The 121,948-nt window shown below is 35.9% G+C and overlaps 3 protein-coding genes and 3 pseudogenes across 5 annotated transcripts; 2 read left to right on the top strand and 4 right to left on the bottom strand.

Annotated features, from left to right (window-relative positions):
• The first annotated feature begins 43,578 nt into the window (after positions 1-43,578).
• LOC115955127 (FT-interacting protein 3-like) lies at positions 43,579-49,022 on the top strand. The gene is made up of 2 exons (XM_031073177.1): positions 43,579-43,892; positions 45,641-49,022. Exon 2 carries the CDS (start codon positions 45,714-45,716, stop codon positions 48,753-48,755), a length of 3,042 nt encoding a protein of 1,013 aa, XP_030929037.1. The 5' UTR covers positions 43,579-43,892; positions 45,641-45,713; the 3' UTR covers positions 48,756-49,022.
• Positions 49,023-50,167: 1,145 nt separating this feature from the next.
• Positions 50,168-50,706, bottom strand: LOC115955260 (annotated as a pseudogene).
• Positions 50,707-59,492: 8,786 nt separating this feature from the next.
• On the top strand, positions 59,493-61,283 carry LOC115957003. The gene has a single exon (XM_031075253.1). It carries the CDS (start codon positions 59,493-59,495, stop codon positions 61,281-61,283), a length of 1,791 nt encoding a protein of 596 aa, XP_030931113.1.
• Positions 61,284-80,626: 19,343 nt separating this feature from the next.
• Positions 80,627-81,461, bottom strand: LOC115955259 (annotated as a pseudogene).
• A 5,170-nt stretch (positions 81,462-86,631) lies between these two features.
• LOC115954974 lies at positions 86,632-96,362 on the bottom strand (annotated as a pseudogene).
• Positions 96,363-115,336: 18,974 nt separating this feature from the next.
• On the bottom strand, positions 115,337-121,458 carry LOC115955190 (AT-hook motif nuclear-localized protein 9). 3 transcript variants are annotated; one of them, XM_031073249.1, is made up of 6 exons: positions 120,583-121,458; positions 119,525-120,191; positions 117,991-118,058; positions 117,458-117,589; positions 116,641-116,802; positions 115,337-115,800 (listed from the first exon to the last, which is right to left on the bottom strand). In XM_031073249.1, exons 2-6 carry the CDS (start codon positions 119,955-119,957, stop codon positions 115,570-115,572), a joined length of 1,026 nt encoding a protein of 341 aa, XP_030929109.1. In that variant the 5' UTR covers positions 119,958-120,191; positions 120,583-121,458; the 3' UTR covers positions 115,337-115,569. The 3 variants fall into 3 exon arrangements, with proteins under 3 accessions (XP_030929109.1, XP_030929110.1, XP_030929111.1); XM_031073250.1 differs by having other exon boundaries at positions 121,217-121,458; XM_031073251.1 differs by having other exon boundaries at positions 121,221-121,458.
• Positions 121,459-121,948: the final 490 nt, after the last annotated feature.

The raw sequence follows: 121,948 nt of genomic DNA, 5'->3' as shown, positions 1-121,948 counted from the left end.
CCCATCAACTTCGCAATTTAGTTACACTGTTACAACTTGAGCAAGTTACTAGAACAAGTTTGGAATTTGGTCCATTTGGATAGGATCATTTGTATCTATTCATTTAGAAACCGAAATACACAAGAACCAGAATTTTGTTTTTATAGCCTTTGTTTTGATTTTGGGCCTCAAGCTCAAATAGTTACCAAAGGCCTATGAGTAGGATAATCATATATAAACCCCACTCTTATCTTATGCACTCCTTTTTTTTCATTTTTAGACATGACATAACCAGATCCAGCTATTCAAACCATTGCCATACACGTCTTAGAGATATAATCATGGGTTGTAAAGGAACTTTGGAGGTTATAAATTTGTGTTATCTGAGTCATAGCTTTCATCCTAATCTGCCATTCTGACTTATTTTAATAAGTTATTTAGGCATGGAAACTATGGGCCATACACGGAGATTTGATTGCATAATATAGAATTCAAATAAATGGGTAAAGATGATGCTTTTTTAATGCTTCTAAGAGGCAATTAAATTAATGTTTTTGAGACCCTCTAATCCTAACTTTATTGAGAAATAAAATAAATAAAGCCATAGCTCATGTTACACAAGCAGTACATAATTTATTTTTAAAAAAATCTGGTTTCTCTATCTGTTTAGCTGGGTGCGTGGAACAGTAAATATTGTTCTGCTCCACATGAATCAGCAAAATGGGCCCTGATGATGCCCTGTTTGTTTGGAGGCTATTGTAAAAGGCAAGTTGTTTTTGAGTTTCTGATTAATATCTTTACATCCAGCGAATAGAGAACAGTAGTTAATTTGTTTTTTAAAACTTATCAACAATTCATTCTCCCTCTCTCGTCTAGGGTAATAAATAAACTGAGCTGTATTCAACAACTTAGATTCGGCTCGTTAACAAATTTATTTATATTCGTTTATTTAGTAAATGAGTCAAGTTCAAAACCTAATATTAAACAAGAGAATTTTGAACATTATAATATTCTTTTTTTTCTTTTTTTTTTTTTGGTTAAAAGGAAGTTAACATTCAACTAAGCCAAAATGGCCAAACTGTTGGCAGTAAGCCTACAAATGTTTTCCCCCATGGCATCTGAATATACAAAATTAGCAACAACATCAGATGGGGAGCTATCCATTACAACAAAATATTCTTGCATACTACAACCTAACTTAGCCAGTGCGTCTGCAACTCTATTAGCTTCACGGAACACGTGCTGCACCTTGAAGTGTTGAAATCTGCCCAACAGGGACCTGCAATCAGCCAGCAAAGAGGAGTAGAAAGCATTAGATGTGGTATTGGTCTGAACTAACTCCACCACAACCTTAGCATCTAGTTCAATCACCAAGTTTTGCACTCCAATCTGATCTGCCAGCAACAACCCATCTCTTAGAGCCCAAAACTCAACAATAATGCTAGTAGTGAACCCAATAGCTCTAGCAAACCCTTTCACCCATCTCCCCTCACTATCTCTAATAATTCCTCCTCCTCCTGCCCTACCCGGATTACCAAGAGAGGCTCCATCAGTATTTAGTTTACACCAATCTAAAGGAGGTTTCTTCCAGCTAACAGTACACGCCACCTTGTTCCTATGACAGTTAAGCTTCCCCACACAGTAGTAAAACTCCAAAGCTTGGTTTATACTAGATCTGTGTAAGTTAGCATTGAGGGTAGTGTTATTGAAAACCATTCCATTCCTTTGTTTCCATAAATTCCAAATGGCAAAAGTAAAAATATGACTCCACGGCACCAAGGAGGAATGGGGCACTCTACTTTGACAATTATTTTCCAGCCAACAATTCAAATCTAAATCAAAAAAGGAGCTAACCATAGTTGGGGGAATCTTAAGATTAAACCAGAAATTTTTTGACACCACACAATCCCTTAACATATGGCTTAAGGTTTCAGGAAAATTGTTGCACAAAGGGCAGTAACTGTCAATAGTTATACCTCTCCTAGCTAATTCAGACCTCACAGGAACACTGTTATGCATACACAGCCAAAGAAAGCTGACTATTCTTGGCAAAGTGTCTAATTTCCAGACCCATTGACCTTGGAAAGGCACGGTAATTTGAGGAGCATCATTTAGCAAAGCATAGGCAGATTTAGTGGTGAACTCTCCATCCTTAGAATACTTCCACATAATGACATCTTCCCCACTGTCAACCAGCCGCCTTGGGATAGCCTTAATCCTATCCTTAATGCAAGGAGGTATTTCAAAAGACAAAACATCCCACTTCCACCCCTGCATATGATCAAGAAATAATTCAGACAACTTCATATCAACTTCCCTCTGAGTTAAAGGGCCTTCAATCAATTCTCTCAAAGAACACCCCCTTATCCAACTGTCAGTCCAGATATTTATTCTTTCACCATTCCCAATCCCCCAACAAATTCCATCCTTAAAAGTTTGGAAACCAGCCTTAATAGCTTTCCAATTTGGAGAGGCTGGCAGCTTATCCGGTTCTCTAGCTCTCCTCCTCTCAATCGAACAATACTTCCTTAAGATCACTTTGGCCCATAAACTCTCTTTTTCCTGATACATTCTCCAGTTCAGCTTAGCTAATAAAGCCAAATTCTTAGCTCTAGAAGATTGGATCCCAAGACCTCCCTCCTCCTTTGGCCTAATAATCTTGCTCCAACCCACCAAATGTAGCCTTCGCTTTTCACTGGTTGAACCCCATAGAAAATCACGATTAATTTTATCTAATTTTTCACAAAGATGCGAAGGGAGGGTGGCAGCCTGCATAACATAGTTAGGAATGGATGACATGACTGACTTCACCAAAACAGACCTTCCTGCAAAGGATAAGAACCTTGCCTTCCAACCAGCCAGCTTGTTCATTACCCTCTCAATTATAAAGTTAAGCCTATTCCTTGGAACCCCTTTATGCTTTATCGGAAACCCCAGGTAATTCCCAATATTGGTTGTAGCTTGTATTCTCAGTTTTGAGCAGACTTCACTTTTTGTTTCAGCTTGCACATTGGGGGAAAAGTAAATTCTAGACTTCTCTACACTAACTTTTTGACCCGACTCTCCACAGAACTCATCTAATACTTCCAAGATGGCTTCACATGCATCATCATCTACTTTGGCAAAGAGAATTAAGTCGTCCGCAAAAAAAAGATGAGAGATTCCTATATTATCTCTAGAAGCTTTTAAAGGTTTCCAATCTCCTTCCATACATTTCTTTTCAATTAAATGCCCTAAATATTCCATGCATAGAATAAAAAGGTACGGTGATAAAGGATCACCTTGCCTAATCCCTCTTGAAGGATTGAACGACTCCAAAGCCCCTCCATTAAACAAAATTGATATCTTAGTAGAAAAGACACAGCTCATTATCACCTTAACAATGTTTTGGGGAAAGTGATAGGCTAGAAGAACCTTATGAATAAAGCACCATTCCAACCTATCGTATGCCTTCTCCAAATCTATCTTAATAGCCATATACCCTTCTTTGCCTTTCTTCCCATCCAAAGCATAGAAGAGCTCTTGAGCAATTAAAATGTTATCTATCCCCTTCCTTCCGGGCACAAAGGCAGATTGGACAGGAGACACAAGCTTGTTTAGATGAGGTCTAATCCTTTCCACTAAAATCTTGGAAACAATTTTATAGACCGAATTGCACAAACTAATCGGCCTATAATTGTTTAGGGATTCAGGGTTTTTACTTTTCGGAATGAGAGTCACAAGAGTATCATTGAGATAATCTGGAACTACACCATCCGAGAAAATACTCTTCACCTCCTTGCAGATAGGATTCCTCACTTCATGCCAAAAATGCTGAAAAAATCCAGCATGGAGACCATCCGGGCCTGGGGCTTTAAACGATTTCAAAGCCCACAACCCATTCCTCACATCTTCCTCAGTAACTTCCCTCCCCATCAAATTTCTATCAACTTCTGTGAGAAAGCTACCAGAGAACTCAGCCACATGAGAGGACCTAAAGGACATCTCCAGATCCGTGGAATAGAGTCTCTTAAACCCATTCAAGATATGTTCCTTCACCGCTTCTTCCTCTACAATCCATTCCCCCATGTTATCCTTCAAACACCTAATCTTATTTCTTTGCCTTCGAACGACAGTATTTAAATGAAAGAAAGAAGTGTTTCTATCCCCAAAGGCAACCACATTAATCCTCGACTTAAGGGCCCAATACTCCTCTTCCTGGAGCAAAATAGAGGAATACTCCTCAATGAGCTGGCTTTCAAGTCTCATAAGAGACTCATTCGGGTTATCAGCCAAAGCTTTCTGAGTCCCCTGTAATCTGGCTAAAACCCTCTTTTTCTTCCTAAAAAGGTTCCCAAAAACCTCAAAATTCCACTTCCTAGCCTTTCTAGTAAATTCTGGGATATCTATTTGTAACTGAGCTTCATTGGGCCAAGCTTCCTTCACAATTCTGTAAAAATCCGAATGAAGAAGCCACATCGTTTGGAAACGAAAAGGCCTCACCAGTCTATTCACATTGGGCTTCCATAATTCAATCAAAACAGGATGGTGATCAGAAAAAGTCCTAGGGAGATGAGTAACAACAGCTTCCGGGTACAAAATTCTCCACCTAGGATTAGCAAAACACCTGTCTAAACGTTCCAAAATCAAATCCGAAAGCTGCCTTTTATTAGTCCAAGTATATTTTGGACCGGCAAAACCAAGGTCAACAAAATTGCAAGAGTCTAAACAAGATTTGAATTCCAGGGCTCTATTTAAATTAATATGGTTCCCCCCAAATTTATCCTCCCCACTAAGCACCTCATTAAAATCACCAACCATCAACCAAGGGAGATTATGTAACTGCCCTATCTCCTCTATGTTGGACCAAAGAATTCTTCGTTCAGCTAATCGAGGGCTAGCATAAATTGCAGAAATTAACCAAGAATAATTTGAAGCACATACCTTCACAGTAGCATGAACCTCCTGCTCCGTAGCTGCAAGAAGTTTGATCTCCACATCCTCTTTTTTCCACAGAATCCATAAGCCTCCAGCATACCCAATAGTCTCTGTTATAATAAAACCATCAAAGGAAAGACCTTCAATGATCCTTTCTGCTCTACTTCCACCCACCCTAGTCTCTGTGATAACCATTATCGATGGAAGATAATTCACAGCCATCTCAAACACCCTCCTCTTAAAATCCGGGTTTAGTGCACCCCTGCAATTCCACATAAGAACATTCATCTTCACACACTGATCCAGGGGAAATTCGGCTTGACTAGGATTTATTGTTGCTGCTTCGATCATACTCCATCCCAGCCTCCTTAACAACTCCGTCGAGTGAATCCACTCCAGTTTCCATATCATCATGTGCTTCAATATCCCCGCTATGTCTTCCCGGCAACATATCAACACATCGCTCTTCTCTATCGGAGCCAGAACTTGGATAAGCTTCAGCATCGGTTGGTTCCCCATCAGAGCTGTTGCCATACCCCTCTGGTCCACGAGTCTTCTTTCCTGAATCACCCACCCGAATTCGTCAAAGTGGGGCGCCACCAATGGCCTTCTCAGCTTGTTCAAAGTTTCGGCTTCTTCCCTTGAAATTAACGGAATGTCCGTTATGAACTGCCACCAAGGGTTGGGCGTCTGCCCCCAGGCCAGATGATCCGGAGGTAGAGTCCCCGAACTGCCGCTCCCCATGGTTAACGGAAAAATGCCCCGCCCTGCTTGACCCATCTCGGCCTTGCACCACTCCAGCTCCTGCGTCAGCAAGGACCTGATCTGGTGTATTATCGCCTTTGGTACCTCTATCAAGCTGTTTTGGTGCCAAATCGCCCAACCACTCCTGATTGAACTGCACCGATTCCTTTGGTTTTCCTCCATTCTCCCTTCTCTGCACACTCTTGGAAGAAGAAGCTCTCTGTGAAGAAGATGAAGAAGGGTGTTGTCTTTTCAGAGATTTTGCTCCTTTCCCTCCACTAGGTCTACTGCCTCCTGTAGCCGTGCCTGAAGAACCAAACTGAAATTTCCCATCAGTCCTCATCACGTCTTCTCCTTGTATCGGGCACATCACACTGGAGCCTCCAACAAGATCCCTCAAATCTTCCTTCTGTGGAGCTTCCTGACCAACAACGTTCCTCTCTTCACGTGATCGGTCAGAAGGATTAGACAATACCTTTTCTTTTATGGGTTTGACTGAAACACCCTCATCTGTTTCCTTTCCTTGGACAAAAGAGCCCTTTTGGTTGATTTCACCCTTAAGATCACTCCTCAAGGGAAATCTTGACCGTCCATTTCTAACTGGATTCTTTTTCCTTGTAACTAGCATCCACGGACCAAAATTTGGATCCAATTGTTTGTCTTCCTCACTGGCCTGGTTCGGACTCTTTTCTGTTTCACTGTCTTTCCTATCATTTTCCTTAATCTGGTAGAAGCAATTTTCTTGTCTGTGTCCAAGTCGCCCACAGCAAAAACAAAGCGACGAGATGCCTTCATACTTAACTTGTTGCACCAATGACCAATCTACCAATCCTGATAGATTTTATCAATGGCTTTACCAGATCAATTTGTATACAAAGCCTTGCGTAGCTTCCCCGTGAACCTGTGGCTGTATAGGAGTCAATACGAAGAACCGGCCCAATAACACTACCTATTTCTTTCAACACTTCCATATCATAAAACTCAATTGGCAGTTCGGGGAATCTCACCCAAACTGCAACTGAGGTTAGATTATCTCCTGAGGCTCTGAAGTATGGTTCCCAAGGCTTAATGGCCAAAAAATGCTCACCAATAAACCATGGGCCTCCACGTAGAACTTTATCATAGTCATTTGCACAATAGAACTTAATTAAGAAATAATCTTTCCCAAGGTTAACACAATCCATCCTAGTTGCAGGTTTCCACAAGGCATTGAGCTTGAAAGTGAGATAGCTGTAACCAACAGTTCTACCGAACACTTTCACTATCAAGGCCTTTGACCATGGGGCTCTGATACGATCCTTGGTTTCCTTAGACAGCTTCACTTCCGCCATTCCTTCAATGAGCAGTTCAACTTCTGTGTCTGATTCTTCACCATCATCCCAGACATTATCCAGTTTAAAGGCTTGTTCATAAGCTCCAGGAATGTCTCCTACAAGTCTATCTTTGTAGCTAACAAAGTCCTTTTGTGGTGTAGACTGATTAACTCCACTGCTCTCTTTAAACTTCTTCACACTACGACCTAGCTCATCTTCTTCCTCACTTGAACGTGGTGGGTCATTGCAATACTCAGCTTCCATACTCATCTTGACTAACTAAGCGAACATTATAATATTCGTGCATATGAGACTCGATTAAAGTATATAAAATATTTATATATTTATACATATGCATGAATAAAGATATGCTTATATAGACTTTAGATTAAATTATGTAAATATGTTTAAAATATATCAAATTATTATTTGTAATTTAGTGCTAATATAAATAGTCTATTTTATACTAAAAACTATATATAATTTTTAATAATACAAGTTTGGTGAATCTAATTTGTATAATTTTATTTGGAAAAAAAAAATCTTTCTCTAGTTAACTCAAATCATGTATAGTATACATTAGAAAATAATAAATCAATCAAATAATTCGTAAACAAACTTGAGTATGCCGACAAGAAAATTAACCATGTTTGTATATCTAATTTAGGTTGGTGATGAATCCAAGCTCATCTCATGTTCAAAACAAAATTAAAGAAACAATTATGAATATTTAATATTCTGACTTAATTAGCTTGTCCTACTTAAGTCTCTCAAGGACATATATATAAAATCCCTACTCTTATAGAGTTACCCTTGGTCCAACTGGTGTGAATTAGGGGCTTAGGGAGTTATGGCACAGTGGTACCTAATAAAAAATTTCTGGTCATAAAAACAGAAACACATGACCTAATACCTTCTCGTGGGCCAGAAGACTTAGAGAAGTTGCTGTTATGATAATTGATAAATGGTTAAAAGTTGGAAATTTGTAATGATGAAGCAAGGAAAGGATACAAAGTTCAAAATTTGGAACCTAAGGGACAGTGATGTTCCACCGAACATGACAAGGCATCTGCAACTAAAAATACATCTAAGGCAGGCTGTTGTCACCTCAAATTCTATATTATTAATAGGTGGAAATATTCTTTACCCAATATTTTAGAGAGTTCAGGTTGACCCTTTTAAATTTAGGAAACTTTTTAATTTAATATCTAAAATTTTAATTTTATCAATTTCATTTTTACCAACTTTGTAAAAGTTTACGATATGATGTTTTCATTCATATACGATGGAAAAAAAGTTCAACCTTTAAAAGAAAAAGAAAAAGAAAACATTAAGACTCATAATTTTTTTCCCCTTTCTTTCCTCACTTTTCTCCTCCAAGTGAAGTGACCCATCTTTCACTTATTTTTCCTATTTTTTGTTTTGTAAACCGAAAGCATTGCAAAAATGTTTCATCAACTATATGATTTTTTGAGGTCTAAGTAATAGTTTAATAGTAATGATATTCTCTCCAATTTTCATATTTGTGGTTCAAACCCCACCTCTCCCTCTCTCATTATCTACCTAAAATAAACATATTCAATTTCTTTATACTCACTATCCCCATTCTCCAATTTTTCAATATCTAATTTACAAATTTCCACCTCTTTCTTTCTTCATTGGAAAAGAATTTTGCAGTTGCTATCAATATTTTAAATATAAATATATATATATATATAAATAAATATATGTTTCTAATATTTCACACAAATCTCACTCGGTATTGCATCACACAAAATCTTTTTATAGGAATAATCTTTTTAAAATTTTACTGTTAAATTACACATTTTTTATATTCTTAAAATGCACGTCAAATTTCATTTTAATCAAATTTTATTTATAATTCAATTAAAAAAATCATGTTTTATGTATTGTTTTAAAAGTTCAAGAAACTTGGAAATTGAGATCAACATGACATTTTTCAGATGAAAAGATGATGAAATGGGCTAAAAGGGGAGATTTTTGAGAAACAATATTGTTTTAATAATTATTTGTTAAAAATACATTGTTTTGAACTAGCAAAAACCCCATCCACCGTGGATGGTTAGCTACGCTATCTTTGAATTGAAAATAAAATGTTAGTAAGTAATGTAAAGGTTACATAAGAAATAATTTTAATCCAACATATTTTTTTTGTCATTAATAATAAATAAATTGATAATAAAATTTTATTTCTATGAAAAATACTGAAAGGGAAAAAGGCATACTCTCCACGGGAGCCACTCACAATCACAAGTCACAATATGTGGTCGTGTGGGCCAAGATTCTATGAACATGATTAATGCCTCCAAGATTTGGAAACCGAAAAAGACCCCATAATATTAAGTAGGTCACGTTGTATAGTATAAACACACTTTATAAACATGCATTGGTCCATGTTTTAAAGTCTTCTCATTTGTTTGTCCCCCCCCCTAAAAAAACTGTACAATTAAAAATTAGGTTCATTAGATTAAACCATTCAATTAGCTTTTGTTGGGAAACACGTTTGTTAGTGAAAAGAATATCTCAGCTGTCGAGATTCTAATCGATTGAGGGCGTGACTATTTCTGGGCATAACTGTAGATTGTAGAAGCGTGTGAAACAGTGAAAGTCGGATCGAGAAAAAAAATAAAACGTCATTTGCACGTTAATTAAAATTGTGCTAGGGCTTAATTTATTTCTTTTGTCTTAAAGTTTGTATGTCAACTTTTTGGCCATTTCGTGCGCAATAATCCTTGGCTTTCATGTTATTCAAAGATGAGAAAATTGTTACACAACTTTTTATCATAAGGTTGTGGGAATAACTCATTTAATAATTGCACCATAATGCTTGGGACAAAATTTAGTTTCAAACCGGCTTAAAACTGTTTTATTTATCTTATTTTGTGACGATTTATAAAACTCATTAAAAAAGTCACTTGACTAAAATTATAAATTATATATATTATAATTTATAATATATATGAGTTGGATTCAAGTTACACTTTGTATAACTCTAAATAATATTACATCACTCAATATTTTTTAATTGGATTCGAATATTGACAAATCCACCGTTAGATTACATTATCTGTGTATATTCTTCATACTTGCAAAATTTCGAAGTGATCAAAGATTAATAATCATGTCATCAATCAATTGTTAAAATTCAAATTTTTGTAGTTTAAAATAATACATAAAATATGAGTTTATAAATCAAATAGTAAATAGCATCCGATTGATATGAAAGTTGGCATGCATGTTAAGAACATATAGAACATGTAATTCAACAGTTGAATTTTCAAAATATTAATTCAATAACAAGTTACTGAGTGGTGTAACATTATTTAAAGTTACAAAAAGTATAACTTAAACCCAACCCAATTTATATATATATTCCTAAAAATCTCTTATCAAACATGTCCTTAAAATTTAAATTACCTAACTCAATCTTGTAACTAAACTAACTATGGCATTATCAGAAAGAAAAAAAAAAAAAAAAGTGTGTGTGGTGGGAATATAGGAAAAGGTTGTCAAGATTGGTCCTGTGAAAATGTAGTGGAGAAAGGGACACGTATAAATTATAAGGGATTTATTAATGTATATCCTTAGGTTACATATTAGTAAACTATTTTAGAAAAATTTTTATAAAAAATGAAAAAATAATTAATTATTTTGATAATTTTTTCAATTTTCTATAAAAAAAATTTCAAAATAAATGGTTAAGGTGTACTATCCAAATGATAAAGCCCTCAAAACTTACGTTCTACGTGGCAAGGGACCCCACATATGGCAATATCCTTTTCTGGGCTCTCTTTCACGTTGATGGAGGCGTTGATGGATACTTAGGATAAAAATAATAACAATGACTAGTGAGAATGACTAATCTCAGTTTTCCTATCCTACGCTACCTTGTCAGTCAAGCCATATAGAGAGGGCATTGAAAAATCGCTTACTTTTCATTACACTCCGTATCCTTTTATCCTTATACTTATCCAAGTCCGGTTAATAACAAATAGACATAAATTGATATAAAAATGGGTTGAGAATATTACTGAAATGATAAGTAAAATTTTTATAAAAAATATATATATATATTGAGAGAATTTTAAAAATTAGTTTTATTGGTTCAACACTCTATAAACTTAGTCAAAAATATGATATAAAAAAAATCTAATATAAAATAATTTCTTAAAAGTTAACACTCCCCAAATTTTCATTAAGCTCATGTGATTGTCATATTATATATAATTATATATAAAATAACAATGAGCTTGCTAAAAATTTATTTAGCTTTATTAGTGGCCTCTCGCAAGACCCAACAAATATAAAATAACAGTGAGCTCGGATTTTTAAGAATTTAAAATATCTTTATTCTTTATTATTAATTATGGGTCATGTTAATAAGTGTTCTTAGAGCAATTATTAATAAAAAAAATTTAAGAAATTTGTGACACCATCTTTATAAAAAATATAAAAAGTTATAAAAATATTAAGGGAAAAAGTTAACGAATGCCCTAATGGCATTTGTTAATTAACTATTTTACGCAAGACCCAACAAATATAAAATAACAGTGAGCTCGGATTTTTAAGAATTTAAAATATCTTTATTCTTTATTATTAATTATGGGTCATGTTAATAAGTGTTCTTAGAGCAATTATTAATAAAAAAAATTTAAGAAATTTGTGACACCATCTTTATAAAAAATATAAAAAGTTATAAAAATATTAAGGGAAAAAGTTAACGAATGCCCTAATGGCATTTGTTAATTAACTATTTTAAAGTTTTTATGAGAAAAAACAATTAATATTTTGACAACTTTTTCTATTTCCCATAAATGTATTATTAAAAATTTATTAAAATTGTTTATTAATAATTGCCCTAAGGGCACCTATTAACATTACCCAAACATTAATTACTTATTTTATTTTCTCATAAAAACTTTCCTAAAATAGTTCATTAATAAATGTCCTTGAGGGCATCCATTAACATCCACTTTTAATTATATATCATATTTTTTATTTAATATTATAGTTTATATCTAACACGTTGTGTTTGTGAAGTAAGTGTTATACATCAATTGCATTTGGCATTGGATTAAAAAGTTTTTTTTTTTTTACTATTTAGCTTATTTTTTATACTATTCATAGGTCCTATTACAATTTTTAGTACTATTTATGGATCTCACTGTACTATTTCAACTACCTTTTAGTTTTATCTACAGTACCCTCAGCAAAATGTTTTTAGTTTCAACTAAATAAACTGTTTCCAAACAGACTCATCATGTAAGGTTTTATTATTAAATTGTCTAAAAATTGTAAAAAGGTTCAAAATTGGGGAGAAAAAAAAAAACAGTTTCAAATTTTATTTTATATATTAGTTTAGTATTTTAGAGTTACTGCCAAAAACATCACATTAGAGCCTAATGAAACTTGTTGTCGTCATGTTTGTTAATCCCTAAACTTCTTGGAATATTTGTTGAGGTGCAAAGAATTTGATTTTTGAAATACTAATGGTTCAGTAAAATCAATTGGTATCTTTATCTGATGATAAAGAACAAAATCATCAGAAGCGAATACCATAAATTGGAAATCCTATAAAAAAATGTTTCTTAATTATTGAGATATTGTATAGACTAGCATTTTACACATACCATGCACAGATTAATAAAAAATTAAAAATATAATTCAATAATATAAATTACTAGCACTATACTATTTCAACTACCTTTTAGCTTTATTTATAATACTTTTAATAAAAAAAATTTAATTTTAGCTAAATAAACTGTTTTCAAACAAACTCATCATGTAAGGTTTTATTATAAATTGTCTAAAAATTGTAAAAAGTTTCAAAATTGGAGGAAAAAAAAAACAGTTTCAAATTTTATTTTATATATTAGTTTAGTATTTTAGAGTTATTGCCAAAAACATCACATTAGAGCCTAATGAAACTTGTTGTCGTCATGTTTGTTAATCCTTGAACTTCTTGGAATATTTATTGAGGTGTGAAGAATTTGATTTTTGAAATACTAATGGTTCAATAAAATCAATTGGTATCTTTATTTGATGATAAAGAACAAAATCATCAGAAGCAGATACCATAAATTGAAATCCTATAAAAAAAAAAAATTCTTAATTATTGAGATATTGTTTAGACTAGCATTATACACATACCATGCACAGATTAATAAAAAATTAAAAATATAATTCAATAATATAAATGACTAGCACTATACTATTTCAGTTACCTTTTAACTTTATTTACAGTACTTTTAGTAAAAAAATTTTAATTTCAGCTAAATAAGTTGTTTTCAAACAGTCTCATCATGTAAGGTTTTATTATTAAATTGTCTAACAATTGTAAAAAGTTTCAAAATTGGAGGAAAAAAAAAACAGTTTCAAATTTTATTTTATATATTAGTTTAGTATTTTAGAGCTACTGCCAAAAACATCACATTAGAGTCTAATGAAACTTGTTGTCGTCATGTTTGTTAATCCCCGAACTTCTTGGAATATTTGTTGAAGTGCGAAGAATGGGATTTTCAAAATACTAATGGTTCAATAAAATCAATTAGTATCTTTATCTGACGATAAAAAATAAAATCATCAGAATTGGATACCATAAATTGAAATCCTATAAAAAAATAAAAAATAAAAAACGTTTCTTAATTATTGAGATATTGTATAGACTAGCATTATACACATACCATGCACAGACTAATAAAAAATTAAAAATATAATTCAATAATATAAATGAAATTAACAGTAAAAAATAATATAAAAAATTACTTTGTTTTTTGGTAAAAATTAAAAATTGCTTTAAATATATAGTAAAAACGCTTGGTGTAAAATTTATTTGTGTAAAGAGGTTTAATTAGTCTATAAAAATTACTACGTATATGTTTTCTCAATCAAAAAGATCAATGATAAATTTTGTAAAATACCCCAAATCATTTCATCAAGACTGGAAAATTGGGGTCAGCATCTCCAACCTGGCATGGGTGGGGCCATGTTGTTTGGCTATGCTTTCTTTTGGTTTTGATGGTTCTGTGAACTGTGCTGCTAGCCAGTAGGAAGTAGCCACATACCCAAAAAAAAAAAAAAAAAAACAGAGGACAGAGAGCTGATTTTGACTATCCAACGACTCAGAGACTCAGAAATATTGTGTTCTTTACCTAAAAAACAAAGTACTTTTTATGTTGGATTATGAACAGGTATTGGTATAGCACGCTAGTATGATAATTATACTTGCAGTGGTACGCGAATGTCCAACACTCGCTCACCGTTGGATTAGATTCATTTGTTTCCAATTCTTAGAATAAGAAGGAAAGGTCAAAAGTATGGATTACAAAATTTTGATCATTCAATAAAGAGAAAATACTCAATTTCAAAACAAAATTACTATTTGAAAAATAAAATTATTTATACTCTATTATGTATTAATGAAATATAAACAGATGTAAAGACACGATACTTTTTAATTGAATCTTTTAGATCTACCAAAATGAAACTTGATTTTTTTATGAATGAAACTTTAATTCCCAAAAATTATTTATAATTGATTCTGTATTAAATATATATAATTTTTTTTTCAATGTATAAAATTAAATAATTTGTTCAAAAAACATCTTTGATTTTGTCCCTCCCTCAATGCGATAGTCAAATTTTATAAACCAACTAGATAAATGTGAAGGGAAAAAACCTCAAAACCTTGACTGCAATAATTGATGAACACTACTAATTGGAAATGCTTATTTTAGTTGCATTAGAAGCTTGAAAAGTAACTACAAATACAAATCTATAAATAAGTTTGTAGACAATTGATTATGGTTTTTACTAGCCATTGGCTTAATTCACAAATACATCGATAATTTCTCAAACTTCACAGTCGTGGATGCCAGCCTACGTGTTGAGTTATTAGCGTGAACGTCCTCGGGGTGGTAACTAGCCTCTAGCCTAGAGACTTTATTTATTTTTTTATTTTTTTTTTAGAAATAATTACAACATGTTGTTAACCTTGCAACTCGAATTTTTTCCCTCCTAAACTCCCAAGCACTTTGTACATGGGAAGGTGTCAATTCAGTTACAAAGCTTTTGACTTTATTTATTTATATAGGAAGACTTCTTTTTGGGTGCTAATAAATAAGGAGTTTGTTTTTATTTTGTCAGTAAAAGGAAATTTTTGCTTTTTTTTTTTTTTTTTTTTTTTTTTTTGGGAGGGGGTAAGCTTCAAATATGAGACAAGTTATCGTTATAATTTTTGGGCTCTTTGGATCAGTTTCAGTTTTGAGGGGATCAAGTATAAATTTTTGGACCTAAACTTTCAAATCTTTTATATATAAATATATATATATATATATATATAATAAATTTAAAATTTCACAGCCATAGCCCCTCTTAGTCTTATATTAGTTCGTCTCTAGAAAAATGAAATTAAGACTATTATAAAATTTAATACATAAGCCTTTGAAAATTGATGGGTCAAATATTTTAAAAAATATATTTAAAAAATTATTTACATTATTTTGTTGACTATTAATCATATTTATTATTGTATTAATTTATAATTTTTTTATTAGAATTAACAATAAATTTAGCATTTTCCTTTGAAAAGAAAAGAGAAGAAATAAAAAATTAAGACAACTTTACTAAAGGTTTAGAGTTAGTTTAGTAAGAGATTTCTAGTAACATTGTTTTTATTTTTGGAAAATATATGTGGATGAAAAAATATGTAATATTATTTAAACACTAAAAATTATTATTTAAAGAACAGTAACAAACAACCCTAAGAATTTAAACTTCTTACTTTTGAGTTTTGGCCTATAAATCTAACTCAGTTTGCCTTGGCTTGTTGGCAACTGTAAGTACTATGTTCTCTAATAGCATGTTTGTACTTTTTAGTTATCCCAAACATACGATATTAAATAAATCAGGCCACAAAGAGGCGCTTAACATGTGTTTTTTAACAGCCATAGTGTAGAGTGACTGAGTGAGTAGCACCAATCCACTATTTTTTTAATAGATAAATGTAGGTTCATTTATTGCTTGTGTTTATAATTTGTATATATAAACTGAGTGAATAAGCAAAAATATAAATAATTTTTTTTTAAAGATTATATATATATATATATATATATATATATGGACTAAGGACGACCTTCATGCGCATTTATGCACGAGATCAATAATGATTATAGTAGGATGTTACAAATTTACATTCGTCAAAAAAAAAAAAAAAAAAATCATTAAAAAAAGGATGTTACAAATTTACAATAATATCAAGAGTCTTGTAATTCAACTCATACATTTTTTTCTAAAAAAGAAAAATGAAAGATACATCATAATATTTTCAATAGATTTGTTCTGGTTTTAAATCTGCCCTCATCATTATAAGCAACAATATAATGTATGAGACATTTTCTCTTTTATGGGGTTAAGTTTAACATTATTTACCAAGAATTTTATGGTTGTAACTCAATGACATTGTCTAGTACTTTTAATGGAATGAACTTGGGTTCAAAACTTCAAATTCCCTCCCCTCCATTTATTATGTAAACATTAAAAAAAAGAAAAAAGGTCTATCATTAGTTAGTTTCTTATGAAAATGATTTTCAATTTTTGTTGTCATTGTTTCATTTTTTTTTTTTTTAAATATTAAACCTAGTTTAAAACAGGGAGAAAAATAATACTAATATATTTTTTTTAAAATTCAATTTAGCCAATCGATCTCACATTCTTCGTCTTCTTCTTTGTCATTTTGGGTTTTTAATCTCTGATATTTTGTAGCTCCATTTGGTGTGAAACATTCTTATAATTGTAAAAATTACATATCACTTTTAATACTATGAGTTCGAGTCATAAGATAATCAATTTTTTTTTACTTGATATAGTACTCCACCTTTATATATATATATATATATATATAAGATAGAAATTCTACTCTATCCTAATCTAAGTATATATGTGTGTGAAACTCCCTCCTAAAGACTTTACTCCACCCCATGTTAATTGAGGTAAAGTAATTTTATCTTAGATAATAAACTATATAACTTAGATAAATATAATATTTCAAAACTAAGGAGATATTTTTGAATTTAATAAACATATGCAAAATTAAGACATTTTTCATTCTAACAATTATCGTCATTAAGAGCCTTGTAGTTCAATGGTATAGCTTGTTATTATTTATTATTAGGATCAAGGTTTAAATTCTTCCTACCTCATTATAGTATTGAATTATCAAAAAAAAGAAAAAAAGAAAAGAAGAAGAGGTTATTGCCGACCATTACCATTTAAAACATACAAATGACAATTGTAATTAAGTAGTAACAAGGAATTTGGCTAATTTTGTCAAATGTTAATAAAAATGATCACTTTAAGCTTTAGGAGCTAAAAATAACTTATGGCCTAAAGTTTACAAACCCAATAATGTAGTTTGTGCTTTCTTATATGTAATAATTTATATTCTGCCACATAATTTAAAATTTTAATTAAAATGACATATTTTCATATAAATTTTTAATATTTAATTCCAATTTTCCCCTATGAAATGCTTGTAGGTCAGGATATTAGTTTAGGGAGTAGCTCCATGAATTCACTCTCTCACGACATATGAGACCTCTACATATGAGTCCCACATACTTTAAAAAAAGATTATCTCATGGAGTTGCTCCATGAGATATCTTCTCCTTCTCTTATGTGGGCCTACAGCCTACGAACACACCAATTTCACAGCATGCTTGTCAACTTGTGATTAAATTTTAGTACTTATACATAGGACCACTATGGGTATTTGCTGAGAAAAAAAAAAGGTGCACAATCAAAATGTGACACTTAAGCATGTAGCGGACTTGGGTGTGCAGTTGGGTTTATTCCTAGTATTATTTGTGGGCGTAAGGTTGTTAAGAAGGTATAATAAGTGTAAATTCTATAGAAAATTTCACAACTCTATCTTTTCTTTCTATGTTGTAGTGGACCCAAATGATATAAGTAATTATTGAAAGAAGAAAAAGTCTAAAGGCACACATTACTACAATTTATACATGTGCCAAGTGGCTATTGAATTGCCTTGCACCAAGTATCAATAGCGGTCTCACGTATAAGTAATGTAATCAAGTCACAAGTAAAAGAGTAGTTGGAGTTTTATGAGAATTGTTAGGTGCCTCTAACTAAATGAAAAATAGTACAAGTGTTAATTTTTTTGGGGGATAACGTATTACACACTTTTAAGTTTTAAACACACTTTGACACAATTGAATTTAGACTGTGTAGTGAAAAACATAGTGAGTTTATGCGATCACCACAGACAACCAATTTCAATTTTTCACATAATACAGATGTGGCAGAATGTGGGAAAGTGCCATGATGTTATTGGTGAATGGTGCATCTAGCTAAACTGAACAAGTAATTATCTCTGACTTTTAGCCTTAGCAAGGAAGTTTATAATTTTACAATTTTATTGGTGTAGAGACTCACAAACACGTGTTTGACTAGTGCAGCGAGTCCGTGCACATCAGTACATTCACAATTACCTAGAAATACATCTCCATATATTTTGTGCTTTTAGAGCGTCTACAGCAGATGTACCAAATGTGTCAAATGCCAAATATTTGGCATATTTGGCACACCAAACATAAAAACAGAACTTTATCAGATGTGTTAAATGTGTCAAATTTTTGCAACATGCTACAGTACCGTTGCATTTTTTACACAGTACGGACTCAAATGGCATTTGTACTTTATTATTTTTTTTATTCATCTTTCTCTCTCATCCAACTCTGAGCCACTCCATCTTCACTTCTTCGGATCTTGCTCTCTCTCCTCCCTCTTTGTCTAATCGCCCTCTCTCTAGTGAAGGATGGGTTTTGATGTGGGTAAATTCTGGCATGGGCTCCAAAGTGGGTCAAGTGATGGTGTGGGTCGTGGGTATGGCGGCGTGGTGGATCGCGGCAAGTTGGGTCGTGGCGAGGTGGGTCACTGCAAGGTGGGTCACGGACTCATGGCAAAGGTGAGTGGGTTTTGATGGGTGGGTTCAAATGGGGTTTGGGGTGGTCTCTTTCACCAGTTTTTTTTCCCCTTTTGTTCGCTCTCTCCTCTCTGTTCGATCCCTTTGGTTGTGTTTGATGTGGGTTTTGCTTTTGGGTTTATTTGATTTGCCGTACCAATCTCTCTGGTTGGGTTTTTATTATTTTTTTTTTTTTAAGGTGGCGTTGGTGGATGTGAGTTTGTGCCAATGGTGGCTGGTCGGTGTTGTTGCGGCAGTTGTGGATGTGCCGTTGTTGTTGTTGATGGTGATGAGAGGGAGGAGATAATATATTATTTTAATGTATAGTAAATATTATTTTAATATATAGAATTGAATGATAGAACATCTGATAAATGAGATATTGTAAAATGATGTGGTAAAATAATAAAGTAGGCTTTTGATGTGTCAAAATGACATTTTTTTTGCAACATCTGCTATAGATGCTCTAGTTTGCCTAAAAAAAAATGACAATATCACACACACACACAATTCACAAAGTAGACCTTTATGTACTATAATCAATATTTTCTCTCTATCTCTTTCGTTTTGAACCATTTTACTTGTTTTCGACGACTCTCTCTCTCTCTCTCTCTCTCTTTTTGTTTTGAACCATCTCAGAAAAGTTCCTGGGCTCTCATTTCTATTTCTTTGTTACATATTAGGCTCTTTAAGTCTTTGATGCTCAGCTTAGCTTAACATCAACTTCTCTGAGCTTATCTCTTCATCTGCTGAGGGAAACTCTATAGCTCTAATTTAGGTTGGTGATGAATCCAAGCTCATCTCATGTTCAAAACAAAATTAAATAAACAATTATGAATATTTAATATTCTAACTTAGCTTGTCTTGCTTAAGTCTCTCAAGGACATATATATAAAATCCCTACTCTTATTGAGTTACCCTCGGTCCAACTGTTGTGGATTAGGGGCTTAGGGAGTTATGGCGCCTAATACTTTCTCATGAGCCTGAAGACTAAAAGAAGTTGCTGAAAAATGGTTAGAAGTTGGGAATTTGTAACGATGAAGCAAGGAAAGGATACAAAGTTCAAAATTTGGAACCTAAAAGACAGTGATGTTCCACTGATCATGACAAGGCATCTGCAACTAAAAATACATTTTAGGTTATAGTCCCTCCTAACCAGGTTGTTGTCACCTCAAATTCTATATTTGTAAATTGTACCCAATATTTGAGGAGAAAGTATAGCATGTTTCAGTATTACTAACTCAGGATTTCTTTTGGTGTTTCCTAACCAATAAATGATTCATATTTGAGAGAGTTCAGGTTGACCCTTTTAAATTTAGGAAACTTTTTAATTTAATATCTAAAATTTTAATTTTATCAATTTCATTTGCCAACTTTGTAAACGTTTTCGATATGATATTTTCCATTCACAATGGTAAAAAGAGAGCCTTATCAAACCCGCAGTGGAAACTTCTCTTCGAGGATGCTCATGTGCGTCATCTCCCTAGAACCTCCTCTAATCAGCACCCCATTCTCCTCCACACTTCCCCCTCCACCATGCACAACTTCAGTCCCAAGCCTTTTCGCCTCAAAACCATGTGGTTCAATGATCCTACTTTCCCCTCTATCATCCATCAATCTTGGTCAAACACCCCAGAAATATCGAGGCAACCATGGATGACTTCACTACTTATGTCAAATCCTGGAACTCAGATTCCTTTGGTAACATTTTTCATAGGAAAAAAAGAATTCTCGCTCGCCTCACAGGCATCCAAAAATTTCTTTACAACCATAACAGCCTTTTCCTCCAAAAACTTGAAACTGACTTGCAAATTGAATATAAACACACCCTTCTCCTTGAGGAAGAATTATGGGCCCTTAAATCTCGTGTTGAATGGACCTTGCTAGGGGATCGCAATACAAAATTTTTTCATCTCCAAACCCTTTGTCGCTGCAAACACAATAAGATATGGTGCCTCAAGAATGCTGGTGGAGACTGGACACATTCCTCCCATGATATTAAGGACATGATATCAAACCATTTTACTTCCCTTTACACTACTAAGATGACCTCCTCAGCGCTATCCTCTCAATACCCCACCCACCCTTGCTCATTATCTCAGGAAGTGCACAACACTCTTTGTAGTGACATAACTAAACAAGACATTAAAAATGCCATCTTCTCTTTCAAGCCCCACAAAACCCCAGGCCTCGATGGCTTTCGCCCAGTCTTCTTCCAAAGGTACTGGAATATGGTGGGTCCATCGGTCATTACCTACGTTAGAAATATCTTCTTAAGAAAAACCATCCCCATAAATTTAAACCCAACTCTTCTCTACCTCATTCCCAAATCAACCAGACCCGAAACAGTTCATCAATTTCGTCCCATTGGCTTATGCAACACCTTCTACAAAACTGTGACAAAACTTCTCGTCCAAAGATTGAAATCCTTCCTCCTCGACCTCATTCATCCTTTTCGATCTAGTTTTATTGTTGGAAGGAAAGTCAGTGACAATGTGATTCTAACTTAAGAAATTAGTCATTCCATAACCATCTCCAAGAGCAAGCAAGGCCTTATGGCCCTCAAAATTGATCTTGAAAAAGCTTTTGTCAGACTCGAGTGGAACTTCATTCACCATGTCCTCAAATGGTTTAACTTTCCAAATGATTGGATTGAACTTATCATGTCCTGCCTTACCACCTCTAACCTCTAGGTCATGATTAATGGTGAGAGACTTGATCCTTTCCTTCCCTCTCGCGGCATTTGCTAAGGCGGTCCTCTCTCCCTCTACATTTTTATCCTTTGCATGGAATATTTGGCGGAGCTCATCAATACTGAAATTTCTCTTGGCAACTGGTCAAGTATAAAGACTTCAAGAGACGGGCCATCCTTCTCTCATCTTTTTTTCGCCGACGACCTCATCCTTTTCACCAAAGTCACATAGAAAAATTGCCTTGCTATCAATAAGGTTTTAGAGACTTTCTACACCATCTTGAGTCAAAAAGTGAATTATGGCAAGTCAAAGCTTTTCTTCTCCACTCACACTAGTGAAGCTAATGCTACCATGGCAGAAAGGGAGCTTGGCATGGAGCATACCAAAAATTTTGGGAAATATCTTGGTGTCCCCATCATCTCCGATGGTCGAAATAAGAGAGCTTTCAGCCTTATTGTCGAAAAAATCCCAGCAAAACTCTTAGGTTGGAAATCCAGCTCCCTCTCTATGGCGGGCTAACTCGTGCTCATCAACTCCGTCACCTCGGCAATGCACATCCTCTTGATATAGTGCACACTCCTCCCCATAAAAATCTGCCATAAGCTTGACAAGATCAACCGAGATTTTCTCTGGGGTGATTCTTCATCCAGGAAAAAGATCCACGCTATCAACTGGACCACAGTCACCAAACTAAACACATCTCAGTGGATTGGGTATTATGCGCAACCTTAGTCACAATAGAGCTTTGCTTGCAAAAAGGGTTTGGGAGCGCTGCCTTGACTCGAATAGCATATGGGCCAAAACCTTTAGGAAAAAATATCCCCCTTCCTCGAATGCCACCAAAATAAAATCTTCCATTTGGGCCAGTCTTCAAAAAGCCCAAAATATTTGCGAGGAAGGCACCCGCTGGCTTATTCGCAATGGAGAAACTCTCAGGTTTTGGCTTGATAACTGGACGGGCCACGGTAAACTCTACAATCTTATTAAAGGGCCTCTCTATGAGAATGTCATGGTTCTTAAGGTGAAAGACTTTTGGGACAGCAACGGTAATTAGGGCTTCTCTGTTTCATCTTTCAACATTCCCCTACACATCTGTAACATCATTCGAGCCAACCCTCTCCCCATTCACTTCGTCTTCAACGACAGCCCCTCTTGGAATTACTCTCTCAACGGTCAATTTACTTCTCACTCAGCCTATTTTATATCTTCGAGCTTGCACCTTACCCATACCACACCTAGCTGGAACTGGCTCTAGAAATCTCACACTTTCCCTCGAGTCAAAATGTTTCTTTGGCTCGCATGCCATAATCGCCTTTCCACAAAGAACTAGCTCTTCAAGCGCCACATTCTATTTGAAGACTCTTGTCCTCTCTGCCTTTCATCTGCTAAAATCACCATCCACATCCTTTGAGATTGTCCATACACTTCAACCATTTGGCGAAATTCCTCAAACCCCACCATTCCTCACAACTTCTTCACCCTCAACCTTCCCAACTGGATTAAGCTCATCTCATCCCCCACACCTCAAACTTCAAACCACAATACCATACCTTGGCACATCATCTCCCCCCTAACTGCTTGGTGCATCTAGACAGCCCGCAACAAGTTTGTCATGGAGAACATCCCCTTCTCGGCCTAGGCTATCTCAATAAAAGCCAAATCCCTAGCCCAAGACGTATGGCATCTAATCCCTACAAAAAATGCTCCCATCAAGAACATCACTACCCACATCGGTTGGACCCCCCCTCCCGTTGGCTTCTTTAAACTCAACACCGATGGTTCAACCAAAGAAAACCCAAGCTTTGCAATGGCTAGTGGGCTTATAAGAGATCACAACAGATCTTGGATCACTAGCTTCACTAAATCCATTGGCTTCACTCACCTGATGGCAGCAAAGCTTTGGGGTCTTAGGGAAGGCCTTGTCTTAGCAAAAAACCTTAACATCAGGAATCTGCTGATAGAAATTGATGCCAAAGCTGTGACTAATATCATTAGCTCTCAGAATGATACCTCTTTTGTTACACGTCCTTATTCTAACCTCATTCTTGAATGCATATCCCTACTCCGGTGTTTTGAAGATGCTCAGATCGATCACACCCATCGTGAAGGAAACTATTGTTCTAATATTTTGGCTAAGGAGGGAATTTTTAGTTCTAGTTCTTTTGTTTATCACTCTTCTCCTCCCTATTGTATTATGTACCAACTTTTGGTTGATGCATGGGGTGTTTGCTACCCCAGACGTTGTATTTCCTAGCTTTCGATTAATTCAAGTTCCGGTTTACCAAAAAAAAAAACCTTTAAAAAAAAAAAAAACTTTAAGACAGCATAATTTTTTTCCCTTTCTTTCTTCACTTTTCTCCTCCAAGTGAAGTGGCCCATCTTTCACTTATTTTTCCTATTTTTTGTTTTGTAAACCGAAAGCATTATAAAAATGTTTCATTAACTATATGATTTTTTCAGATCCAGGTGATAGTCCAATAGTAAAGATATTCTCTCCAATTTTCATTCAGTTTTCATATTTGTGGTTCCAAACCCCACCTTTCTCTCTCTGGGAAACACTCATAACTGTAGATTGTCTCACACGTTAAAATAGGGCTTAATCGATTTCTTTTGTCATAAATTTGTATGTCAACTTTTTGGCCATTTCATTTAAAAAAAAAACCTGCCATTTAGAGGTTGTTTGGATACAGTTGTTTTGCTGATATATTTGTTTTATCATCATGTCCAAAATTCTAATATTTCATGGAAAACATTTTGGTGGACTCATCACTCATGTTTGGTGATCCTGTTTTGGTGATTCTATCACTAAAAAAAAATGAGTGATGAAGAGGGAAAGTGAAAACACATTTCACATGTTTTCATAACTCATTTTCCGTTACTCAGTGGCAAGTTTGTAATATTGCTGAGATTGTGGCCTCTTTGTGGGACCCGCGTCAGGGACATGTCTACATCAAGTCCTCAACACCAACGACTTTCTCTTTCTCTCTTTCCCCTTTCTCCTTCTCCCAGCAACAAACCAACATTTCTTCAAAAACCCAGCAACTATGAAGAATGAAACCCAGCAACCAAAGACTACCCTCCACCGGATTTGCAGAGTTCTCTGTATCTCCTTGGCAAGATCAAAATTTTTTGAAGGTGAAGAAGCTGAAGACAGCATAATTTTAAGACAGCATAATTTTTTTCCCTTTCTTTCTTCACTTTTCTCCTCCAAGTGAAGTGGCCCATCTTTCACTTATTTTTCCTATTTTTTGTTTTGTAAACCGAAAGCATTATAAAAATGTTTCATTAACTATATGATTTTTTCAGGTCCAGGTGATAGTCCAATAGTAATGATATTCTCTCCAATTTTCATTCAGTTTTCATATTTGTATAGTATAAACACACTTTATAAACATACATTGGTCCATGTTTTAAAGTCTTCTCTTTTGTTTGTCGCCCCCTAAAAAAACTGTACAATTAAAAATTAGGTTCATTAGATTAAACTATTCAATTAGCTTTTGTTGGGAAACACGTTTGTTAGTGAAAAGAATATTTCCGGGCATAACTGTAGATTGTAGAAGCGTGTGAAAGTTGGATTGAGGGAAAAAAAGAAGTCATTTGCACGTTAAAAACATTGTGCTACTAGGGCTTAATCGATTTCTTTTGTCATAAAGTTTGTATGTCAACTTTTTGGCCATTTCATTCAAAAAAAAAATTTGCCATTTAGAGGTTGTTTGGATACAGTGAGTTTTGAGTGATATGATCCTGTTTTCATCACTCATCATCCAAAATTGGTGGGGTCCATGGAAAACATTTTGTTTGGACTCATCACTCATGTTTGGTGATCCTGTTTTGGTGATTCTATCACTAAAAAAAAATGAGTGATGAAGAGGGAAAGTGAAAACACATTTCACATGTTTTCATAACTCATTTTCCGTTACTTAGTGGCAAGTTTGTAATATTGCTGAGATTGTGGCCTCTTTGTGGGACCCGCGTCAGGGACATGTCTACATCAAGTCCTCAACACCAACGACTTTCTCTTTCTCTCTTTTCCCTTTCTCCTTCTCCCAGCAACAAACCAACATTTCTTCAAAAACCCAGCAACTGTGAAGAATGAAACCCAGCAACCAAAGACTACCCTCCACCGGATTTGCAAAGTTCTCTGTATCTCCTTGGCAAGATCAAAATTTTTTGAAGGTGAAGAAGCCGCCGATGACTTCACCCACCACCAGTCCACCGCTCCCTAAATTTTATTTTACAAAACCTTAAAAAATAAAAACCAAACAAACCAACCCCACAATAGACCAAGAACCCAGATTCCAAAAACCCATATGCACACAACCTAAATTGGAAATCTTTCTAACCCACATGTACAAAATTATGAAAATTAAAACAGTAACTTACAGAGGTCAGTGGGTTCGGGAAAAAGAAAAAAATAAAATCCGAAGAATCCGAAATTAACAAAAATGAAGAAAGTACAGCGCCGACAAAAATTTACAAAGCCAACAAAAAAAAGGGAAAAGGAAAACGAAGCGTTCAGTTACCGAGTCAAAGAATCGAAGATCAGTGTGAATCTAGAACAGTGATCAAAGAGCTCCGAATCCAAAACTGAGGGAAGAAAATTAAGTAGCGGCTGCGGCAGATCGGCGGTAGAGCTTACTGAAGACGTGGAGCGCAGTGATGAAGCCGATGAAGCAGAGGCTCATGACGAGCATGACGGTCGGCGAGATCTTCAGGAAGGAGGATGAGCGGATTCTATGTTGGATTTTGGTGGTATCTCCAGAGGTTTTGGGTGGCGTCTCCGACGGCTGGGCTGAGTCCTAGCCGGTTTGGAGGTTTGGGTATTTGTGGGTTTTGAAATGAACATCTGTTGGTACTGAAGGGGAAGAAAATGAAATGAAGAGAGTGAGGGTGAGGCGGGTAGGCTAACCGAATTTATGACAGGTGCTCAGGCATGGGTCCCCAAAAAGTAAAAAAAAAATTGAATGAGGGGAAACTGAAAATATGTGCCAAACAGGTGGGTGTAAGAAATTGGGGTATTTTAAGTGATGAGTGATGGGTGATGAGTGATAAGTGATGAGTGATGAATGACCATTTTTTAAAACCAAACAAGCCCTTAGTGTGCAATAATCCTTGGCTTTCATGTTATTCTTTTTTTTTTTTTTTTTGAGAAAATTGTTACATAACTTTTTATAGCAAGGTCGTGGAAATAATTCATTTAAGAATTGTGCCACCATGCTCCGGACAAATTAAGTTTATTTTCAAACCAATTTAAAACTGTTTCATTTATCTTATTTTGTGACGATTTATAAAATTCACTAAAAAAGTTACGTGGCTAAAACTATAAATGAGTGGTCTCTTCAATCGCTAAGTGGTGAGTTAAAGGAAAATAGTTCCATTTGGATCTAAACTTATTTTTTAGCTAAGTAAACTGAGTCATGGTGGATTTATTGTTCCATAAAGTTAAATAATTTCATTTCAAAATTTAAGCCAACATAACCAAATAAGATAAGCTTTTTAATATCTGATCTCAGGTAACATGCACACAAGCTTCTTAGCACTTGAATTCCTAAAAATCTTGCGGGTGTTTAAGTTAGAAATGAATTGTAATCCTATATGGTTAGGGATTTCCAGCAAATATGATTTCTAATTTTCCAGACAATATTGGTTCTTTCAAACTTTAATTATTTGCTTCCTCCTCTGTCACACCAGGGTCGGTCTAATACTTGTGGCCAGAACGGACAAAAACATATAATAATCAAAACAATTGTTGTAGGTGGAGTGAAATTAAAAAACTTTTATAGTCTTTTTCCCATTCTTTATTATTATTATTATTAAGCCACTTATTATAAGGGTTGTTCATCATAATTCTTTTATATATATATATATATATATAAATATTCTAAATTACAAATTGTTACTCAATTAATACCTCTTAATATTTTTAATAAAGATAATTTAAAAAAAATTAAATTCTCTAACTTAATTTTTTTTTTTTTTTTTAAGAGTTTCAACTTATGATAGCTCTTCTGATGATAACTCTTTATCATTAAATCAATATACCAATCGGTTTTTGATGTAGACGGAAATTGAACCCTAAATCTCTTATTTAACTATAAGAAATTTTAATAGTTGAGCTAACTGAAACCCATTCCTAACTCAATCTTGTAACTAAACTAACAATGGCATTATCAAAAAGAAAAGGTTTGTGCGGTGGGGATATAGGAAAAGGTTGTCAAGATTGGTCCTATGAAAATGTAGTGGAGAAAGGGCCATATAAATTATACTAGTTAGGGCAGCACGTGCAAGGCACGTGCTTGCCGTGGAAAAAAAGTATTATAGTAATTAAGGTCAATTCTAGATTTATTTGTATTACAAAACAAAGATATGAATCATTTGATTTTTAAAGTATATAGAGATTTACATTAATCAAAAGAGACATTAATTTTAAGAATTTTGATAATTATGTCGTAAAAAGTTAATCTCATTCGTATAAGAATTTTGATCAACCACAAATTTAGGATAGCTATTTAACATATAAATATTTATTTAACTATAATAGTTTTTTAGTACCTACTTGCTAAAGACAATATATCTATTCTCTAAAAACTTCTAAGAATGATAACGAATATCATCATCTTCCAACAATAGACAATTGAGTTTTGCTAAGAAATTAAAAATAAAAAATAAAAAAAAGGGAAAGAAGAAGATAACAAAAGGCTTGTGTCATCGAATATTATCATTCTAACTTTCTAAGAATTTTTATCATTTAAAACTCTAAATACGTAAAGAAAATTTTTAGAATGTTAAAATTTAGCAGGATTAATTTAGACATTACACAATAAAATATTTTAAGAATCATAAACTTTCATTAGGGTTTAATTCAGAGAATAACAATATGACATATTTGGTTTTTTCCAAAATATTAAGAGAAAAATTGCTTGATTTTAAAGTTTAAGGAAGAATTGTAAACTACTCCAAACATAAATGATGAAAAATGTTTTTTTCCTAATTTTTTTGTTTTTGTTTTTGACTTTTTGTGTGCAAAATTATGTGTTTTTACTTAAAATAGTGTGTAAAGAAAAAAAATATACAAAAATTCAACCCAAGAAAATTGTATATGGAATAGTGAATTTTGACTCAACAAAATTAATTAAACCAACAAAAAAATTATAAAAACACAACGGAATGACGCAATATTTTCATAATACCTTTATAATTTTGTTATATTTTATTTTAACTTGTAAAGAATTGACAACTTAGTAGTTTTGAAAATATTGTGACAACATCAAGATGTTTTAACATTTTTCACACAAAAAAATGTTATGTCCATGACATTTTCACAACAAATTACAAGTAGTAGGTTACTATAAGTTGTTATTGGTGGGCAAAAAAGTAGTTTCATTGGTAAGTTTAAATTAGAACCAGTAACAATTTACCATATTTGATTTGTTATAAAAGTGTTGTGAAAATTATTGTGGACAAACCAAAAATAATATAGCAAATATACTACAACTTTATGCATTCACCAAAAAAACAAAAATAGTGAAAGTTAAACAAACCAAAACTATTGTAACGAAATTACTGTAACTTTTCTCATTCACTCTTTTTATATAATATATATATAGAAATATACATTGCACTTACAATGTAAATTTATATTGTAAACACATAAAAAGTGGTAAATGTTGTACACATTTGCAAAATTTGTACAATTGTTTTTTGCAAATGTATATAATATTTGCTACTTTTTGTGTGTATACAATGTAAGCTTACATTACAAGTAAAAAGTAAACATATAAAGATCCTTTAAAAGAAAAAAACAAGCTCAAACCAAGTTGGTGAACTTGAAGGAAAAAAAAGGAGGAAAAAGGCAAGCCACTAAACCAAAAATATTGTTCATAACACTATTCATGAGTCTATTCACTCTTTTTATATATAAAAAAAAAGAGCACAAATCGATAACTGAAAAAAAAAAATGCACTTTTAGTTCCCTCATTTTGACTTTTTTCCACTTTGGTCCCTACATTTTAATTTTATCACTTTTAGTCCCTAAACCAATTAATGCGTGTTATTTTCGTCCTTTCCATCAGTCAACTGACAGAAATAGCTGATGTGGCTGTCAGAGGAATTAAAATATTATAAAAATGCCACATCACCCATGACACATCAGCATATAAATTAAAAAAATTAATTTATTAATTTTAACAAAGTAATAAAAATAAAAATAGAATTAAAAACTAAAATTCACATGAATTAAGATTGTTCTTCATTTTACAACTTGTTCTTCCTATTCTTCCCAAATCAAACCGAGCAACCAAGAACACAAACCTAGCAACCCAAAAACTCAAACCCAGATCACTAGGACATAAATGAAAACAAGAAGAAAAAACCCAAATTCAATACCTCAGAGATCATCAAACCCAACACCATCAAATCTACCACAAATCAAGATCATCGAATTCTTCATGTTCTTTCCCAAATTCTAACACAATCAACACCGAATTCTCAGCAGATCAAACCCATAAACCCAGTTAACAAACCAACCTAGATTAAACCCAGATCAAGAAACAATCACAACAAACCCAGATCAACACAATCAAACCCAGATCCCACCACCAATGACCGACACAATCAAGCCACCACCACCCTGCCGATCAAAAATGTTTCTTCATAACATGAACTTCAACTCAAAAACCCACAAAAATTCCAGAACATGACCACCACTGCCACCGAAAAAGTCACCAAACCCACCGATCAGTCAACAAATCCACGCCAAGACGGTGGCTGAGATCGGTGAGCTCCATTGTGGCCGAGATGGAGGCTGAGACCGAGACGGAGGCCGAGATCGAGTTCCATTCTCTTTAAACCACCATTGGCCCCCTTTCTCTTGATCTGCTCCAAACTGCTGGCCTTATCTCATTCTCTCCCTCTCTCTCTCTAAACTCTTTTTTTTTTTTTGGTAAAGCTCTCTCTAAAATCAAATCATGGTTTAAAAAGGCCTGATAATAAAAAATAAATAAATAAATTCGTTTAATGCTTTTGACTAACTCACTTAAAGAAAAGTAAATACACTTAAAACTAAAATGATCTAATGATAAATCTTTGTTTGGGTTGGTTGAGATGAGAGAATAGTGTGCCGGGTTTGATGATCTCTGAGGTGTTGAATTTGGGTTTTTTCTTCTTGTTTTCATTTATATCCTAGTGATCTGGGTTTGAGTTCTTAGGTTGCTGGATTTGTGTTCTTGTGATGGGTTTGAGTTCTTGGTTGCTCAGTTTGATTTGGGAAGAATATGAAGAACAAGTTGTAAAATGAAGAACAATCTGAAGAACATGAAGAACAATCTTAATTCATGTGAATTTTAGTTTTTAATTATGTTTTTAATTTTATTATTTAGTTAAAATTAATAAATTAATTTTTTAAATTTATATGCTGATGTGTCATGGGTAATATGGCATTTTTATAATATTTTAATTCCTTCGGCAGCCACCTCAGTTATTTCCATCGGTTGACTGACGGAAAGGAAGAAAATAACACGCATTAATTGGTTTAGGGACTAAAAGTAGTAAAATTAAAATGTAGGGACCAAAATGGAAAAAAGTCAAAATATAGGAACTAAAAGTGCATTTACGCCAAAAAAAATATATATATATATTTATGAACAGTACATATTGAACAAACCAAAAGTACTATAGTTTTTACACATTCACCCAACAAGTGTTACAACATTTTCACAAAACATTTATTTTCAGTTGTAATTGGTCATAGTTTCATATTTTATTATTTTATTTTGACTTATAAAAAATTGATACCTCAATAATTGTGAAAACATTATAAAATTTATTGTGTCAGTATAACAATATATATATAAAAGGAAAAAAAAGTACAAACGGAAGACTTAAAAAAAGAAAAAAAAGAAAAGAAAGACAAAATGGCTCAATAAACCAAAATGGCAATGTAGAGGCATTGCCTCTTTTTAGTTAACTAGCATTGGTTGCACGTGCAAGGCACGTGTTGCCTCCAGTAGTGAGAAAATTAATATAAATTTTGTGTGAAATCGTGAATTTTGGCTCACCCAATTTGATTATATTAAAAAAAAAGTCTAAGAATACAACAAAATATCACAATATTTTCACAATATCTTTATTTTTAGGATCCAAATAGATTTTTTTTTATTTTTTATTTGAGAGAAATGCTACATTCATAACATTTTTAGAACAAATTGTAAATGACAAGTTATTATTGGTTTTAAACTGATAACATTGTTATTGTTATTCTCAAAACATTTATTTTCAGTTGTGGTTGGTCACAGTCTCATATTTTATTATTTTATTTCGACTTGTAAGAAATTGACACTTCAATATTTATAAAAATATTGTGAAATTTGTTGTGTCGGTATAACAATATATATGCTAGCTTACATAAATATTTAAAAGAAAAAAAAAAACACAAACCGATTACTGGGGAAAAAAAAAAAAAACTTTAGGCATGGTAGAAATTAATGTTAAAATGTTGTGGACTTCGCATTTTTTTTATTTGATCTATAAGAAACTGAGATTTCAACAATTGTGAAAATATTGTGATAATAATAAATGTTGTAACACTTTCTCAAAACATTTATTTTCAGTTGTGGTTAGTCACATTCTCATATTTTATTATTTTATTTCGACTAGTAAGAAATTGGCACGTCAATAATTGTAAAAATATTGTGAAATTTATTGTGTCAGTATAACAATATATATGCCAGCTTACATAAATATTTCAAAGAAAAAAAAAACACAAACCGATTACTGAAGAAAAAAAAAAAAAAAAAAAAAAAAAAAAAACAACTTTAGTGCTATCCATCAATAATAGCTTACCTATGATTTGTTGTGAAATTAATGTTAAAATGTTGTGGATTTAGCATTTTTTTTATTTGATATAAAGAAACTGAGATTTCAACAATTATGAAAATATTGTGACAACAATAAGTGTTGTAACATTTTTTTAAAACATTTATTTTCAGTTGTGGTTGGCTATAGTCTTATATTTTATTATTTTATTTCAACTTGTAAGAAATTGACACGTCAATAATTGTGAAAATATTGTGAAATTTGTTGTGTCAGTATAACAATATAAATGTCAGCTTATATCAATATTTAAAAGAAACAAAAAAAGGGGACTCACGAAACCAAAGCACTGTTGCAGCTACAGTGTTGCACAGTACCAACACTCTGGATGCACAGTACTGAAGCATTGTAGTGGCACAGTCGCTTTTATTATAAAACATTTATTTCCAGTTGTGGTTGGCTACAGACTCATATTTTATTATTTTATTTTGACTTGTAAGAAATTGACACGTCAATAATTGTGAAAATACTGTAAAATTTATTGTGTCAATATAACAATATAAATGTCAGCTTACGTCAATATTTAAAAGAAAAAAAAAACACAAACCAATTACTGAAGAAAAAATAATAATTTAGGCACTGTAACTACAGTGCTAGTTGAATAAAAAAAATGTTAAAAAAAAAAAAAAGATTCACGAATCCAAAGCACTATTGCAGCTACAGTGCAAAAACACTGGATGTACAGTGATATATATATAAAAGGGAAAAAAGTACCCAAAAAAAGTATTTACTGTAGCTACAGTGCCGCTTGGTACTGTAGCTACTGTTCAAAACTTATATAAAAAGAAAATAGTGGCTAACCAAAATGGAACCGTAGATGAACAGTAAAAAACGCTATATAAATAGTGAAAAAATACGATAGAAAAAAGAGCACAAATCGATGACTGGGAAAAAATAAAAAACGATGAACAGTACATATTGAACAAATCAAAAGTACTATAATTTTTACATATTCATCCAACAAGTGTCACAATATTTTCACAAAACATTTATTTTCAGTTGTAGTTAGTCACAGTTTCATATTTTATTATTTTATTTTGACTTATAAGAAATTAACACCTCAATAATTGTGAAAAGATTGTGAAATTTGTTGTGTCAGTATAACAATATATATACCAGTTTACATAAATACTTAAAAGAAAATAAAAGAAAAGGAGGAAAAAAAAAAAAAAAAAACGGATTACTCCGAAAAAAAAAGGCTTTAGGTACTGTAGCTACAGTACCGATTGGCACTGTAGCTACAGTACCGCATGGTGCTCACGAAACCAACAATTACTGTATCCGCTACAATGATTGCACAGTGCAAACACACTGAGTGTACAGTGTCAAAGCACTGTAGCGGGCATAGCGGCTTTTATATATAAGATAGAAATAGAAATAAAAATGGCTCAAAGCTTACGTTATACGTGGCAAGGGACTCCCCACAAATTTCTGGGTTCTCTTTCTCGTTGATGGAGGTATTGATGGATGCTCAAAAGGATAATGATATTAACAATGACTAGTCAGAATGACTAATCTCTGTCTTCCGATCCCACTCTACCTTGTCAGTCAAGCCATATGGATAATGGAGAGGGCATTGAAAAATCGCTTTCTTTTCATTACACTCCGTATCCTTTTATCCTTATAAATTGATAAAATTTTGGTTGAAAATATTACAGAAATGATAAGTAAAATTTTTAAAATGGGTTTTATTTATTCACCACTCTATAAAGTTGGTCAAAAATATAATTAAAAAAATCTAATATAAAATAATTTCTTAACCATTAACACTACCCAAATTTTTATTAAGCTCATGTCATTGTCATATTATATATAATTATTATATACTTAAAATAACAGTGACCTTGCTAAAAATTTCTTTAGCTTTTATTAGTGGCCTCTCGCAAGTCGCAAGACCCAACAAATATAAAATAACAGTGAGCTTGGGTTTTTAAGAATTTAAAATATTTTTATTATTTATTATTAATTATAGGTCATGTTAACGAGTGCTTTTAAAGCAATTATTAACAAACTATTTTAGGAAATTTTTGACACAATCTTTATAAGAAATAGAAAAAATTATCAAAATTTTAAGGGAAAAGTTAACGAATGCCCTAAGGGCATTTCTTAATTAACTATTTAAAAAAAAGTTTTTATAGGAAAAGGAAAAAAAAAAAACCAATTAATATTTTGACAACTTTTCCTATTTCTTATAAAAGTATTATTAGGGAAATTTACTTTTTACCACCTTAAGCTATATCTTATATTACACATTACACCATAAACTTTTCGAATACACGTTTTACACCGTAAACTATGACTCTTGTTACACTTTACACTTGACGATAAGTTTGCTGTTAACTTGGATGAAAATCTAAAATTTATGGTGAAAAGCGTAATCAAAAGTATAATTTATGATGGTAAAGTGTAGTTTCTTCTTTATTTTTAAAAGATTAAGAAGAGTGACAATTTAGTCTTTTCACATGATGTCATACTTTTCTATTCAAGTTAATGGTAAACTTAACTTTGAGATGCAAAGTGTAACAAGGGTTAAAGTTTAGGATACAAAATGTGCATTCGAAAAATTTATGGTGCAAAGTGTAGTCTATGAGCATAGTTTAATTAGGATGGTAAAATGTAATCCTCCCAAAGTATTATTAAAAATTGGGAAATGTTAACCAATGTTTTTAGGGCATTAGTTTATAAATTATTTTTTCAAAATTTTTATCAGGAGAATGATAAAATAATAAATGTTGTTGACAATTTTTTATATTTCTCATAAAAATAATTTCAAATTTTTTTTATTATGGTTAATTAACAATTACCCTAAAGGCATCTGTTAACATGACCTTTAAAATTTCTTAAAATAGTTTATAAACAATTGCCCTAAGGGTACCTATTAACGTGACCCAAACATTATTGCTTATTTTATTTTTTCATAAAAATTTTCCTAAAATAGTTATCTTGGAGACATTTATTAACATTCACCTTTAATTATTTATCATATTTTTTATTTAATATTATAGTTTATATCTAACACGTTGTGTTTGTGACGTAAGTGTTATACATCATGTAAGGTTTTATTATTAAATTAATTGTCTAAAAATTGTAAAAAGTTTCAAAATTGGAAGAAAAAAAAAAAACAGTTTCAAATAATTTTATTTTATATTTTGGTTTAGTATTTTATAGTTAGATACTTCCAAGAAGATCACATGGGAGCCTAATGAAACTTGTTGTCTGTCATGTTTGTTAATCCCTGAACTTCTTGAAATATTTGTTGAGGTGGCGAAGAGTGTGCTTCTTAAAATATTAATAGTTGAATAAGAGATCTGAGATTCAATCTTAGTTTACATAAAAAATCAATTAGTGTCTTGATCTGATGATAAAAAACAAAATCATCAGAAGCGAACGTTATAGATTAAAACTCTATAAAAAAAAAAATTCTTAATTATTGAGATATTGTATAGACTAGCATTATACACATACCATGCACAGATTAATAAAAAATTAAAAATATAATTCAATAATATAAATGAAATTAACAATAAAAAATTACTTTCTTTTTGGGTAAAAAAAAAAAATTACTTTAAATATATAGTAAAAACGCTTGGTGTAAGACTAAAATTTATATGTGTAAAGAGGTTTAATTAGTCTATAAAAATTATATGTTTTCTCGTTCAAAAATATCAATGATAAATTTTGTAAAATACCCGAAATCAATTCATCATGACTGGAAAATTAGGCTCAGCATCTCCATCCTGGCATGGGTGGGGCCATGTTGTTTGGCTTTGCTTTCTTTTGGTTTTGATGGTTCTGTGAACTGGGCTGCTAGCCAGTACGAAGTAGCCACATACCCCAAAAAAAAACAGTGGCAGAGAGTTGATTTTTGACTTTCCAACGACGACTCTCAGAGAGTCTGAAATACGTGTTCTTTACCTAATAAACAAAACTATTCTTCTCTGTTGGATTATGAACAGGTATTGGTATAGCACGCCAGTATTGATAATTATACTTGCAGTGGCACACTAATGTCCAACAGTCGCTCACCGTTGGATTACATTCATTTGTTTCCAATTCTTACTTCTTAGAATAAGAAGGAAAGGTCAAAAGTATGGATTACAAAATTTTGATCATTCAATAAAAAGAAAATACTAAATTTCAAAACAAAATTACTATTTGAAAAATAAAATTATTTATACTCTACTCTGTATTAATGAAATATAAACAAACGTAAAGACACGATACTTTTTAATTGAATCTTTTATGATCTACCAAAATGAAACTTTATTTTTTGATGAATGAAACTTTTCAGCCCCAAAAATCATCGAAAATCATTTATAAAATTTTTTTCAATGTACAAAATTAAATAATTTGTTTGATTTTTTTTTTTTTTTTGAATTTGTCCCTCCCTCAATGTGATAGTCAGATTTTATAAACCAATTAGATAAATGTGGAGGGAAAAAATCTCAAAACCCCGACCGCAATAATCAATGAACACTATTAATTGAAAATGCTTATTTTAATTGCATTAGAAGCTTGAAAGGTAACTACAAGTACAAACACTATATAAATAAGTTTGTAGACGATTGATTTTATGGTTTTTACTAGCCATTGGCGCTTAATTCACAAATACTTCGATAATTCCTTAAAGTTCATAGGTGATGCGGATGCCAAGGTGGTAACTAGCTTAGAGACATTTTATTATTATTATTATTATTTTTATATGTTGATAGGAAGATACTTTATTTTGTTTGGGGGGGCTAATAAATAAGGAGTTTGTTTTTACTTATCAATAAAATAAATATAAATAAAATAAAATTTTTGCTTTTTTATTTTGGGAGGGGGTAAGCTTCAAATATGAGACAAGTTATCATTATAATTTTTGGGTTCTTTGGATCAGTTTCAGTTTTGAGGGGATCAAGTATAAATTTTTGGACCTAAACTTTCAAATCTTATATATATATATATATATATATATAATAAATTTAAATTTTCACAGGAGGCCATAGCCCCTATTAGTCTTATATTACTTCGTCTCTAGAAAAATGAAATTAGAAATACCATAAAATTTAATACATAAGCCTTTGAAAATTGATGAATCAATTATTTTAAAAAATAAAAAATTTAAAAAATTATTTACATTATTTTGTTGACAATTAATTATATTTATTATTATGTTAATTTATAATTTTTTTATTAGAATTAACAATAAATTTAGCATTTTCCATTAAAAAGAAAAGAGAAGAAAAAAATTAAGACAACTTTACGAAAGGTTTAGAATTCAAGTTTACTTCTCACTTTTGAGTTTTGGCCTATAAATCTAACTCGGATTGCCTTGGCTTGTTGGCAACTGTAAGTACTACTAAGAGTGAGAATATTAAGATTGAATTTTTATTTGAAGAAGCATGAAATTATATACATAAAAAATGTATGTCATACAAATTTAATATTTATGTATAAGAATTTCGATATTTATTTGCTAAAGGTAATATCCACTCAACAAAATTTTTTAAGAATAATAACGAATATCATCATCTTCCAACAATAAGCAATTGAGACAAGTTATCATTATAATTTTTGGGTTCTTTGGATTAGTTTCAGTTTTGAGGGGATCAAGTATAAATTTTTGGACCTAAACTTTCAAATCTTATATATATATATATATATATATAATAAATTTAAAATTTCACAGGAGGCCATAGCCCCTATTAGTCTTATATTACTTCGTCTCTAGAAAAATGAAATTAGAAATACCATAAAGTTTAATACATAAGCCTTTGAAAATTGATGAATCAATTATTTTAAAACATAAAAAATTTAAAAAATTATTTACATTATTTTGTTTACAATTAATTATATTTATTATTATGTTAATTTATAATTTTTTTATTAGAATTAACAATAAACTTAGCATTTTCCATTAAAAAGAAAAGAGAAGAAAAAAATTAAGACAACTTTACGAAAGGTTTAGAATTTAAGTTTACTTCTCACTTTTGAGTTTTGGCCTATAAATCTAACTCGGATTGCCTTGGCTTGTTGGCAACTGTAAGAACTACTAAGAGTGAGAATATTAAGATTGAATTTTTATTTGAAGAAGCATGAAATTATATACATAAAAAATGTATGTCATACAAAGTTAATCTTTATGTATAAGAATTTCGATATTTATTTGCTAAAGGTAATATCCACTCAACAAAATTTTTTAAGAATAATAACAATATCATCATCTTCCAACAATAAGCAATTGAGTTTTGCTAAAATCTTGTTGCAATATTTAAATTTTTGCAATGTATGATGTCACATGCTACAATTAAAACTCTTCATCAAATACCTTCAACCATTCACAATCAAAATTTTGTCATTCATACTTTCTTCTTTATCATTCTACATGAGTCTAGGTGCAATCTTTAGTTTAATTAGTTTTTAATGAACACCCGTTTTAGGCAAGAAAAGAAGAAAAAAGAAAAAGAAAAAAGAAGAAGATAACAAAAGGCATGTGTCATCGAATTTTCCATTTGATAAATTATAAATTTGGAAGATTTAAATCTAGAAAATCAATGTTCTCTAAGTAATAAATAAAGCATCCTATATTACAATTCCAACTTTCTAAGCATTACTACTATCTAAAACTCAAAATTCGTGAAGAAAATTGTAGGGATGTTAAAATTAGACATTACACAATGAAATATTTTAAGAATCATAAGCTTTTATTAGGTTTTAATTGAGAGAATAACAATATGACATATTTGCTATTTTCCAAAATATTAAGGGGGAAATTGCTTGATTTTAAAGTTTAAGAAGGAATTGTGAACTACCCTAAACATAAAGGATGAAAAGTGTTTTAATCCTAAGCTTTTGTTTTTGTTTTTGTTTTTGTTTTTTGGTTTTTTTGTGTGTGTGTATGTGTGTAAAATTATGTGTTTTTACTTAAAATGGTGCATAAAGAAAAAAAAAATATATATATATATATATATATATACAAAACAAAATACAAAAATTCAACTCAAGAATATTTTATGTTAAACAGTGAATTTTGGCTCAACAAAAATTGACTAATAAAAAAATTTCTAAAAAATAGAAAGAATGGCATAACATTTTCATATTATCTTTATAACTTTATTATATTTTAGTTTGAATTTTAAAAAATCGATACTCAGCAGTTATGAAAATATTGTGACAACAATAAGATGTTTTAATATTTTTACAAGAGAATGTTATGTCCACAATATTTTTATTACAAATCATAAGTAGTAAGATGTTACAGGTTATTATTGATGGATAAAAAAATAATTTCATTATTAAATTTAAATTAGAATAACAATTTACTAAGATTTGTTATGAAAAATAGTGTGGACGTAACACTTTTTTTTTTATAATACATTTACTTTTAGTTATTGTTAGTTCCAATATGATATATTATTATTTTATTTTGAAAGGAATTAACAATAATTGTGAAAATATGATGGCAATTTAATATATATATATATATATATATTAAAAACAAAAACAAAAACATGTAGATCCAACCAAGCTGGTGTACGAATTACTTCTCAAAACAAAAAAGCTGGTGTACTAATAAAAAAAAAAAAAAAATGTCAGCTTACCAAATTACAGTGGTGCGTTTTTCCGTTGAAATTTGACAAAACTAAAGCCTTCTTTGTAAAGTACAAAAATAGTGCGTTTTTAGTAGCTAGTGTCCAAAACTTGACTAAACCCTATCAAAAAAAAAAAAAAAAAAAAATGACTAAACCAAAACTTGACTCACTGTAGATAGAGCCATTGGCTCTTTTTATACGTAGATGTTCTCTAAAAGCATGTTTGTACTTTTTAGTTATCCCAAATAAACGATATTAAATAAATCAGGGCACAAAGAGGCGCTTAACACGTGTTTTTTAAACAGCCATAGTGTAGAGTGAGTAGCACCAATCCACTATTTTTTTAATAGATAAATGAAGGTTCATTTATTGCTTGTGTTTATAATTTGTATATAAACTGAGTGTATCAGCAAAAATAAATAAATAATTTTTTTAGAGATTATAAATATATATATATATATATATATATATGTATATATATATATGGACTGAGGACAACCTTTATGCGTTGTTATGATATCTCTTATTTATTTATGCACGAGATTGATAACGATTGTAGCAGGATGTTACAAATTTACAATAATATCAAGAGTTCTGTATTCCGTAATTCAACTTAAATATCTTATCTTTCAATAAAAAAAAGTAGAAGATGCATCCTAATTGTAGGGCCACGATTTGTAGCGACTCAAGAAAGATATCGGGTTCGTACATTTAAGGGCCCCAAACCATATCATTTGTAGAGTGTGGGCTTGAAAGGCTAGGCCCAGTTCACTTCTTCCGGTGGCGACAATGAATGGTTCCGGTTTTTAGACCTTGTCCGAGAAGCTTAATGTTATTATTCTCCTCTTCTAAGGCTTCCTGGCCCGAATCCCCTTCTCCCTTAATTCTCATTCCCTTTTATATTAGCATTTACCCCCCTTCTAGTGTCCACGTGTAAACTCCACTTTCTGGGGTTGAGACTTGTCCTATCAGCCCATACCTAGAGTGGTTGAGAGTGGTTGTAAAAATTGAATAGTATGGTGAAAGGCATGGTCCTGTCAGACGCAGAGTTATTTATTGCTGTATTGGCAGCTTTTTTCCTTGCCCTGCTCTTGTATTGAGTTCGTCTTTTCCTTTAGGGTATTACGGGATGCTGAGCGTGAGATCGTTCTCGGCCACATCCTTGAGCTTTTTTGGGGCTTTCATTATGGGTCCTCGGCAATAGGTCTCTTCGACTTGAGTCTTGGGCCCTAATGTAAAGTGGGCTGGGACCACAAATTCTCCGACCCCACACTAATATTTTCAATAAATTTGTTCAGGTTTTAAATCTCTCTTCACCATTGTAACTATTGAATTACTAAAAAATAAAGCAACATAATAACGTGTACCTCTCTTAACCTTTTGGCAAAGATCAAGCAACAATATAACGTATGAGACATTTTTCTCTTTTATGGGGTTAAGTTTAACATTATTTACCAAGAATTTTGTGGTTGTAACTCAATGACATTGTCCAATACTTTTAATGAAATGAACTTGGGTTCAAAACTTCAAATTCCCTCACCTCCACCTATTATGTAAACATTAAAAAAAGAAAAAGGTCAAACATTAATTAGTTTCTTACCAAAATGATTTTCGATTTTTGTTGTCCATGTTGAATTTTTTTTTTCATATTAAACCTAGTTTAACACGGGGAGAAAAATAATAGAAATATTATTATTTTTTAAATCAATTAAGACAATTGATCTCACATTCTTTGTCTTCTTCTTCTTCATTTTGGGTTTTTAATCTTTGATATTTTGTAGCTCCATTTAGTGTGAAACATTCTTATAATTGTGAAAATTACGTATCACGTGTAATACTTTGAGTTCGAGTCATAACATTATCATTTTTTTTTTACTTGGTACCGTACTCCACCCCATGTTAATTGAGGTAAAGTAATTTTATCTTAGATAATGAATTATATAACTTAGATAAATATAATATTTCAGAACTAAGGAGATATTTTTGGATTTAATAAACATATGCAAAACTAAGACATTTTTCATTCTAAGGATTATTGTCATTAAGAGCCTTGTAGTTCAATAGTATAGCTTGTTATTATTTATTATGAGGATCAAGGTTCAAATTCTTCCTACCTCATTATAGTATTGAATTATTAAAAAAGAAAAGAAAAAAGAAGAGGTTATTGTTGACCCTTACTACTTAAAACATGCAAATGACAATTGTAATTAAGTAGTAACAAGGAACTTGGCTAATCTTGTCAAATGTTACTGAAAATGATCACTTTAAGCTTTAGGGGGATAAAAATAACTTATGGCCTATAGTTTATGAACCCAATTAAATAGTTTGTGCTTTCTTATATGTAACAATTTATATTGTGCCACATAATTTAAAATTTTAAATAAAATGACATATTTTCATATAAATTTTTAATATTTAATTCTAATTTTCCCCTATGAAATGCTTGTAGGTCAGGATATTAGTTTAGGGGATAACTCCATGAAGTTACTCTCTTACAACATATGAGAACTCTACATATGAGTCCCACCTACTATAAAAAAATATATTATCTCATGGAGTTGCTCCACGAGATATCTTCTCCTTCTTTTATATGGGTCTACAGCCTATGGACACACCAATTTCACAGCATGCTTGTCAACTTGTGAGTAAATTTTAGTACTTACACACTAGACTACTATGGGTATTCGTTGGGAAAAAATAGGTGCACTAATCAAAATGTGACACTTAAGCATATAGCAGACTTGGGTGTGTACGTAGTTGGGTCTATTCCTAACATTATTTGTGGGCCTAAGGTTGTTAAGTCTATTTTCTATAGAAAATTTCACAACACTATCTTTTCTTATTGTGCTGTGGTGGACCCAAATTATGTAAGTGATTATTAGAGGAGGAAAAAGTCTAGAGGTACAAATTACCACAGTTTATACATGTGCCAACTGGCTATTGAATTGCCTTGCGTCAAGTATCAATAGTGGTCTCATATATAAGTAACCTAATCAAGTCACAAGTTAAGTAAAAGAGTATGTGAAATTTTATGAGAATTGTTAGGTGTCTCTCACTAAATGAAAAACAGTACAAGTGTTTTTTTTTTTTTTTTCTTTTTCGGATAATGTATTACATACTTTTAAACACACCTTAACACAACTGTCTTTTTAGACTGTGACTGGTAACAAAAATAGTGAGTTTATGTGATTACAACAGACAACAAACTTTAATTTGTCGCATGATGCAGATGTGGCAAAAATTGCGAAAGTGCCATGATATATTATTGGCGAATGGTGCATCCAGCAAAACTGAAGAAGGTATTAACTCCGAATTTAAGCCTTAGCAAGGAAGTTAAAATCTTACAATCTTATTGGTGGAGAGAATCTCAAACACGTGTTTGACCAGTGCAGCGAGTCCATGCACAGCAGTACATTCACGATTACCTAGAAATACGTCTCCATATGTTTTTTGCATTTAGTCTGCCTTAAAAACAAAAGTACAAATGAACAAAGACAAAATGACAAATATCGCTTACACACACACCATTCACAAAGTAGACCAAGACCTTTCTGTTCATATAATCAATATTCTCTCTCTATCTCTCTCGTCTTGAACCATTTTACTCGTTTTCGACGACTCTCTCTCTCTCTCTCTTTTCGTTTTGAACCATCTCGGAAAAGTTCCTGAGCTCTCATTTCTGCTTCTTTTCTTTGTTACATATTAGGCTCTTTTGAGTCTTTGATGCTCAGCTTAGCTTAACGTCAACTTCTCTGAGCTTATCTCTTCATCTCCTGAGTGAAACTCTGTAGCTCTAATTAAGGTGCGTTTGCCTTTTCTTCTTTCTGGGTATGATCGTTAACTTTGTTTTACACATGGGGTTTGAATTTAATCAGCTGTAAATGACTTTGTATGCATGTATGTGTGCTTGTTGTTTTTGTTTTATGGTATATGTAATATGCTGTGTTTGGACTTTTGAGCTAAATGGTTTCTTTGACCCATTTGTGAAAAGTTAAAAAATTTTGTTTTTGGGTATAAAGTTTTCTTTAAAAGGTAGCTTTTGGCTTCTGGGTTTTTAGTATTCCCTGGAATTTTTGAATAACGGGATGGATTAGATTAGTTGTCTGTTCATCTGTTTGTTTCAGCAAAAAGTTTTTCCCGGAAAATTGATTTTAGGTTCTCTGCTTCTGCGTATTCACTAATTTCTTAAATTTTTTTTGGAGGATCGGATTCACGATAGAGAATCGGAAAAAATCTTTTCCGTTCTGTTCCGATGAAAAATGAGATCTTTTTTGAAGACTCTGTATATCCTGTCTTCCTTTTTTATTGTAGTTGGAATCTAAAAATAATTAAAGGAAAAGTTAAGGGCTTTTTGATGCTTATTCCTTTTTATGTTCATTTTAAAAAATTTGTTCTATTGTAATCCGTGGGTTCCATTAGAAAGCTAGAGAATATTGAAGCTTTTTGTGGACTTTGTTGAAGTGAAAGATGCATAATTTTTTTGCTCTCTTTATGTTTTTAAAGGAACCTATGGATTTATTATTATTATCTTTTAAATCACCCTTTTTTTACCAGTTTTTGTTTTGTTCTTATGTTTCTTAGGAGTTTCATGGTAATATATGATACTTTTGGTTACTGAAAAGTATGAGGGAAATCAAAAGAAACTATTGTAAGAGAAAACATTCTATGTTGGAACCCCATATTCTGCTACATAATTTTTAAATTTACAATAATTGTGTGTGGAAGTTAATGCCTTTGTTAAGTAGTCTTAAAATGTTTTTTTGCTCCAAAAAAAAGGGGTCAAGGTAGTCTCGAATCTTGTTAACTTCGCTAAGGAGTCATGAAATTTTTTGCCTTTACTTTATGCCTGATGCACTGTCTCCTGGTCAGATAATTGGGGAATCAGGAAAAGACACTGTATGGATACAAGGGGTTAGATTATTGGATGATTAAATTTATTGCTTCCCACCAGCCTAGTAATTTGTGAAAAATGTAATTTATCATGGCATCGTCACTCTATAACCTCCTATTCAAAGTTAAAAAGTTCCAGGTGTTAGCCCTACTCATTGAGGTTGAGTATGGGCTCACACTGTGAGCAGGAGCTTTAGATTTGATTAAATAATTAAGTTCATGCTTCCCATCAGCTTAGGGGTAATAAATGACGAGCTTGAGACAGTATTAGAAGACCTATGGGTTCTGGATTAACAGAAAATGTGCACCCTCGTTGATCAAAATGGCAAACAGGATTAATGTATCGACTCTAGATAGTTGGAAATGTACTACATTAAGTTGAGTTGCATTTAGATTCCATGGTTTTCATGGTTAACTTAAATATCTTCAACCTGTACCCTTTACTTTTCTTTTCAAAGATATTGAATTGGATCACTGTCATCTTGAATATTGATTTATGGTAGGTATACTAGGTAAAACAAATTTCTCTTTTGTTAGTGTGGTTGATATTTAAATTTTAACATGTTCTACTGTTTAGTATTCAAATCCATTTGTGCGAATTGTGACTGTTTATGTCAGTTATTTTGACCAATATTGAACTGTTTGCTCCTTCCTTTTCAGGTTCTCCGTCTCCCCTGCCAAGTTCTGCTATATTTTTTTTATCAGTCTCTTGTCAATTCTAATTGAAAAACCCATGAGTAATCTCAAACTAGGGATTGAGGTTGTGAGTGCCCATGACCTTATAGCCAAAGATGGGCAAGGCTTATCTGATACTTATGTGGAGCTCCACTTTGATGGACAAAAATTTCGTACCACTACTAAAGAAAAAGACCTGAATCCTGTTTGGAATGAAAGCTTTTACTTCAATGTCTCTGATCCAAATAACCTCTCTAACCTCACCCTTGATGCTTATGTTTATAGCTATAATAAGGCCAACAACAGCAGATCTTTCCTCGGAAGGGTTCGTCTTACAGGGACATCATTTGTGCCATATTCTGATGCTGTTGTTTTGCACTACCCTCTGGAAAAAAAAAGCTTTTTGTCGCGTGTAAAAGGAGAGCTTGGTCTGAAAGTCTTTGTAACTGATGACCCTTCTATACGATCTTCAAATCCACTTCCTGCAATGGAAGCCTCTCTGAATTCAGGATCACGTCCAATCCAAGGTCAAGGCCCTAACGAACAAGTTCCTAGTTTTGTTCCAAAACCATCCTCCAATGAAAAAGGCGAGTCAAGACGCACATTCCATCACCTTCCTAATCCAAATCCTGCACGGCCACAGCAGCTTAACATTCCCCCCATGTCAACCCAGCCAAGTTTCGACTATGGGGTGCAAGCCATGAAATCTGAACCGCAGGTTTCAAAAGTTGTTCACATGTACTCGGGTCCATCATCACAATCTGACGATTATTCACTTAAAGAGACAAGTCCTCACCTTGGAGGGGGTCGGGTTGTTGGGGGGCGAGTAATACGATCAAATAGGCCATCCAGCACATATGATCTTGTTGAACCAATACGTTACCTTTTTGTACGTGTTGTGAAAGCTCGTGATCTTCCTTCTAAGGATGTGACAGGAAGCCTCGACCCTTTTGTTGAAGTAAAACTTGGGAACTTCAAAGGAATTACAAAGCACTTTGAGAAAAAACAAAATCCTGAGTGGAATGAGGTGTTTGCCTTTGCTAAGGACAACATACAGTGGTCTAGCCTGGATGTTGTAGTGAAGGACAAGGATATGCTAAAAGATGATTTTGTTGGGCGTTTGAAGTTTGATCTCAATGAAGTTCCTACACGGGTTCCACCTGATAGTCCTTTGGCTCCAGAGTGGTATAGACTTGAAGACAAGAGTGGGGAGAAGAAGAAAGCGGGGGAGCTGATGCTTGCTGTCTGGTATGGCACACAAGCTGATGAGGCTTTTCCTGATGCTTGGCACTCAGATACATTTACTTCCTCTGATGGCTCTTCAGCCTTCTCCTCACATCTCCGCTCTAAAGTTTACCATTCACCAAGATTGTGGTATGTTCGTGTCAATGTAATTGAGGCACAAGACTTGGTTGTATCTGAAAAGTCTCGTTTTCCGGATGCATATGTTAGGGTACAAATTGGTGGTCAGTCATTGAAGACAAAAGTGGTTCAAGCTAGGGGTTCGAATGCAATCTGGAATGAGGAATTCATGCTTGTTGCTGCTGAACCATTTGAAGATCATCTGATTCTTTCAATTGAAGATCGTGTAGGTTCCAACAAAGATGAGACCATTGGGAGGGTTGTTATACCTTTGAACAGAGTCGAGAGGCGTGCTGATAACCGAATGATCAGAAGCCAATGGGTCAACATTGAGAAGTCCATGTCAGCCGCAATGGATGGAGATCATGGAAAGAAAGAGAAAGACAAGTTCTTTAGTAGACTCCATGTCAGTATCTGTCTTGATGGAGGGTATCATGTGCTGGATGAGCCGACTCACTACAGCAGTGACCTCCGACCTTCAGCAAAGCCCCTTTGGAAGCAATCAATAGGTGTTTTGGAACTTGGCATTCTGAATGCTGGTGGGCTCCATCCTATGAAAACAAGGGATGGTAAGGGCACATCAGACACTTATTGTGTAGCAAAGTATGGGAACAAGTGGGTCAGGACTCGAACGATAGTCAACAGCTTGAGCCCAAAGTACAATGAGCAGTACACTTGGGAAGTCCATGATCCGGCCACGGTTCTCAGTGTGGGAGTTTTTGATAACAGCCTGATTGGTGGTTCAAATGGTAACAAAGATATGAAAATTGGCAAAGTTCGAATTCGAATTTCTACTCTTGAGACTGGCCGAGTCTACACTCACTCGTATCCATTGCTAGTCCTTCACCCCTCTGGTGTCAAAAAAATGGGTGAAATACATCTAGCAATACGGTTCTCATGCACATCACTGATGAACATGATGTTTATATACACTCGACCTGTTCTCCCAAAGATGCATTACGTAAGGCCATTGAGTGTGATGCAGCAGGAATGGCTGCGTCACCAGGCTGTAAACATAGTGGCAGCTAGGCTTGGTCGAGCAGAACCCCCTGTTAGGAAGGAGATAGTTGAGTACATGTCTGATGCAAACTCTCATCTTTGGAGCATGAGGCGTAGTAAGGCGAACTTTTTTCGGTTGATGACAGTTTTCTCAGGATTATTATCAGTTGGAAGGTGGTTTGGTGATGTTTGCATGTGGAAGAACCCTATCACGACGGTGTTAGTACATGTTCTCTTTGTGATGCTGGTGTGTTTCCCAGAGCTGATTCTGCCAACTGTTTTTCTATACATGTTCGTGATAGGAGCTTGGAATTTCCGGTACCGCCCAAGATACCCTCCTCACATGGACACAAGAATCTCTTATGCAGATGCAGTGCACCCTGATGAGCTTGATGAAGAATTTGATGCATTTCCAACCAGTCGGGGTACTGACATTGTTCGGGCAAGGTATGATCGGCTAAGGATAGTGGCCGGGAAAATTCAGACTGTTGTGGGTGATGTGGCTTCCCAACTGGAGCGTGTCCAGGCCCTCCTAAGCTGGCGAGATCCTCGTGCCACATTTATATATATGATCTTCTGTTTTGCAGCTGCCATTGTGTTGTATGTAACACCTTTCCAGGTGCTGACTCTTCTGTCGGGGTTTTACTTCATGAGGCACCCCAAGTTTCGTCATAAGATGCCATCATTACCCATTAATTTCTTCCGTCGGCTGCCGGCTAGGACTGATAGCATGTTGTAGACAGGTTGTTGGGATTTTCTGTAAAAAGTTTCTACTGCCAGTGTGTTTTGGGTCTCGGATTTATTTGAAGTAATTGGCAGTAATTGTAAATGTTCTATCTCCTGTTTTTGTCTGGTTGTGGAAGTTGATACAGATGTGTGTATGCAAGCTTTGTACTCAATGGTAGTTATTTATTTATAGATGTCATGTTTAGCATCCAATGTTTACAAAATTCTTATGTTGGTGCTTGATATATCATATTATGGGATGGTTTATTCAAGGTGGAAACCACATGTTTATGTTCCTGGTTGAAAGTGGATTACTTCCCAAGTAGCAGCTGTAGTATTAATGGCTTCTGGAATATTAATTGGTCATGGTTTTTAGCTACTTTAACCTGAACTTCGAAAACTCAGCCATCTGAGAATAGCTTAAAGGCTTCTCCAGTATAAAATAGCTAATTTACCATTCTGATGTGATTTGCGCTAAACGGTGAAAGCTTCTGATCCTCAAAGGTAAGAAATGTATTTCAACCAAATCGATTCCAATTTTGGGCTAGGGTATGGGCTAAGGGAAAATTGGGCCTTTGATTAGGCTTAAATATGCCAACCAGTTTTACAGCAATCTATGTAATGATTCTTCAAGGTTTACCCTATCAAAGCTACTTTTTTGTTCGATGGTAGGAATATGATCACTCTATTTCACTTGAAATGGACAAGTCCATTACACGATTAAGAATTATTTCCTTGATTTAATATCATATCATTTAAAAGTTTAAATGATGTGGCACTAGCTATTCCTCTATATTTGCAATATTTAATTTGAATTATGAAATAGATCCATTTCAAATGGAGAGAAATTGGAACCAACATCATAAATAAATAAATAAATAAAGATAGTGATATTTGCAGATTGCAAAGTTAACCATAAATTATATACATCATACTACTATATATCAGAAAGTCACACAACAAATTGGTTGGAAAGTCATACAACAAATTGGTTGAATATGGTGATGAATTCCTGACGACTATCTAAGGCAGAAATCTTGTTGTAGGTTTTGTATAAGTCCAAAGTTTCTTTTCCATGAATTTGGTGAGATCATAGGTACATTTACAGAATTTTTCATACATATTCACTTTATGAACTTGCAATAAGAGGGCAAATAGATGCTGTATAAGGTATATTGAAGATATAATTACAGGATATAGTGCACCAAATACTTTAGAATAACCAAGAAATATAAAAAGACAAAGAAACAACAAAAATAAACATCACTGTATTCTTACTTCAGTGCTTCATAGTACTATTATACACAAACATAACAATCTTTTTCTTTTTGAACAGGCAATAGCCGCAATGTACACAAACATAACAATCACAACAAATTAAGCTTCACTCTCGCATAGTATATTTAAAATACGTTGGAATTTAATTTAAGCATCGGACCAGGATATGTCCAAGTCTCCCCGATCACTTTCTGGTACTCCCAAGGCCTTCCACACAGCTTTTGAGGCATCAACAATATTGTTAGGACATGGAGGCTGGTAATCAAGGTCAGCATCATACCCCATAGTGAAGCCACACTCATCAACCACCTTGGCTTGAACACTCCTTCCATTGCCATAGATGGTAATATAGCCACCCTGTTGACAGTGCCACCACAGGTGTGTCATCCGAGTGGTACTGATTGTCACATTCAGATGGTCCACCACCATCCCCACCTTTCTCAAAGCTGTTGATGGTTAGCTTCGCCTTTGTATGGCCAGACACTTGCGGTGAACACTTGTAAATCGTGTAAAGCTTGCCTTGCACGCAACAGTCAGTCATTCTCTTTGTTACATTGTCCTGGCGGAGCCTTTCTCCCCCTTATCTTGCCGCTAGGCTGGCAAGTCTGAGCTTCAACGCTTGACTATTTTGTAACAAGAAGCAGAAAGAAGAGAACAAAGACACCGGTACAAATTTGATTCTTCATCTTCTATGTTTTTTTCCCCTCCTCTTACTTTTGGTGATGTTTTAGTGTGAAGATGTTCAACTTACGGTAGGCTATATATAGGGATGAACTTCCTAAAATAGCTTTCTTTAATTCAAGTTATGACATTTTGGTAGTCTTCTATTACCAGGAAGTATAACTCTTCTTTGAAATCTCATTTGGTGCTAAGTGTATCATAGAATGGTACAAACCAAGACAAGTTGGATCGCAAAAATCATGTAAAATGGCGCGTCAATTACGCCACCATATCCACATAACATGCCTTAATTTTGTATGTTCTGATGAGTGTCCTTTGTGCATTTACATTAATGAATGACATTACTTTATTCAACCAAAGGAAACTTATCTGTCCTTGAGAATCTTGTGGTGGCCAATGGGCTTTGCGATGCAAATTTGCTTAATTCAAGACAAATAACAACATAGATTGGGCCTAAATAGAGTTCAATGTGGAATGCGCATCCTGTCCCAAAGTTCAATTATTTATGCATCATCTTAAACTTGAGAACAGGGCGTTAGTGCCATTTAAAGGCTTTTTTTTGCCAGACATAGCTCGCGCGAGCATTTAGGTCCTAGCTTGCACAAAACTATGATATAGTGAGCCAATAGAAAATAGATGCAGCATTAAAAAAAAGAAAAAAAGAAAAAAGATGATGGATATATTATTGACATGAAAAAAGCACCATGTGCCTTGGAGGAATTATAGTTTTATGATAAATTTGGGACTAGCTAGAAGGATTGTAAGCCTGTCAATGAACCCAGTTTTTCTTCTTGGCACAACCCCCCTAATAGTGTGTATTGTGCGAATGTGATGGTGTGTGAGATACAGACTACAGTACATCAGAAATGTAGTCATCAAAAATCGAATAGATTTGAAGGTGTGGTTGATTGCCTATAACAAATTATTTTAACTTAAGGTGTGGGTTCCAAGGGTCTTTTTTGACAATTGGATTTTCAGTGGCAGGGTTCGTCTTTCAACCACCTACTTGCCATTGTGACACTGTAGGAATTCACGAGTGAGGAAATCATGAATGACATTTTGAGATCCTTTAATATATTCAATATTAAAAAAAAAAAAAAATACTTAAAATAGCTAGCCATCTCGCAAAAATATGTTTGGAAGCTTATGTTAAGACCCATAATTTTCTACAAGAATTTTCTTTAGAGAATTCCTTCGGGAGAGTTCCTTTAGGCATATTCCTCTTCTTTAGGATTTTCCTCTAGGATTTCCTCTACTACTTTCCTACAAATCTTGTAACTAAAACTAGTTTCAAGCCTTGTACCTGTTGAAATCCTGTAACTACTACTGCTGTAAGTACTGTTGTCTATTTTCAATAATAACTACTTTCAGCTTTTAGTTTAATATACTTGCTGCTACTGCCTTTTTGGTTGGTTCTATTTTAATTAATTTATTTTCAAATTGTTGCTATCGCCTTCTTGGTTGGTTTTACTTTGATTACAAAATAATTTCAAAATAATATTTTTGTGCTTCTTGTGTTCTTGTGCTTCCTATTGATAGAGCCATCTAATTTGCTGATAAATTTCCTGATGTTATCATTGATAAAACCCAGCTTCAAAGGTTTCTTGGATCCCTGAATCATGTTGCTGATTTTTACAAGGATATGAGGAAACAATGTAAACCCCTTTTTGATAGGTTACAAAGTAATCCTCCACCGTGGTCTGATGTCCATACCTCCCTTATTAAACAAATCAAATCTTATGTCAAGACACTACCTTGTCTTGGTATTCCTACTGTTAATGCTTTTAAAATTGTTGAAACTGATGCCTCTGACATTGGTTATAGTGGTATTCTGAAACAAAGAGTCTCCCCTAGGGATGGCAATTTTTGCTCGACCTGCAGGTACCCGGCTCGGCCTGACCCTAATGGGCCGGGTTTTACTCAGTCTGATTAGGAATAGGGATGAGTCTGGGTTTTATAAAAAAAAATCCAAAATCCGAAACCTGGCCTGGATATAACCCGGTTACCCTGAAATTACCAAAAAACCCTATATATATAGCTATAACTAACCCTAAAGTCCCTCATTTCTTCAGCAGCAACTCATGCCTCCCTCAATCCCTCCTCACCCTCACTCCCCCATTTCAGCTCACTCACTCTCAGTCACTGCCTCACGCACACGACCTCACTCACTCTCAGTCACTTCCTCACACACACAACCTCACCCACGCAGTCACGCCTCGCCTCCTCACCCTCACGGCCTCACAAAAGCGCATAGCCATTTGCTGCAGCCTCAAATCATTATTCACCAAAGGTCATAATAAACAGTTTCTGGGCTCGTGTACATGCTCTGTTATGTAGTATAAATAGCATAGGAGTTTTGTATTTTATTTTTGTGCTCTCCATTTCTTTTCTTTGATAATAAGAATCTTATTAAGAGAGAGTTTCTTTCTTAGTTTCATTCAGAAAGTTTATTTCTTTTCAACCCTATCAGTGACCAAAATGGGCAAGACTCACCGAAACCACCATCACCCCCACAACCACACCGAATGCTGAATAAAATGGGGTGTATTGTTGGATTTTGGACTGATTTGGCATTTGGGCTTCAAAACTTTCTTCTTTTTTTTTTTGGTTGGGCCACGATTTGGGCCGCGGATTGGGCCTAAATCTAGTACAGGTTCTGGCGGGGGTGGATCTAGGCCCCGAGAAAAAAAATCCGTTTAGTAAATAGGCCGGGTCCCACGGGTTGGGTTTGGGTATGGAAAAACCCGGCCCGAACCCGACCTGTTGCCACTCCTAGTCTCCCCAGATTCATCTGAACAAATTTATCGCTTCTATTTTGGAATTTGGAATACTACACAACTAAATTATAGTACTATTAAAAAAGAAATTTTATGTATAGTACCATGTATTTCAAAGTTTCAAAGTCATTTATTGAACCAAAAGTTTTTGTTACGAATTGATTGCAAAAGTGCTAAATAAGTTATTGAAAAAGATGGCATGATGGAATTACTATTGATCCTTTTGGATAGAAAGTAAAATTCAAATTTGCTTCAAAGTTTGAAATTGATACTGATGACACTTTAAATCTGATTCATGCTAAAACCAAACATCTTAATTTCCTTAAACAAGAAGTTCGATACAAAAGAATTGCTGAACAACTTTCTGATAAATTGCTACAATCAAAAATTGATAATTTTCAAAAGATTTTGATTGATGATGTTTGCTCGGATGTTCCTAATGCTTTTTGGCATAGAAAAAAACATATTGTCAAACTGCCTTGTGTTAAAGATTTTGATGAAAAGAAAATTCCCACTAAAGCTTGCCCTATTTAGATGAATGCTGAGACTGTTGAATTTTGTAAAAAAGAAATCCATGATTTGCTTAAGAAAAAACTCATTAGGAATAGCAAGTCCCCCTGGTCTTGTGTTGCTTTCTATGTTCAAAAAATGCTGAGATTGAGAGAGGAACCCCTCACCTAGGGGGAGAAAGAGAGAAAGAGTTTTGTGTTATATTAACTATGTTTTTGCTTTGCTCATAGTTCATGTTTATGCTTAACTATTTAAAATATTTATTTGTACCCATGCTTTGTAGCTTAGTACTTGTTGTTAATATTATGCATTTCTTTAAGTACATCACCCTTGTGCCTTTTGTTGGATTTTTTTATCCTTGATGCAATTACCTAGTGTTGTTGTATCAGTTGAGTGTTGGACATGCAAATGATACTTTGCATTGAGCTTATTAGCTTGCATGTCCGGATGTTCATTTCTTTTATGAATGATCATTGTGGTCACTATTTTATAGTGATTATTCGTTTTTGGTCAAGCCATGCTTTATTGCTTTAAACTCTTTTGCTTGATCGCATTGTACTTGCTCCATATGCATTTCAAGTTTTCTACTTATAATGATCGAATTGTGTTGTTGTTTTTAGGAATTACTTGTTTGTATGGTTCAAGAGTTTCATAGATTCTAGAGTTAGGTGTGAGTGAGTTTTGTTCAACTGTTCCCAACTCACATATTAAGTCTAGAATTTATTTTAGGGTTTTGTTACGGAATAGCCAAAGGGGGAGATTGTAAGGTTGAATTTATTAAATCATTTTGTTAGCTTTATTCCATGCCAAATTTGCTTGTAATTTAGCATTTAGAAACCCTGTATTTAGGTGGGAATCATGTAAGGGTAGTGTGTGAAAGTGTGTGAAGAAAAGCTTAAGAGTGTGCAATCAAGAAGAACCTCGCGACTAGCAAGTCGCCAGAAATGGCACACGTGTGAAGTATGTAGGGGAGCTGAAGGGTCACGCCAGCTATTGCACTATAGGACAAAACCTCCAGTCTAGCAAGGCAGTTAGCGCGCGACTCTTTCCAATCGCGTGCTCAAGTCGCCAGAACACCCTGTTTGGTTGTAACTGACTCTTCGCATTCCATACACACCCTACTATAAATACCCTTATACCCACGAAATGTTAAGAACTTCCAAAGAGAATTCTGAAAGAGAAACCCTAGAGAAAAATAAGATTGACTCATCTACAATCTTCATCGTTTGATTCTCCAAATTTCTCTACTATCACTCTCTCCATTGATACATCCTTGAGAGGTACATTTAGCCAAATCCTTATCTCACCATACCCATATCTGTGAGAAAGTATTTTGGTGCTTGGAAAGCAGTTTAGAAGGGACCAATTTCTTTTGGTTGATGCAATGAGCTATTGCGGGATTCGGTAAGTTAGAGAAGACAATGTTCGGTGTAATCTTGTTGGAGCAAGAAGCTTGGAGGGCTTAGGTGCACTGGGTAGATTAGACTTGGAGGGTCTTCTGCTATTCATGTATCCAAACTTTATTCTCTAGTGGATTATTGACCACTTGGAGGGCGGCAAAGAAGTTTTTTACCGAGGACTTCGATTTCCTCTTCGATAACATATCGTTGTGTTGTCTTTGTGTTTGCATCTCTCTTCCTTTAATCTTTACCTTTTAATTACTGTTGTGGTTGTGATTAATTTCGGTTTAGATTGTGTTACCAATTCTGTTTTAGCTTATATTGATCTTTTCGCACATATATTGTTTGTGTATAAGCTTGTGTTGGTATTTTTGTATTAGGGGGTCTAAACGGTCATAGGTATTTTACACACTATTTGAACATTCATTAACTGGCGGTGGGCTATATATAAGAGATTAACTACTCAGAATAAAATTCTTTAATTTTAGTTGTGTTAGGACATATGTGATTCACTTATTAGGAACATATGTCACTATTTTATATAATTAGCTAATCCTTTGACAAAATGCATTTTACTTGTATTTGGGTAGATCTAGGTTGTGTTTAATACTTCAAGAAACTGTGTTTCAAGAACAAGTGTTAAAGCCATGCAAGTCTGTCCAAGATTCAAGTTTAAAAGTGCAAGTTCATTAAAGCTCAACAACTAGTATCTATCAAGCTTGAAGATCTGTTCCAGCCCCGTGGCTCGACAGCTGCTTAATAGCAACTTGACAAATATGCATTTGTCGAGGTTTATGAAAAACAAATTTTCAGTTCTGTTTTGACTCTAATCTGTGATTATGTGTTTGGATTTTCTTTTCTCACAACCCTAGACATATAAAATAATTATTTTAAGCGCCGTCAAAGGTGACACAAGTTGCACAAGTGTTGAGTAAAGTTTGTTCAAGCAAATTGTGATTGGAGATAGAATTTGCCCAAATTCATCGTTCTTGTGTAAAAGTTGCTGTATTTGTGCACTGTAGGATTTTGTGACCAAGCATCTTCTGAATCTTCATCATGGATGAACTGAAGAACTTTACAACTAACAACCTTCTCTAGTTGGTGATTGAAGTCGCGTACTGGGATCCGCGTAATTGGTTAGTCACGTATTGAGAGCCGTGCATCAAAAGGAGAGATTGTCACTACAGGACAAGTCCAATTGGGTATTGGGGTAAAGGTTCAACTGTAGGTTGGTATAAGATACTGGGATTCCTTTACTTGTAACCGCTTGTTTTGATAATAGTGGATTCTCGGGAGTGGTGACCTTAAATTCACCTGGTGGGATTTTGTCTCGGTGGTTTTTCCCATTCGTAAACAAATCACCCATGTTAAATTTAATTTTTGCTGCATTTAGTTATTTGGTGATTTGTTTGTGCTACCACGCGTATTGCATGTAATTGAATCTAATTAATTAACTTAGCTAATTAATTAGTTAATTTATCACATGGGGTTAATTCGTTTTTGGCCAATCAAGTTGCGACAATTTTGTAGTCTTCTATTTTCAGGAAGTATACCATTTCTTTGAAGAATAATTTGGTACTAAATGCATCATGGAATGGAACAACTTAAGACAACTTGGTTCTCAGAATCAAATAAAAGGGTGTGTAAATAACGCCACCATAGACATAACATGCCTTAGATTTGTATGTTCTGAAGAGTGTCTTTGTCAATGACATTTGTTTATTTAGCAAGAGGAAACTGAATCATTAAAAAAAAGAAAAAAAAGAAAGAAAAGGAAACTGTATTTGTCCTTCAGAATCTTATGGCGGCCAATGTGCTTTCAGATGCAAAAGAGATTAATTCAAGCAAAATAATAACATTGATTGGGCCTAACTTGAGTTCACTATAATGCAAAGAAAGAAAAAAAAAAGAATTGGAAGTTCAATTATTTTAAGCATCATCTTAAATTCGTGACAGAGCATTTGTGCCATTTTTCTTGCTACACATAACTTGCACGAGCTGCATATAGGTCAGGGATGGAGCTATTCCTCTTGAAATTTTTCTTAGTAGTATACATGGTAGGGATTGATCTTCTCATACAGTAATGCTTCTCAATGACAAATAAATGAAATAAACATTTGACTGAATTTTAGCAGGGATATGTTCCATAATACTGTGCATGCATCAAGAATGATGTATGTGAAATGGTATTGGTGTTTGGTGATGTTTGGTTTGATTAATCAATGGGGCTCAGGGCATGGAACTTAAACTCGGACCAGACCGTACGGTTGGACCGTAAAACCCTCGAACCATTCACATCTACGGTCCATTTAAGGTGAAGAACCGTTCCATGCGAAAAAAGCATGGAACCGTCTGGACCGCGGTCCGACCGTCCGGTTCTGTGAACCGTGACCGGTTCGGACGGTTCAAATGGGCTGCCTTGTTTTGTCTCAAAACGGCGCCGTTTCGTCCCTTTTTTTTTTCCCTAATACGGCGTCGTTTGGGCTTTCTGAATCCTTATTGAATAACCCTCAATCCCTTTACCCTTAAACGAAACCCTCTCATTCGTTTTTGCCTCTTCCTCACTCTCTCAATCACTCTTTCGTCTCTGCCTCCCTCTGTTGTCGACGTCGCCATCGCAGCTCAGCGCAGCCCACTCTCAATCACTCTCTCGTCTTTGCCTCTCTCTGTCGTCGACGTCGCCGTCGCAGCTCAGCTCAGCCCACTTTCTCAATCACTCTCTCGTCTCTGCCTCTCTCTGTCGTCGACGTCGCCGTCACAGCTCAGCTCAGCCCACTCTCTCAATCACTCTCTCGTCTCTGCCTCTCTTTGTTGTCAACGTCGCAGCTCAGCCTAGATCGCAGCTCAGCCAAGATCGCACGGTCATCGCAGCTCATCGCAGCCCAGCCATCGCTCATTGTAGCTCAGCCGTCGCAGCTCACTCTCTGCCTCTCTCTCACACTCATCGCAGCTCAGCCGTTGCTCATCGTAGCTCAGCCGTTGCTCATCGCAGCCTCTCTCTCACGCTCATCGTAGCTCACTCTCTGCCTCTCTTCGAGAAAAGGCCGTTGAAGAGGTCATTTCCATTTTCTTCTTCTTTAATTCCATTACTACATTTTATTTTTCATTCATAAAATTGGATAATTCTTTGATTAATGAGAAATGAGAAATTCTGGGATTTTTTGTTTTTGAAAGTGGGGGTTTATGTTACTGTGGGGTTTGAAAGCCGAATCTGGGTGAGTTTGTGATCACAGTTTTACTAATGAGAAATGTTTCTGTTCAAATTTGTGTTCGTGTTGTCTGAAACTGTATTCTTAGTAATGCAGAAATTGCAGAAATTATAATCTGATTAAGGTTTATTCTTCCATTGTATAATCTTAGCGGTATGAGTTGCTTCCTAACTATTAATGCAGTATCGTCACAAGATTAGGATGTCTTTGTAGTTCTGGCATTCTTGCTTTGATGTCTTTAGCATTTAAAAACATTGTTGAAAAAGGGAATTTGTTAATTTTAGAGGAATCCATAATTACATCTAAAAGTTCATAGTTTTTCGGCAGAGTTCTTGCATTGTTGCTTCGTTGCCTATAACATTTAACTCTTTGTTGAAAATGGGAATTTATTAATTTTAGAGCAATCAATAATTACAATAAAATTTTCTTTTCTGTCATGTATCCTACTATGAGTTGTTTTCAGTTTGGGAGTCGTAGCTTTGTTGTCTATGTAACATACCACTAATTTATTTTATTTAAGCTTACTGAGATTTATCTGTGGAAACTTTGACAGCATTATGGGAACTTTCTGAATATAGATTTTGAGATTTAGAGAGAATTAATTGATAGAGTTTATTCTTCTTACTGAGATTTATCTGTGGAAGCTTTATCCTTTTTAATTCTTCTTTCTTTTATGTCAATTTATATTTTATGAATTGGACTAGAATTGATTGATATTAGTTGGTGTATTTATGTGGATAGAGTCTGTTGTTATGTTTTAATTTGTAGTATCTTTACTCTTTTTTACGGTTGGTAGTGTTTTAATGTGTATGAAGTTGTGGTTCTTTGAATATCTGTATTTCAAAAATTGATGGGTCTATGCATGTTTGACTGTTGTTTAGTCTTTTAGATTAAAATGGAAACAGAGACCGGGTCTACTCCATCACATGAAGTTGATTCTAATGTAGTGGAATCTTGCTCAAGAGTAAGGGAAAAGGTTGATCCGGCTTGGGAACATTTTAGCCTTGGGTCGGATGAGAAGGGACGGAATACTTTTACATGTGTGTATTGTAGGCAAACATATAAAGGTGGGGGTATTAATAGGATGAAAAAACACCTTGCGGGGATAAAAGGTGATATTGGATCGTGTAAAAAGGTTTCTCATGATGTGAGATACCAAATGTTGGAATATGTGAAGGAGTTTGAGTTGAAGAAAAAAGCTGAGAAACAACGTCAAGAAGAAATGTTTAGTGTGCCTTCTACAAATAATGATTTGCAAGAAGATGATGATGTTCAAGAAGTATTTAGTAGTGGGTTGCCTAAAAAACCTGTTTTAGGTAAAAGAAAGGGTACAAAGCTAATTGATAATTACTTTGCTCCAAGAACTACTTCAGGAGCTCAACCTGGTCTTAAAAGTGTATTCCAAAGCAAGGAAAGGGTGAGGCAAGCTGATATGGCTATTGCAAGATTTCTGTATGGCAATTGCATTCCTTTTAATGTAGTGAATTCAGTGTACTACCAAATGATGATTGATGCCATAGCTGCTGCTGGTCCTAGTTACAAAGGTCCATCTTATCATGCTATACGGGTCCTTTTGTTGAGGGATAATAAGAAAGAAGTTCAGTTGTTGGTTGAGTCACAACGTAGGCATTGGGCAGAAGTTGGATGTACACTTATGGCTGATGGTTGGACAGATACTAGACATAGGTCATTGATTAATTTTCTTGTTTATTGTCCTAGGGGAATGGTATTTGTAAAATCAGTTGATGCCTCAGATATTGTGAAGAATACCAGAAACTTGTTTAAATTGTTTGATGAAGTAGTTACATGGGTTGGTCCAAAAAACATAGTTCACTTGGTTACTGATAATGCTTCCAACTATGTATCTGCTGGTAAATTGTTGTGTGAAAAGTATAAAACTATTAGTTGGTCTCCTTGTGCAGCACATTGCCTGAATCTTGTGTTGCAGGATATGGGGGAGATGTCTCATGTGGAGAGACTAAAAAATCGTGCAACCAAAGTTACAGTTTTTATTTATAATCATGTAGCTTTGATTGCTTGGTTGAGGAAGAGACCTGGTTGGACAGATATTGTACGTGCAGGAGCAACAAGATTTGCTACTACTTTCCTTTCATTTGAAAGCTTTCATGTGCATAAGCATGACTTGCAAGCCTTAGTGACTAGCAAGTTCTTTGTGGACAATAGATTGGCAAGAGAGTCAAAGACAAAAGAAGTAGTTTCTATCATATTAGATAATTCTTTTTGGGATGATATTAATGTTCTTGTCAAGATTTCATCGCCACTCATTCGTTTGTTACGGATTGTTGATTCTGATCAAAGGCCTGCAATAGGATATGTGTATGAGGGCATGCATAGAGCACGGTTGGGAATCAAGAAGATCTTCCGAATGAAGAAGCACTTGTACAAGCCATACACCTCAATTATAAAAAACCGTTGGGACAAGCATTTGCGTAAAGATTTTCATGCTGCTGCATATTGGTTAAATCCCGCTTTTCAATATGATGAGGAGAATTTTTGTCGGAAACCAGCAGTAAATATGGCTATTTTGGACTACATTGGGACAAAATATGATGGTGATCAAGAAAAGGTAATTAGGGAAACCCAATATTTTCGATACCGTATTGGGAGCTTTGATAGAGATCTTGCATTGTTAACAAGCAAGACCACTCATCCAGGTGAGAAGTAATTAGTTTACTTTAGTACTATAAACAAATCTTAGTTTTTTTGTTCATGTTAAAAGTTAGTTTTGTCACTATAATTTGAATAACTGAAGTGATTATTTAATTGAAAGTTTGTTTGTTTATGTTGATTAATATTAGATTACGTTGTGTTATGAAAATCAGATGAATGGTCGAAGTTGTGGGGTGCTGATGCTCCAAACTTGCAAAAATTGGCAATTAGAATCCTTAGCCAAACTTTCGCCTCTTCTGGATGTGAGCGCTGTTGGAGTTTATTTGATCAAATACATTCTAAGAGGAGAAATAGGTTGGAGCATCAAAGGCTCAATGATCTTGTATTTGTTAATCATAACTTGCGATTGAGACATAGGTAATTAAATGCTATATTTTGTCGTTATATTAATTTTTAAGAAGTCATTTATATAATGTAATTGTTAGTTACTAATTATGTTCAAATTCCAATAATGAGCATGACATTTTATGCAGGCTTTACAACAAAAAGCTTAATTTTGATCCCATTGATTATGCAAGTATTGACAAAACTGATTTTTGGGTATTTGTGGAAGAGGAAGACCCGTATCTTAATTATGAAGAGTTGGAGAATGCAATTTATGAAGAGGGTGCATATCCAGCAAATGTAGAGGCTTCTTCTAATATTGAAGGTTAGTTTATATGTAAACAATTTGATAACCTATAGTGATTTTTCTTTTTATTTTTTTCAAACTTATATAAACATTATAATAATTTTTCTTTTTATTTTGTTCAAACTTGTGTGTAGAATCTATAGATGATAGCAGTGAGGTTGAAGGAATTGATTTGGGAACATTTGGACAACCTATTGGCCCTCCTCCTGGATTTCCAGGGAATGATGACGAGCATGATAACTTTCATGACATTGATGATTTATGATCATAATAATTCTGTTTGAACGTTAAAGTTCTATTTTGTATTTTAGAGATAATTTCTATGTCTTTTTGTAAGACACAGTGCGTAACTTGGAGTTTGAAGTTTTATTATTGTTTTTTAGAACTAAGTTTTATGTATTTTTGTAAGAAACAATGTGTAGTTGTGTACTGTAACTTGGAGGCTTGTTTATGTATTTTTACTTTGTACTTTTAAGTTTTATGGACTACATTGGCTAGTTTGGACTACATTGGGGTGTGAATTTTGGTAATAGAAGCAGTACTAGTACCAGTACGGCAGTACTCTATCTATGGTTGCTTACTTAATTATTAGTTATGTATGTTTTACCTTTGTGTTAGTATAGTTAATTAGTAAGAGTAATGTCTTTTTGTGCTTTTGTAATAGAAGCAGTAATAGTACTTTGTAGCTTGTGCATGTCTGAGCTGGAATCTGGATATACCTGTAATGCATGTGCATGAAAGTACTTAGATGAAGATTTCATTGCAAGCCCACTCTCTTGAGATCTAGCTAGGGCTATGCAGGTGAATATATTATATATAGATACTTCAAACTAATAATTTACTAAGCTTTGCCTTTTTCTCAGCCTGTGAATGCATTTGTGTATGTCTGTTGGCTGTCTTGAAAGTAAATTAGACTAATTTAGTTAATTTTTTTTATTTTTTATTAATTTAATGTTTTTATATATATTTAAAATAATTATTAAATTAATTATGACGTCATCACGGTTTGACCCCGGTTCGACCTCGGTTTGACCTTGAAAACCTTGAACCTCTCCCTTTTACGGTTCAATGAACGGTTCGGGTCTGAAAACCATGGCTCAGGGGCGGCGTTACTCTTTGGTCAGGGGGTTCAAATGAACCCCTGACTTCAACAAAAAAAAAAAAAATTTATATATTTTTAATTTTTTTTAGTTTAATACATTATTTTTTTCTTAAAAATATTTTTGCATACCCTGACTTAAATCTTAAGCACACTTATTTATAAGTATTTCTGACTCTAAAGTAAGAGTAAGTGTTTGTAAATTATAAGTGTCACTCTTTATCACAAATTTTTTATTATGTGTATGAGTGTGTCTAATATTGATTGTGTGCATTACTCCTTTCTTTTTTCTTTTTTTTCTTTTTTTTTATAATGTCATTTGTGTGAATAATGACGTGTACGTGGATGTTTGTGTGTAAAATATAAATAAAACATAACTTTATATAATTTAATAATTAGAAACTAGAGAGAATTTGTTATATGAGTGCATATAGTTATCATATTATAATAATTATTTTGTCATAAAGCTAGAAAAATTCAAGAAAAAAATTGCAAAGTTAGCAATTATTCAAGTATTTGATTGGTTAAGTAAACACGTAGTGAATTATTTTATATATGAATGAGTGTGGTTGCATGCATCAATAATTAATGTAGAGCCAATGAGTTGAGTTTAGTCATTTAATTTAAACATTTTTATAAAAACAATGACAAATATATAATATTAACTACAAAAAATAAAAATTTAGACAAACTTAACAAAATAAAATGATCATAGCTACCCATATTGACAATAAATACTTATAATGAACTATCGTGTAATAATTCAAAATTTGAAAACTTGTAGAAGGAAATTGTAAAAATTCATATATATATTTTTTTGTCTATAATTCGATATATTTAAGTTCTCTTTTTATTAATTTTTTTTAATTTAAATTTCTTAATGACTCCCTAAACAAAATTTCTGGAGCCGCTACTGATGGGGCTGTATGAAAACAAAACATGTTTTCCGTATTTTAAAAACTTTTATGAAAATAGTGATTTGTCAATGGGTTGGTGTATAATGTACTTTGAATTCCACGATAACTTTAAGGCAACTACATTTTTATTTTCCTACAGTCATCATGTAAGGGTAATATGGTTCATCCTTAATTAGATGAGGGATACATCTACTAAACACATAAACATGTGTATCATTTATGGATGGTCACACTTGTTGATACAATATGTATTAGCAGCATTCCCTGCAGGTGCATGGGCTATGTAAGTATAGCGACTTGAATCCCAGCATTCCCTGCAGTTCTACTTACACAGCAACTTGAATCTCAAAAATCATATATAATAGGGCAGGTCAATTAATATGCCTGCACAATTGTATATTCTGATGTGTCGTTTGTGCATCAGTATTATCGATGACCTCTGTCTCTTTTAATAAGAGAAAACAGTATCAGTATATGTCCTATAGAATCTTGCCACATTCGATGAGCATTGAGATTCAATCAAGCGTAATTTGAAACTTTACATGTCCCAGAGTCTCAATTTTTAAAGTACAAAAAAATCGCAAAACATTCCTCATAAGAAAGCCGGGTGTGTGCGTTTTGGCTTACAGTATCGCAACCACTTCTCTGATAAGAAACACAGAAAAAACATCATTTAGTGATGTAAGGACGCGATTCGTGGCGGACCGTAACAGTGTCGGGTTCGCACGTAGAAAGGCCCCTAACAATATCATTTGTAGAGCGTGGGTTTGGAAGGCTAGGCCTTGGTTGACAGGCGGTGGGTTTTTCACGGTGTTCGTACAAGTTTAAGTTTTCCTTCACCCCTGGAGTCTTTCTCCTGGAGGTGGGCTGAGAAGCTCTGGTTTTTGGCCCTTTTTCCCAACCCCTTCTTTAGGTTACTTGTTTTTCCTTTTATATTCGCCTGCGTTCATTGTTCTTCGTCCACGTATAGGGTCAACCTTTCCAAGATTGATACTTGTCCCATCAGCCCATATTCAAAGTCGTTGGGGGTGGTTGTAAAAGCCAAAGAATGCGGCTCTGTCAGGTTCAGAGCATTGAATGGCAGTAAGGGCAGCTTTCCCTGGATATTTTAGATCTTTCTTCCTAGTTTCAGTCCTATACCGTTTTTACCCTTCTTTCAGGGGGGACTTTGGGTCTGCCGAGGACTAAGCTGTCCTCGGCGGTATCCAAAGGCTATCTTGTCGAGTTTGGGCCATAGCCCTCCTCGGCTTGGGCCTTCGGATTCTCCCCGGGGAGATGGGCCTGGCCTATAAATCATTTGGACCCCACAATAGCCCCTCAAAACCCGACTGTCCAACCTCTTGGTAGGAAAGGGGGGTTTTGGTGATGCTGAACCTCTTCCCACGGCCCAATCAATTTGGCCTATTAATAATGCTGGCGGCTCTTCATCTGTCCAAGAAATGCGCCGGTCTATGAGACAGTTTTTGATTTCGCGCTTAATGCGCTCTTATCATTTGGGTTTCCCAAAACGTGCTTTTAATGACCGCTATTTACGAGACTACTTTAATTCGGCGGTTTGTTTTGATGGGGTGGAGAAACGGAACCGGCATGTTTGTGTTGGCAGATTCCTTTGGAGATCTGAACCTATTAAATGTCTCCCGCTCCACCCTCTGTATAAGAAGGAAAGGAGGAGGTTATTGTTTTTGCAAAGAATTCCTTCTCATCCTCCTGAGATTTGAAATACTTGGCCTCCCCTAGGGTTCATTTTGCCCACTGATTCACAAACTAAATCGTGATACACTTTATCATAACCACGAGTGATGCAGGAGTTAAACCCCTCCCATAAACGCCATGTTCCAATAAAGCTCATTATGGCTCGATCGGGACAGGGATGACGAAGACTCAAAATCAACCTCACCCTTCTTTCAGTCAAAATCCGAAGCAGGGACTTGTCACGTCCAACTTTCGGCGTGACTGAGTCGAGAACACCTATCATCAGTACCAACCGCTCTCCTATGAGCATACCTAGTATGGCTCCAGTGTGTTGGGAGTCAGGATCGAGGTAGGGACTAAGTGCCCCTACTTCTTCCTCTCTTCCTTCACTGGTGCTATCCTCCGTCTCCCTTTCTTAGTCTTCCCAGCACCAGTTCCATCCTGGTGCTTTCACTTCTCCCTCTTTTGCTCATTTTTCTTTCTTTTCATCTCTTCTCTCTTCTTCTCCTCCTTCTTTACTCATGTCCTCCATCTTCTTCATTGATTTCTTCCTTACTATTTCCTTCTCCTTCATTTTTTTTTCAAAAAAGGTTCTTATCGTAATATGAGCAGTATTGAGGCAGAGATCGGAGAGACTTTGAAGACGAGTTTAAAAAACGCCTGACAGTTTACTTATCTGTACTACGGATGTAATTGTTGCTTAGGCAGTTCTCATTTTGTATAGGCTCGTTTGAGCCCCTCTTTGTACGTTGTAATAATTTTTCGTATTAATAAAAATTGTTGTTATTTTATTTTGCATGTTTTGTCTCTATGTCTTTTCTTTTCTTTCTTTTTTTTTTTTTAAAATTTACAAACGCTGCTCGGCACAATAATATAGCATCTAAATCAATGACGACTAAGACCAAAATACTTGATAATAAAAAGATGTCGCCATAACTTTAATAAAAACGCTTGGCACAATAAGGCCGACCAGTGAAAAGTAATACTTACCCCATGCTAGCCGAGGAGTAAAACGAAGGTTTGATGCTGTGTGAGGAATAACCATTTGAAGATATCTCATCCACCAAATGAACAGCCTTCTTATACGACTTAATGCTGGGGCGTTTCACCACCTTCCTCACAACTTTACTGGTCTTAACCTTTTTATGGTGTTTAAGCCGTGGATGAAGTGACCTGACATTTTTATCAAGTAACCCATCTTACAAAATTCAAACCTTTCCTTGTCCAAGTATTTGGTTTCCCCATTGGCCTGGGTCCGAGGACCATACAAGGCCTTGGTTCTATCCAAAACCTGTGATTTTTTTGTTTTTTGTACTTGGTTTCCCCATAGGCTTGAGTCCGAGGACCATGCAAGGCCTTGGTTCTGTCCAAAACTTGTGATTTTTTCTTTTTTGTACTTGGTTTCCCCATAGGCTTGAGTCCGAGGACCATGCAAGGCCTTGGTTCTGTCCCTGGGCCCATATGCTGAACGGGCCTGGGCCGCGAATTTACTGGGCCCACAAATTAAGAGGTATTTCCATAGTCTTTGATCACGCGGTACTTTTTGGCGTCCCAGTGTTCGAGGTGCGCCTTCTCGAGACTCCTTTAACCTCAGGGTTGCAAGCGATGTTGGAAACCGAGTCAGAGACGTTTTGTCCGTAGCGTTCCTTGGGACGCTGCGTGAATTAAATGCCACCGGTTTACTTCTGGGTATAAATGGGATAGGGGGTCACTTCACTTGCACATGAACTCTCCTGTTCCCTTCAGAACCATATTTCTTCCATATCCGCGATCTCTTTTTCTAGTGCCACTGCCTCAAAGCAAGATGTTTGAGGCGTGGATGGGGATGAAAGGTCTCCGCATGCCTCAGAGGCACCGAATCCTTAAGGTGATATGGTATGGACAAGGATGGCATAGATTCAAGCCAGTCCTCCGTCTTGACAGGAGGAAGATGGTATTCCTCCTTCTTTTAGCCAAAATCTGAAGCAGGTTCTGGTCATGCCAGATTTTTGGTATGTCAGAAAAAGGAATTTCCGCCATTAGCGCCGTCTGCCTTGTAGCAGGCAAATTTTTGCGGGGGCTCCCCAACTTCCGGCTCCCTGCACCTTTTCTGTAGATGGTGTTAGCCTGAGGTCAGGTTCCCTGCACCTTTTCTTCATCGATGCAGGCCCCAAGTTGGGTTCTTTTGCTACCTGAGTTATGGGCGTGCAAAAGCATTGAGGAGAAATAAGGTCTCGAGGCAGTAGCCAACTTCTCCTCTGTGCTACCTCCTCGGCTTTATCTTCACTCTCTTGTATTTTTCGTTACTTATGTAGTTAGCTTCAATGCAGGCTTTGTTTCAGCTTTTCATTGTACAGTGTACTGTTCCTTTGTCTTAATAAAATATGTGTCTATTTCTCTATTCATATCTTTCTTCTCCGTAACCACTACTTTATGCATGAATATTAAATATAAGCTTGCCCTTAATGATATTCTAGGTAGAAAAATGCCTTAACACAGATTCCTACTAGTTTAAACTTACAAATATTATCAAGCATAACAAGGTTAGTCATCAATAAATTAAACTCTTGGAACTAACCGGGATAACCGCTGAGTGCTGCGCGATGCATACTAGAGCGATGTCCGAGAACGATAAACTCTAGGTCATTCGTTCGAGAGGGTAGCCGAGTATCGAGGGGCTTTGGTTGTGCTTTTGGGTAATACGTTGCGCCGTATCGCATCAACCCCTTTGATACTGGGGATCAGAGGGTAGACCGAGGAATCCGCGCAATCAAGGTATTAACCCATCTGTTAACGCGGAGTTCTCTTCGGATGGATCTCGAGGTTTATGTGCCATAGTTTTTTTTTAAATAGTTGGTTCCTCATCCAGGCAGTTGGTTTCCCCATAGGCTTGCGTCCGAGGACTATGCAATGCCCTGGTTCTGTCCAAAACCTAGTTTTCCTCATCCAGGCAGTTGGTTTCCCCATAGGCTTTAGTCCGAGGACTATGCAATGCCTTGGTTCTGTCCAAAACCTAGTTTTCCTCATCCAGGCAGTTGGTTTCCCCATAGGCTTTAGTCCGAGGACTATGCAATGCCTTGGTTCTGTCCAAAACCTAGTTTTCCTCATCCAAGTAGTTGGTTTCCCCATAGGCTTGAGTCCGTGGACCATGCAATGCCTTGGTTCTGTCCAAAACCTAGTTTTCCTCATCCAGGTAGTTGGTTTTAGGCCCCAGGACTATGCAATGGACCATGCAATGCCTTGGTTCTGTCCAAAACCTAGTTTTCCTCATCCAGGTAGTTGGTTTCCCCATAGGCTTGAGTCCGTGGACCATGCAATGCCTTGGTTCTGTCCAAAACCTAGTTTTCCTCATCCAAGTAGTTGGTTTCCCCATAGGCTTGAGTCCGTGGACCATGCAATGCCTTGGTTCTGTCCAAAACCTAGTTTTCCTCATCCAGGTAGTTGGTTTTCCCATAGGCTTGAGTCCGTGGACCATGCAATGCCTTGGTTCTGTCCAAAACCTAGTTTTCCTCATCCAGGTAGTTGGTTTTCCCATAGGCTTGAGTCCGTGGACCATGCAATGCCTTGGTTCTGTCCAAAACCTAGTTTTCTTTTCGTGTGGGATCTTGGCTTTAGGGGAGTTAGCTCCTCAGCCAAGCCCCTAGAGTTTATCCATACAATTAACGCTACCAAGTGCCTAGTTTGCTCTTTACGGGGGACCTTGGCTTTAAGGGAGTTAGCTCCTCAGCCAAGCCTCTAGTCAAGAAACGTAGCCCCGAGCAGAACTTTATACTAGAACTCTATAACCAACGGTTAGAAATAACGAAGAAACTTTATCGACCCACATCCTATACCTACACACAAGCCTTTCCCACAGACGGCGCCAATTGTAAGGACGCGATTCGTGGCGGACCGTAACAGTGTCGGGTTCGCACGTAGAAAGGCCCCTAACAATATCATTTGTAGAGCGTGGGTTTGGAAGGCTAGGCCTTGGTTGACAGGCGGTGGGTTTTTCGCGGTGTTCGTACAAGTTTAAGTTTTCCTTCACCCCTGGAGTCTTTCTCCTGGAGGTGGGCTGGGAGGCTCTGGTTTTTGGCCCTTTTTCCCAACCCCTTCTTTAGGTTACTTGTTTTTCCTTTTATATTCGCTTGCGTTCATTGTCCTTCGTCCACGTATAGGGTCAACCTTTCCAAGATTGATACTTGTCCCATCAGCCCATATTCAAAGTCGTTGGGGGTGGTTGTAAAAGCCAAAGAATGCGGCTCTGTCAGGTTCAGAGCATTGAATGGCAGTAAGGGCAGCTTTCCCTGGATATTTTAGATCTTTCTTCCTAGTTTCAATCCTATACCGTTTTTACCCTTCTTTCAGGGGGGACTTTGGGTCTGCCGAGGACTGAGCTGTCCTCGGCGGTATCCAAAGGCTATCTTGTCGAGCTTGGGCCATAGCCCTCCTCGGCTTGGGCCTTCGGATTCTCCCCGGGGAGATGGGCCTGGCCCATAAATCATTTGGGCCCCACAAGTGAATTGTTAATTTTTTTTAGTTATCAAAATGAAAGAAAAAATTTTCTTATTGAAAGGGAATCTTGATGTTTTAAGCTTAAATTGAGACATCAAAATGAATATTCAGCTGGGCCGATCCCAGCCAAAACAATGTAAGTCATTGCCAACCAAGAGATCCCAGCCAAAACAATGTTATAACACCTTGTAAGCTTGTACACAAACAAAAATTTGCTTTGTTCTTATTTTTTTCATATGATATGGAGACATACGCCGTTGACCTCTACGTCTGTTTTTTTTTTTTTGATAATCGAAAGGAGGGCGGGGGCAGCCATATATGACTAACCCCTCAGGGCGTGACCTAATAGGGGCACCCCCTGCTAGGGAATGTTGAATTGAGCCATAGTTACTGTGACCGGGGTACCACAGACCTCACCCTAGCACCCCAAGAGAGCTAGCAGGAGAGACACAATACAAGCTAGGAACCCTCCTCCCACACGGTACTCACCACGATTCGAACAAGGGACCTTGTGCTTGCATGCGGGATCTCTCCCAACTGGGCTACCCCTCTTGGGGTAGACCTCTACGTTTGTTAAGTGTTAACATATACTCCATATCTTTTTCTATTGCTATGACAGTTGTATTACATTCAATCATCTTAAAATATACACTTTTTTTTACAACGATAATAGTCAACCTATGCCTCTATTTTGTAATTATTAATTTTTGGCTAAATTGTAAACTATACTCTAAAGTTTGAGAGTGTTTGAATTTTACACCCTAAAATTTTAGAATTTGGATTTTATCTCCTAAAGTTTGAGGGTATTTGAATTTTACACCTTAACATTTCAAATTTTACACTCTAAAATTTGGGGGTGTTTGGATTTTACACCCCTAAATTCTTCAAACACTTCCAAACTTTAAGGAGTAAAATCCAAACACCCCCAAACTTTAGGGAGTAAAATCTAAATTTTGAAATTTCATAGTGTAAATTCCAAACTTTAAGGAGTAAAATCTAAATTCTAAAACTTCAATATGTAAAATCTAAATACTCCTAAATTTTAGGGGTGCAATTTACAGTTTAGCCTTAATTTTTTTATTGTAGTGCTAAAATGTCATATATATATATATATATATATATATATATATATTGTGTAGGCAATATTCCCAAGTCACTTATTCAGCAACAAGACTGAGCGTGAAATATGGAATTTACTGCATATGTTCAGTTTTTAAGTTTTTGACTTTCAAGTGCGACAATCATGTCTCATGGAAGTGCGTGTTCTCCAAGCGCGCCCACATTCTTCCTCTTACATTGGGCTCAAAAGTGTTTCAAAATTCTCTCATGGGCTCTCCAAACCATACTTCCAAAAGTTCACCTAAAAGAGATCCCTTCAAATGAGCTTGAACCGCGTGGGATGAGAATAAGATAGGGTAAGGAAGCTTGAACCACAAGGATGGCAACTTTTTCGTTTTGTGCCAACCAAAGAAAGCAACAGGGGTATGAATGTTCAGCCTTCAGGGGTAAATTTAGTTCAAATTATGACCCCTTTGATAGTCAGCAACACATACAAATTAGCTTTCACAATTCAAAAACAAAAGTGGATTCTAGAAATTTGAATTTAAGTTTAACAGGATTCATGCTGTGGTTGATACGTTAAGATGGAGCTCCTCTCATAACACTAAAAAAATTGGCCCGCAAGGTGCAATCGATTGCTATATAAACCTACTCAGAGTTTCATCTACACATCAGGCATTCAACACAAGTGAAAGCTCGCTAGTCTACCAACTAAAGCTGATTAATAACCCTAAGAACAAATTACGGTTAGATTAATTTTATGCTTAACACAATTGAAAACGAAATATATGTGATAGCAAATAATCAACTGAAACCACAAACTAAAGCATGTGCATACATAATAGAGAAGCAATATAAACACAGTAAAAGAGAAGAGAGTGCAAACACGAGATAACACATGATGTGTTATCGAAGAGAAAAACTAGAGAACTCAACGGAAAAACCTATCTACGGCCCGACAAACTGAAATAATCAACTAGCAAATCAATTAAGAGTACATGAATACACAAAATCCTTCCAAGCCTAAGCTACCCAAAGTACTTGAGCCCTCTAAGCTCCAGCTATCAATTGTCTTTCTAGAGTCTTGTTTTTGCTAGCTTACCATGAAGGAGGAAAAAATGGTGAAAAGGAAAGATGTTATAGAAAACTAAGTTGCTTAGAGAAAAGAAAGAATGAACTACCTCTTCAAGAGACACACTCTTGGAATAATACCTCATAGGTAGAGATTTCCTGGATTCAAATTCAACTAGTTACAGTGAGGGCAACCTTGCTTATTTATAGATATATAGGCAAGTTGCTAATTGGCTAGAAAGTTAGTAACAAGAACCTACCATGTGGCTGCCATGTGATTGGCCAAAGCCTAACAAACATCTCTAACTAACTAATAGGCTATTGCACTTATTACTAACAATCTATTAACTAACTTTCTGTTACAAGTGAAATGATCTACTTATCACACAACAAAAGCACTACTAAACAACTAGTTTTAAAAATGAACTGCATCATCCTAGATCCCACAATTAAGCTCAATTGCATCACCAAGCCTTACATGCTGAATTTGGCAAAGACCCAATGCTTCCCAACTGTCCAAAACACACTTAAGTCACTCATATGGTGTATGGGTAGTGTTTGGGTTTAGCTACTCTCAAGGGTATGAAAATTGGAGAGGGAAGAGATTGAAGAAAACTAAGAGAAATGTGTAATGAATTGTTGGATGATAATCACTAAATTTCTAGTGGATTTCTAGGGTTTTCTCTTTGAAACACTTTGTACAATTTTGTGGGTAATGAGGTTATATATAGTGTGGGTGAAAGAGGACAAGAGTCACAAAAAAAAAAAAAAAAAGGCTGTCAATGTGCCTAGCGACTCAATGACGGGTTGGCCTACCCGCTAGCTAGTCACCAGCCACATGGCATAACAGAATTTTAAATCCCATGTGTTGCATGAGCTACTCACGTGATCATTTGGTAGGTTAAACCAATCACCAAAGCTACTGTTTTGAGCAAATCTTCACCAACTAGACACTAAACCCATTGTGTGGGTTCTTTTTTTTTTTAGCAAACAGGCCCAGATAGAAACAAGGATCCTGGGCCCAATACTTATTGCTTTAAGGGACTGTACTTGGTTTACCGTAGATAATTGGGCTAATTTCGAACCAGGTGGTGCATAGAGCATGAATCCTACAACACATACATGCTAACAAACAAGAAATATATGCATTGAACAACAAGAAACAACAAAGGAACGAAATGGTAAAGAAGGAACACAAAATAAAGCGTTGGGGATCCTTAAAATAATGTAAGGTACTTCATTACTTTCTTGATTGTGTAATACACTATGAGCTCATTAGGACGTGTTACAAGGTTCAAATAAGTTCAAAAATCACATACTTAGATGGCTCTTCAGGCCTTTAAGACTTGCAAAGTATAAATCCATTTAAATTCAAGTGTCCTCTCTAGTGGCTGTTTGAGGATACCGGGCGGTATTTCACTCCCTTTTTCTTTCTTTTTTGAATTCTGACAGAGTTTTCTCAATAATTTTTACTCTAAGGGTCCATTTGGATATAGCTGAAAACTGAAAATACTGTAACAAAATAATTTTTAAATATGTAAATAGTACCGTGGGACCCATTTTTAATAAAAAAGTTGCTAAAAAGTGATATTTGTGGGTCTGTGAACAGTGCATGAGTGCACTGTTCACGTGTTGAAAGTCAACAAAATCAGCTTTAAAAAAAATAATAATAAAAAAAGGGCTGAAACGCTGACTCACTGCGTTTCAGCCCAATCCAAACGTTACCTAATTCACTATTACTAAATGCCTTTCACCGTTGGCTGTTTCCCCTTTTATAGTGTCCTCCTAGGGTTTCCAAGGTACCATTGATTCTCTCTATTTGCTCTTCTGGGTACCAAAACCAATGTTGTGTTAGCAACATGGGTGGCTGGTTCCTTCCTCATTCTTCATTATTTCTTTCTTTTGAGATTTCCTCTTCAAAAGACCCTAGATGACCTTCCCATTCTGGGGTTTCCTAAAGGGTTGACCTTTGGTCTTTCTTCTTTCAAGGCTTCTAGATTCCACCTTTTCAGACCCAACTTTTGGCAGCTTTTCCCTTTGTCATTTTTCCTAAGTGAGCTGATTCTTTCCTACCAGGTTGAAAGTTTTCCAACCACCTTCCTTCATAGTTCTTCTTTCTGGGTTCCTCGAGGTACCAACTCTTTATTCATAAATTGTTGGTTCCCAAGCCTTTTGATCTATTTTCTGCATCAATGGGTGGTTGATATGGACATATATGTCCTTGTTTCTTATGTTTCTTCGGATGCCCTTTTGAACTGTTTTAATCCTAGCCTGGCTTTACTGCATGTCCTGGGAATCCTAGGCACCTGGGAATCCCCAGGTATCCTGGCCCAGTGATTTTCTGACTTTTTGAGAGCTAGCTAGGCCTTTTCTTTCCCTTTGTTTCATGGGGTCCAAAACCTACTTATTCATGGATTTGGGTTCCTCCTTATGGACCCTTAATGGGTTTGGACCTCTCCTCCCTTTTCTTTATTGGAAGCCCACATGCTTTGCTCTCTTAAGTCTCAATCCTTTGGGTTGCTTTGGACCTGGTACAACATTGTGATTTTTAGGACCTCAACACCCATATACAATAAACCCCACAAAAATACAGGTATTTTTTTGAAAGAATTACATTCAAATTGGTTCAGAATTAAAGTCAACAAAACTAACCTAGAAAATCACAACTTAACAATAAGAACACAAGTAGAAACTAGAGAGAACAAGAGATGGTAAAAGAATGAAGAACTTGTTCTTAACGGCATCATTTTTCCTATTAGTCCTCCTATTAACAAACTATGAATATTGAAGCTCAACAATGTTGTCCAAGTGGCAGAATTAGGGGAAAGAAGCCCCCTCCTAACCAATGCAACTCAAATTGTTGTGTTGATGGCAAGATATACACAACTTGCACTTGTTCACCACCGGCGTCTTGTCACACTAAGGCATATCTCACCCTCAACAACTTTGAGAATAATGTAGATGGCAGTGGCCCATCAGAATGTGACAATCGATACCACTCTGCTGATACACTCGCTGTGGCATTATTAACCGAATGGTTCAACAAAAAGAGTTGGTGCCTTAACAACATCACCATTAGTGCTAATGGGCGGAGCATGGTGGCTATGGTTGTAAATGAGTGTGACTTAACTATGAGATGTGACTCAAACCATGATAGAATGTACTAATATTGTTTTTATTGGTGGAATGTACTTCTTAATATATATATATATATATATAGAAGATAGAAATTCTATTCTAGTTTGATCTAAGTGTATATGTGTGTAAATTTTCCTTTCAGAGACTTGAATTTTGACCCTTACCCCCCCCCACCACACAAGAACTTAGTAATTGTGAAATGACCAACACACCAAGGGTGTGCAGTGACAGTGTGTTAAGGACATATTTATGTAATTGGCTAATTCTATGACAAAATGCACTTTACTTATAATTAGGTAGATCTAGGATGGATTTAGTACTTCAAGAAACAAGTATTCAAGTTAAGTATTGAAGTCATGCAAGTCTGACCAAGAAACAAGTGAAGGAAGTGCTATTCATTAAAGCTCGACAAAATCCTTTCTAGCGAGATTTAATATTTGAATGTTCAAATAGTGTGTAAAATACTTATGAACGTTTAAACCCCCAAATTACAAATTACCAATTCAAACTTATTATCAAATAATGTATGTGCGGAATATGAAAATAAGCTAAAATTGAATTGATAAAAAAATCTAAACCAAATAAAATCACAACCACAGTAGAAATTAAATGGTAAAGATTAAGGAAAGTGAGATGCAAACATAAAAACAACACAGCGATGTGTTATCGAAAAGGAAACCGTAGTCCTCGATGTAAAACCTCTCCGCCGCCATCCAAGCGGTCAATAATCCATTAGAGAATAAAGTTGGAATACATGAACAGTAAAAGACCCTCCAAGCCTAATCTACCTAGTGTACCTAAGCCCTCCAAGCTTCTTGCTCCAACGAGATTACGCCGAATCTTTGTCTTCTCTAGCTTACCGGATTCCGCTATAGCCTATAGCATCAACCAATATCAAGTAGTTCCTTCCTAACTACTTCTCAAGCACCAAATAGTCTCCTCACAGATATGGGTATGGTGAGAAAAGGTTTTGGCTAATGTATCTCTCAAGGATGTAACAATGGAGAGGGTGAAAGTAGTGGAATTTGGAGAATCAAATAATGAAAATTGTGGATGAGTCAATCTTGTTTTTCTCTAGGGTTTCTCTCTCAAAATTCTCTTTAGAAACTCTCTACATTTCGTGGGTATAAAGGTTTATATATAGTAGGGTGTGTATGGAATGCGAAGAGTCAGTTTTGTAACAAACAGAGTGTTCTAGTGACTTGATTGAGTTGTGAGTCCAAGTCGTGAACTAACTGCCTGGCCAGACTGGAAGATTTGTCCTGTAGTGCAACAGCTGGCGTAACCCTTCAGCTCCTCTGCATGCTTCATACGTGTGCCAACTTTGGCGACTTGCCAATCGCGAGCCAGTCGCGAGATCTAGTCATAAGGCCCTGCTTGAATGCACACCCTTGAGTTTTTCTTCACACTTTCTCACACACTACCCTTACATGATTCCCATCTAAATACAGGTTTTCTAAATGCTGAATTACAAGCAAATTGGAATGGAATAAAGCCAAAAAAATGGTTGATTAAATTCAACCTTACAATATTAAAGCTCGACAGAAGCTGTATTTGTCGAGAATTACGAAATTATACTTTTCAGATCTGATTACACGCATATTCCTATGTATTTGTGTAAAGTTTCTTTTCTCACAACCCTAGACATATATAAGTATTATTTTAAGGGCCGTCACAAGTAGGTGTAAGGACAATACATGCATTGTGTAACCAAGAGCAGAAATTCCTCTAGTTCATCATTCTCTCTGAAGAAGCTATTGCATCTTTACGCCAAGGGTTTTGTGACCAAAGAGCTTCTTGATCTTCATTATTAATGAACTGAAAAACTTTGCAGTTAACAATCTTCTTCAAGTTGGTAGAGTTAGTTACGTACTGGGATCCTTGCATCATTGGTTAGTCACGTATTGGGATTCGTGCATTAAACGGAGATATTGCCGCTACAATACAAGTCCAATTGGGTATTGGGGTAAGGGTTCAACTACAAGTTGGTATTTCGGGATAGGCTAAATGGTTTGGTATGATTTTTTATACTTGTAACTGCTTGTGATTGATAATAGTGAATTCCTAGGAATGATGACTTAATTCACCAGGTGGGGTTTTGCCTTGGTGCTTTTCTCCATTCGTAAACAAATCACCCATGTCAAATTTATTTTCCGCTGTATTTGGTTATTTGTTTGTGCCACCACGCTATTGCATGTAATTGAACCTAATTAATTAACCTGGGTAATTAATTAATTTGTAAGTGGTCAATACATTTTTGCCTTATCACAATGGAATGTACTTTTTTCTTTTTTGTTTTTTCTTTTTTCAGAGTGGAATCTACTTTTAATTATCTAGTATGTAGTTCCTATTAAATATAGTTTTTTAATTTCAAGGTAATAACAATAAACCCACATGTGACTAGGCCGATTTTAATAATGCATATTTGTGGTTTGGACTTTATTACTTTACCCAATTAAGGTTACCACTGTAACTCACCTCTCTCCCTCTTCGTTAGAAAAACACTTTTAAGTTATAAAAAATAATATAAAATGAATCAAAGTGCCTATCAAGAAAACTTTGTCTCACTATTTAAAAATTGAAGATCCTGGCCCCAAAATCGTTGGGTTTTTTTTGGCATTTAACATTATTTTTGGAACATTTTAGTCAGTTTTCAAGTTTGCAAAACTATTTAACAAACTAGCATCTCGAAACTCTGAAACTTGAGTCTTAGACTCGGGTTGAAGTTGCTGGTAATCTGATGTGGAATAAAAAATCCTTATGGAACTTTAGTCTCTAGATCTTTGCTCTAGTTCTTGCCATTCTTCAGATCCTTCTTCTTCTTCTCAAATCCATCTTTTTCTTCCATTCTCTAGATCATTCTCCTTTTCCTTCTCCTTCCTGTTCCCAGATCCTTCTTCTTCTTCTTCTTCTTCTAAGACTCGACTTCCACGTGTATAAAATATCCCGTCAGCCTCTACTAGAGCATTAAAATTAAGTGTACGAGAAACTCGAGTCTATAAAACTTGAGATGCTAGTTTACTAAAATGTTTCAAAAACATGGCAACTAACAAAATAGTTGCAAAAATCACACTAAATTGCACCCAAAAAAAAAAAAAAAAAACACTCCAAATTCATTTGATTGAAGTGAAGACTCGACTTCCACGTGTATAAAATATCCCCGTCAGCCTCTACTAGAGCATTAAAATTAAGTGTATGAGAAACTCGAGTCTATAAAACTTGAGATGCTAGTTTACTAAAATGTTTCAAAAACATGCCAACTAACAAAATAGTTACAAAAATCACACTAAATTGCACCCAAAAAAAAAAAACACTCCAAATTCATTTGATTGAAGTGGTAACGGGTTTCATCAACATAAGATTTTGGGACCGTAGTTGCTTACGAGCAAGAAAGACCCCATTTCTATTGCTAACGTGAAATCAAGGTATGTTCTTAACCTGGGGTTTGTAATTTTACAGAAATTGACGAATATAACATATGAAATTTGTAGACCTTGTCTCATTACCGAATTCCAAAGAAGCCATTCGTTGGGCCACTGAATTTAGAGCCTTGTAGTTGCAAAGATGGAGTTACAAAAATGCAAGTTTGGAAGTGGGTTTGTTTCGGATGGGCCATCTGTTTGGCAGGAGCTGAAATTGGAACCTAGTAGTTGTAAAGATGGAATTAAAGTAAATTATGGGTCTTACTCCAATGGTGAGGTTAATTTTGATTATAGTTCACATTCAAATGGCAAGCTTGGAAGTGATTTGTGTTGGATGTATCATACGTACAGATTTGTTCGCTCTATTCTCTGCATTGTTACTTCTTTTGGGTTCTTGTGGCTACATTGGGAACATATGCAGGTGGGAGATGCTAAAAAGGACCATGGTCGTTGGAGAGACCTGAAGACATGGCTAGTATGGATACCCAAGGCTAAGGACTGTGTCCAAGGTAGAGAAGAAATAGGAGCCGCGTTTTTGGGGTCTTAAGCTGCGTTTTTCAAACGCAGCTTTAGACTAGTTTTTTTGTAGTGTGAAATTTATTTCAGTGGCAAAATTTCAGTATTTTTGTGAGGAAGGGTAGGATGCTTTATTGTTTTTTTTTTTTTTTAAATAAATTTAGCCTTCAATTTTCTGGGTACTTTATTGACTATGGATCTTGAAGTTCACAATGGTTGAGATAGAAAGTGTAAATACAAGATTGAAGTTTTAAGATATTGAATAAATTTTTTCTCCCAATAGCACTTTTTAATTTTATTTTCTCTATTTTTTATGTTTTTTTTTTATGTTTTTAATGGTGAAAAGGGAGGAGAGAGGCGTAAAAATATATATATATATATATATTTATATATATAAATATATATCTATACACACACATAAAACATATATTTACTCTGTTTTTAACAAATGGAATTACGGAGACCTAATAGAGACGGCCTTAGGTGAGTAAAATGATAAAATCCAAATCACAAATATGTATCATTAAAATAGATCTAGCCACAAGTAGGTTTACTATAATTTCTCCATTAATGTCCTAATCATGGATTTCTAGTCTTCTACTGGTTGCTACTTTCTAGTTGCCAATTGCCATTGCTTACTAATTTGTGGTGACCATATTCCTACCGAAATAAATTTGTTGAGTACAACGATTCATCAATGAGTTATTACTAAAAAACAAAAAAGTGAAACACTTCCCTCATTCATACTCTGAAGGTATGGATTAAATGCATATTCAAGTTGTAACTGTTCAAGTTCCAAGTTTTGCTCTTAGCATAATATTGATTCGCCAGTTCCTTTCCTCTTAATTTGTGCAATAAAGATTGGTTTTAAATGGAAAATCATTAAATCAATTTGGCTGGTCTTCAAGTCAGTTTACTATTTGCTGCAATTTCATTGCACCAAGTGTCTAGCAAATTCTCGAGGATAATACAGTTGTTCTGACTTTAAACAGTCATATCTCATTTATTTCAAATCTTAATTGAATTAAATTTGTGTCCATTTTGAAGCTTAATTTTTTATGATGTTAAAAATACGAGCAAATAAGTATCAAATTATCATTTTTGAACAAATAAAAACCTTGTTTTTGAACAACTTCGAGTCCAAATTCAACTATAACACAATTCAATTTATACAACCCTCAACTTGGCTAAATTACAACCCTTACAGAACTTTGTTTTAAGATACGCAGGAGAAGAGAAAAAGAAACAATAAATACTTTGAAATACTCACTTTTATTTATTTATTACCATTTGAAAAGAACATTTTTTTTGAAGCTGAAAAGAACATTTGATATACATTACTTTAGTACATCTAATACTTTGAAATACATTGGAAAAGGAAAAAAGAAACACCTCATGACACAATTACGCGCAAACCTAAGAAAACCTCCACCCTTGCATGGTACTATATTTTAAGAGTATTGTTGCGACACAATCTTTTTCACAATTTATTTTTATAGTTTTTTCAAGTGTTAAAGTAGTGAAAAAAAATTTTGTGTTACTGCTGACAGAGATTTGAAATACGGTGGAATCTAAGCATCAGACCAGGTTATTTCTAATTTTCCCCAATCATCACTTTCTTCTGGCACTCCCAAAGCCTCCCAAACAGCTTTAGAAGCATCAACAGTATTGTTAGCACATGGAGGCTGGTAAGCATGCTCAGCATCACACCCCATAGTGGAGTCACACTCATCAACGACCATGGCTTGAACACTCTTTCCATTTCCATATATGGTAATACTGTTTGAGCATCTCTGCTTATTGTTGAACCAACCTGTCGACAGTGCCACCACAGGTGTGTCATCTGAGTGGAACTGAGTGTCACACTCCGATTCAGCACCACCATCGCCACCTTCCTGAAAGCTGTTGAAGGTTAGTGTAGCCGGTGTACTGCTTGACACCGGTGGTGAACATGTGTAAGTATCGTAAGACATGCCTTCCTCGCAGCACTTAGAGTCGTTCTCTGTGTTACATTGTCCTGCAGGAGGGTCTTTCCCTGTCAAAGTGCCACTGTTGCAAGTCTGAGCTTCAAGTCTTCAACGCATGACCACTTTGTAACGAGAAGAAGAAAGAGCAAGAGCACAAAGACTACGCTAAAACAGATTTGGTTCTTCATCTTGCTTTGTTGATGTTTTAGCTTTAAGAAATTAAACTGGCAGTGGGCCATATTTATAGAGATTGTGATTGACTACTTCTCAAAGTATCACGCGTTTGGTTGGAAATGTAAAAAAATTTATGTGAAGTAAAAATACTTTTCGCAATTAATTAGTTTTACGCTGAAAAGTCAGAAAAGGATTCTTGTAAGTTTGCGAGATAAGCAGGGGCCCAAAAATAAATTTTTATTTTTTTTGGTTTTGACCTCTTAAAATAAAAATTTGTAGATTTTTTTAAGCTCAGTTGAAAAAAGTTTGGATATGATCCTCTTAACAATATTTTGTTCTTTAAAGAAAAAAAAAAAACTCAATAACAAACCAATTTGATATAAAATTTGGAAAAAAATTAATAAGTCCAACAACAAAAATAAATATTTGTTAATCTTAAATCTCAAAAAAAAAAAAAAACCATTTAGATCTTAATAAATTTGAAATAAATCAATCAAATGGAAGATCAATTGATAAATGATTGTTTGAATGTGTATATTGAAAGAGATATAACTCGTACAATTTCAAAATATGAAAAATCATAAAAAGCAATTATAAAACTTTATATATTTTAGTTTTATTTTTTGTTGTTTTTGTGATACTGATATATTCAAGTTCCCTTTTATTTCAAATTTTGTATAATTTATATTTCTTATTAATCTCTCTGAAAAATAATCATGGAACCACAGCTAGAGATAAGAAAAGCCTATAGCGTTAGGGTCAAGGTGGAATAAATATAATAATACATGAATAAAACTTTTTACACACAAGCGTGTTAATAAACACTTCTACTTGGTGTGCATGGTGCCCATTTTTGCCAAAGTAACGCGGTTTCAAACACACGTTAGGAAATAAGTTATACCAAATGGACATCCGAGAATTGAATCTTCAAACTCAAACCTTCGTCTAGAGAAAAATAAAATAGACCAATGTGTCTAACATAAAACAAAAGGCCACCCACCCAAAGAACATAGTTTTCAGAACCGGATTGAACCGAGAGGTCGAACCGTGAAAACCGGGAACCGAGATGAAAATCGGTTTTTTAAGCCTAAAGAACCGGATTTTTTGTTAATTCCGTGAACCGCTAAAACCGAGGTTGGACCGCACGAACCGGTGAGAACCGTGCGGTCCAACCCCTTAGCAATTTTTTTTTTTTTTACAATTTTATTCTACTTAATTAAATTATCCATCTCTTATAAGGAATAAAAAAATTTATAATTAAAATCCTTCAAAGATATTCAAATTTACTTAAAAAATTAATCATAAATTTTAATGTTTTCATGGTTATTATTTTATTTTATTAACTTTCTTATTTAATTATTAAATATATGCTTGAAAATCATTAAATTTCCTTCACATATATAGATATATTGTCAATTTTGCTAGTTTTATAAATTTAATATCTATATTTAGGCTTTAATTAATTATTAAATTAATTATGATGTCATCACGGTTCGACCCCGGTTCAACCTCGGTTCGACCTCAAAAACCTTAAACCTCTCCCTTTTACGGTCAATGAACGGTTCGGGTCTGAAAATCTTGTCAAAGAAGCCAATCATACAAAACCCACCCCCAATCTTACTCCTGCTAATTTTTTGTCATCACTTCTAAAATTCCTAGTTTTTCTTTCCTTAGCCAAGACCAGTATGTTTATTTCCACTAACATTCGAAAATCAAGCCACGATTCCCCATTTCATTAAGGGCATTGATTCTTCCACTCTTTATTATACATTGTCTATATATTGTCCATACACATTACTCATTTCACATTTTAAATGTGGACATTTCATACAAAATTATAAACATTGCATGTATATGTACATTTTTTAAGTTAAGAGTTTTCAAAATTATATTCAATTTCCTCCCAGTAATTAAGAGAACAAAAAATGGAAATAATATACTATAACACCTATGCCCCCCTCATGAAAAATGAGAGAGAGAGGGAGATTGGGTTTTCCGTTGTTGACTTTAAATGACTAAGAGGGCGTTTGGGTTGGACGTTTTCTTGCTGATGCGCGTTTGCGTTTTTCGCGTGGGACCCACGCTACAGTAACACAGCAAACACCTCCCTTTTTTTTTCTTTTTTTTTTTTTTGTTTTCTCGCGTTTCAAGAGTGATCAGTTACTGTGCAGCTGTATATGTGGACTTTTCCAGTGTGAACAGTGCATTTGTGCACTGTTCACGAACCCACAAATTCCACTTTTCACAATTTTTTTATTAAAAATAGGTCCCACGGTACTATTCACATATTTAAAAAATATTTCGCTACAATGTTTTCAGTTTCAGTTTTCAGTTTTAGCAAAAATAAGCTCAATTCAAACGGACCCTTAGAAAGGCACTAAAAAGTAAAAACGTGATGTTTCAATGGAAAAAAATCAGGTAAATTTACTAAAATGATCCACAAAAGCAACGTAGAAAATGTGCCATTGAATAATGACATGTTATTTTAAGGTTTTTGTTAATGGAGTAATAACATGATATAATCTGGACTCTTTCTTTTAAATTGAAGGGTCAAGTTAGAGGATCTTGATCCAAAAATATCATCAAGTTAATTATGACTAGTTAAGATTTTAATTACTCAAAAATGGAGTTATGCTAAACCCTAAAGAATCTTAATTTAAATTTCTCTAGAAAAAAGATAGTGCAAACAAGGTTGCATAAATTTAGGGAAAAGTTAACAGATGCGCTAAGTACATTGGTTTAAGAAATATTTATAGAAATTTTTTATGAGAAAATAAAAAAACAACTGTTTTTTATTTTTTTTACAACTTGTTATGTTTCCCATAAAAGTATAATCAAAATTTTTCTAAAATAGTTTATTAACAAGTGCCCTAAGGACATCCTTTAACAAGACTTTAAAATTTATTGAAGTTATAGTTACATTATTTTTAGAACACCAAATACAAACCTTCACTCTAGTATTTTATACTTAACTAGTCGCTAACCCGTGCGATGCACGAGATAGTTAAACAAAATTTATACACATTCACTTTTATTGGTACAATCATTTGAAAATAATTCTAACTAATACCCAAATGTAAGAGACACATTGACTTATTATTTAAAGTAGTCTTCTGAAGAATTTACACATATTGTGCAACTGAGCCTTAATTTCTCATCAATAATAAAAACATGGAAATTCAAAACATGGAAATAAAATAAAAATTACAACAATTAATTCCATTATCTTTCATGCTATACTTTGTAATTGTATGGAATTAAGTCAACTCAATTTAAGTAGTTGTAATAAAATTGGCTTCTACTATTCTCTATTCTATAGAGATATGAACATATTGGATTTCTCAAACAATTACCGGTATTGCAATAAAATGATTTATTATTGAAAATAAGAAATAAAGAAAATCTGTCTATAGCTTAAGAAACACAATATACTAAAATTAAAGAGAGAAAATTTTCGGAGGACAAAATATTATAGATAATTTTAGAAACAGATTATACACTTAAAAAACACACAAAATCAATTCAAAAATCATAAATATGAGACAAAGTAATTACTTTCCGCTGCCAATGAAATCGTCTTTTGTATTGCTGTTCCAAACTGCAATACTTATCTCTCTAAGGTCTTCAATTAACGAAAACACAAACTTCTTTTGGAATACTGGAGTATTATGACCATCTATACACACACACACACAAAAAAACAAAATCAGCATAACTTACTATAACTCTATAGAAGCCTCAAAAATATAAAGAGAAATTAAAGGGGTTGAATTTGATATTTACGTTTGGAGAGAGAGAGAGTTTGCAGAAACTGTGACTTTATATTTCTTAACTTGAGAGAGGGGTAAGGTTGCTAGGGTTTTGAAGTGTTATAATGTTTTTTTTTTTTTAATATTGTGTTTTAAATATTGTGCTGACGTGGAAAATTGTGGTGTCAGCAGAGGCTTCGGTTTTATATATATATATAGATGAGCAACATAATCCTTTTCACTATTAATTTATTTCATGTTTTATAATACATCACATAACCAGAGTACAATTACAAAATAATCTAACATTCGTGTGTGTTTTAATAAGTATTATTGTTTACTCAAAAAAAAAAAAATAGAGATGTTTATCCCACATTATTGGTTGTGTGTGTCTAGTGTTTGCTGTTTATAATCTCAATTTACAACTACCAAAGTTAGGCTCTTTTGTAGTTGTACTCTAGTTATGTAATGTATTATAAATCCGGTTTAAAACACTAATATTATTATTTTTGTGTGTGTTCTAATAAGTATTACTGTTTACTTAAAAAAAAAAATGTTTATCCCGCATTAGTTGTGTGTGTCTAGTGTTCGCTGTTTATAACCCCAGTCTATAACTTCAAAGATTAGACCTTTTTGTAATTGTACTCTTGTTATGTAATGAATTATAAACCCGGTTTAAAATACTAGTATTACTATTTTTTTGTGTATTCTTTTAAGTATTACTGTTTACTCAAAAAAATTTGATGTTTATCCCACATTGGTTATGTAACTCCAGTCTACAACTACAAAGGTTAGGCCCTTTTATAGTTGTATTCTGATTATTTAATGTATTATAAACTTGGTTTAAAACACTAATATTACTATTTTCGTGTGTATTCCCCAATCTACAACTACAAAAATTATGCATGTAATTGTACTTTGATTATGTAATGTATTATAAATCCGGTTTAAAACATTAGTATTACTATTTTCATGTGTATTTTAATAAGTATTACTATTTACTAAAAAAAAAAAATTCATGTTTTTTATTTTTTATTTTTTTGATAAGTAAGGTAATATATATTATTAAGAAATGGGAGACTTATGCCCCAAAGAGGGCAAAGACAACCAAGAGAACCGGCCCATCAACATCCTTACCCAAAAAAAAAAAAAAACCCACTGAGAGATGGGAGATGGGTTCCCCAAGCTGAGAAAAAGGAAGCCCAACAGGCCAACAGATGAGTAATCTCATTAGACAATCTATAACAAAAACTGAATTTAACAATTGAGAAACAGGGGAGGAGGCTGCGAAAGTCAGATAGTGTGGGAGAAATTTCCCATGGAGGATCAGAATTTGAGCAAACAAAAGAATCTGACCACTTTAGCATCACCCTCCAAAATAACAAATTTGTTTGTTTAGTTGTAAATGGTACAACATTATTTTCACATAACATCATTATTGACATAACTTTTATTTTACACTAATTAATGCGGTAATAAAAATTTTTGTATGATTGCCCTTATATTGAGCATCAGACCAGGATATATCTAGTCTCCCCATTGACTTCTTGGCACTCCCAAGGCCCTCCAAACAGCTCTAGAGGCATCAACAATATTGTTAGGACATGGAAGCTGGTAATCATGCTCAGCATCAACCCCACAGTGGAGTCACACTCATCAACCACCTTGGCCTGAACACTCTTTCCATTACCATAGATGTTAATATAGTTTAAACATCTCTTGTTATTGTTGAGCTTGAACCATCCTGTTGAAAGTGCCACCGTAGGTGTGTCATTTGATTGGTACTGATTATCACACTCTGATGGTCCACCACCATCCCCACCTTTCTCAAACTGTTGAGAGTTAGCTTAGTCCTTGTACGACTAGACAGTGGCGGTGAACAATTGTAAGTAAGTGTAAAGCAAGCCTTCCACGCAGCACTAAGCGACGTTTTCCGTGTTACATTGCCCTTGAGGAGGTTTTCTCCCCCTAAGCCTTCCACTGTTCCTGCAACTCTGAGCTTCAACGCTTGACCAATTTGTAGCGAGAAGAAGAAATAGTAAGAAAACAAAGACGGCCAAAATGGGCATATACCACTATTTAGCAATATATACGGTTTGCAAAATATTTAACAATTTACCATCTTTTTAAAACTCAAGTGAGTTTGTCGTGTAATTCAAATTCCAAAAACTCAAGGGTACGTTTGGTACACTGAATGGGGATAACAACAAAAATTGTAATCTTTATTACTAGGAATAAAATATGTTGTAATGTAATAACTAAACCTATTCATTAGTTTGGTTGTGAGTTATAACATTAAAATGAAATTTAACATTTATTTTAGGAAATTTATTATTCATACAATTATATCTCCTTAAAAATTGTTATTTTTAAATTTAAGAGAGATATGTGTTATTTTTTATGATTTTTTATTTTTATAATTGTTAGATGTATATGGAAAGTTTGTTTATTTAGAAATATATTAAGTTTTGAAATTATTGCACTTATTAAGGAATAGCTAATACAACCTTTTAAAGAGGAATAATTATTCCTCATTTTGAAGAATGACTATTCATAAGGAATGATTATTCCTTGTAATAAAAATATAACCAAACTAAAGAATAACTAAATCATAGGAATAATTATTACATTACAGCGCCTATTACAGTCTACCAAACATGCCCCAAGTTCTTTTAAAAAATAGCGTTTAAGTTTGCCGTTCTATTTTCTATAGTACTCGAGTTCTTGGAACTCAAGTTACATAAAAAAATAGTGGTTATTTTTCATGGAACTCAAGTTTGTGAAATTCGAGTTTCACAAACTCAAGTTTTAAAAAAGTGATAAATCTTTAATTATTTTGCAAACAATGATAGATCCATACATATTTTGCCAAAAGAGTAGTATTACCCATTTTGGCCAAACAAAGACTAAAGTTAAAACCAATTTAATTCTTCATCTTGCTTAATTTGGTAATGTTTCAGAGTGAAGAAATTTATTGACAATGGGCTATATATAGAGATTTTAATTTTTAACTAGTTGAAATATTTTTGCTTTTTGTTGATGGATAGGAGATTCTTTTTAAAGACTAATACCGATAGTAAGCCAAAACCTACGCTTCAAATTTAATACAAAAAAAATATACTTTTCTAAATTAATTTTCAAGCCGGAAAAGTTGACCAATGGTCTTCTTTAAAGACAAAGGTGGCCTGACTTACAAACATGTAGCAGATAAGAATAGTCAAGCCTATGACCTTTATAGTTTACAGAGCCAATTGATACATCGACTTGCTGTAGTGGAAGATATCCAGAGCTTCAAGTCTTCGTCAAGCAACATATATTTTCCCACAAAAATACTACCACCTCAAACAAATTAGTAACAAAAGTTAGTCACACGACAATTTTCACCGTCTTTTTTCATAATGATGATTGATACGGTAAATTGTAATTAGAATAATAGTCCTTTTACATCAACCTACTATTAAAATTATTTTATTGACACTAATCATTTGGGTGGTATAAGCTAGTTTTTTGCTTATCTTAGAGCATTCTTATTAAGAAGGGTAAATGCTATAAATGTTAAAATTTAACATACAAAATGTTATAAATACTAAAAAGCATACTCCATCAATACTCTCAAATCTTATTTATTTTGCAATTTGGCTAGAGTAGACTGCTATGTCTAGTAGCCCACTGTAGCAAGATTGTAAAAAAAAAAAAATTTGTTTAATGGTAGTTATTTGAAAACATAAAAAGAAATAATAAAGAAAACATAAAGAAATAATAAAAAAGAATATTTAAATGAAGTGGTAAAATATTAGAATTTTTTATGTTTGGTGGATTGTAAAGTGGTATGTTAAAATTGATAAAGTAGGAATTTGAAATGATAAATGCTAAAATATTTAGCATTCTTGATAAGAATGCTCTTATCTACGGTTTTAAGATCACTGTTGAGGGCTATTTGTGGAAGTCCAAACAAGAAGAAATCCCAATAACGAGAGCAACAAAGAACTGCCAAATATGTTGACCAATGGTCTTCTTTAAAGACAAAGGTGGCGGCCTGACTTACAAACATGTTGCAGATAAGACAAGTCAAGCCTATGGCCTTTATAGTTTATAGAGCCAATTGATACATCGACTTGCTGTAGTGGAAGATATCCAGAGCTTCAAGTCTTCGTCAAGCAACAGATATTTTCCCATAAAAATACTACCACCTCAAACAAATTAGTAACAAAAGTTAGTCACACGACAATTTTCACCGTCTTTTTTCATAATGATGATTGATACGGTAAATTGTAATTAGAATAATAGTCCTTTTACATCAACCTACTATTAAAATTATTTTATTGACACTAATCATTTGGGTGGTATAAGCTAGTTTTTTGCTTATCTTAGAGCATTTTTATTAAGAAGGGTAAATGCTATAAATGCTAAAATTTAACATACAAAATGTTATAAATACTAAAAAGCATACTCCATCAATACTCTCAAATCTTATTTATTTTACAATTTGGTTACAGTAGACTGCTATGTCTAGCAGCCCACTGTAGCAAGATTGTAAAAAAAAAATATTTGTTTAATGGTAGTTATTTGAAAACATAAAAAGAAATAATAAAAAAAGAATATTTAAATGAAGTGGTAAAATAATAGAATTTTTTATGTTTGGTGGATTGTAAAGTGGTATGTTAAAATTGATAAAGTAGGAATTTGAAATGATAAATGCTAAAATATTTTACATTCTTGATAAGAATACTCTTATCTACGGTTTTAAGATCACTGTTGAGGGTCATTTGTGGAAGTCCAAGCAAGAAGAAAGCCTAATAACGAGGGCAACAAAGAACTGACAAAATATGCTATGCAATGGTCTTCTTTAAAGACAAAGGTGGTGGCCTGACTTACAAACATGTTGCAGATAAGACAAGTCAAGCCTGTGGCCTTTATAGTTTATAGAGCCAATTGATACATCGACTTGCTGTAGTGGAAGATATCCAGAGCTTCAAGTCTTCGTCAAGCAACAGATATTTTCCCATAAAAATACTACCACCTCAAACAAATTAGTAACAAAAGTTAGTCACACGACAATTTTCACCGTCTTTTTTCATAATGATGATTGATACGGTAAATTGTAATTAGAATAATAGTCCTTTTACATCAACCTACTATTAAAATTATTTTATTGACACTAATCATTTGGGTGGTATAAGCTAGTTTTTTGCTTATCTTAGAGCATTTTTATTAAGAAGGGTAAATGCTATAAATGCTAAAATTTAACATACAAAATGTTATAAATACTAAAAAGCATACTCCATCAATACTCTCAAATCTTATTTATTTTACAATTTGGTTACAGTAGACTGCTATGTCTAGCAGCCCACTGTAGCAAGATTGTAAAAAAAAAATATTTGTTTAATGGTAGTTATTTGAAAACATAAAAAGAAATAATAAAAAAAGAATATTTAAATGAAGTGGTAAAATAATAGAATTTTTTATGTTTGGTGGATTGTAAAGTGGTATGTTAAAATTGATAAAGTAGGAATTTGAAATGATAAATGCTAAAATATTTTACATTCTTGATAAGAATACTCTTATCTACGGTTTTAAGATCATTGTTGAGGGTCATTTGTGGAAGTCCAAGCAAGAAGAAAGCCTAATAACGAGGGCAACAAAGAACTGACAAAATATGCTATGCAATGGTCTTCTTTAAAGACAAAGGTGGTGGCCTGACTTACAAACATGTTGCAGATAAGACAAGTCAAGCCTGTGGCCTTTATAGTTTATAGAGCCAATTGATACATCGACTTGCTGTAGTGGAAGATATCCAGAGCTTCAAGTCTTCGTCAAGCAACAGATATTTTCCCATAAAAATACTACCACCTCAAACAAATTAGTAACAAAAGTTAGTCACACGACAATTTTCACCGTCTTTTTTCATAATGATGATTGATACGGTAAATTGTAATTAGAATAATAGTCCTTTTACATCAACCTACTATTAAAATTATTTTATTGACACTAATCATTTGGGTGGTATAAGCTAGTTTTTTGCTTATCTTAGAGCATTCTTATTAAGAAGGGTAAATGCTATAAATGCTAAAATTTAACATACAAAATATTATAAATACTAAAAAGGATACTCCATTAATACTCTCAAATCTTATTTATTTTGCAATTTGGCTACAGTAGACTGCTATGTCTAGCAGCCCACTGTAGCAAGATTGTAAAAAAAAAATATTTGTTTAATGGTAGTTATTTGAAAACATAAAAAGAAATAACAAAGAAAACATAAAGAAAGAATAAAAAAAGAATATTTAAATGAAGTGGTAAAATAATAGAATTTTTTATGTTTGGTGGATTGTAAAGTGGTATGTTAAAATTGATAAAGTAGGAATTTGAAATGATAAATGCTAAAATATTTAGCATTCTTGATAAGAATGCTCTTATCTACGGTTTTAAGATCATTGTTGAGGGCCATTTATGGAAGCACAGGCAGGAAGAAAGCCCAATAATGAGGGCAACAAAGAACTGACAAAATAGATAGCAAAAACACATTAGGCCCAAGCGGTAGGAATAATGGATCACAGGCCCAACAAATAAATAAATGGGTCTTGAAGAGGCAAGCGGGCTCAAAGAAGTCAGGAAAGAAAGAAATAGCATCCCATGGGCAGTGTATGAGGTAGAAAAGTGAGAAAGGGTCGTCGCAGGCCCAAGGCAATGCAAACTAAGAGAGTAAGAGATTTATGGCAGGCCCATGAACTCCAAAGATGAGAATAAGGTTATTGGGCCGAGGAAGCCCAATGAAGTTAGTAAAAAGCCCATGGGAGTGTGGAATTAGCAAACAGGCCGAGGAATCCCAAAAAAAGCAATCGGGCCGTGGATGCCCAAAGGAAAACCCAAAGGGACATAGGAGCCCATGAGTAAAAGCAAAACAGTGCCCATGACAGGCCACTGAGAAAAGGGATAAACGGCTAGCCCAAAAAAGAGGTACAGCAAGATTAAGTTATTACGGCAAGAATAACAGTTCAACGTTGTAGGAAATAAAGAAAATCAAGAGTGGGTCAAAGAAACGTAAGGCCCATCATCATACAAAGTCCAGCTCCTGAATGGAGCGAGAAACTAAAGAAAAGCCCACATGAAAGGTCAGAAAACACAGACGGAGAGTCTCCAGATCACGGCAGATGCATGAGCAGCAGGCAGACTTTTGGACATATCTGGGAAGGAAGCACGTGTAGGGCCCAGGCACCACCAGCCTGTACCCAGTCAATATAGGACATGATGGGGCCATGGGCCAGAGGTAAGAGGTAAGGGGGGTATGGTTTGGTAGTGGGGAGAGGGGAAAATATCTATTTTACGGCTCCTGCCCAAGCCCTTTTGGGAGATACGTCTTGCTGGGATGATAGACCACCCAAAAGAGGCAAGTTTGAGGGGGAACTGTTGGGTGCATGCCTTGAGAGTAGAGAGAGAAAGCATTTATATCGTAACAAGAAGAAGTGTTATGGTATACAGAGGAATGAAACAAACCTGCCTCTGTCTGGTAAGGGTGAATGTTGCACAGACTTGGTGGTCGGCAAGTACGCCCAGACCAGACAAAGGCGGTTAAAGGGCAAAATGGTAAAACCTTGGTCACGGTAGACACTATAAAAAGGCCCTTGCCGTGCCCTGAAAAAGGGACGGAAAAACAAAGCATTTATGAAGTAGAAAGAAAAACAAAGTAAAGAAAAAGAAAAAGATAAGAAAGACAAACAGAGAAGAAAAGAGAGGAAACTAAGGAAAAAGAGAGAGATAGTTTAATGGGCATGTACCAGTAGATCGGTTTCCCTCTCTCCCCCTTCAAATTCTGCTCTCTTCCAAAACGTAACAAGGATTATTTGTGGGCAATAACCATTTAGGTCCGACTCCCTCAAAGTCATTAATCCCCACGGTAGGATATTTTCCTGAGAGATTATTTGCATTGAGAAGAGGCGTTCTCCTCTCTTTGGCTTTGCTTCGGCAGACTAAGCTTAAAACTTGATTTATGTCTATTTGATTAGTTCGTATTATTTTTCTTTTCTCCTTTACTTTCTCTTAGAATGACATTATCACAACTGTAATCATGCTTTATGCTTTATAAGTACGGATTACATAGCAATTTGTTTAAATAATCAGAATACTCTGTTTTTGGTTATTGTTATTATATCTGCCTGCCGTAACTCGTCTGAAACAATTCTGCTTGCTGTAAGTTTACTCCTGGCAGACAAGACATAAGTTTGTGCACAAACCGGCCCAAGTTGAGTTACAATTGGGCCGGCCCCAACTCCCTTACTTAGAAATATTCGGGCCCATCACTGCAGGAGGCAGCCCAACCCATCACCGCAGGAGGCAGCCCAACACACCATACACAAAAAAGGCCCCTACAATCACATACTCACATGTGGGTTTTGCAAAAGAAGTAACTTGTTTTAATGTTTTGCTTATTGTGTCTTCTTGCAGAAAACCTATTGTTTGCTCTTTTGCTTATTGCTCAAAACTTAGTCAAAGAATCAGCTAGTTTTGCATTGCTTTTGCATGTTTTTTGTTTAAAATATTGGTTTATACGAGTCCTACTTAAAAAAAAGTGTAAGTTTGACTTATTTTAATCTAGTGTTTGTAGATTTTATATTAGAGCATCCACAGCAGTAAAGCTAAATTTTTAGCTTTTAACTACACAAAAAGTCACTTTATCTATTTTATTTTCTCACATCCTACAGCAGTGAAACTATTTTAGCTTTTAACACAATAAAATAATATAAACACTATAATAAAATAATATTTCATTCAACCATCAACACACAACCAAAACCACCGTCAAACCCATAAAAATCACTACACAACCACAACCCCACCGTGCCCATCAAAACCAATGAAGAAGAAAAAAACAAGAAAGCAGAAAAATCACAGCTTGAAACACAAACCCAGCCCGAAACAAAAAACGAAACCCATGCCTGAAACAAAAACCCAACCCAAAACACAAATCTGAAACACAAGCAAGCCCGAAACACAAGCACAACCCGAAACACAAAGCCAAAACATAAGCACATCCCAAAACACAAAACCGAAACGTCAAAAATAGAGAAGAGAGGCTGAAATGGGTCAGGTCGGTGGCCGAACGTGGGTCGGCGGCGACAGGTTTGTGGCGGCTGGGCTCGTACAGATCGGCGATGGGTCTCTGAGGAAGAAAGAAGGGTCTGTGGGTCTTTGGAGGAAGAAAGAAGAGATGGAGAGGCACTGATGAGAGAGAGATGGAGAAAGGAGAATGAAGGAAAGAATAAAAAATAAAAAAAGAATTAAGTATAGCTCCATTGCTACAGTCTCTTTTTTGTGTTTTGGTGTAACTAAAATAGCAATATAGCTATTTAGCTACACTGCTGCAAATGCTCTTCCCACAATAAAATAGTGTACGTTTTACTTTTTCCAATCCTCCAATTCCAATCCTCCAACTTTTTTTAAGTAGATTCAACAAAATTTATTTTATTTAACTTTTAGCTTTTATTTAAAGTACTTTAAGCAAAAATACTAAATAAATTGTTTTAAAATGGACACTTTTATAAAATTTGTTATCAAGCTACAAAATCCTTTTGCCTAGGCCAAAGACTATTATGAGTCATCAGGATTACTAATTCATCCTGTCATTTTGTAGTCAAAGCCTTTAATCATTGATATATAACAAAATTTATCGAATAGAGATCTTTTAGAGTCTTTAAGATAATTTCATCATAAAAATTTTAATATCCTGATCATTAACTTTGGTATGAAAAAAATATCCATAAATTTAATTATGATTAGTTAAGATTTTAATTACTCGATAATGGATTTATGCTAAACTCTAAAGAATTTAAATTTAAATTTCTAAAAAAAAAAAAAAAAAGATCGAGTGCAAATAAGGTTGCATAAAATTTATTGTAGATATAATTACATTACTTTTAGTGCATCAAATACAAACCTCCACCCTAGCTTAGTTTTACATAATCTTCTAGCTACTTATTTCACAACTTCTTAAAGTGTCAAGTTGTCGGTGGTATAACATGTTGTAAAATATAACAATATAAACAAGTTTTGATTAAACAAAGTAAACCCTAACAATTAGAAATAATATAAAATAAATAGAGATAGTTAGAAAAATCTCACAAACTATAAAATCATGCAAATTACATTGTCCTTAAAGCTTAATTCGTGCTTGGGGCTCATTAAATTTGGACTAAAAAGAAAGAAAGAGAAAATAGGTAAAGCTAAAAAAAGATAGAAACAAACCCAAGCCCAAGTCCAACACCTACCCTTTTAAGTTAAAGAGAACAATGGCTTTAAACTCATAAGACAACACATATTTAAGCAATGAGGGACAAGCAACAAAAGGGAAAAGTGTTTAGAACACATTTATCCAAACCAACATAACATTATTTTCACGTATCTTATTAATATGATTTCACTTTTATTTTACACCAATCACACTCTGTAATAAAAACTTTTGCATGATTATTAACTAAACATCGGACCAATATATATCTAGGTCTCCCCAATTACTTTCTGGCACTTCTAAGGCCCTCCACACAGCTTTAGAGGCATCAACAATATTGTAAGGACATGGAGGCTGATAAGCGTGCTCATCATCACACCCAGTAGTGGAGTCACACTCATCAACAACCATGGCCCGAACACTCCTTCCATTGCCATAGATGTTAATATCTTTTAAACATCTCTGCATATTGTTAAACTTGAACCATCCTGTCGACAGTGCCACCACAGGTGTGTCATCTGAGTGGTACTGATTGTCACACTCCGATGCTCCACCACCATCCCCACCTTCTTCAAAGCTGTTAAGGGTTAGCTTAGCCTTTGTACGACTAGACACTTGTGGTGAACAAGTGTAAGTTTTGTAAAGCTGGCCCTTGACGCAGCACTCAGAGTCGTTCTCAGTGTTACATTGTCCTGGAGGAGGGTTGGTTCCCTTAAGCTCTCCACTTGGCCTGCAACTCTTAGCTTCAACGCTTGGCCACTTTGTAACGAGAAGAAGAAAGAGTAAGAGAACAAAGGCTAAGCTATAACAACTTTGGTTCTTCATCTTGTTGTATTTCTTCTCTTGCTTTGGTGATCTTTTAGTTTGAAGAAATTAACATGGCATTGGGCTACATATATATTGAGAGAGATGACTAGTCAAAAAAGATCATATTTGATTTGGGGAAAAAAAAAATCACTATTCAGAATTAATTAAATTCACGCTGGAAAAGTTGATCGTTAGCTTTTTCTTTAAATACAAGGGAAAATTCCAAAAACCTACCTTGAGATTTGGGGTATTACCAAATACATTCAAAGGTTTTAGAAAATGACCAATTTGGTCTGTAGTCACTAACACCGTTTGGGAACCGTCTATTATTATTATTTTTTTTTTTTTCATTTTCTTCTTCTCTCCTTTCATGCCAGGAATTTTTTTTTCTGTCTCTAACCTCCAGCTCTCTCTCTCTCTAATCTTTGCAACTCTTATGGCCGACCACTCGAGTAACTCCATCTTCGAACATCACTGCCACCACAGGTAGTGGTTCTGCTCATCGCCCTACTATCACCGTGCTCTTCTCTCTCTATCTCTCAGATCGAAGCTCTCCCTTCTTTCTGTCTTTCCGTTCTCGAGCTTTCTCCAGAAACCAAACACCAACCATGGCCGAGCCTCCATGACTCTATCTCCGATTAGCCTAAGTCTAAGCCTCCTCACCCATCAACTCTCCTCACTGAAAATCACTCTTTTCTCTCTTCGATCTCACCGATCTAAACGGAGTAGAGCCTCCATGCTCCTCCACGGTGAACCTCAGCCAACACCACCACAAAGATGGTCTCTCATCCCTCATGTCACTTTTCTCTCTAAAACCTAAGACCAACAAACATCTACTCCCTATCCGATTCTCATTCCCTCAAAACCCCAACCCATTCTTCGATCAATAAGCTAAAGGGTCCTAGACGACGTGTGAAACCTGGATCGGCAGTATGGAGGATGAGAAGATGAAGGATCCACTGAGAACAAAGGTCTAGTAGCGTGTGGGTTTGTGTTGGCCATGAGAGTTTTAGAGACGAGAGAGAGAGCTGGAGATTAGAGACAGAAAAAAAAAAAAAAAAAAAAAAAAAAAAAAAAAAATTCTGGCATGAGGGGAGAGAAGAAGAAAATGAAAAAAAAAATAATAATAATAAACGGTTCCCAAACGGTGTTAGTGACTACGGACCAAATTGGTCATTTTCTAAAACCTTTGGATGCATTTGATAATACCCCAAACCTCAAGTAGGTTTTTGGAATTTACCCTAAATACAAATATGACCTACCTTACAAAAGTTGAAGATAAGACAAACCTATGGCCTTAAACCAAGGCCAACTGGTACATCCACTAGCTGTTGTAGATGAGATCCAGAGTTGAAAACTTGAAGTCTTTGTCAAGCAAGAAAATACGTGCAGAAAAATATTGTACAGAAGACAAAGGCTACCAACCCAAAGAAATTTGTACAAAATCCACCGTCAGTTTTGCTCCTTTTTTTTTGGCGAGGTATAAACAATTTTTGCAATTTTTTTCATAATTTAAAAAAAAAAAATTATAATACGCTAATCTTAGATATCTCCTTATGAAAATGTTGTAAATTCACTAAATAGTAATAATAGTCCTTTCACTTTTCTTATTAATTTACAATTAATATCATTTTTATTACCATCACAATTTGGTAGAATAGAAGATCATGGCAAATTCATAGGGATATGTGAGTTCTATCAGAACTTCCCCTTTTCTATAACTAAGAATATATAACGTATTTCTAAGGAAGGGGAAGAAATAGAAGGTTTCGACCCATCTCCATCCGAAAGAGTTTTTATTTTGTATCACGATGATATACAAAATCCCACAGTTCCCACTCACGTCCTATGAAGAACAGGCAGAGGAAAAAAAAAAACTATATATAAAGATGGAAATGACAAGTAAAACCCATCTAGGAAGTTCTTATAAGTCCTCTTTCTCTTTGTTACCGATGAGATTCATGGCTGAAGTTGAACTTTTATCATATTCAAAGTATTAAAGTTGCTCTAAAAGTTTAGGCACACTTTGGGTTGTTGAACTTGTCCTTTCACCGGCCTAACTCCTAAGAGTTGACCAATTCAGGTTTCAAGAAACATATATATGTGAATTGTGAAGCAATCACATTAATAAATGTGTTTCTGTTACAAAGGATAAAGTTTAGGTTTAATGTTTAGTTGCACTGAATTTGATGGGATGATGACACATGTCCATTTTTGGTCATATGTCATCATGTCAATTGATCTAGTGCACTAGACCTAACCCAAGTCCTAGTACAAAATTCATTTTCTTGGCATTTAATAGGGTTGACTCTCTAACATGAGAGTTTGAACAAATTCCTATTCTGATTTGGTTTAGGTTTCCTTAGGCCAAAAATAAAGATTTTTTCTTGATGTGGATGAAATCATGAAAATGAGTCTTCTTGGTATGGAAGTAAAAAAATGTTCCTTATTGAAGAAATAATTGAGTATTCCCTATCCATCAAGGAATATAATTGGACTTTATAAATAGGTATTGTTGCTAAGAGTTTTTTCGAAGTGTAGTTTGAGTGTATCTATTTTTGTGTGAGAGCAATTGGGTGTATTGACATTTTGGAATTGTGATTATGTGTTAGTTTGTGTGTGTATGTGAATTTGTAAATTTGGTTTGTGAGATTTCATTGAAATGATTATAATTCATATAGTTGAGTGAATTTTGTTTAACCCTGCTATTTAGGATTGTTGTTGGGTATACATTATACATGTGTGAGTGAAGTTTTACATTAAATAATAATGACAAAAATAAAGTTAACATATAACATGTAAGGACACGATTTGCAACGAACCTTAACAGTGTTGGGTTCGTACGTAAAAAGGCCCAGACAATATGATTTGTAGAGCGTGGGTGTAAAGAACTAGGTTAACTGTGGTATCTTAAAAAGGTTCACTCTCACGTATATTGTAGGTCAAAAGCTGGTACAACGATCGTTTTCTCTAATGATCAATACAATTCTTTTTCTCTACTTTTGCTCTCTTCCTTTTTGTCTGTGTTTTTCTCTCCTTTCTTTTTCTGTTCAGATCCCTCTTCTTCATGCTCTTCTTTTAGTTTATATACCCCCCTTTGTGTTCCATCCTCACCGCACACGTGTAGGTTGGGTTCGGAGGATTTCTTTCTGTCCCATCTAGCACCTCCTGGAACTTCCTATGGGCAGCTGTAAGGTTGCTTCCTTACTGTTCAAGTATCACCTCCACATTAATGCGGTCAGAGAGTTGGTTGAGAGGTCATTAATGCGGAGGCAGCTGTAGTTATAGATATTTGTTTGCCTTATCTTTTTCATCCTTGGTCGGTTATTCTATCTTTTACGGTGACCTAATTTTGAGGTCTGGTTGCAATAAGACCACGTCCTGATCGTCCTCGGACGGATACAGAACCCTACCCTTGTGATGTTGACTACCATCCCCTTCAGTAACTACCTTATGACCTGACTTGACCTCCTCGAACGGATATGCATCCTCAGATGGGCCACGGGCCCAACATTCCTGAATCAATCCTGAACTTTATGGGCCTATTGATCGAACGGTCCCCACAATAGCCCCTCAAAATCCTACTTTTCGACTCCTCGGGAGAGAAGGTGGATTTTGACGTCATAAGCCTGTACCTGTGCGCGTTTTGGGGCATGCCCCTGACGCTTCAGCATCCCGATTTTGGCAGCATTAAATTTTGACAACTCCATTGTCTCCCACGTTCGACGGTGAGATCTAAATCAAATGGCAGATGGCTTCCCTTGTTTTGTGAGCGGGAATTTCACCGCTCACAACCCTCACATGACTATAAAGGCGCTCCCTAATTAAACCTGTACTTTGCCTTCGATGATTACATGGTTCCAGAGCTCATACATTGAACCTGCCTTCTTCTAGTCTTCGTTATTCTCCTGGCGACTACAAATAATCGTACGTTGTCCGAGGCCCTTCCTTTGAACCTGTAAGTCCTCTTGAAGTTTTTACCACTTTCGTTTCAAGCCCAAAAGTCTTTTCTACTAAGTTTTTTAGAAAAATGGGGAAACAGAAGAATCCATTTCGATGTCTCGTTGAATCTGAGGAGGGTATTAGAAACTTTCGCTCTAAGTACAAGATCCCCCCAACGGTAGGGATGAGGTACGCAGCCCAAGGGGAGTGGGTTGATGCCAGGAAAATTGGGGAAGTAGTTATCCCCATGATCACCTTTATTGAGGGCGGGATGACTATCCCCATGGGTAGTATCACTAGGAGTTACCTCAACTTCTTTAGGCTATCCCCCACCCAGTGTGCTCCCAATATGTTTAGGGTTTTGGGAAGCATAGACGCTCTGAATAAGAGAATGGACCTAAAGCTAACCCACCATAACGTGAATTAGGTGTACAACTTTCATCACCTAGCTGACCAGGGCTATTATCTCAAGTCGAGATATCTTGAAGTAAGGCTAATTCAGTGCCTTCCCACTTCAAATAAGAACCTAAAGGAGGATTTCCTTATTTTCTCTGGGGAATGACACGATGGTTTACCTTGTCCGACAGTAGAGGGAACACCAGGTGGGCGCGAAGTTATAGATCTATACTATTTAGTTCGTGAACACATTTCATTTATTTTTATTATTTTTGTATCCAACAACTTTAACTTTAGAATCAACGGTTTTGCAGATAGGCGCTATACGAAGCCCAATCTCAGATTAGTCAATAAAGCGAGCCTAGACAGTTTATTGAAAGCTGAAATATATGTGAACGAGGCTGATGGTCAGCTCCGGGCAGCACATTTAATTCTTGGCTATACCCCCATTTCTTTTGCCTTTCAGGCGCCGAAGTGCGTGATTAGAGCACGTGATCCTCTGCTTCACCGTATCAGTGTTGCCTACGAAGGATTTATCGTTCCAGAAGGTATTCCGCTTCCCTAGTACACACCTCGCACAGAGCCCCTTTTCGTAGCCAGCGTCTCGGCAGGACCTTCTTCATCCTTACCTTCCCTCAAGAAAAAGGGAACAAAAAGGGGAAGGAAAAAGGGAAAAGGCGAGGAAACCGTTGTAACAGTATCTGAATCCTCGGACGATTTCGGGATTTTTGATCAGCCCACAAGCCCCGAGGAAGATCCTGACGAGATGGGGATACAAAGGAAACCCCAGAAAAGCTTGCTGGAGCTGATGGAAGGTCAGCCGGGAAAGTCTGCACCTGCCAAAACAATACCATCCCAGGCTTCATCTCTTCCAGCCAGGTCTCCTCCTCCAGCTCCTCGCCACCCTCCTCATTCATCTCCACAACCAGCGCTTCCCAGCGCTGCTGAGCAGAAAAAGCGCAGGGAACAGAAGGGCAAGGAGGTGGCGGATACGAGTAAGTCTCGTCCCACTCGAGAGGAGGATGACCAACGAGCTGCAAAGCAGCAGAAAACTAAGCACCCAGCCACGCGGGGCCAAGAGAAATCTGATCCCCCACATCCTGAGCCACAAGCATGGTTGCCAGTACCTATGCACGGTGGGGAGCCCCTGCGAGACGATGCCTTTATAAGGGATTTTAACGGCGGTATTGGGTGTCACGTAGCCTCAGCCATAGAGGAAGCCTTATTGCTCCCAAAAGATATGGCCGAGATAAAGAATATGAGGAAGAATGAACTCATCCTCGACAACAAACGATATTTGGGCATGGTGAGAAGCTGTCTTTTACCCTGTTTCATTCTATGACTGTTACTCACTAATACGCACTTTTCATTGACTATAATGTTAACTCCCCCCCTTTTTTCTTTTCTTTCTTTTTTACAGATCATCCAAAATATTTTCAAGCTAGATGAGATGCTCAATGCTTGCTCCGATCAACTAGATGGCGAAAGGAAAAGAAGGGTAATGGCTGTACAGACCTTGTCCAAATCTGAACAGGATTTGGCCGACGCAAGGAAAAAACTACAGGTCGAAAAGGAAGTTCGCAAGAGCGCTGAATTGGCATCAGAAGGCTACCAGAAGCAGGCCGAGGAACAAGCAAGGCTTCTGCGTGAGATGAATGCCGAGCTTAAGAAGACTCAGAAGTAAGCTCTTGTTCTTAAGAAGCACCTAAAGGAAACTCAGAAGCTAAGGGAGCAAGCTGAAAAGCTCAGAGAGCAAGCCGAGAAAGCGAAGATCAACGCCGAACAGACAATGAACGAAGCCGAGCAGAGAGGCTACGAAGTTGGTATAACTGAAACTGAGAAGGCTTTGAGAGCCAAGGTTCCGGAGGTATGCCGCATCTACTGCGCAAGAACTTGGAGTGAGGCTCTTAACCGTGCTGGGGTTGAAGCCTCATCTGAGCTACGTAGGCCAGAGAACGTATATTACCCCGAGGCGATACGCCCCTCAGCTCCTCAACCTTATCAGGCCGATGCTCCTTCTCCAGTTATTAACCTTAACGAGGAGGCCTTGCCTCGCAATTCTCCTCTTCGCGGCCAACCGGTACCAACTAAAGAGGGACTAGCCCCTCCAGGAGCTTCCCCAGACAAGACCACCACCGCTTCGGAGGCAAAGACGGCCTCCCAGGGTTTTCAACTGGAATTGGACTCCACCGTCCTACCAACTGGGGGCATTACCAAAGCCAAAGATGGAATCGCAACTTCGGAGGCAGACCTACCCGCTAGCCAGACCCCACAGATCCAGTTGAAATTAAAAAAGTAGAACCTGTTTTGTAACTTTAAATAGACACTTAATAGAGGACTTTTTTGCTCATTTTCTTGTCGCTCTGGCGGTTCCATGTTATCTTTGCACTCATTCACCTTGTCGTTGTAATTTTGTATGGGTTCATTTCAACCACCTTTTTCATTGTACGTCAATCTTGCGTCCAAAGCTCGCTCTCCGACTCCTCAATGAATGTTATAGGGCATTATTTCCGTTAAGTTTATGATTAGAAGATTTATCACAACTCTGTTACCATTCAATAATTTGATACACAACATAGAAGGTTAATTTCTACCGAGTTTGCGGTCCGAGGACCTGGCATAACTTGGCTTCTGTTTAACAATTCAATATAAATCATAGGATGTTAATTTCCACTAAGATTGCGATCCGAGGACCTGGCATAACTTAGTTTCTGTTTAACAATTCAATATAAATCATAGGATGTTAATTTCCACTAAGATTGTGATCCGAGGACCTGGCATAACTTAGTTTCTGTTTAACAATTCAATATAAATCATAGGATGTTAATTTCCACTAAGTTTGCGATCCGAGGACCTGGCATAACTTAGTTTCTGTGGACCTGGCATAACTTAGTTTCTGTTTAACAATTCAATATAAATCATAAGATGTTAATTTCCACTAAGATTGCGATCCAAGGACCTGGCATAACTTCAATGGAAATTAACATCCTATGATTTATATTGAATTGTTAAACAGAAGCCAAGTTATGCCAGGTCCTCGGACCGCAAACTCGGTAGAAATTAACCTTCTATGTTGTGTATCAAATTATTGAATGGTAACAGAGTTGTGATAAATCTTCTAATCATAAACTTAACGGAAATAATGCCCTATAACATTCATTGAGGAGTCGGAGAGCGAGCTTTGGACGCAAGATTGACGTACAATGAAAAAGGTGGTTGAAATGAACCCATACAAAATTACAACGACAAGGTGAATGAGTGCAAAGATAACATGGAACCGCCAGAGCGACAAGAAAATGAGCAAAAAAGTCCTCTATTAAGTGTCTATTTAAAGTTACAAAACAGGTTCTACTTTTTTAATTTCAACTGGATCTGTGGGGTCTGGCTAGCGGGTAGGTCTGCCTCCGAAGTTGCGATTCCATCTTTGGCTTTGGTAATGCCCCCAGTTGGTAGGACGGTGGAGTCCAATTCCAGTTGAAAACCCTGGGAGGCCGTCTTTGCCTCCGAAGCGGTGGTGGTCTTGTCTGGGGAAGCTCCTGGAGGGGCTAGTCCCTCTTTAGTTGGTACCGGTTGGCCGCGAAGAGGAGAATTGCGAGGCAAGGCCTCCTCGTTAAGGTTAATAACTGGAGAAGGAGCATCGGCCTGATAAGGTTGAGGAGCTGAGGGGCGTATCGCCTCGGGGTAATATACGTTCTCTGGCCTACGTAGCTCAGATGAGGCTTCAACCCCAGCACGGTTAAGAGCCTCACTCCAAGTTCTTGCGCAGTAGATGCGGCATACCTCCGGAACCTTGGCTCTCAAAGCCTTCTCAGTTTCAGTTATACCAACTTCGTAGCCTCTCTGCTCGGCTTCGTTCATTGTCTGTTCGGCGTTGATCTTCGCTTTCTCGGCTTGCTCTCTGAGCTTTTCAGCTTGCTCCCTTAGCTTCTGAGTTTCCTTTAGGTGCTTCTTAAGAACAAGAGCTTACTTCTGAGTCTTCTTAAGCTCGGCATTCATCTCACGCAGAAGCCTTGCTTGTTCCTCGGCCTGCTTCTGGTAGCCTTCTGATGCCAATTCAGCGCTCTTGCGAACTTCCTTTTCGACCTGTAGTTTTTTCCTTGCGTCGGCCAAATCCTGTTCAGATTTGGACAAGGTCTGTACAGCCATTACCCTTCTTTTCCTTTCGCCATCTAGTTGATCGGAGCAAGCATTGAGCATCTCATCTAGCTTGAAAATATTTGGATGATCTGTAAAAAAGAAAGAAAAGAAAAAAGGGGGGGAGTTAACATTATAGTCAATGAAAAGTGCGTATTAGTGAGTAACAGTCATAGAATGAAACAGGGTAAAAGACAGCTTCTCACCATGCCCAAATATCGTTTGTTGTCGAGGATGAGTTCATTCTTCCTCATATTCTTATCCAAGGACCTGGCATAACTTAATTTCTGTTTAACAATTCAATATAAATCATAGGATGTTAATTTCCACTAAGTTTGCGATCCGAGGACCTGGCATAACTTAGTTTCTGTTTAACAATTCAATATAAATCATAGGATGTTAATTTCCACTAAGATTGCGATCCGAGGACCTGGCATAACTTAGTTTCTGTTTAACAATTCAATATAAATCATAGGATGTTAATTTCCACTAAGTTTACGATCCGAGGACCTGGCATAACTTAGTTTCTGTTTAACAATTCAATATAAATCATAGGATGTTAATTTCCACTAAGTTTGCGATCCGAGGACCTAGCATAACTTAGTTTCTGTTTAACATTTCAATATAAATCATAGGATGCAGGAGTACAGGATGTATGATTGACGTAAGTTAAAAGAAAATATTTGAATTGAAACACTTTTATTAATAATAATACCTCTTGAGATTATTTACATTCCAAGGATGGAGTACAGATTTTTCATCTAGGTCCTCTAGATAGTAGGCTCCTATTCCTGCCATAAAAGTGATCCGATATGGCCCCTCCCAATTAGGTCCCAGTTTTCCCCAATTTGGATTCTTAGTGGCCCCCAGGACTTTCCTCAGCACCAGATCTCCTATGGCTAACGGCCTCATCCTCACATTGTTATCGTAGCCCTGCTTGAGTTTATGCTGGTAGTAAGCTAGTTGAACCATCGCGCTCTCCCTTCGTTCTTCAATTAGGTCTAAACTTTTTTCCAACATCGCATCATTATTACCCAAAGAGAATGTACTGATCCTTAACGTTGGGAATCCAGTTTCCAGGGGAATGACGGCCTCGGCCCCATAGATCATGGAGAAAAGAGTTTCCCCTGTCGAACGTCGGGGTGTTGTCCGATACGTCCAAAGCACATGTGGCAGTTCTTCCACCCATTTTCCTTTCGCGTCATCCAGTCTCTTCTTAAGCCCATTGACTATTATCTTGTTAATAGCTTCAGCCTGCCCATTGCCTTGTGGATAAGCTGGAGTGGAATATCTGTTTCTTATTCCCAGTTCTGAACAATATTCCCTAAAGGCATTGCTATCGAATTGGAGTCCGTTATCCGAGACAAGAGTTCGGGGAATTCCAAATCGTGTAACAATGTTCCTCCAGACAAACGTCTTCACATCTACGTCCCTGATGTTCGCCAAGGGCTCAGCTTCAACTCATTTAGTGAAGTAGTCTGTGCCGACCAGCAGGTACTTCTTGTTTCCTATGGCTTTAGGAAAAGGGCCGACAATATCCAGCCCCCATTGCGCAAAAGGCCAAGGGCTTGAGAGAGGGTTAAGAACTCCTCCCGGTTGGTGGATATTCGGAGCATATCTCTGACACTGATCGCATTTCTTGACGTACTCCTGCGCTTCTCTCCGCATATTTGGCCACCAATAACCTTGCGTGAGGGCTCGGCATGATAGAGACCTTCCTCCTGTATGGCTTCCACAAATGCCCTCATGCAATTCTTGCAGGATTGATTCTGCTGTCTCAGGAGGCACACAGAGCAAGTATGGCCCAGAGAAGGACCGTCTGTATAACTTTTTATTCTCGGATAACCAGTACCGAGGAGCTCTCCTTCGTATCTTCTCAGCCTCCACCTTATCTTCAGGCAATATGTCACTTTTGAGAAATTTTAATATGGGATCCATCCAGCTTGGCGACAAACTAACTTGATGGATTTGGCAAACCTCCTTTTCTGGTGAAGTGGGAGTACACAAGTCTTCGACGATAATCACCCGAGGGAAATTTCGTACTGAGGAGATGGCAAGGGTCGCCAAGGAATCAGCATGGGTATTTTCACCTCGTGGAATATGCAATACGTCGAAAGACTCGAACTCCGTTCGCATACGCCTAACCCGGTCCAGATACCCTTGCATCCTTGGGTCTCTGGCCTCCAACTCTCCGGTCACCTGGCCGACTACCAACCTCGAGTCTGAGAATAGTTTCACTGCCTTTCCACCCATTTTATGGACCATGCTCATTCCCATTATCAAAGTTTCGTATTCTGATTCGTTATTAGTAGCCGAGAACCCTAGTCTTAGTGACTTCTTGATGATGACCTCTTCGGGGGATATCAACACCAATCCCAATCCAGCTCCCCGTTGGTTCGCGGCCCCATCCACGTACACTTTCCATATAAACTCTCCTTGTGCGGATATCAGGCCAACCGATTTTTCATCCATGTGATCTTGATTCCTACTAATTTCCTCAGGGCACTCAGCGAATTCAGCCACCAGATTGGCGAGGACTTGACCTTTTACAGAGGTGCGGAGCATGTATTTGATGTCAAAAGCACCCAGAATCGTGCCCCACTTGGCAATTCTTCCGGTGTAGTCAGCACTTCTGAGTATGGACTTAAGAGGCAGTTGGGTCAAAGTAACCACAGTGTGAGCTTGAAAATAGTGCGGAAGTTTACGTGTTGCATGGACCACCGCCAGTATGGCCTTTTCTAATGACAAATATCTCACCTCGGCCTCATGGAGGGATTTACTTACATAATAAACTGGCCTTTGGACGCCATTGTCTTCTCGTATCAAGACGAAACTAACTGCATGAGGGGCTATTGCCAAATAGGCATACAACACCTCATCCACCTCAGGGCTAGACATGATAGGCGGCCTGGACAAGTAATCTTTCAACTGCTGGAACGCTTCAGCACACTCCACGGTCCATTCGAATCCTTGCCACTTATGTAACAGGCGGAAAAAAGGACGACAGCTCTCAGCCGACCTGGAGATGAACCGGTTCAACGCAGCAGTCATCCCAGTCAGTTTCTGCACTTCTTTTGGATTCCGAGGTGCTTGCAAATTGTTAATAGCCCTAATCTGGTCTGGATTCACCTCAATTCCTCTATGGGTCACCATGTACCCCAAGAACTTCCCAAAACCTACACCAAAGGAGCACTTCGAAGCATTCAAGCGCAACTTATGTTCTCTCAGTATCCCGAAGATACTAGTGAGGTCCTCCACATGTTCGGACACTACTTTACTTTTTACAACCATATCATCGATATAAACTTCAATATTTCTGCCCAGTTGTGGCTCAAACATTTTAGCCATCATGCGTTGGTAGGTAGATCCAACGTTTTTCAAACCGAAGGGCATCACCTTGTAATGGTAGTTCCCAATCGGGGTCACGAATGCAGTCTTTTCTTGATCATCGGCGGCCAGCGGTATTTGATGATACCCTTGGAAGGCATCCAAGAAACTCATCCTAGGGTGACCCACGGTCGCATTCACCAACTGGTCAATCTTCGGCATAGGAAATGGATCCTTGGGGCAGGCCTTATTAAGATCCGTGAAGTCCACGCACACTCGCCATTTTCCAGTCTTCTTTTTTACTACCACCGTATTGGCCAACCATTGAGGGTAAAACACTTCCTTGATAGCCCCAGCCTGTTTGAGCTTGGCAACTTCGCTTCTAACTGCCTCGGCATGCTCCTTCGATGGTCGCTGAGGAGGTTGCCTCCTGGGGACAACGGCAGGGTTCAACGCAGCAGTCATCCCAGTCAGTTTCTGCACTTCTTTTGGATTCCGAGGTGCTTGCAAATTGTTAATAGCCCTAATCTGGTCTGGATTCACCTCAATTCCTCTATGGGTCACCATGTACCCCAAGAACTTCCCAAAACCTACACCAAAGGAGCACTTCGAAGCATTCAAGCGCAACTTATGTTCTCTCAGTATCCCGAAGATACTAGTGAGGTCCTCCACATGTTCGGACACTACTTTACTTTTTACAACCATATCATCGATATAAACTTCAATATTTCTGCCCAGTTGTAGCTCAAACATTTTCGTCATCATGCGTTGGTAGGTAGATCCAGCGTTTTTCAAACCGAAGGGCATCACCTTTTAATGGTAGTTCCCAATCGGGGTCACAAATGCAGTCTTTTCTTGATCGTCGTCGGCCAGCGGTATTTGATGATACCCTTGGAAGGCATCCAAGAAACTCATCCTAGGGTTACCCACGGTCGCATCCACCAACTGGTCGATCTTCGGCATAGGAAATGGATCCTTGGGGCAGGCCTTATTAAGATCCGTGAAGTCCACGCACACCCGCCATTTTCCAGTCTTCTTTTTTACTACCACCGTATTGGCCAACCATTGAGGGTAAAACACTTCCTTGATAGCCCAGCCTGTTTGAGCTTGGCAACTTCGCTTCTAACTGCCTCGGCATGCTCCTTCGATGGTCGCCGAGGAGGTTGCCTCCTGGGGACAACGGCAAGGTTCACGTTGAGTCGGTGACAAATGAAATTCGGGTCCATCCCTGGGGCTTCGTACGGATCCCATGCAAAAACATCCACATTGGCTCGGAGGAACTCCAACAAATTCACTTTCTCTTGCAAAGGCAACTTGGACCCAACCCGGAAGAATTTTTCTGGATCATCAGCAACAACTGCCTTTTCCAGATCTTCACACTCTACCCCATTGGTTGGCACGTCTAAGCCTGATACTGGGGACTTTAATTGCTATAACTCATTATCGGCGGTAGCCGAGGTTTCCGCTTCCGGCCGATGCTGTATAGCCGCTACTAGGCATTGCCGAGCAGCCGCCTGACTCCCTACTATCTCCAGCACTTGGTCTCCGGATGGGTACTTCACCTTCTAATGTAGGGAGGACGAAACCGCTTTAAGGGTGTGAAGCCAAGGTCTGCCCACAATAGCCGTGTACGGAGAAAAAACATCTACGACAATAAAATCCACCTCCACCACATCCGTGCCTGACTGCACAGGCAGCCTGATTAGCCCCATGGGAGTGACCAACCTTCCCTCAAAACTCACTAGAAGGGAAGTATAGGTTATTAAGTCCTCTGGTTTCAAACCTAGCCCCTTGTACAAATCTGGATACATCACATCCACAGCGCTTCCCTGATCAACCATCACTCTTCAGACATTGTACCCGCTAATCCTCAATGTTACCACCAAAACATCCTCATGGGGCTGTATGGTCCCAATCAGATCCTCATCTAAAAAACCCAAAATCAAGGGGACACGCCTCTTGGCCCTCTTCAATGCCTGAGAATGATCCTCGGTCGGGGATCGGGACACCGACAACACTCTCGAGGGGCAAGATCCAGTCTTTCCCGGGGCCGCAAAGATAACGTTAATCGTACCTAGGGGGAGCCTTGATGAAGCATCCCCACGCAACTCGGAACTTGCTTGGCTCGCCCTTCCGCTGGAATGGTGCAAGAGTTGCTTTAATTTCCCTTCACGGAACAACTGTTCCAAGTGGTCCCATAAATTCCTGCAGTTGTCTGTCGTGTGCCCATGATCCTGATGGTAATGGCAATACAAACTCGGGTTGCATTTTCTAGGTTCTCCCGCCATTTTGTTCGACCATTTGAAGAATGGCTCGTTCTTTATCTTCTCCAAAACCTGTTGAACAGGCTCCCGAAATACTGCATTAACAACCTGGGCGTCCGCCGAGCTCGACTGCCCAACAAAGTCCCTCCTTGGTCTGCTGTTATTATAACGATCCGACCTGAAATCCCTCCTCTCCTGAGGGATCATCTTGGCCTTTCCTTTCCCCTGGAGTTGATCTTCCTCTACCCTTCTGTACTTATCTATTCTGTCCATCAGCTGGCGCACACTAGTGACAGGCTTACCCGTCAAGGATTTCCTCAAGTCGTGATCAGTTGGGAGACCAGCTTTGAAAGTGGTTATAGCCACGGGATCATTCTTTCCCTCTATTTTGTTAAACATTTCCCAGTACCTATCCGAATAACTCTTGAGAGTCTCGCCCTCTCGCATAGACAAAGTCAACAAGGATCCCAAAGGCCAAGGAGTCCGGCTGCATGTAATAAAGCGAGCACCAAAAGCCCGAGTCAGCGTTTTGAAAGATCCAACAGAATTGGCCCTTAAGCCATTGAACCACCTCATCGCCGTTGGACCTAAACTTGATGGAAAAATCTTGCACATCAAAGCATCATCCCTAGAGTGAATAGCCATCTTCTGGCTGTAATAGCTTACATGTTCCACCGGATCTGAATGGCCATCATACAGAGAGAACGTAGGTTGATGAAACCGCCGAGGATGGGTAGCATCGTCTATGTTTCTCGTAAAGGGTGACTTGGAAATTTGACTCAGGGCTTTGTTCATGGCATCGTTTCCCAAACCCCTGCTAGTTGGACTTCTACGCCTACGTCGATGGCGATGCTCCTCTTCATAGGAGAAAGTCTCGCTTTGCGGAGTTCTCGACCTCCGCCTGTAACTAGTTCCATCCGACTCCCCAGATGATGGTTCAGAGCAAGGTGGGGAACGTTCCCGCCGTGCATGGCGCAACTCTCTCTTCAAGTCTGCAATCTCGCGTTGCAGATTCCCATCATGCTTCGCGTGGGAGATGTGACTCTTCCCCCGTGAGTGGCTCCTGGTGGTATGAGTTGTACGTACACTCCCCTCCCGGACTTCTCTGTTCGGGACTCCTTCGAGGACCACCATGCTGAGAGCCCCTTGACTTTGCCTGATGCAGGTTGACATCATCGTGATGCGGTCCCACTGCGGGGTGGGGTGGTTCCATTCCTTCCATCAGAAACGTTGTACCGGAAGTTCTATAAGCTAACACAAGTTCTTCCCACAGACGGCGCCAATTGTAAGGACTCGATTTGCAACGAACCTTAACAGTGTTGGGTTCGTACGTAAAAATGTCCAGACAATATGATTTGTAGAGCGTGGGTGTAAAGAACTAGGTTAACTGTGATATCTTAAAAAGGTTCACTCTCACGTATATTGAAGGTCAAAAGCTGGTACAACGATCGTTTTCTCTAATGATCAATACAATTCTTTTTCTCTACTTTTGCTCTCTTCCTTTTTGTCTGTGTTTTTCTCTCCTTTCTTTTTCTGTTCCGATCCCTCTTCTTCATGCTCTTCTTTTAGTTTATATATCCCCATTTGTGTTCCATCCTCACCGCACATGTGTAGGTTGGGTTCGAAAGATTTCTTTCTGTCCCATCTAGCACCTCCTGGAACTTCCCATGGGCAGCTGTAAGGCTGCTTCCTTACTGTTCAAGTATTACCTCCACATTAATGCGGCCAGAGAGTTGGTTGAGAGGTCATTAATGCGGAGGCAGCTGTAGTTATAGATATTTGTTTGCCTTATCTCTTTCATCCTTGGTCGGTTATTCTATCTTTTACGGTGACCTAATTCTGAGGTCTGGTTGCAATAAGACCACGTCCTGATCGTCCTCGGACGCATACTGCCGAGGAGTATGGTGTCCTTGGACGGATACAGAACCCTACCCTTGTGATGTTGACTACCATCCCCTTCAGTAACTACCTTATGACCTGACTTGGCCTCCTCGGACAGATATGCATCCTCGGATGGGCCATGAGCCCAACATTCCTAAATCAATCCTAAACTTTATGGGCCTATTGATCGAACGGTCCCCACATAACATAACATGGCTCACTCACAAAAATTGTTTTGACTCAAGGCTATTGTTTGATTCGTGTTTGGTGGATAGGGGAAGTCAAAGTGTGATTATGTTAAGGTAATATGGGCATAACTCAAGACTCAAAAGCAAATATTATCTAGGGATAATTACAGTAAACCCACCTGAGGTAAGGCCCGTTTGCGCTTTGCCTACTCGTAGTTTAAAACTTTACACTTTGCCCACCTGAACTTCAATCCGTTACCCACCTCACCCCCAGTCGTTAGAAAAACACATTTTTAGGGAAAAACAAACATAACAAAAATCAAAAAGTTAGGGTTTTGATTGCTTAAAGAACTTCTATAAGAACAAAATGGAGGTATAGCACACAAATCCCACTCTGATCTTGGCTTCTCTCCCCACTGTGGCCGGGATTCAAAGTGGGTTTGAAGTTGAAATTGGGGCTGGGTTTGCTATTGTGGTTGGGTTTCATTTGAGCTGCCTCAAATGAAACTCCATGGCTGACCCTTAAAGCTTGTTTCCCTTAATCATCGACGCCACCTCAGTGCAGCTCAAATGAAACTCCATGGCTGACCCTTAAAGCTTGTTTCCCTTAATCATCGACGCCACCTCAGTGGTGAGCTCCTCCTCACCGAAAAACCTTACCAAGCCCTCACCAATCCCGAGCTCTCACTCCAATCTCTAAAGCTTTCCCAGGCCGAGCCTCCATTGGACCTCCATGGCCGACCCTTCAAGCTCCCACAATAAATCTCACCGAGCCCTCTCTCTCACTCTAAACTCAGGGCAATCCTAGCTTTTTGATGGGTTGGAAACTCAAGGACTCCACCACCACCGGCGTTCTTCCTAGTGATTCAGAACCCCCACAAAACCCAGAAAGTAAGATAAAGAAGAAGAAGAATAAGAATAAGCAAAGGAACAAGGACAAAGCCGAAGAACTTGAAGCTAATAATCTCAAGCGAAAGCATGAAGAAATCAAGGCCAAAGAGAAGAAGAGTAAGAATAAGAAACCGAAAGAGGATGACAAGGAAAGCAAAACCCACCAAGGAAAAGAAGAGGATGAAACTGTGAAAGATGGTCTGGTTGTGGTGAGCTGGCATAATGTGAAATTGGGTAAGTATGCTCCTTTGAAGTCCTTCGTCGAGTTGGGTCTGCCCCAAGAGGTTTTGGAGTGCTGCAAGAACTTCCGGAGCCCCTCTTCCATTCAATCCCATGCCTAGCCTTTCTTATTGGACACTCGTGACTTTATATCGGCATCCAAGTCATCCTTGCTCCATGTACTTTGTTCTTATAGAAGTTCTTAAGAATCAAAATCCTAGCTTTTTTATTTTTGTTATGTTTGTTTTTCTCTAAAAATGTGTTTTTCTAACGGCTAGGGGTGAGGTGGGTAACGGATTGAAGTTCAGGTGGACAAAGTGTAAAGTTTTAAACCACGAGTAGGCAAAGCGCAAACGGGCCTTAACTCTAATATAATGGATGACAGTAACATAAATTGAGAATAAACTAAACTATTAGAGACTTAAGTTTTAATTGCAATATGCTGTTAACCCCTTTTATTCATGTGTTGTCAATACTTTAATGGATTTTGGGGCAGTTGCCTCATTGGACTCTTAACTCCCTTTCTTTAATGGATTCTGTTAACAAATGCCTCTAGGGTATATGTTAACAGACTATTTTAAGAAAATTTTGATACTTTTTTCATGGGAAATATAAAAGTCTATAATAAAGTCAGTTGTTATTTTCTTTTCCCATGAAAAGTTTTTTAAAATATTTCCTAAACCATATCCTTAGGACATCCATTAACTTTTCCCTTCTTTGATTGCTTGATTGTCTCTAACTTTTGATCAGCTAATGTTTGAGTTCATATTTCTCATTCCACATGTTGCTTGGTGATTGTCACATCTCATACTTTATAGTTTTCTTGTTAAGAGCTCTGGTCACATATGCACTATATAATGAAATGATTAATCAAGTTATAACTAGTGTATTGTAATAACATTGCATTTCATGTTTGTGGTTCAAATCTCACTTCCCATTCCCATGATCTATCTATCAAACAAAGAAAGTTATAATTAGAAATGTTCATAATAATTTATATGACTCAATTTGAACCTAATAGATATCTTAAAAGTCGAACTCCATCGCCCACCCGCATAATAAATTTATCCAATTCCATCCACATAAGCAGCAGACACAAACCTTTTTCAAGCATTTAGATAATTGGGTTTTGAACTATCATGGGAAGGGTGCAAGTGCAAGATTTGATGTACTCATCAAGCTGTGATAGTTAAGATTCTAAAGTCTTCATCATGCATGACTATTATTTTGGTACTTCCGATCATTGAAATTTTGAACAGTGTGACGCCAGTTGTTATTTCTTAGCACCTGTAGTGGCTTCTTTTAGTGTTTTGAGGCATTTTATGATGATCACTAGTATAAGAACACCCATGTGGCAAAGGAACTAACATGGGAATGATTCCAACACATTTAGTAATAAAATTTCTTAAAATAATGCATTTTTGGAAAAGAAAATCATTGAGTAATGCAGTCTTGAGACTTTCGGAAACTAATACAATTTGTGCAAATCATGATCTTATCCCCGTTTTCCTCACATTTTTTATTGAAAATAGAATTTTAAATTTCAATCAGCGGTTTATGAAGATCGGAAAAGATACCAATAGCAATTACATGAAAGAAAGTGTCATACACACATCCAAATGACACTTTCCATTGTAGCTTCTGAAAAACACCAGAGTCCAGACATCACATAACAGCCTCTAGCATTGTCTTCATCTTACTCCCATATCATATTGGGACTATACAGCATTAAAAATGCACCCTTTTCCAAAAAACTGCTTAAGATTATTTCACAATGACCGATGCTCATAAAAGAATGAGATTTCCAATCAAAATTTAATTTGTTGGAACTGAAAAGACTGGCTTATAAAAAAAAAATACTGAAAAGACTGGTACAATAGGATGTCGATTAGTAGAAATCATGAACATCAAATTCAAACTAAATTTCCATAAGGCTACAAAAATATGAGTACAACCCCATCGTCTATGATGGGTAAATGAAGTGAGTTGTCAAAGCCAAGATCAACTGGCTTTCTGTCATTGGTACATCAAGAGAATTAGATTCAAGTGGCCATGAAGGTGAAATTTATATACAACGCTCGTTCATCTATTGATAAAAATTGTCACCCCCGCATCAAATCAATGTCAACATGAGCATTACGCATATCCATTGCCCGTGATGCTGGCCAAACACCCATTGAAGAGATTGGACTGAGATTTTGAGTTGGTGGAATGCTAGTTTGTGCATCTGGATTGTCAACTGTCTGATGCTCTGAGTCTATGGCACCTTCTGAAGCCTCCTTTTTCTTGTTTTTTGTCTTTGAACCACCCCATATGAAGCTCCCCACAATCACCTGGAGTCATCCATCATACATTTGAGCCTCAGAAAAAGAAACTTGAATAATGTATAACCTACAGATGGCTACATGGCAGGATGGGGCCAGATTATGGGTGCCCCATCCCCACTCCATTCCCTCTTTGGGGCTGGGAAAACCCGTCTGGGGCAATTGCAAGGCAAGTTCGGTCAGGGTGGCAATGAGAGAGATGAGTATTTTGGGAAGGTAATATGATATTTATAAAAATAAATAATTAATTGATTAATTATACGTAGACATGATGTGAGGGAGAGAGAAAGAGAGAAGTGATTTAGCGGATAATAGTAGGATATGTACAATAAAAATAAATAAATTGTTTATACATAAAGTAAATACATACATACATACATACATATATATATATATATATATCTACAAGGTGGGACAGTGCAGGGCAGGTGAGGTCGAGCAGGGTGGTATCATTTTTGACATCCCTACATATAACCCCATCATATTTTCTTTCCCCTTTTGATAATGAACCCCATCATATTGGCTCGTGGAAGAAAATCACATACTTAACATCAATGTTTGAAGCATAATTTGTCATATTTTTAGCTTATTGTAACAGTTTGTTATTCAATTTTATCTTCAGATTTCCTTATTTTTTCGTGGTAAAGTTACTAAATCTATGTTGAGGGATTAGAAAAGATCGGAGTTAATTCTGAATTTGGTATTCCTAGATAGACAAAGTTCTCAGGGAGCTGACCCCAGTCCCAGTGGTAGAATCACTATACTGAAGAATCAATTAGCAGGTAGAAGAAAAGAGAACTTTAAACGGGGAATAAAGAATGGTGCAAAAGACAGCAATCAAGAAAATACCTGAACTGGACTTGCCGCAATGAGCATTCCTCCAACTCCTCCACCAATGACACGACCGTCAGGACTGGCAAGGGAGACACTTAGACCACCAGTTCGATTGCGGGAGCCACTACTTTCTGTGAGCAAGTAAGAGCCAGACAAACATAATATCTCGAAACGGCCCTACAGAAGTGCAATGCACCAAAAACTTTTCTTATCAGAGATACAAGACACAAATAATAAAAAAGTTTTTATAATTTTAAAAATAAAAAAAATAAAAACACTTAGAAGTAGGGTAAAGAAAATAGAACATAACACTACTTAAATGGTTGTAGAGACTAGAGAGGTTGAGAACTGAAAAGAAAACAGAGGCTAATCTGCAAAGCAAATACATGTAAAAGCATGCGTACGTGTGAGCACACCCAGTGCAGATGTCTACACATTAAAGGGATTTCGGAATCAAAATTACCTAAAATGAACAGATGAAGGTTGAATTAAAATATATTTTCCCACAAAAATTAACTTTCAAGCTCCACTCCATGATGACTGAGATGAACAGATCATACACACCAGTCATTGCCTTAGTCATTACTCAAGCCTCAATTGAGACATCATACTTTAGAAACTAGCAACTGAAGTTCGAGCAATTTCATTTAGATCATATTCCAGGCATAAACCTCGTAAACTTAAGCATTGTTCCCACTATCACACTAAATCTTAAACTGAGATGATTTGTCTTAGAGAAGCTCTACAAAGGATCAGCATCAGTCTCCATCATTATCAAAAACATGCCCAGAACCGACAATATGTCTCTAAAATGATAAGAAAGTGCTCAAACCTCGTATGTGACAGTGCCACCAGACGTTGAAGGCTGACGAAGAGTCACGGTGGAGACAGCACCATTGGCTGACAGGATGCATATAGCTCTTGGCCCCTGCTGCGAAAATGACATTATTTTTGTTGCAATGTCCTACAGCAAAAGATAAGCAAACTTTAATAAATAACATAAGATGTCCAAAAATATTGTACTGCCTTAAAAAGACTGCAGAAATTTGGGATCAATGAACTGAAAAACATATTAGCTTCTAGTAAATTTGAAAGCAGACAAGAACAATATCAACTTTCTTTGTTAATTCCTTATTAATAATTTTTTTTGTTAATTCAAGAAAGAGCCGTGCATTGATTCTAGGTATCAAAAGCATAGTTTACACTTTACATTGATTTTAATTCTAGAGAAACAGCTTTGGGGCTAATATGGTAGTACAAAACTTAAAGAAGAAATTGTTTTCTTTCCTTTATTATTGAAAAACCTGAAAGTAAAGACTTGAGACAGTGCGACACAATTATTAATTGATTAGAGCAATCACATACTTCTCCTACTGCAATGGTGATGATATGTGGAGTAAAACCCATCCCAGCCGAACCAGACAGCCATTCACCTATCAAAACAGTCAACCATTTGCAATTCACATACTAGGAAGCCAGTGCAAGAAAGGAAAATACGTGTAAACAATAAATATCAAATGAATATTCTCAAGCGCACTCCACAAAGAAAAATATATGCTGTTAACAGACAGAATTAAATTATTAGAAAAAGATAAAAGGCAGAGGCACAGAGCTACAATATTATATTGTAGTCATTTCAAACTTATCACGCATAAATTTAGTACCCAATGAAAAAGAGTCTCAGAGTAGGAATTAGATAGACACAGCAGGGGGGAAAAAAATTTATTGATACATCTATGCTCAATTTTGTCAAGATATTATTCTTTGCCATCACTTCATGTTATGTCCTTCAGCTTCTTTAAAAGGTAAGGATTTCTGATCAGGACACAAATCTGGAAGCTTTAAGCTGTTGTTAATGCTCTAGATGCTCAGTGGAGTTCCATCAATTTTAATAATTCCCCTGAGATTCTGACCATGTTAAGCTGCAAATGGCTTGTAAAAATAACTGTTATACCCTTGCTTATCGAATAGCAGGCCTGCTACTTATTTTAAAACCAACTATGTCTGTATTACATCGCAACATCATGCTCAGAGGTATTTACTTCTTACTTTTTTTAAGTTTAAAAGTTGTTTATACCAATATTTCAAGTCCAACACAAAATCAAACATAAGTTGCCAGGAAAGATGCAGATTGATAATGGTTTTAATAATCATCCAATATAAACACATTTTAACAATGTTGGTTCCATGGAACTCCTGAGAAGTTGTTAATTCATTGTCTCTTTAAATTTTTAATTGTTGCATATAGGTGATGTGTCATTATTATTATTCCCAATGCCCAAGACTGTTCTTTGTTGCAACAATACTATGTTTAGTCATGGAGGCTATATTTTGATGATGTCAACAGCAAAATATAACCCTTTTCATTCTAATTCATTCTCTTTTCATCCCTTTTTTTTTGGTTGGTAAGCTTACACATGCACCCAATAGGCTTTTTTTTTTTTTTTTTTTGGGGGGGAGGAGGCGTGCCATTTGAGCTAGTGCTCATTGGCATTCTCTTTCATCCTTTTTTTAATCTGATCTAAGGTTGAGATTTCATATATTTAAAAAAATTCAAAGTATGTAACTCCAAGATTCAAGAGGAAAAAAAAGAATATGATTGGATTTCCTGGATATTATTTAGGTCCACTAAATGTCAAAGTAGGTAAATGGTTGCATCCTTAGTCCAATAAACTCCAAATTGTGATGTGTACAACAAGGCTGTGGGAAGGACAGCAGATCTACAATTAATTATGTGAGTTTGAGGTATAGGCAGGTACAAACCGGTTCTACATGTAGAATAACCAATTTTTCAGATGAGTAGCATACAAGAATTATAAAATGAAATAAAATATCAACAAAAATGCAGTGTAGTGTTTAGGTGAATCATAGTCAGCATGAACAGAACACAGAAACTTACCAAGAGATGCTAACTGTTGCTTCCTGCCAGTCCCCGGTGGCCGCCCTCTACCTCGCTTTTGGGCAGATGTTGTTGTATTCGTCCCTCCATGAGTAGCTGGCGAGGGAGACAATGCCAATGACACAGTCCCATCAGGTCCATATTTCCGAGGTCTTCCCCTTTTCCTCTTGAGAGGCTCAGTCTGCGGCACCACAGATGGTGCACCCACATTGACACTATGAGGTGAAATTGAAGCTGAAGGCTCTCCTGGTAACGTTGATCCCATGGTACTCCCTCCTAAATTCGACTGAAATTGTACATTTGGACTAGACATGGGGCGAATGCCCGGTGATCCATGTAGCCCAGACTGTGTTCCAGGACCAGAACCAGCCATTCCTCTTGACATATAATAAGAGGTCGAACCGGACAACGACATAGTGTCCCTCCGATCCATGCATTTACTTCAAATACTTATACTCAAAAATCTTTTACAAGCAGCCTTGACCCCAAATAATGATTCGCAGCGTAAAATTTCAAACCTCCTCTCTATTCTAAAGTTAAATATAAAGCCAAATTCCACACACAATGTGTACCCAGAACAAAGTGAAACAACTCTATGAGACCCAAGTTGTGATCAATGAACAGGAGGCCAGTTGTTTTCGAATTTGAGAATAAACAAGGAAATGCCCTGGGAAAGCAATTTCAAGTTTCAAGCTTTTTCAAAACGGAAAGTAATTCTGACATAGTTCTCATTCCAAACAACCAAATCTACAGCAAGAAAGCTCCAAGCAGATGCATTGTCTCAAAAATACAACCAAACTAAGAGATGAAACGAAAACAGAGACAAACACACACACACTATTCAAAGCACCAACAGCATAGGTACAAGGAAACAAAATATGAACAGCGGAAGAAAGAAAAAGGATAAATAAAAGAATAAATTACTAAAAGAGAAACAAAACCCACAAAGGAAAAACACAGATTTAAAGAAACTAAAACATAGGAAAGAGCACAAAGCGGTGAAAAGCTAGTCTTAAGTCAAATAGAAGACAAAAATGGAAGCTACTTTTACAGCTTACCAAACCTAGCTAGAAGGCTTCATGTTGAAGATAGAAGACTGAAACAGGTCCATTCTCACCAACCCATTGGTAAAAACTTAAACACCAAGCATCTTCTAAGCCAAAAACCAAACTAACAAACCCTTAAACACCTAGCTCAGCTCTCAAACTCTCAAACCCAACACCCACCAAAAAATAATAATTTTTTTTTTCTTTTCAAAAAGGATAAACAAAAAGTCGGTTCAAGTCAATGGCATTAATGAGCTGAAGCCCCAGGTTTTGGATAACGCCACAAAATGTGAAAATGTAAAAAGAGACAACAACATGTAGTAAATCTTTGGTTAAAGTTCGAACAGGTTTCCAAACACACACTACTCTCTCTCTCTCTCTCTCTCTCTCTCTCTAAAGCTTAGAACTTGGAGGAAGAATGTATGAGGAAATTGAAGGCAAGAAATAAAGAAAGAGAGTTTTTTGAGAGGTGGGTTTTCGAGAGTGACAAAGGAGGAAACTAAAGGTCGAACAGTTTCTGCAAAATGATTTTAAGACACACTGAGAGAGTCTGAGTCTGAGGCCAAGACTTGTGCTGAAAAGTATTTGCTACGGCTAAGAATACTGCTACAATATCTACAAACAATATAAGAAAAGATATACTTACTTACTGCTAAGACAGCTATAACAAAGAAAGCACAAGTCCTTATCGGATTGCATATAGAAATGAATGCAAGTTTTTTTTTTTTGGTTTGGGCTAGGGTAGAGCTCTCTCTGTATGTTTCTCTCTCTTTAAAAAGCTGTTTATCTTTACTTCTCTTCTCTCTATCTAAGACTATAAAAAGCTCTCTTTTTCTCTCTCTTCTTTTCTACTTGTGTTTTGTGTGGGCGATGATGCTTTGCTTTTACTGGGGCTGCTTCAGAGAAAGAGAGAGAGAGATAGACACAGAATCAGAAGCAAACAAAAACTTCAACAGCAAAAGGGGTTCTTCTTTGGATAATGCTATTATTATTTCTTTTCTTTTTATTTTGTTTTTCACTCAACTTTTGGAAAACCAAAAAAGAAAAAATAGAAATAGTGTGTGGCTGCTTAGCTGGGTTACTCTCTATCAGACCCACACCTAAGGCGCGTGTCAGACATTTCTTTCCTTTTTATTTTATTTTACAATAATGAATTTATTAACTCAATTAGTTAAGTCTCTTTTTATTGAATAAATTATTTAGTATTCAATTCTTACCTAATTTAAAACTAATTGATGTATTTATATGATGATAAAAAGTAATTATCAAAAGCAGACATAGATTGAAACCATATCTCACAAAAAAAAAAAGTTTAGGAACTAAGTTTATTTATTATTTATATTCATTTACTTAACGAGACGAGTTTAAACATAATAAT

The sequence above is a fragment of the Quercus lobata genome, chromosome 8 (genome assembly GCF_001633185.2).
Source record: "Quercus lobata isolate SW786 chromosome 8, ValleyOak3.0 Primary Assembly, whole genome shotgun sequence".
In the NCBI taxonomy this organism is placed as follows: Eukaryota; Viridiplantae; Streptophyta; class Magnoliopsida; order Fagales; family Fagaceae; genus Quercus; species Quercus lobata.
The sequence above is the reverse complement of the archived record's forward strand: the minus strand, read 5'-3'. Positions and strand labels throughout refer to the sequence as shown.

Excerpts from the sequence above, each read along its gene's own strand:
- LOC115955127 (XM_031073177.1), top strand. The coding sequence starts at position 45,714 with ATGAGTAATCTCAAACTAGGGATTGAGGTTGTGAGTGCCCATGACCTT.
- LOC115957003 (XM_031075253.1), top strand. The coding sequence starts at position 59,493 with ATGGAAACAGAGACCGGGTCTACTCCATCACATGAAGTTGATTCTAAT.
- LOC115955190 (XM_031073249.1), bottom strand. The coding sequence starts at position 119,957 with ATGGATCGGAGGGACACTATGTCGTTGTCCGGTTCGACCTCTTATTAT. Across the intron at positions 118,059-119,524 it reads GCAACAGTTAGCATCTCTTG|GTGAATGGCTGTCTGGTTCG; the intron begins GTAAGTTTCTGT and ends CTGTTTTGATAG. Across the intron at positions 115,801-116,640 it reads TTGCGGCAAGTCCAGTTCAG|GTGATTGTGGGGAGCTTCAT; the intron begins GTATTTTCTTGA and ends GGATGACTCCAG.